This window comes from Trachypithecus francoisi, unplaced genomic scaffold, assembly GCF_009764315.1.
Source record: "Trachypithecus francoisi isolate TF-2019V2 unplaced genomic scaffold, Tfra_2.0 Lachesis_group11, whole genome shotgun sequence".
Classification (NCBI taxonomy): Eukaryota; Metazoa; Chordata; class Mammalia; order Primates; family Cercopithecidae; genus Trachypithecus; species Trachypithecus francoisi.
In genome coordinates, this window is record NW_022681456.1 from 82,299,075 (window position 1) to 82,440,212 (window position 141,138).

Here is a 141,138-nt window from a genome sequence, read left to right on the forward strand (position 1 = left end):
TCACCCCACACCCCAGCCTCTTCAGCTCTCCCCTAACCTCGTTCAGCTAGGGTACCTTGACCCACATCTCCCCTTCTCTTCCTCCACCCACTCCACTGCTCTCTCCTCTCGACTACGCTCCAGAGTGAGGGCAGGACCAGGCCTTAACTGATTATTGGATTGCCCTTAAGACCGAGATGAGGTCTGGGAAAAGAGAAGGAGATGATGGGAGCTGGAGGGACAAAGAGGAGGAGGACCCCAGAGGGTGGGCAATGGGCTTCCTCGTCCTCCTGACCTCTGCCCAAGGTCTACAGGCCAAGGGGAGGACCTCTGGCCCACAGTACCCAGGCTCTCCCCTTACGACATTGCCAGCACCCCTCCCTCCCGATCCTGTGGGTATGATGGGGAGCAGGAAAAGGCCACAGGAAAGGAGGAGGGAAGGCAGGGCAGACTGGAACATCTGAAGCACCTTTAACCCTAAACAGAAAACAAGACGAGGCTTCCAATCTGCCCCAGCCCATGGACTACACCTGCTTTCCAGGATGACAGTGTCATCCTCCCATCCCCCGGAAACTGGTCTATAATTTCCCCCAGCCTTGTCTTTTCTCCCTGCCAGCCCACTGCTGAGGAGGAAGGGTAGGGAGGGCCAAATACCACCTACCATAATCAGGCCCAACCTGAGCACCCAGGTCTTCCCCATCTGGTTCTCAGAACAGGGGCCAGAGTCTGGCACCTGGTGGTGCCCACAAATGATTTTAGCATCTTCAAGCAGGTATCTGTTGCCCTGCCTGTTCCAGATCAAAATGCCCCCCTCAATAGTCACACCACAAGCATTTACTGAGGACCCCCTGGAAGCCAGGCAGTGTGCCCCGAACCACAGGAGAGCCAAGAATGAGCACACCAAGATCCCAGAGCCCCAGGATCTGATAAGGGATGAACCAAGGACAAGGACAATCTGCACTGGGCAGAGGGCAAACCAAAGGCTGAGTGGGCTTAGAGAAGGGGAAAGTGACCCCCAAATGGGGTGGACCATCAGGCCAGATTTCAGTCCGCAGTTCCTGCTCCCCACCAACTTCATTTCCCAGCCACTCACTGTGGTCCCTCACATGGGCCTTTGCTCCCCACTCAGGGCCTCTGCATCCACTGTTCCCTCTGCCCAGAACTGGCTCTTCCTGATCAACCAGGTTTCCGTTCCCATGTCACCTCCCTGAACAGCTTGCACCCCCACCCCACCACACTAGCCTGATTTTTATTCATCAGAGGTCTAATGTTCACATCTGTTCACTGGTTTATCACCTGTCTACCCAACCAGAATGTAAGGATGCTGTCCATCTCAATCACTGCAGAATCTGCAGTCTCTAAACTCTGCTCAGCACTGGCAGGTGCTCAGTAAGCGTGTGTGGAAAGGTGGGGGGTGCACATGCCTGCATTGGAGCTGTGCTGGGAGGAAGGTCAGCTAGGTGGGGACAGCATTCCAGCTCAAGAGCTGTCCCTTCCATTTGGGGGCAGATCCAAGAGCCACAGCGTTCTTCTTTATGTTGAATCACATCCCTGACTCTAAAAGTCCCTGGATCCCAGCTCTGTCTCCTGCACTGGCCCACAGGAAGCCTCATTCTAGTCCTTCCTAGCAAGTATTTTAGTCTTTTCTTAGCTAAACTGCCCCTTGCAACAGGACACTGCTGACAGGCTCTCTGCCTGACAGGCCCTGGTGGCCTCCTGAGTACAAGCTCTATATTGGCTAATATCCCTACCCAGAAATGGGCATATTACTACTATTAGCAATAACAACAGCCGCTAATATTTGTTAAACAACATGTGCCAGATACATTAAGCACTTTACATGCATTTTCTCATTTCAGCCTCACAATGCTATGAGGAAGGGATTATTATGATGCACATTTTACCAATGAGGAAACTAAGGCCCAGAAAGAAATGTTAAGCAACTTGCCAAAGGTCACACAGCTAGGAACTGGCAAAACTGAGATTAGAACCCAGGGAGCCTAACCAAGGAGTCCAGAATCAGGCATTCTTGCTCCCCCTACCGCCCACTTGGAGCTGTATAGTGGATGGAGGCTTCACACTGCACAGAGCAGTCCCACAGCCTCCGTCCAGAGAGCAGCTCAGAAGCTAAGGGCCTGGGTTCCTGGGCCTTTGAGCCAGGCACAGGGCCTGAACTCCTCAGCTGACTTTCTTAAGTCCAGCAGAGGCCTCAGCACAGGCCTCGTCAGTCACATTCACATTGTGAATCTCGGCCCATCCTTCTGCCCAGTTGCCTTCAATTAGAATCTTGATTTTATACTATGCACTTGTCATTCCTCACAGCTCTGGATGACTACAAGGAGTCAGCTGACTTCCTTTTTAAGTCTTCATCCAAGTCACTGATCTTAAATGTTCACTTGGAGTAGGTCTAGGAGCAAGTCTTGTAGCCCCACCACTAGGGTCCCAGGCCAGGCTGACAACAGCCCCCAAATCCATCAGCACCCACTGGGCATAACTGTTGTGAAACCGACCTCTGCCCAGCCTGCGCTTTCCCAATGTGCCGCTAATACTAGCCCCACATCCAAATTAACAATTCACTGTAAACCACCTCTGTAGCATTTCCCCTGTCCACCAGGTCATCTATCAAAAACGAAGGCATAAAAACAGAATGAGCCTGCCAGGTGCGGTGGCTCACGCCTGTAATCCCAGCACCTTGGGAGGCCGAGGCGGGCGGATCACAAGGTCAGGAGTTCGAGACCAGTCTAGCCAATATGGCGAAACCCTGTCTCTACTAAAAATACAAAAATTAGCCAGGCGTGGTGGCGGGCGCCTGTAGTCCCAGCTACTGGGGAGGCTGAGGCGGAAGACTCACTTGAACCCGGGAGATGGAGGTTGCAGTGAGCCGAGATAGCGCCACTGCACTCCAGCCTGGGCAACAGAGTCAGAATTCATTTAAAAAAAAAAAGGGGGGGGTTGTGGAGGGGAATGAGCCAAGTCAGGGAACTGCGTCCTGTCCTCAACACAGACCACCATGGTAAGGAGGTCTGGAAATACAGACCCCCCCGCGCCCCCCCCCCATACAAGGAGGGAAGATGTTGCGGCAAAAAAAAAAAACAAAACAACAACAACAAAAAACACGCCTGGGAGACAAAAGCCCCAAGTCCTAATCCCCAGCTCCGCCTGATTCCACGAGACCCCCAGCCTTGGTTTCTTGACTCAGTCCCGTGAAGGGGTTGCATCGCGCAGCATCCGTCCCTCCGGGCTGGGTCTCCTGGTAGACTCCTGGAAGCTCCCGCGCTCCTGGAACCGGTTCCCGCAGCCGGCGGGGAAATGGAAGGAATTTCTCTGGCCTGGCCACCTCCAGCGCCCCTCGTGGGCCAAACCCCACCCTTGGCGGACTGGGGAGAGAAAGCCTTGGCCGTCGCCCTTGGGGGCTGACTCTGAGCCAGCAGGTTCCGCTGGGAATCCAGTCCCTCCCCCGACTCCCCAGTTTCCAAGCGGGACTCCGGCGTGGCCCTGAGCCCGCCCCAAGGCATCCACCAAAGACCCGAGATTGCCCGGCCTCTCCGGGGCCCACCTCGCGCCACACCGGCGGCCCCTCACCTGGCCCCACGGGCTCCTCTCGCCTCTCCACTCCTGCTTTCCGGGGTCGCGCACCAGCAGGCCCTGAGCCGCTCTGCGCCGCAGGGGCGCCCATGCCTGGAGGCCGGGGGTCGCGGGCGCCGCGCTGGGACCCCGCCAGTTCCGCCGCCGCCGCCTCGCGCTCCTGCAGCCGCACCGCCGCCGCCGCTCGGCGCCCCCCGCCCCCGGGAAGCCCCCCGCCCGCAGTTCCGGCCTCGCCGCGCCCCCCGCCCCCGCGCCCGCGGCCGCCCGCGCGCTGTCCCAGCCCCGGTGCGCCTCCCCCGGCGGGCGGGGCGGGGACCGTGACGCGTGCCCATTGACGTCTCCGGAATCCCGGCGGCGGCGGCCGACGCAGACTCATCAATGGGGCTAAAAATAGCTGCTCCCGGAATAGCCGCGAGCGCCCCGCCCCGCGGCTCCCCCTACGCCGCACACCCGGTTACACAACCCGCGGCCAGAGCCGGGGAGCTGGTTCTCAGGTGAGGGTGCCGAGGCCTCGCTCACACCTCCCGAGGCGGCGCACCTGGGACTAGGTTATAAATAAACTTACCCGGGGCTTCCCCAGGAAGAGGTGGAAAGAGAGAGGCCCAGAGAGACTCGGTGGCGGCCGAAAGTCACACAGCGATTCGGCTGCTGGCGAAGGCAGGGCCTGGCCTTTTGAGTCTGCGGGCGCCCCGCCTGCATCGCTCGGCATTCATGCCATCCCAAGGGCAAGGAACCTAGGTAGCAGAGTACCCAGCTTCCACATGAGAAGGCAGCTTACAGAGAAATAGGACTTCCTCCTGAAGAGGGCACTGCCCGAGGTGGTGGTGCAAGCCCCGGCAAAGCCCAGATGATGGATTCACTGATCTGGCTGCTCCCATACCACCGTGTGACCTAGGGCAGTCACTTGACCTCTCTGAGTCTCAGCTTCATCATCTCTAAAACAAAGATGATATGATCAGATTATCCACCCTATCTGGCTGTCAGGATGATAACAGCTGTGGAGGTGCCTTGTACACAGTAGACCCTCAGGGTTAGTTCTCCCTGCTCTCCCCAATCCACAGGAGTGTTTAATGCACTCAGAGACCCACCACCCTGGCCAGGAAGCCCTGGAAGGCCCACCCTCCTCTGACCGGAGTCTCCAGGCCCAGGCTTCCACGGTAAGAATCTTCCTGGGGGTGCAGGCACTTGGAAGGTCTCTCTCTCCCATGTGACTGGAGCCCTCTTTGGAAATGGGAGAACCATCCTGTCCTGAGCAAATCCTTCTCCCCCAAGGTTGGAGCAATGGTGTTGGGGCTGGCTGGGTGGGTGGGGTTTGGGGTTACCATCTCTGCTCCTATACCTCCATACAGGCAAGGTCACTGGGGAACACCCATTAGGGAGGATCCAGTCATGTGCTCTGCTGTGCCAGCCACTAGTCCCTGCTCCTTTTTGGAGCCACCTTAAATTATGAGCATGCTATACAATCTCCAGCACCCAGGCCAGGCCCCACGCAGCAAAGAATCTCTTCTGTGCTCAAAATTCTCCAAAAGAGGCCCCACACCTCCACTCAGCCCTCATTCCAGGGGCTGCATTCCTCTCTCCACCCCGCTGCCCACCCCCAGAAATCCTTTGCTGGACCAATCCTAAACTCTTGGCGCAACTCGGAATTCCCTTTCTCTCATTCTTCATAATGATCCCAAGAACCTCTGGTTTGTCTCAAAATCACCTCCCAAGAACCTGTACATTTCTCTCCCAGGTTCAAGTATTAGGTCAATTTACAGATAAAGAAACTGAGGCTTCAAAAATGACAAAGTGTCGGGGTGGGGGAAAGGGACAGGCTTTTCCTCACTCACCCTGTGTCCTCCTCTTTCCTACCCCAGCAGCTCCTTTCAGATGGCCTTCTTAGAGGAGCAGCTACCCCACCCCCTCTTTTCCTTTCTTTTTCCAGAAGTCTAACTTTTGAAATACATTTTAAAATATTTGCCTGTGTGGGAGAAATACATTTATTTAGACAGGAAGGGAAAAAGGGCTCAGTTACCAGTTTTTCCATGAAGGCTTCCAGCCCACAGAGGTCTCTCCTTTCCATAAATACTTTCAGCATAACTTGTCTTTATTATATATTCTCCTATTTATAATCAAATAAAACAGATTCTAAAATGTGGAATGCCAGAACACGCACGCTTTGGGTGGCATGTGGAGGCAGCGTGAGATGGCGGAAGAAGCAGTCTCTAGAGGTCTGGGATGGACACTGGTTGTCAGAGGACTGAACAGCTGTGGAGGTGCCTTGTACACAGCAGGCACTCAGAGTTAGTTCTCCTCCCTGCTCTGCCCTAGGAGTCTGATTTCCCACAAGAGGCTCTACCTCTTAGCAGCTGTGTGACTTCAGGGAGGTTACTTGCCCTCTCTGAGCTTCAGTTTTCTCACCTCAAACACAAAGATAAGAAACCTATCTCACAGGGTTGCCATGAGAGTGTCTCTTTGATAGCAGACATAAAGCATGAAGTGGAGTCTGGCACATCGTGGCAGATCTACCATTTCCATACAGGAGGACTTGGTGGACTTGGGACCTTGTCTTAAAGCTGTACATCCAAGCTGCTTACCCTAGCTTTGCTCAGCTGGTATGTTTATTGGGAATACTGGGGGTCTTGGGGGGTTGCACAGATAGGAGCCATGTCACTTCTTAGTCATTACAAGTGTCCAGTAAACATCAGCCCCATTGTTGTCTCCCTGATCCAGGTCACTTGGCTAGTGAGTGGCCCAGCCAGAATCATAGCCCTGGTCTTCTGTTTCCATAGCCCAGGTCTTCTGACTCCCAGGCCAGTGCTCTTTCTACCCAGCCTCTTGTTCCTTCATATCTGATTCCTCTTTTTTCTTTTCTTTTTTTTTTTTTTTGAGACGGAGTCTCGCTCTGTCACCCAAGCTGGAGTGCACTGGCCAGATCTCAGCTCACTGCAAGCTCCGCCTCCTGGGTTCACACCATTCTCCTGCCTCAGCCTCCCGAGTAGCTGGGACTACAGGCGCCCGCCACCTCGCCCGGCTAGTTTTTTTTTTTGTATTTTTTAGTAGAGACGGGGTTTCACCGTGTTAGCCAGGATGGTCTCGATCTCCTGACCTTGTGATCCACCCGCCTCGGCCTCCCAAAGTGCTGGGATTACAGGCTTGAGCCACCGCGCCCGGCCGATTCCTCTTTTTTCTACAGGCACTGCTTCACAGCCCCTATTGCAGATAGGAAAGGTGAGGAGAGAAAAGGTGAACAACGTGCATGGCCCAGGGAGTCGGAGCAGAGGGGAGACAGGCCCCATGGCCAGTGACGCCCCACATTGTGGGAGGTTCCTAGAGGACAAGCTCCTACACAGAAAGCTGACTCCTAGTCTGATGGGGAGGCAGGACACAAGAATAGGTATGGAAACATTGCCAGGACATCCAAGAAGTGGCCTCCAAGAAGCCTTGAGCTGGCATTGGAGTGGAATCTAGAGGACTAGTCTCAGAGGCCTCCCTGGAGGAAGAGAATGTAGGGCCCAGTGTGAAAGAAGAGACAGGACCAGGCAGGGTATAGGGAAAAGGCACTCCATGGAGAACAGAGGCTGCCCCCAAAGCTTAGGTATGCAGCAGGGCAGGGCTGAGATCCTGAGGGTGGGAAGCAGTGGGCCAAGGTGAGTCACAGGACGCAGGACCATCAGCCAGAGTCTCAGTGGCCCTCCCCAGGTGCCCTTCCATCTCACAGCATCTGAAATCCCACCCCACCTAGGAGACACCCTTCCACTCCACCTCCACCCTGGCCCTCTGAGGCGGGGGTAAAAGGATGTCAAGGGGGTTCCCTAGGGCATTTAGGCCAAGAAGGGGCTCCCCTGCTCAGGTCCTGGCCCTGAATAAGGAGAGGGGCTATGGAAGGGATTCCCTTCATGGTTTCCTTCCTCTTCTTGAGGATCAAGAGCTACCTGGCCGGGGTCCTCCGACCTCTCCCCATGCTTAAGAGCAATTCAAGGGCCAAAAAAATAGAGACACAAAAACGTGTTTTCCTGGGGCTGTCTCAGGGTTCAAGGGCTGTCCAGACACCGCCCAGATGGGGTTACACTCTCCAGACTGCATAAGGACGAGGAGACCCCACTTTGTGTTTTCGAAGCACTTCCACATTTGCTCTACTTAGTTGCCATGGAAGGCGTCAGGGCCCCAAAAGAAAGTGGCAGAGGTCCAGACCGGAAATGGCAGAGCTGGAATTAATGTGAGATTTCCCCTAATCCAAGCCAGGGCTCTTAAAAATCCTCTGCAATTTTATTTGTTAAATTACAAAATCAAACATGCTTGTGGTAAACAAATGTGAGCGTTTCGACCCTGAGTGATTTACGAAGTGAGAGGCCCGTAATCGCACTCCCAGAGGAGCGAGGATGTGGTCATCCTCCGACGCTGGCTTCCATATTTCTCTCCGCGTCGCCAGAGATGGGATCTGGCCCGGCGGATCCTCCCTGAGGGGCCTGCGACCGGAACGCCGGGCCGGAAGGAACAGGGCCGAGCCCCCGCTGCGCTCCCGGGGGCGGCCGCGCTGCGCCGCGCCAGGCCCGGCTGGGCGGGGTGGGGCCGGGGAAGCCGCTACGTCACTAGCCAGTCCGGAGGGAGCCGCAGCAGGTCCAGCCAGGATTCCATTACCTCACCCGGCAGCGCGGAGCGGCGGCTCGGTCAACACCCCTGCACACCATTGGCTACCGTGACGCCCCTCCGGCCAATAGCACGGGCGCATGCAAATGACCCATTGAGCCGACGCTTCCTTCTGGTCCGTTGTAGGCAAATAGACGTCATTGGGAGGATGGGGGAAATGAGTTAAGAGGGGTCCTGAAATCTGTAGGGTGCTGGTTTGGGGGCTCGTTATCCCAAATCTATTCCAGCCTGTCCTGAGGAAAATGGCATGTAATTAAGGGTGAGCCCCCTTAATTCGTGAGCTGTCTTTCCAGATACACCTCGCTGCTTAGAGATTCAGTGAACCTAAGAAAAGGTGCAAAAACTATTTAGGTCAACTTGGAGAGCAGGGGAAGGAAGAAATAAGAAATAAAGAGGTACGGAAAGCTGGAACATACTTCGGAGAAACACCTAGGCCAGCCCTCTCACTGGAAACACGGCACAGAACAAAACAGACACAGCTCCTGTCCCCGGGCTGACAGCCAAGTAGGAGAGATGAATGTTCAACAATCTTGCACATAAGTAATAAGTGCCATGGTGTTAGTCAGCGTTCTCCAGAGAAACAGAACCAATAGGATGGATATACAGAGATATAGAAAAAGATTTACTATGAGGCACTGGCTCCCGTGATTATGGACGCTGAGAAGTCCCAGGACCTGCCCTCCGCAAGCTGGAGTAATTCCAGTCCGCGTCTGAAGGTGCAAGAATCAGAGCACGGATGTCTGAAGGAGGGAAAATATGATGTCCCACTTCAAAGAAGAGCAAATTCGCCCTTCCTCTGCCTTTTTGTTCTATTCAGGTCCTTAGCAGATTAAATTATGCCCGCCCATAGTGGTGAGGGCGATCTTCTTTACTCAGTCTACGGATTCAAATGCTAATCTCTTCCAGAAACAGCCTCACAAATACACCTAGAAATAACATTTTACCAGCTATTTGAGCATCCCTTAGCCCAGTCAAGTTGACACTTAAAATTAACCATCACGGTGGCTCACGCCTGTAATCCCAGCACTTTGGGAGGTAGAGGCGGGCAGATCACTTGAGGTCGGGAGTTCCAGACCTGCCTGACCAACATGGTGAAACCCCATCTCTACTAAAAATACAAAATTAGCTGGGCGTGGTGGCGGGTGCCTGTAATCCCAGCTACTCTGGAGGCTGAGGTAGGAGAATTGCTTGAACCCAGAAGACGGAGGTTGCAGTGAGCAGAGATTGCACCACTGCGCTCCAACCTGGGCAACAGAGCGAGATGCTGTCTCAAAAAAAAAAATTAACCATCACAACCATAAACAGAAAATGAAATGGAGGATGTCAGTGAGATATTTAACAGGTAGCTATAATTTTGGCAAGGGATGGATAAGAGAAAGCTTCTCGGCCGGGCGCGGTGGCTCAAGCCTGTAATCCCAGCACTTTGGGAGGCCGAGACGGGCGGATCACGAGGTCAGGAGATCGAGACCATCCTGGCTAACATGCTGAAACCCCGTCTCTACTAAAAAATACAAAAAACTAGCCGGGCGAGGCAGCGGGCGCCTGTAGTCCCAGCTACTCGGGAGGCTGAGGCAGGAGAATGGCTTCAACCCGGGAGGCGGAGCTTGCAGTGAGCTGAGATCCGGCCACTGCACTCCAGCGCGGGCGACAGAGCGAGACTCCGTCTCAAAAAAAAAAAAAAAAAAAAAAAAAGAGAAAGCTTCTCCAAGGAAGTAGCTTTTTTGTTTGTTTGTTTGTTTTGAGGCGGAATCTCACTCTGTCACCCAGGCTGGAGTGCAGTGGCACGATCTCGGTTCACTGCAACCTCTGCCTCCCGGGTTCAAGCCATTCTCGTACCTCAGCCTCTTGAGTAGCTAGGATTACAGGCGCATGCCACCAAATCTGGCTAATTTTTGTATTTTTAGTAGAGACAGGGTTTCACCATGTTGGCCAGTATGGTCTCACACTCCTGACCTCATGTGATCTGCCTGCCTCGGCCTCCCAAAGTGTTGAGATTATAGGCGTGAGCCACTGTGCCTGGCAGGAAGTAGCTTTTAAACTGAGCGAAGGTTGGGCACCACTGGAGGCTCATGCCTGTAATCTCAGCACTTTGGGAGGCCGAGATGGGAGGATCGTTTGAGCTCAGGAGTTTGAGACCAGCCTAGGCAACATAAAGAGACTTTGTTTCTACTAAAAAATAATAATAATAATTAAAAAACAGCCTACTTGGCCGGGCGCGGTGGCTCACACCTGTATTCCCAGCACTTTGGGAGGCCGAGGCAGGCAGATCACAAGGTTAGGAGATCGAGACCATCCTGGCTAACACGGTGAAACCCCATCTCTACTAAAAATATAAAAAATTAGCCGGGCGTAGTGGCAGGCGCCTGTAGTCCTAGCTACTCGGGAGGCTGAGGCAGGAGAATGGTGTGAACCCGGGAGGCGGAGCTTGCAGTGAGCCAAGATCTTGCCACTGCACTCCAGCCTGGGCAATACAGCGAGACTCCACCTCAAAAAAAAAAAAGAAAATAGCCTGCTAGGTGTTACGGTGGTCCCAGCTACTTCAGGGCTGAGGTGAGAGAATCACTTGAGCCCAGGAGGCTGAGGCTACAGCGAGCTGTGACAGCACCACTGCACTCCAGCCTGGGCGACAGAGTGAGACCCTGTCTCAAAATAAATAAACTGAGGGGAGTTTGTCAGTGGAGAGTTAGGGGAAAGGGATAAGTTGCAGGGAGATGAAACAGTAGTGAAAGAGTGCTGGCTCGTTAGAGCAACAGAGTAAAGCAAGTGGCTGGAGCCCAGTGACTAAGGGGGACAGAGCTGGGGATGCGGCGAGAGGAGCACTCAGCCCATTCCACAGGCCCTTGTGCCAGGCTCTGTGCTGATGACTTCTTTCCTTTGTCTCTTCTTTCAGCAGCCATCTAAGGTGGGCACTATTTTAGTATTGAGGAAACTGAGGCTATAATCAGTTTTTACAGGCTCGCGCCTGTAATCCCAGCAGTTTGGGAGGCCAAGGCAGGCGGATCACATGAGGTCAGGAGTTCGAGACCAGACTGGCCAACATAATGAAACCCTATCTCTACTAAAAATACAAAAATCAGCCCAGCATGGTGGCCCATGCCTGTAATCCCAGCTACTTGGGAGGCTGAAGCAGGAGAATCACTTGAACCTGAGAGGTGGAGGTTCCAGTTAGCCAAGGTGGCACCACTGCACTCCAACCTGGGCAGCAGAGCAAGACTCCATCTCAAAAAAAATACAAAATAAAAAATAAATAAAAGGCTAAGTAAACATGTCCAGTGTCACACAGCTAAGAAGCAACAGAGCATGGATTTGCATCCAGACCAGTGTGGCCTCAAAGTCTTTACACTGAGCTGCTATGTTATTGCCTCCCAGAGAAGAAGTTGAGCTTCCCAGAGGTGAAGGGATTTGCCTTTCATTTCGTGGCTTGCTGCAGAGCTGGGACCTCTGCCTCAGAGAGGTCTGCAGATACTGTGAAGGAAGACAGGGCCTAAGAAAGGGGAGAGGGACAGGGAGGGTGGAGAAAAGAAGAGTCCTTCTTGCCCAAGCTGGAACTGAGGGTTTGCTGGGGTAGAAAGATGCAGCAGTTTATAAGTGTCCACTTCTAGGGGTGTGCTGATGGCCAGCAGCCACCGCCCTGAAGGCTGTGGGAGGGCTGGCCACTGGGGCAGCCCAGATTAGCTGGATTTTGTGTGCTGTGCCTGTTGCTAAGTAATGCTGCTCCTGCTCTCACCAGCGGAGCCAGCTCTGGTTACCGGTGACAACCCTCAAGGGAGAGTGCCTGGAGAGACATGAGGCAGGCAGGAGAGAACTGAAGGAAGCCAAGCCCTTCCCCACACAGGTTTATCTGGCAGAGGGGTAGGTATTCCTTAGCTCTCTGGTGTTCTGTTGTGTGTGTGTGTGGTTTTTCTTTTTGTTTTTGTTTTTTGAGACAGGGTCTCATTCTGTTGCCCAGGCTTGAATGCAGTGATGCAATCATAGCTAATTGCAGCCTCAGCCTCCCCGGCTCAAGTGATCTTCCCACTTTTGCCTCCCAAGTAGCTCTGACTACAGGCATACGCCACCATGCCTGGCTAATTTTTGTATGTTTTGTAGAGACGGGGTTTCACTATGTTACCCAGACTGGTCTCAAACTCCCGAGCTCAAGCGATCCGCCCACCTCGGCCTCCCAGAATGTTGGATTACAGGTGTGGGCCACCACACTGGCCATCTTTGGAGTACATTAGGGGGCCGTTTCCCTTGTGCCTTGGACATGGGGTCAGAATTCCAGGACCTACAGGCCCACAAGGAGGGTGCAAAGGCAAAGGCAAGGGGTCTGCAGGGAATGCTGCTGCAGGAGTTTGGAGGGGAGTTCTGCCCCCACATCTGAGCACCAAGGAGAGACGTGGAGTGTGTGTGTGTGTGTGTGTGCATGTGTGTGTCCCTCCCGTCACTGGACAGGCAATCAGTGGTCAGGCAGGTGGCAACTCACTCACTTTCCATTGCTCTTTTAGAAAATGTCCCACAATTCTCCAGCTGGGGACTTCCGACCTGTCAGAGGGTCCTGGAATCAAAATAAACAGGTCCTAGCTCCCTGGAAGTGCCTATTGTGCCTATTCCACTAAAGGATTTGGGGAATAATAGAGAGAGAATTTCACTTAAAGCATTAATCTTTTTAGGGAGAACTTGATTTTTGGTCTTTTTTTTTTTTTTTTTTTTTTGAGATGGAGTCTTGCTCTGTCGCCTAGGCTGGAGTGCAGTGGCATGATCTCGGCTCCACTGCAACCTCCGCCTCCCAGGTATGAGCGATTCTCTGCCTCAGCCTCCAAAGTGGCTAGGATTACAAGTGCCCACCACTACACCCAGCTAATTTTTGTATTTTTAGTACAGATGGGGTTTCACCATCTTAGCCAGGCTGGTCTTGAACTCCTGACCTCGTGATCCACTCGCCTCGGCCTCCCAAAGTGCTGGGATTACATGCATGAGCCACTGCACCCGGCCTGGTCTTTTTGTTTTTTAAGCAGGTATCTTTTTTTTTTTTTTTTTTTTTGAGACGAGTCTTGCTCTATCACCAGGCTAGAGTGCAGTGGCTCGATCTCAGCTCACTGCAACCTCCACCTCCTGGGTTCAAGCAATTCTTCTGCCTCAGCCTCCCGAGTTGCTGGGACTACAGGCATGCACCACCATGCCCAGCTAATTTTTGTATTTTTAGTAAAGACAGGGTTTCACCATGTTGGCCAGGATGGTCTTGATCTCTTGACCTCATGATCCACCTGCATCAGCCTGCATAATCCCAAAGTGCTGGGATTACAGGCATGAGCCACTGTGCCTGGCCCCTTAAGCCGGTGTCGAGTTGGCATGGCCATAATCATTCATACTTCTCTTTTTTTTTTCTTTGAGACAGGGTCTCACTTTGTCACCCAGGCTGGAGTGTAGTGGCACAATCTTGGCTCACTGCAGCCTCAACCTCTTGGACTCAAGTGATCCTCCCACATCAGACTCCCGAGTAGCTGGGACTAAAGGCACATGCCACCACGACTGGCTAATTTTCATATTTTTTGTAGAGACAGGATTTCATCATGTTGCCCAGGCTGGTCTCAAACTCCTGGACTCAAGTGATCCTCCCACCTCAGCCTCTAAAAGTGCTAGAATTATAGGTGTGAGCCACTGCATCTGATCAACATAATCGTAATTCTTAACATATGATCACCATATGCTGGGAGAATGCCCTCCTATACTCCTGAGCCTAGCCATGGTACTCTCAGAAGTAAGGGTATATATTCCTAGTCCCTGGAGCGGTGTGTGGCTCTGCCCTCTGCAATGGGCATCAGAGTGTGTGGGTGCCCCCCTGTGTCCAGGGCTACCAGTTCAGTGACAGAGTGGGCTGTGAAACAGGAGGCATGGGGATGTGGGTGGAGTGCAGCCCTGTAATGACACCTGCAGTCCCCATGTGCACCCCGAGTTTCTCAGGCTCCTCTTCCTCTTTTCTTGGGGGCCCTTAGCACAGGACCCAGAGCAGCAAAGCTCTCAGCCCTCCCAGTGCTGACTGTCTGCAGAGATCCAAGTACTTGCTCTGGGCAAGGCCCTGGCTGCCAGCATCTGGAGGCTGCCAGTGGGCACAGCATGGCTGGGAGCTGCCTTAGCTGCTCCGGCTTGGGAGAGGGACCATTCCACAGGCGCTCAAACCATAAATGTCCAGACACAGAATCACATGAGAGCCATCCTCAGCAGACCAGGCAGGGCTGCCTCCCAGGGAGAGCTGGGTAACCCGAGCTGCTGGCAGGCCCTCAGGTCACTTCAGGAGCACAGAGTGGTCAGCTGATGCTCCTGGGGACCATTCATCACGTCTCCCAGCCCAGCCGGTACAGCCTCGGCTATTTCCAGGCTTGGGTATGTAGCAGCTTATGTAACTGGCTGGAAGTCGGGGCGGGGCTTAGGGGCACTTGTGGTAGGGATGGGGTTGCTCCTACCTCCCACTGTAAGGCCTGCCCCTCAGTCCCTAGTCTCCCTGTGGAGATTTGTGGGGAGCCCACAGCTCTGGCTAGAATCCTTGTGGACAGCCACTGTGCCTATCAACACACCCCTCACTTCCTGTCCAGAAGATGCCTGGCCACCTTCCTTCCATGGAGTTGAGGTCACCAAGCAGCCTCTTCCTCAACCCCATCAGCCCTGCCCAGCCTCTGTGCTCTCACCCTCTCTTCCACCTTCAGAGGCAGAGTGGGTATGTCTGCTGCTGCCCCTCTGAGGGAACCTATGCACATTCCTGAAGCCCTCTCCTAGCTCCTGCAGGCCTAGTCTGGTGGGTGGTGAAGCTGGGCTCAAATACACATATTCTCAGTGTGGCTTGAGGCAGGCTTTGTATATCTGCTGAGCTCAGTTTCTTGTTTGGGAAATGGGATGAAAATAATAATATCTCCCTTTTGGTGTGGCTGTGACTGTGGGGCTTTAAGAGCACATTCCAGGAGGCAGATTGCCCAGCCCTGTCTATCTATGTGGCCTTAGGCCAGTCACTTAAGCTGTCTGGGCCTCAGTTTCCTCGTGTAGAACGGGACAGCGATATGACCTACCTCCCTCAGTTGTTGTGAGGATCTAGTGAGTTTTTATGCATAAAGCACTTAAAGAGTTCCTGGCATGAGGTCAGCACCATGTAAGTGTTGGCTATAATTAGACAATGTTTGGAGATCACTTTCCTCTGCCTTGGCTCCTAATAAGCTCTTGGTGAAAGGTAATTGTTATTTTTAACTTCTTCGTTCTCCTTCACTGTCTTAATTCCCACCTTCATTTAGCCTTGCCATTCCCTTTAAATACTTTATCTTCTCTCCTCTTTTGTTGTCAATCTGCTGTACTACCAATAAATTATATTTGTCCCATGTTTACATTCATAAAACATTTGCACTCCTGTCCCGACCTCACAGCAAACCCGTGAGCGAGCAGTGTGGCTCATGTCATTGCCCTCATTTTGAGAGCCCGGGACAGGGTGTGATCTGTACAGAAGCATCAGCTGCTCAGGGGTGTGTCCAAGCCACCAGTGAGGGTATTCCGACGTTGGGCGCCAGAGCACACCGGGTAATGCACCCAGGGCGTGCCAGCTCGGGGCTGCCAGGGCAGATTAGCGCAGGGGGCCCTCCTGCTTCCGGTCCCAGTTGTGGAGCGCCCACATTATGGGAGGAGAGGCCTGTGGGCTTTATAAATACTTCCCGTCCCAACAGGAGCCCCTGTGGCCCCCAAGTGCTGTGCGGTGGTGCCCTCTGCTGGTAAAAGGAGGTACTGCTACCTCTTACAAGGGAGGAAGGTGGATCCCTTCACATTCATGCAAAAAGCTAGCCAAGGCCGGCTATGTGCCAGGCCCTCTTCTAGGAACCACAGAGGAAAAGAACCTCGGGAAGTCCCGTCCTTTCATGGAGGTGCCTTCCATGGGAAGGACAAAGACAAAACCATATATAAGAGATCGGCACATAACGAAAAGTAAAATGAAGAAAAACAGAACCGAGTGAGCTGCTAGAGAACGATAGAGGGCGCTAGCGATTCGGAACGGCCAGACAGGGCTTCTCCGAGGAGGCGACAACGTAGCAGGGACCTGAGCGAAGCTAGGGAAAGAAAGGCCCCTACCCGGGGAAAGCCCATGGAAACACAGGACGAGTGGGAGGGCGCTGAGATGCGGAAAGTCTGGGTACGCCGGAAGAACAATGAGGCCCATGTGGTTAAGGGCAGTGCCGAAAGAGGCCGGGCGCAGTGGCTCACACCTGTAATCCCAGCAGTTTGGGAGGCCGAGGCAGGTGGATCACCTGAGGTCAGGAGTTCGAGACCAGCCTGGCCAACATGGCGAAACCCCATTTCTACTAAAAATATAACAAATTAGCCGGGCGTGGTGGCAGGCGCCTGTAATCCCAGCTACTCGGGAGGCTGAGGCAGGAGAATCATTTGAACCTGGGGCCGAAGTTGCAGAGAGCCGAGGTTGCGCCACTGCACTCCGGCCTGGGCAGAGCGAGACTCTGTCAAAAAAAAAAAAAAAAAAAAAGCAGCGAGCAGTGAGCAAGGTCCGAGAGGCGGAGGCCTCCAGCTCCTTCCTTACCACGTGGTGCATGAAGAAGGCAGAGCTCCTGCAGGCTCAGGAAGCAAAAGGAGAGCCCTAACCAGCATGCACTGGGCTGTGTGCAGGGCCTCACCACTGCCTGTGAAGTGGGTATTCCTGTCATTACTACCATTTTGCAGAAGAGAAAACTGAGGCTGAGGAAGGTAGAGGTTGTGTGGTTTGCTCAAGGGTGGAAATACAAAGTCACAGAGCAAGGCCCTAAATCCAGATTTGTCTGTCTCTAATTTTTTGGTTGTTTCTTTTCTCTTTCTCTTTCTTTCTTGTGACAGGATCTCACTCTGTCACCCAGGCTGGAGTGCAGTGGCCAGTGGCACAATCACGGCTGACTGCAGCCTGGAACTGCAGGATTCAAGTGAGCCTCCCATCTCAGCCTCTCGAGTCTCAGCTGGGACTAGAGACATTCAGATCATTTTTGTTGTTGTTGTTGAGAGGGAGTCTCACTCTGTCGCCCAGGCTGGAGTGCAGTGGTGAGATCTCGGCTCACAGCAAGCTCTGCCTCCCGGGTTCACACCATTCTCCTGCCTCAGCCTCCCGAGTGGCTGGGACTACAGGAGCCCGCCAGCACGCCCGGCTAATTTTTTGTATTTTTAGTAGAGACAGGGTTTCACCGTGTTAGCCAGGATGGTCTCTATCTCCTGACCTTGTGATCCGACCGCCTCTGCCTCCCAAAGTGCTGGGATTACAGGTGTGAGCCACTGCGCCCGACCGACACTCAAATCATTAAAAAAATTTTTTTTGTAGAGATGAGGTCTTGCTATGTTGCTTAGGATGGTCTTGAACTTCTGCTCAAGAGATCCTCTGGCCTTGGCCTCCCAAAGTGTTGGTGAGCCACCCCTCTGGCCGAATCCGGACTTTTAACCATAAGTTAAGCACTTGGAGAGATAGAAAAAAAGGCAGTACAGAACAGCACGTAGAGAATGGCCACGATTGTATTAAAATACATATATACATATTTTGTATCCAGAAAAAAGGCTGAAGGTAATCCACTGCATGTGATAATCTCTGGAGGTGACTTATGCTCTCCTTCCACTGTGGGGCTGGAACAGAGAGAAGGATGGTCGTCACCCCTGCAGAAGGCAAGAGACTACCCTTAGCGTTGATAACAACCGTACCTCACACTCACAGGCTCCTTTGCGGTTACAAAGTGTCCTTCTTCCCTGCTGAGCGTTTGCTCCTCACAGCCATTTCAAAGGAAAGGAAGCTAAGCCTCAGAGAGGCTGCGACTCTCCCTCAGACAGCCCGTGGCATGGCTGGGGCCAGGACGGACCTCTGCACGTTCCGAGTCCTGCCGGCGCATGTCCAGGAGAGAGGAGAGCTGGCAGAGAGGTCCAGGCGGGTCTGGGAACAGGGCCGGGGGCGGGGTGACGAGTGTGGCAGTTCCCGAGTCTGCCGACAGAGGGCGCCGCCGCCCCGCAAGTCGGCCGGGCCACGCCCCCTACCGGGACCCGCCCCTTTGCAGTGGGGAACCACAGGGCCCAGTGAGGAGCGGCTTGGCGGGCTGGGGTTCGAGGCCATGGGGATGGGAGGGCGGTGGACTGGCTGGGCCAGGGCAGGAGGAGCAGCAGCAGGGGATGGGCTGGGCTGGAGCAGAAGGAGGAGCCGTAGGGGAGGTCACCGGCGGGTCGTGGTTTGCGTGGGTAAGAGGTTGAGCGTCTACGTGGGTGAGGGGTTGAGCGTGCAGAAGCGCCCGCGTCTGCGGCTGGGAGCACGAGATGGAGGCGGGGTGGGGGCGCGCTAGTGCGAGGGGAAGGTCCCGGCGTAGCGGGCGGTGGTGCGCTATGGCGCCGGGACTTCCTGAGGCGGCGGGACTAGCTGCCTCGGGAGGCGGTTACTCACTCCGGCGCTGCTGCTTGCTTCCTTCCCAGATCCCAGCAAAGCACAACCCCGAGGCCTCCTCTGCGCTCCCACCCGAATCGCGGCGGCGGCACGCCCAGGAAGGAGCTCGCCTCTGCAGCTCAACCCACAGCCTCTCGGCCCCGGGGCGGGAGAGGGTGGAGAGGGAGGGCGGCGCCCGGCGGACTCCACCCGAGCAGCACCGCCAGCCCCCAAACGCTGCAGTCTAGCCCAGGCCTTGAAGGCCAGCCTGCAGCCTCTTGAGCAGCGCGTGGTGCTCCAACCCCCAGCACTTCCACCTATCCCATGTCTCCGAGCTGAGCCCCAACTCTGGTCTAGACGGGAACCTGTGAAGAGCAGCCTCCGGCAGGGATCCCCGGCCGGCTGTGCGCCCCAGCCCCGCCTCCTCTCCCCCCACCTCCCCCAGAGCACTGGAGACACCCAGCCAGCCCGCAGGGGCTGGACACTGTGTTGAGCTCCGCCCCCATCTCCTCCCTCGCCCCCACCCATACCCCTTCCAACCAAGGCGAGGACGCAGATGTGTCAGCTAGGATCCCTGTCCTCTTACAGCTCTCAGTCTCTAGGGAGACGGCCACCATCCATACCAAAGCTTACACCAGGAAGCAGAAAGTGGTTCCGGGCCAGTGGGAGGCACAGGTCCTTAGCTCCCCAAGAAGACAGCCTCAGGGGGCCGAGTTCGGCCAGTATTTAGAGCCCTAAGGATCCGTGTGGGAGGAAGCTCAGAGGTCTCCAGAATCATCTTGAGTCAGCATCCTTTCAGTAAAGGCTCACTGAGCACCTAGGGTGCTTTAAAAATACCAACGCCCCAGCCCACCCTAGAACTCCTGGATCAGAATCTCAAGGGGGCCAGGAGCGGTGCCTCACACCTGTAATCCCAGCACTTTGGGAGGTCGAGTTAGGAGAATTGCTTGAGCCCAGGAGTTTGAGACCAGCCTGGACAACATGACAAAACCTCTCTCTACAAAAAATACAAAAATTAGCCTGGCGTGGTGGCACAGGCCTGTAGTCCCAGCTACTCCTAACGCTGAGGTGGGAGGATCACTTAAACCCAGGAGATTGAGGCTGTGGTGAGCTATGATTACACCACTGCACTCCAGGTTGGACCACACATCAAGACTCTTGTTCTTTTTTTTTTTTTTTTTTTTTTTTTTGAGACAGAGTCTCCCTCTGTTGTCCTGCCCAGGTGGGAGTGCAGTGTCCCAGTCTCTGCTTGCTGCAACCTCCACCTCCCAGGTTCAAGCGATTCTCCTGTCTCAGCCTTCCCAGTAGCTGGGTTTACAGGCATGTGCCACCACACCTGGCTAATTTATATATTTTTAGCAGAGACTGGGTTTCACCGTGTTGGTCAGGCTGGTCTTGAACTCCTGACCTCAAGTGATCCCAGCCTCCCAGAGTGCTGGGATTACAGGTGTGAGCCACCGCACCCAGCTGACCCTGTTTCAAAAAACAAAAAACAGAAAAGAATTGCAAGGGGGAGGGGAAGGGAAAAAAGAATGGCAAGGGTAGGAGTATGGCCCTATCTGCTGTTAAATGTTCCCCACCCTACTGACTGCTGTAGCTGCCAACCACTGGTCTTGCCTTATTTGCCCAGAGACCACACTCCTCAGAGACAGTGGCTCGTGCCAAGCCCTCAACTAGAGTGAGATTTGGGGGGCTCCAGAAGAAGCTATGTATGCTGGGACCTGGGTGGGCTGTCACTCTGTGGGTTGCTGAGTGGACCAGATCAACTGTGAGACACTAAAGGCTACGTGACTTTGTAGGGGAGCAGCTGGGAAAGAGACCCAGAGGCAGTATTTGCATTTTTTACTTTTTGCATAAATTTGTGTGTTCTCCCCACAAAGGCCAACTGCAAGATGGAAGGATCACTGAAGCTTAGGAGGTGTCCCTGAAAGCAAAAATTCATGTGTCTTAGGCAACCTGGTGGTCTCCTGCTCCTGGGAGGTCCCCATATTGATTGCATGCAAGACCCATCTCTAAAAATAAAAATAAAATATAAATAAATAATACAAACACTCTTGCATCTTGCAGTTGAAAAGTATGTTTCCTCTCCGCTATCAACCCCAGTCCATGAGCTTTCATACCACACAGGGTTCTCTGTGCAGAGAAGATCTGTTGGTTGGAGTCATTTCGTTACTTAGTTAGATGTTGTGAACTCAACTGTTCATTCATTCATTCATGCAGACGTACCTGCCTTCAATCAGTGCTGGCGTGAGATGGGGTTCACTCCCTTGGGAGCCCACAATCTGGGTGGTGGGGTGAGGAGAGGCCCTGGGGACCAGAAGCGTTGGGAGGGTGTCTGAACACTTCAGATAAATGGTTGTGGGGTTCAGGGGAGGCTCCACTTTGTACGAGCCTGCAGCAGGCTGAGGAAGGGCTGAAGAAGTGGGCTCTAAGGAGGGAGGGAGGCTGCTCCCCGCGATTGGCTGATGTGGGCTCTAAGGAGTGAGGGAGGCTGCTCCCCGCGATTGGCCCTGCTGTCTCCCTCTCCACCTGGTATGGTCCGGGCTCCGAGAGGCGCAGTGTTCCGGGGTCCCCACCAGGGGTCAGCACACCGCTGCACTCTGGCTGTTTTACTCTCTTGAGGAACTCTCCTGGGTTCCCCTGGCCCCTCCACAGCCGCCGGCTTCCTTTCCGTCTCACTTCTCTGAGCCCATCACTCCCCAGTTACCGTCATTTCATCCACCCGTCAGTGCAGGACCAGGCAGCCTCCCAGCCAGCCAGCCAGCCTGACGTCTCTCCTGAGCTGGGGAATCCCACAGCCTCCCTCACTTCCCAGCCGCATGAGCTCCAGCTGGGCAGCAGAAAGGACCTCCTGCTGTCCTTCTTCTCCTGCTGCCATTCAGCGCAAGGTCTCTGGTTTGGTTTCCAGGGGAAATGGGAGGGTTCGGAGGTTCACTCCTTCTAATAAGTTTTCCCACATGTGTTAGCAAAGCTCTTCTCCAAGCCCTCCTCCCCTGTTTTGTGCACTCCACCAAGTCTCCAGAGCCCCGCTATGCTCCCCTTAGGCGGGACTGCTCTTCCTCCCTTCAGCACAACACCCGCATGCATGGAACCGGGAGCTCTCTGGGCTGGCCCCTCCTCCTACTGCTCCCTGGAAAACCTCGGACCTACTCTTTCAGGTCCTACCTCTCATATACCCACCACGCCAACACCTCTTTTTCCACAGGTGAGGCCCCTAGCCTGAGAGGCTCAGCTCATTCTTCACCATCTCTTCCACCCTGTCCTCACACCTCTTCCTCCAGGAAGACTTCCTTCTCACCACCCTAAGCTATAGAGACAAACAGGCATGAGAGCATCCTGGCCTTGCCAGGCGCCAGCTATGCTGCCTTCACCTAATTCTCAGTCTCTTTATCTGTCAAATAGAGAGAGTGATACACAGCTTTCAGATGTACTGTGAGGTCTCAGTAAGGTAATGGATGTGGAAGTGTTAGCCCAGCACATAGCGACACAGAAGTCACCTATCCTTTTCTTTTTTTTCTCTTTTGAGACGGAGTCTCTCTCTGTTGCCCAGGCTGGAGTGCAGCGGTGCTATCTTGGCTCACTACAACCTCCACCTCCCAGGTTCACACAATTCTTTTGCCTCAGCCTCCCGAGTAGCTGGGATTACAGGCACCTACCACCATACCTGGCTAATTTTTGTATTTTTAGAAGAGATGGGGTTTCGCCATGTTGGCCAGGCTGATCTTGAACTCTTGACCTCAGGAGATCCACCTGCCTCAGCCTCCCAAAGTGCTGGGATTACAGGCATGAACCACTGCGCCCGGCCACCTATTCTTTTCTTGTGGTGCAGCTGCCACCCCCACTGCCCACCCCCAGCCTGATGATGGGAACCTGCCCTTGCTAGGTGCACGGGCTGCTTCTGCAGGGCTCTGTGGGGACCTCAGACCAGAACCCTGTCAGCAGGGCCATGTCCCTCCCCTGACCATGCATGAAGCCTGGAGTGGAGGCCTCTGTCCTCCCCTGGAAGTGTTGGGAGCCCCTTCTGGCCTAGCATGGGGGAGGGGCTCCCACAGAGTTCCCTGAGGTTTAAAGGAGCAGAAGGCTGGTGGGAGGTGAAGGAGGGGTGGCAGGGCAGGGGGAATACCGACCACACAGTATTCTGAGTCCCTGCTCCTTTTCCTATCCACCCCCACCCCCTCCGCCAAACACGATCCCTGGGTTAATTTTTAGCATCGCAGCTCGCACATTAGTCACTCCCTGTCACCCACCTACACGGCAGGAGGCTGCTGTGCTGGTGCCGTCATCCCATCAGCTGAGAGGTGGGATCTAGCCCCGCCCTGGGCACCCCTCACCCTCCCCTACGAACTCACGGCTGGCCAGGAGTCCCCATCAGCCTGGATGAGGGGGCACCGACATCACTCCTGGGACTAGCTACATGGCAGGGGGTAGGGACAGACTGATGGCCAAGGGACTTGGAATCTACTCGGAGGAGAATCTAGGGAGGCCCCTGCAGCCTTCCACCCCCTGTAAAGTGCCAGGCTATGCCCAGGCAGTTGGTCTCCTGGCAGCCTTGGGATCTGGGAACAAAGGTGTCAGGGGCCCCCCTCCCCTAGACCTGAGCCTCTGGGAGCCAATGTTTGTCATCGCCACAGAGCAGCTGTTCAAACAGGGAGCTTGGGGCAGCTCCATTTTCTTAATCAAATGTCCTCCCTTCCTGGGACTGGGGAGGACAGGGTGGCCAGGTGCAGGTGCTTTTGCTGGGGCCGCCACCCAGCCCCAAAGGGACTTTGAGAAAAGGGCCTACAGATGCCAGCTACAGATGGAGCAGAAGAGGGGACATCTCACCCAGCCCCTGGGGCTCAGAGGTGGGGAGGTGGTGGTTACCCCAGGCAGGATTGGCCCCAAGGAGGCACTCACTGATCGGCATGAGTTAATAGAGCCCCTCCGAGCCCCTCCTGTGTGCCAGGCTCTGTTAGGCCCTAGAGGTGCAACTTCAAACAAGGCTGGGCTCCTGCCCTCACAAAGGCAAGACAGAAACAAAAGAAGTCAGTGCGATTCCCAATTGGGAGAAAGTGCTATGAAGTAAAAAAGAAAATAGACGGGTGTGGTGGCTCATGCCTGTAATCCTAGCACTTTGGGAGGCCAAGACGGGCGGATCACCTGAGGTCAGGAGTTCGAGACCAGCCTGGCCAACATGGTGAAACCCTATTTCTACTAAAAATACAAAAATTAGCTGGGTGTGGTGGTAGGCGCCTGTAATCCCAACTACTCAGGAGGCTGAGGTCGCACTCCAGCCTGGATGACAAGGGTGAAACTCTGTCTCAAAAAACAGACAAACAAACAAAAACCCCAGATGACTCAAAATAAAGAATAATGGGGTCAGGGAACTATTTCCTATTTGATCAGGCAAACCTCTCTGAGGAGGTGATGTTTCAGCTGAGGCTTGAGGATAGAGAAATCATTCTTGCAAAGAAGAGTGTTCCAGGCAGAGAAGACAGCATGGGCGAAGGCCAGAGGCAGGAGAGAGCTTGGCATATTTGAGGAATAGGAGCAGAAAGGATAGTGTGGCTTACATGTAACAAGTGACCTGGAAGGAGAAACAATTTGAGATCAGAGGGAGAGGCACAGACCAAATTCTAGAGGAATTCATGCAGGGCATCAGGATATAGTTGCAGAGGTTAGGTACTGCACAAAAGACTCCCAATTACCAAACTGTTGGGCCTGTCTGGTTGCTGTCAGCCTGGAGAAAGGGATGCTGTGTTGTTGTCTCCCCAGAGGGACGTGTTATGGATAGGCCATGGTAAAGAGTTTGGATCTTATTCTTTTATTCCAGGGAAAGGCATAATGGGTTTAAGCAGAGGAGGGTTGTGATCCAGTTTCCTTTTTGAAAAGATCACGCTGACTGCTGTGTGCAGAAGGGATGCTCAAGGAGCAAAAGAAGAAACAGAAACGGAACCCACTCAAAAAGCAAGAACCATGGTACAGGACAGGTGGGGAGGGTCTGCTCAGACCTCACTCAAAGCCACCCCTTGCACACTGGTTACTCCCCGGGAGGAGCACTGGAGCAGGGGCCTCAAGTCCCAGGCCCTGCTCTGCCACTAGTTTGCTGTATGATCCCAGACAGGTCACTTCAAAGAGGTCGTGACCACCACTTGGAGATGTTTGAGCACACACTATGTCGGCACACACTGTATTGAGGGTCTACCATGTGCTAGCATCAGGCAAGAATAAAGCAGTGAAGACAGAAAAGCCTCCTGAGCACTGCTGCAAGAAGCGTGCATCCTCCTGGGTGGGGATGGCAGGCAAAGATAAACCCATAAAAGTCAAGACAGTCTCGGATGGCGATGCATAATCTGATGGGAATAAAACAGAGCTGTCGCAGAGGAGGGTATGACTATATTTCCCACTGGGTGGGAAGGCCTTCAGGAGGCAGGCTGAGGACTGAAGGAGCCATCTGTGGGAGGGGCAAGGGCAGAGACCCTGATAGAAGGGGTCTGAAGTGTGCCAAGTACAGCCGGCAGCGCAGCCAGAGCAGGGAGTGAGAAGCAGAGGCCAGCAGGGGTCAGAATGTCATCCTGGGAGGCTGGGCACGGTGGCTCACGCATGTAATCTAAGCACTTTGGGAGGCCAAGGCAGGCAGATCACCTGAGGTCAGGAGTTCCAGACCAGCCTGGCCAACATGGTGAAACCCCCGTCTCTACTAAAAATACAACAATTAGCTGGGTGTGGTGGCGCCTGCCTGTAATCTCAGCTACTCGGGAGGCTGAGGCAGGAGAATCACTTGAACCCGGGAGATGGAGGTTATAATGAACCGAGATGGGGCCACTGCACTCCAGCCTGGGTGACAGAGGGAGACTCCACCTCAAAAAAAAAAAAAAAAAAAAAAAATCAATCTCATCCTGGGATTATGGGAAACTGCTGAAGACTGCTAGAACAACAGGGTGATCCGTGATTGGGTCCATCACAGGCCAGGTGGTAATGCCTCAGGTCCCTGCAGATCTGGCTTGTGCCCCTCAAGGGAGACCTCAGAAGCTGGGAAGAAAGGCGTGCCAAGGACACGTATTTCTACAGGGATGGCTGAGGACTTGAGGCAAGCCTTGGCCACCACCTGCTTGGGTATCTGGGGAGGGAAGCTCAAGCTGTGAAGTGTGAGGCCTCCAGCTCAGGCCCATACATGTAAGTTTAAATCTCCCAGCCTATTTCCCTGGCTTCAGGCTGCAAGAAAACAAGACGTGTGTGTGTTGGGCGGGAGCTGGGATGGTGGAGTCAGAGCTTGCCCCAGCCCAATCCTCCCCCTCAGGCAGTCACCACACTGACACAGATGCAAAAAACCATCCATTTTATACAGTTTGTGGTTCAGAAGCAACAAAACGCAGAACGGTGGAACAGTCTGTGCTGTCCCCACCCCACCTGAACTTGCCCGTTCCTGTCCCCCAAGGGGCACAGAACACAGGCCCCCTGCCTGGCAGAACCCGACTTAGTTACAGGCCCCTGGGAGGGGCGAGCCCCTTAGGGGTCGAGGCCAGGAGGGAGGAGGACCAGCACCCGATGCCCCTGGAGGCCCGCTGGGTCGTGGAACTGTGTGTGGAGGGTGGGGGGTCAGCCCACCACGGGCCATTTCTCCCCAAGGCTAAGGGCGGGGGAGCAAGTAAAGCTGAGGAGAGGGCTTCATGGGACAAGGTCCCTATCCCCTGCTGGGAGGGTGTTCCTGGATACCCCACAAGGCACTACAGATGCAGACTGTAGGCGAGCACCCCCATCTTTGGCCCCCGATTTCCTGGCTCTCCCCCTGCCCCAGCTCCCACTGTGGTTTGGCGGGGGAGAAGAGAAGGGGCTGGGCCCCCCACTCCCTCAGCAGACACCAGCCAGGAACCGACCCGGTGGGCTGAGGCTAGCAAGGACCCTCTCCCGCTGCTCTGGGCTCCTGGGGTCCTCTTGGCTCGGCCTCCCCCTCTTTTAGCGCTGTCTGTTGCGAATAAATAAATAAATACCTCCCTGCCCGCCCCCGCCCCTACAGCTGGCTCTCCTCCTCCTCCAGGGAGCGGTTGAGTCCGGGGATGAACTTGAGCAGCCGTCGGCGGAAGCTGCGGTACTTAGTTTTGCGCAGGCCGGGGCCGCACAGGGTCTGCTCGCGGGCCTCAGTCCAGAGCGCGCCCGGCGCGCCCCCGCCTCCGCCCCCGCCAGGGCCTGCGCACCGCACACTGGCGCTGCGGCTTAACGCGACCCGCGGCCCAGGGCCCGGCCCCACTGCAGGGGTCTCAGCGGGGCCCGGACCCAGGACGCGGACCGGGGGCGGCGGGGGCGGCAGCGCCGGCGGCTCGGAGTCCCCGAAGAAGCACGTATGGTAGACGGCGTCGTCGGTGTCGCCCCTGGCCCGTCGGGCGCCTCCGCGGGGACGCCCGGGCACGGCGAGCAGAGGCCCGAAGGGCAGCGAGCCCGGGAGCAGGCCCGCGCCATAGAGGCAGGATCGCACCGACTCCAGCGTGTCATAGATGCTGGGGTCCTTCACCACCAGGCCTGCGCAGAGACGGGAGAGGTGGGGGGTGGGTCAGGCCTGGGCCGTAGTGTCCTCCGCAAAGGGTCGGAGGGCATGGATGGGGCATCCCCACTCCGTCCTGCTGACCATTTATCTCTGTGGCCCTGGCCAGGCACAACCCTGAGACCCTACTTCCGTCACCCGCAAATCAGGAATTATCACTTAGATCCTTATGGGGGCCGCTTAGCACAAAAGGGCCTCGGAAAGAATTGACACAAACTCTTTGAGCCCTGGTGTTCAACTCTTTGAGTCCTCTGTAAAGTGAAGATGACACTACCTGCAGAGGGCTAGTGTGAGAATAACCAGAAATGTGGGTGCGGCAGTACCCAAAGTAGTAGTAGCTCAACAAACCTTGCTTTACTGTGGAGGTTTACTAGTAAACCCTTCTTTACTAGAACCTGCCAGTTCTGAGGGGGTAGCACAGATGGGGTGTCTGTAGCAGAACAAGTGGCCCTTCACACCCCGGGATCTACTCACCATGCACCAGCCGCTGCTCCTGCACCATTAGGGACCTGTACTCTCCCCACTTCTCATACAGGGTTTGCTGCAAGAGACAGTCCCCACCCCACTGTCACAAGCTAGCAGGAAACTAGCAGGACGTGGGTACAGACAAGGGGTCAGGGAGTAGACAGAAGAAACCTTCAGTTAAAGGAGATTCAGATATAAATGACCCCCCACAGTGCAGAGGCTTGGGAAGAGGAGGGTGGAGGCTGGACATTATCTGGGTTTCCCTACCTTCAGGTACTGCAGACGAGCCTCCAGTTCCGCCTTCCGGATTGATGTCCCATATAGAGTTTCCAGTCTGAGGTTGGGGAATCAAAGGCTGAGTGAGCCACAGGCTGAGGAAATACCAAGAGGCTGAGCTCAGGAGTCCTCGGGCACCTCAGCTCCCAGACATACCTGAGAACGTTGCCTGATGCCTTTATGATGTCCACAATCTCTCGATGCCGGATGCCTTCCACGTTCAGGCCATTGACGCTGGCGATGGTGTCCCCTGCCAGGCAGACAAGGGGGTTAGATTTGCTCCATGGGGCATGCTAGAATTCCAGCATCCTACCTTAGCCAGAAAGAGGAGAGGAGTGGGTAGTAACTCCAAGGAAAACTCCCGAACTCCCTCCTCCAACTTTTCATGGTTCTCGGTAGACTTCCTCTGACATCTCTCGTACTTGATCCAAACACACAGAACCACAGCCATTCTTCTGGGCCTGTAGTGACTACCAAGTTGTCCAGGCCCAGCACCCCAGCCAAAGGGCAGGGACCTCACACACCCAACACCCTCACTCTACTCTCAAGCTCTGTCCCAAAGCTAAGCCAACCCAGGACCCTGGACTGCCCTCAGAGTTGGTTATTTCTGTCTAGTCCACGCTGGCCATAAGACCCAGTCAATTCAGGGAAGGGCAGGTGAGCAGCACCCGGCCAGGAAACGACCCGGCCCCAGGCGTGGCAGGGCCTCATGGATCCACAGAGAATCAGTCCAGCCTCTGGTGGTAGGAGAGAAGCACAGGGAATGACTGGCCCCTAGAGGGATAGTTCTGCTACCCTGCACCACTGCAGAGCCTCCTGACCTCAAGCATGGCGTGCCCCATCTGAGGGCTCCATTCCCATCTGTAAAAAGGGGTATGGATCCCTGCTGTGGCTGCTTCAGGGATGATGGGGAAGGAGAGTGGATGTGAAACTACCTTGACAAGTTGTAGTATACTACTTGGCTACTGCTATCATTTAAATATGGTTTGTCCCCAAAACTCACATTGAGGCTTCATCCCCAATGTAACAGTGTTGAGAGATGGTAGGACCTTGAAGAGGCATTTGGGGCCAGGCGCGGTGGCTCATTCCTGTAATCCCAGCAATTTGGGAGGCTGAGGCGGGTGGATCACCTGAGGTCAGGAGTTCGAGACCAGCCTGGCCAACACGGCAAAACCCCATCTCTACTAAAAATACAAAAATGAGCTGGGTATGGTGGCCGGTGCCTGTAATCCCAGCTACTCGAGAGGCTAAGGCAGGAGAATTGCTTGAATCTGGGAGGCGGAGGTTGCAGTGAGTCGAGATCACGCCATTGCACTCCAGCATTTGGGCCATGAAGGATCCACCCAATCAAGGGAGTCATGCTGTTTTTGGGGAGTGACTTCTTGCTCTGGCAGGACTGGTTTAGCTACCTGGCGAGTGGGTTGCTATAAAGCAAGATCACCCATGTTTTGTCTCTTTTGCACGTGCCTACTCGCCACTCTTGCAGGCGTTCCTGCCATTAGATGCCATCCATCATGTCAGAGTGCAACATGAGGCCCTCGCCTGATGCGGCCACCCAGTCTTGAACTTCCCAGCCTCCAGAACCATGAGCTAAATAAACCTATTTTCTTTATAATTACCCAATCTCAGGCATTCTGTTATGGTAACAGAAAATGGACTATGATAGCTAGCACGGGCTGCTGGTAAGTGGGAAGGAGGTAGGAGCTTAGGGGCAAGGATGGTGGAGGGGGGATTGATTCATACAGTTTCAGGCTGCCCTTCCTGGAACCTGGGGACTCTAGATCTGCTCAATCCAGGGATCTCCTATTGAGGCATAATTTCCTTGTTAGAGGAAGTAACATATTGCTTTGGGAGGCAGAGGCAAGAGGAGGATTGCTTGAGCCCAGGAGGTCAAGGTTATAGTGAGTTATGATCATGCCACTGCACTCCAGCCTGAGTGACAGAGTGAGGCCCTGTCTCTTAAAAAAAAAAAAAGTTAATTGTTTTAAAGGGAGTAACATCAGTTCCTCAGCGTCGGGTCCATTTGGGGGCAGGATTGGCCTGATCCCCAATATCAAGCAGACCTAATGGAATGTTCCTTCTTCCCCAGCTCTTGCCCATGCTGACTGCCAGTTGCTGGGAGGAATCAGAGCAGCAGCAGCAACATCCACCATTAATTAGGCCCTGGCTCTGTGCCCAGGAAATCCCCTTGCCGCACTGTGATGTTTGGATGCGTTATTATCCTCATTTTGTAGATGGAGCTGTATAAGATCACACAGTACATGGCAAATTTGCCTAGATCCAAAGCCCCGATTCTATCCGTTCTTCTCTCTGGCCTTCTCAAAGAAGGAAAAGGAAGAGGAATTGATTTCAGGAGAGATTTCTCACCCCCTCTGCTTGGGAGTAAGGTCATATCCCCTTCCCAGACCTGGGTGTCCTGGGCTCAGGCCCCACCTGGTGTGAGCCCAGCCAGCTGGGCAGGGCTAGACTCATGAACTCGGCAGACAAAGGTCACCATTTCCACACGCTGCTCCTCCCGGTGGTGAAGGCCATAAGTCTGTAATGGACAAGGGGACCCTCAGCCCAGGGTTGGGACAAGTCCATGCATCCCTCAGGCTGGCCGTTCAACCCCCCGACCCCTGTGTGCAGCTTCTCCCACCTGGATCTCAAAGCCGAAGGTCTGGTTATCCTCCTTCTCCAACGTCAGCACTTTCCTGCAAGAAACACAGGGGTCAAGACAATCAGGATTAAAAAGTGTAGCAGTCCCATAGCTTGATCTCCCTGGATATTGGCAACTGGTCTAGAAATTCCAGCAGGACTCAGTCTCCAGTGACAGCTCAGTCTCCTCACAGATTATTGGAATGTCTTTCCCATACCCAACTGAAATCAGCCTCGTGGAGCCACAGAGAACCAATCCAGCCTCTAGTGGTGGGAGGGAAGCACAGAGAAGGGCCGGTCCCCTGAAGGATGGGCCGGCTGAGTTTTTTAGCCACACCCCAGCTTTCCAGTGAGCCCTACAGTACCACTTACTGACTAGCTAAGGCCCCAAATTCAGCCACAGCCTGGAGCCTCCTCTGTTCCACAGCTTTGGGGAGAGGACTGGCCCCACCCCCAGAGGCCAGTCACGAGGCTCAGCAAGACCACAGCTGCTCCTCCCAGCTGTGCTGGGGCCAGCCCACCAGATGTGGGGGCTGGGGGAGGGGAGCCTCGAGGCCGCCCCTTCCCGCACTGAAGGCCTGCCCGCTGGACACAATGGTCTGGAGCCGCTCCAGATCCTCGCCTGCTGGGGGAGCCCAGCGTTTCCTCTGCCCACTCCCACCCCCTTCCTTCCCGCCCAGCCAGAGGCACAGTTAAAGCAGCCTCCAAAGGCCCCTTCAAGTAGCTCAGCCTCGGAAAGGCCCTGGAGACCAGACTCCTCCGCTCCCAGCCTGACCCAGATATTCCCCCAAATGCTGAGCAGCACCTCCGGACTCCAACTGGGGCCCCTCTCGCTCTGAACAGCAGGCCTTTCCCCTCTCTCTGTACTACTGGGGCAGGGAGCAGGGTGGCTGGGAGTTCGGTGTCTACCCCAATGTTCTAGGGTTTTTTGGAAGGGTCAGCAAACTTTTTCTGCAAAGGGCCAGATGGTAAATACTTTAGGCTTTCTTTGCAGGCCCCTTATGATCTCTGTCATATATTGTTCTTTGTTTTTATTTTTATAACTCTTTAAAAATTATTAGCTCAAGGGCCAAACAGGCCAATCTGGCCAGCCCGCCAGTTGCTGATCCATTTTAGAGAAAGTCAAGCCCAAAATCAGGGATGGGACATGAGTAGAGAAGGGAAACTGTGGGGTCCCAGGGCCTGGAGCAGCACTTACTTCTGCCCACACTCAGATCCCTCCTTAGAGGGCTGCCACAGGCTGAGACCAGAAGAGGACTGACATTCTGAAGGCAGGGGTAGCCAGCCCCAAGCAGCTGGACACAGCCTGGCTAAGGTCTGGGCCCATGGAGCTTGCCAAGGTTGGGAGGGCTCAGGGGAGCCCAGGAGGCCTGGGTTAGGACATTCCCCATAGACTTTGCCTACACCCCCTCCCACCTCCCACATCCGTTCATCCAGATCTCCCCAGGGAGGGGTAACTGGCAGGGACTGGGGGTGGGTTGAAGAGCACCTAATGACTCAAAAGTCCCTACCTCCTTTCTCTGCCACCCCCTTCACACAGCCCACACCCCCACCTGCCCCTCACTCTCAGCGGGGGAGCCATGCTTAAAGGCTAGGAGAATGACTACCCTCGCTAGGTTGAGATGCTGTCCTGGCACCGCCCAACCCAGCACCTCACCCCTTTGGACCATGGCAGGGGCTGGGTGCTGGTGACTCACCGCTGCTGTTCAGGACTCTGGCTGAGATTCTTCCAGCGGAATCCTGAGCCCTGGGCAGGAAGATGGTCAGAAGGAGCAGGTGAGGCAGGACTGTCCTTGAGCAGATGCTGAGAGTGCTACCCTGGACACAGCGACCCACTTCCTGTTTGCCTCTTGCCAACTCCACATCCACACCTGCTTTGGTGCTGGTAGAACTATTTGCCAAGTGTCACTACTGGCACCACTCCTCAACTTTCTCTACAGGCCTTACCTTCATACCTGGGACTGCAGGGACACAACCATCCTCCTGGGTTCCAGATCCATGAACCTCTAAGCCCTTGCTGGTTTCCACACTGGCAGCGGGTGGAGAGATCATTATTCTAGAATGGTCTTCACCCCTAGGGCCCATGTCTGTAGAGGCTCAGGCCATCCAGACTCCCAAAGCTGAGGCAGGGGCTCTTCTCCAGTGGGATTCAGAGGATAGGTGTCCCCTGGGCTCACCTATCAAGGTGCTCCGAGAACCTTCCGCCAGTTGGGTCTCTCCATCTAATTTCTCAGCTACAGACAGTGGCTTGGGAGGGCTAGGGTCAGGGACCCTGGCCTGAAGGGCTGGCAATCCCAGCCAGAATGTGGGGACAGAGGTGCCAGGTCTCCTAAGGTACAGGCCGTTTCAGGGACCAGTTGTGGATCCCAGCTGCAGGTGACCAGCTGTGCCCAGCTACACCTGGGTCTCTCTCCATTGTCATACATTTTGTGCTTTCTGGGACAAAACATCTTAGATGTCAAACTTGTCAGCAAGTCTTACTAAAGGAGCGAGATCGGGAGTTCTTTTGGGGCAGGGGGGTGGGGGAAGGATGAGAGATGAAGGTTCCTGTCTCTTCAGGGTCCTTGATAAACTAAAGTAGTCTCTCACCCTCCCTAACTTTTTGGTCCTTGGAGGAGGTCCAGTCCCAGAGCAGCCCTTTCCTTTGGAGCCTGCACAGCCCAGGGCCTTTCTGGTCTGTGCCTTTGCTAACCCTCCCCCCAAGCTGTCCAAGGCAAGGAAGGGAAGGGTCAGAACCAGATTGGCCTCAGGGGTGGGGACAGTTCCCAAATGGCCAGGGAGGAAGGACTGGGCAGCACAGAGAGACCCCTTTGTCTTTCAACATGATTTTCATAAAATGCAAATTCTCAACAAGCTGTTCATTGTGTGGGGGCTAGCTGGGGGCCAGGGGCAAAGGAGGGTGGCTGGGTGAGGTAAGGCCACCAGGCCCCTCTCCTTAACCTGGTGTTGTGTAGGTTCTGAGCCTCAGCTCCCCTGGGGCCAGAGGAAGAGGCTGGCGGAGGGGAGACTCTGAGGTGGGCGCGGCCCGCATCCTTCCTGCCCCGTGGGCTCCCTGCGACCCCTCCCACTACGTCCGGTTCCGGCAGAAGTCTAGGGAGCTGTGGCCCTCGCGCCCCGCACATCAGACGTGGGACCAGGCGGCAGGCCCCGAGCCCAGGAATCGGGGAGTCCCCTCGGAAGGGTGTGCTCTCCGGAGTCAGCGGCGCCCCACGCACTTCCTCAGAGTGAGAACGCACGCGGCGCGGCCACCGGCCCACCTCTCCCACCGGGGGCTCTCAGACCTTCAACTTGTCTAGGGACGTCTCTGCCCCTAGGGCGAGGGGATCCTGGGGATTCAGGACACCTGGCCACGAGGAGGCGGGGCATGGGGAGCAGAAAGCCAGATGGAGCGAGTAGGATAAGCGGGGTGCCGGGAGGAGTCAAGGAGGGAGAGAGGGGGCGCGATGGGGCGGCGCGCATGGGGCGCGGAGTTGAGAGCCACCGAGCCTGGGCACGGTGTGCAGGCGAGGGCCACGGCCTTCGGAGCAGCGGGGAAGGCGGGGAGTCGAGGCACCCAGCGGGGAAGAAGGTGGGTGGGGGACTCCGCGGACGCTGAGGAGAGGGCACTGCGGGGTCAGCAAGCCCTGTAGGGGGACGGAGTGGGGCTAAGCAGGTCCTGAAGGCGGGCGGGGGACGCACCTTTCGGCGAGGCAGGGTGCCCCCGGACACGGCGAGCGCGCGGTACAGCTCGGCAGGGTGGTAGTCCTCCAGCGCCGCGTACAGCTCGTCCGCTGGGGGCCCAGGGGTGGCGGCTGCTGCAGGGGGTCCGGGGGTCGGGGCTGGAGCGGCGGGCGCGACTTCCGAGTCGGGAGCCCGGGCGGCGGGGTCCGGGGTGGCTGCCGCCTCCTCCTTCTGCTGCAGCTTCCTGAGTCGGCGGAGGGTCATGGCTTCGGCCCCGGGCGCCCGGTGGAGACGGCGCTGGCGGCGGCTCGGCGATACCAGCCGGGCTGGCCGCCTGTCACCTCCCTTTATAGGCTCCGAGAGCGGGGCGGGGTTGGGGGCGGGCGGGGAGCGGCCTCGGGTGGCCTCGCCCCCAGCACGCAGGACCCTCCCCACGGGGCGCAGCCGCCCTGGAGCCCCGCCCACGGCGCTCGACGGCCAGGGAAACTGCGGGAGCTGGGCGCTCGGTGGGGGAAACCGAGCAGCGAAGGCGAGGGGGCGGGATGAGACCCCCGGGGCGGGGCTCGGGGCTGCGTGATACCTGGAGGGGTCTGTGAAGGGACATTGAGCAAGGTTTGAAATTTAGGTACGAATAGCTCTGGCGATTCATGGAGGGGGTCACGGTAAGAGGTCACTGTAAGAAGCCTGGGGAGTCGGGGAGGTGGGGAGAGTCAAGGAGATCCAGGGGGCTGCAGGAGACTCTAGGGCAGGGAGAGAGGCAGCGGCGCTGTGCAGCAGTAGGGGTGGGGGCTGGACAGAGGAGGGAGGCGACTCCCTGAACTCTGCGCAGAAGCCCCCAGGGAGTGAGAGGGCCCAGGATTTTCCCTTGACACAGCTGCCCCAGAAGAGCTGAAAGAGGCTGCCCCCTGTTCCCACGTCTAGGAGAAAGGGAAGAGGTGGAAACCCTGAAAGTAGTAGGCTTAATTCTTGCCTGTCCCCTCCGAGGGGCTTGAGTGATCCCTGCTGAACACACCTTTCCTCAGCTCCTGATGCCGGGACCACATCCCCCTTCCCAGCAAATAGACGCTTACTATGGACTTGACTCAGGAGGCTGGGATGAGCCCAGGCCAAGTGGGAGTTCAGGGCTGGAGGGGGATGGCCATGCTCAGCCGTTCTCTGACCCCATCGTAGGGACCATCCCCCAGGCTGTTACCATGGCTCCCAGGCGGTAGGAGAGGCGGGAATGGCCCAGCCGAAGTCTCTGTCGTCAGTGGTGCCCGAATAAGAAGTGAGAGGAGGAAGTGGAAGGCAGCGTCTGGTGTCTAAAGAGCGGCTAGCCACCACAGGGCGTCAGCAGCACAAGCTGGGGACTCCATGTCCCAGCACCCATGGACCAAGAAGCAGAGGCGGCAATGCAGTGCCCCTGTCTGTCCCCTCCTCCCCCAGTCTTCCCAAATCTGTTATGCCTTCACAGTTAACATTTATTGAGCACTTACCATGTGCAATGCACACTGTTTGTTCTGTGTGTCCTTTTACATACATGCATTAACTCACTTGGTCTTCATAACAACCCTACGAAATAAGCACCATTATCCTCCCTTACAGATGAGGAAACAGAGGCCCAGAGAAGATAAGTAACTTGCCCTAAATCACTCAGCGGCAGAGCTGAGATTCAAAGCCAGACAGCCTGGTTGCAGAGCCTGCAATCTAACCACTCTGTGATGTTGTCCAACGTTTAAGCCCTTCTCTGTGCCAGGTACTGGCTGGGCACTGGGGTTACAGAGGCTCTTGGCCTGGTAGGGAGTGGTACCTTGCACATGTGCTGCGTTAGACATGTGGCATAAGGAGCACAGAGGGGCAATGGCCATGTCCACCTGCGAGGCCAGGAAAGGCTTTCTGCCTCCTGCCTGTCTCAGTTCTCGTGCCTGGCTCAGTCTTCTTTCTTCTTCTCTAGTCTCCTTGACTCTGTGTTCTCCTCCCCACCCCCAGTCCTCTAGGCCCCCATCCCCTACAAGAGGTGTGGGTGGAAGAGGGTGCTTTTCCGCCCCTTAGTGATTGCACAAGTCCAGATGGCAGGATGCTTGTTGGGTGGGGGGCCGGGGTGGATTGAGGACTGCCAGGAGCTAAGAGGTAGTTCTCTTAGTGCCTTCTTCTCCCTCCTCCTACCTCCCGCCTTGGCATCACCAAGTGGCCATCAGCTGAGGGGCCGAGGGGGTGTCGGTGGGGAAACATGGGACTCTATTGTGAAGCATTAGCACAGATGGACCCCGGGACCGTCTGTTGCCTGTTCCTGACAGACGGCATCTGTGGGGGGTGGGAGGGGGGAGGCGCAAAGTGGAAAGGCAATGATATGTATTCCATTCATTCCATTGCTTATCCCTAAAGGGACCCAGCAAAAGGGCACCTTGCACAACCTCCTCTGTGAAGGAGCCACTCCAGCTATCACAGAGGGTCACCTACTGGACACATCTCCTTGCCTGAAACCTGGAGAAGTGGATGCCACAGGTGTGGCACAGCCCCTGTGTCTAACAGCCTGTGGAGCCAGTCATCCTTCAGCTGAGGTGGAGGCAGACTTCCCCAGTTTATGCAGGGCAGCCCACCTCCGGGCCTCCAAGTGAGCAAACACCACCAGAGGACTGAATTTACACCTTGTTTCCTCCTCTTGCTAGGCAGAAAACCCTAGAGAACCCCAGAGTAAGGGTGGGCCCAGGAAATGCAATTTTTATCAAGTCCTTTGTGTGATTCCTTAAATCCTGGGATTTCAGAGCCAGAAATGGCCTTACGGTCTGGAAAGGATACCGTATGGTCCAAGCCCTCATTTAACAGAGGCAACTGAAGCCAGGGAGAGAAAGAATCATAACAGGGACTAGAACCCACTAGAACCCAGGTCTCTTGACTCCAAAGACTGTTTAATTCAGCTGCTGGTAGCTCCCTGAGAGCTCAGAGATCCCTGCTTGCTTCCTCCTCCCAATCTCCCCAGTTTCTCCAAGGAGGGGCCCCCGGAGCCCAGGATGCCACACTGTGGAGTGGTGATGCCCTCTGGTGGCCATGAGTCTCTTGGCGGAAAATCTTCAAGCCAGGCGGAAAGGCTGGAAGACTCCACCTGGAATCCCAGCCCTGTTTCAGGATCCCTCACGGCTCTTCTTCCTCCTAAGAGGATCTGGGCCAACTGGGATGCCAAGCTCCACTTTGGTCACTGAGTTCTGGAATCTCACAGCGTGAGTTAGGAAGTTTTTTGCATCAAAGTTGCTTCTGCTGCAGGTGAAATTCAGCAGGGAGAAGGCAGATCGCTGGCAGGCCTTCTTGGTGAACTAACCTTCGCATGCCAGGCAGTATATATGAGGCCTCTAAAGCTTTGCCTTCTCCAACTCTCCACAGCTTTCTCCTAAGCCTAAGTCTCTTGGCTAGCATCTGTTCTCATCCTATCTTCTGCAGCCCTTTAAAGCTTGGGCGGTGGGGGAAGCAATTCTGCACACCACCTGCAGCTTCATACCAGGACACATCCCCTCCTCCTCCCTCCAGGAAGCCTCCCCACAAAACCTCCACCGCTCTGGCTCCTCAGACATCTGTACTCAATCTGTACCTTCTTCCCAAGCCAGCCTCTCTCAGAATGAGCTCTCACGTATCCCTCCCTTTGCTCTGCCTGCCCTGGCTCCTGACACTCCTGGCTGGCCTGGGGTCGGGGCTTAGACAGTGGGGGCCCAGCTAATGGACAAGGCCTAGGTAACATCCCTTCTCTTCAGGACAACCCCTCGCCTGGCTATGTAACAGCGGCTCCCATGGAGGAAACTGGGAGAGCTGAGTCTTCCACTGAGCAGCTTAAGCTCTAGGGTACCATGAGGAAGTCAGAGCACCTGGGGCTAGTGCTGGCCCCTCTGGAGTCTGACCTAAGTCTCAGAGCTCTAACATGGGCCTTGTCCATCAGTGGGGCCCAGAACTATCAGAAAGGAATAGTCCACTGGGAGTTCCTCACGGTACTGTCACTGCTTCTAAGCTGGGGAGGTGGGAGGGAGAGGGCCTGGGGCCCTGGCTCTCTGGTCTGTCAGGAATGAGGGGCTGGGCCCCCAGTTGCATGACATCACCTCTTGTGGGCGGTGGACAGCTGGTGGGCAGCTGCCTGGGCAGGGAGTCGCTGTTTTTTCTTCGTGGCTCCTATTGCCCGACCATTTCCATGGGACAGTGTCTGTGTGTGTTCGGGGGCCTAGAAGAGAGAATCTAGCAGTATGGTTAATCTGGCACAGTCCAAAGATCTGATCCTGGGGGGGTCTTGCAGTAGGATCAAGGTAGTTTATTTGCATTGAATGTAGGTGGTCTCTGGGTCTAGTCCTGTTCAAAGGCCAGGGACCATCTGGCCTCTTGGATGAAAATGGCAGGGCATCTCTGGCATGAATGGGTTGGAGTGGCAGAAGGAAGGAAGGTTAAGTCTCCAGGTTTCCTACAGCATCTGCACGCAACTCCTAAGACATAGGGTATGTGTTATCTTACCCCGCCTCATTTCAGAACAGGTGCACATAGTGAAGAAAGAAAATGGCAGTTCTTAGAGCCCCAGACTGCCCACATCTCTTTCCACTTGGCAAACCACTTGCTCAGCTGTTTCATCCCTGGTTCCCTCTCCCAGGGGACAGTGTTGTGTACCAACTTCCCTAACCCCCAAACACATATGCAAAACTGCCAGGCTAAGATTCTCTCTTTTACTCCAAACTGAAGTCAGCTTTCCTCTTTCCCTCACCATTCATATCTGATTATTCAATACAAACCTGAGTATTCTACCCACTATCTCTCCTGCTGTTCTTCCCAGCTTTTCTTTCTTTCTTTTTTTTTGAGACGGAGTTTCGCTCTTGTTGCCCAGGCTGGAGTGCAATGGTGTGATCTTGGCTCACTGCAACCTCCACTTCCTGGTTTCAAGTGATTCTCCTGCCTCAGCCTCCCGGGTAGCTGGGATTACAAGCACGTGCCTGGCTAATTTTGTATTTTTAGTTGAGACGAGGTTTCACTATGTTGGTCAGGCTGGTCTCGAACTCTTGACCTTGGGTGATCCGCCCACCTCTGCCTCTGACAATGCTGGGATTACAGGCGTGAGCCATCGTGCTCGGCCCCTTCCCAGCTTTTCTTACTCTGCCACCACTGCAATTCCTTTCTCAAGTCAGCACTGTGATTTTCCCAAAAGACAAACAGGATCACATCAATCCCTTTCTTAAAACTCTCTATCATGGTGTGAATTATGGTGTCCTTCCAAAATTCCTAGGTTGGAACCTAATACCCAATGTGATATAGTATTGAGACATGGGATCTTTAGGGGCTAATTAGGTCATGAGGGTTCTGCCCTCATGAGTGGAATTAATGCCCTAATAAAAGAGGCTTGAGGGAGCCTGTTTCCCCCTTCCACCATGTGAGGACACAGAAAGCGCCATCTAGGAGAACAGGCCCTCACCAGACACTGAACCTGTTGATCCCTTGATCTGGGACTTCCTAGCCTCAAGAACTAGGAGCATTACATTATATTGTTTATAAATTACCCAATCCAAGGAATTTTTTTTTTTTTTTTTTTTTTGAGATTGTGTCTCACTCTGTAACCCAGGCTTGAGTGCAGTGGCATGATCTTGGCTCACTGCAACCTCCACCTCCCGGGTTCAATCAATTCTCCTGCCTCAGCCTCTTGGAGCAACTGGGATTACAGGTGTGCACCACCATGCCTGGCTAATTTTTGTATTTTTAGCAGCAATAGGGTTTCGCCATGTTGGCCAGGCTGGTCTCGAACTCCTGACCTCAAGTGATCTGCCCACCTTGGCCTCCCAAAGTGCTGGGATTACAGGCATGAGCCACCATGCCCGGCCATCAATCTAAGGTACTTAGCAGCAGCAGCCAGAGCTGACCAAGACACCCTCCAATGGCCTATTCCCTACATCAAGAATGACAAATGTGTTTTAACTTATGGGACAGTAAGCACGCTGTTGAGAAAAATGTGGAGAGAGACCAACTCAAGAGGACAAATTACTGATAGATTAGTACAGTCTGAGGTAGCTGTCACAGGGCAAGTGATGGCATTGGTGCTACCTATTTGCCATTTCTGGCCCCAGGATGAATTCCTGACCTTTCAGAACTCAGCAATGGGAACAGCTCCAGCAGGCTCCCTCATCACACCCCCGCCTCCGGTTCTGCAGCCATACTGAACATCTGTGGTTCTTTTTTTTTTTTTTTTTTTTGAAACGGAGTCTCGCGCTGTCGCCCAGGCTGGAGTGCAGTGGCCGGATCTCAGGTCACTGCAAGCTCCGCCTCCCGGGTTTACGCCATTCTCCTGCCTCAGCCTCCTGAGTAGCTGGGACTACAGGCGCCCGCCACCTCGCCCGGCTAGTTTTTTGTATTTTTTTAGTAGAGACGGGGTTTCACCGTGTTAGCCAGGATGGTCTCGATCTCCTGACCTCGTGATCCGCCCGTCTCGGCCTCCCAAAGTGCTGGGATTACAGGCTTGAGCCACCGCGCCCGGCCGATCTGTGGTTCTTGAATGGCAATTAGTTTTTACTAAAACCCCCTCCTCTCCTCAGTCAGCAGGCCAAAATAGATGTCTCTCTCTTGACCCCAACCTCCTGACTCTCTTGCGTTCCCACAGTATTCTTTTTTTTTTTGAGACGGAGTCTCATTCTGTCTCCCGGGCTGGAGTGCAGTGGCCGGATCTCAGCTCACTGCAAGCTCCGCCTCCCAGGTTTACGCCATTCTCCTGCCTCAGCCTCCCGAGTAGCTGGGACTACAGGCGCCCGCCACCTCGCCCGGCTAGTTTTTTGTATTTTTTAGTAGAGATGGGGTTTCACGGTGTTAGCCAGGATGGTCTCGATCTCCTGACCTCGTGACCCACCCGTCTCGGCCTCCCAAAGTGCTGGGATTACAGGCTTGAGCCACCGCGCCCCGCCTGCGTTCCCACAGTATTCTATCCCTATGGCAGTACTGATCTCATTCCATCCTAGCTGTTTACTCACCCATTCCACCAGGTAGGGAGCTGCTGGAGGGCAGGGATATGCTACTTCTTTCCCGAGACACCTCATCTGTGATCCCATGGTACTTTGCATACTGCTCTGTAATGAGATTTGCCCAAATCTGCCTGTTGCCTGTACAAATCCTATCTGTCTAGATTATAAACTCCTTGAAGGGCGGGGACCATAGATTGTTTAGCTTTCTTTTCTTTTTTTCTTTTTCTTTTCTTTCTTAAGACAAATTCTTCCTCTGTTGCCCAGGCTGGAGTGCAGTGGTGCAATCTTGGCTCACTGCAACCTGCAACCTCCACCTCCCAGGTTCAAGTGGTTCTCATGCCTCAGCCTCCTGAGTAACCGGGATTACAGGTGTGTGCCACCACACCTAATTTTTGTATTTTCAGTAGAGATGGGGTTTCCCCATGGCTTTCTATTCTACCTGCCACTCCATTCATTAAGGTTGCTTGACAAATACTTCTTAAAAGAGCCCAAGCTAACCAATTGTTCCTTAAACCGCCCTAAGCCCCCATTAATCCCCATTTTGGCTTCCAAGGGGGAATTCTCAGAAGGACCCAGGGATATCTTCCATATTCCTTAAATCCCATCCTCTGACCATGGAATCCCCAGTAACTTTCATGCCACAGGTGTCCAGCTGTTTCGTCATATGCCATTCCAGATGTTGCTGTGAAGGTATTTTAGACGTGATTAACATTTAAATCAGCAGACTTTGAGTAAAGCATATTACCCTCCATAATGTGGGTGGATTTCATCCAACCAATTGAAGGCCTTAAGAGAAAAGGCTGAGGTGTCCTGAGAAAGGATTCTGCCCTCAGGACTGCAACACCAATTCTTCCCTGGGTCTCTGAGCCTGCTACCCTGACTTGCAGCCCACACAACCATGAGTCATCTCTCTTTCTAGTCTATCTGTCCATCCATCCTATCGATTCTGTTTCTCTGGAGAACCCCGACTAGTAACGCCGTTCCTGGCCTGAGCCAGGGCTTCTCCTACTTCCCTCACCTGTGCTGTGCATTCCTCTTATGTTCCTGAGTCTCTTGAACTCCACCACTCCTCATTCTCGTTTGGTTGTGTTTAGCAAGCACGTTCTGAGGCCTGTAGAGGTCAGAAGACATATGGGCTGGGGGACAGAAATTTAAGCTATGTGAAACAATAACCCAAGTGACACAACATTCAAATGAAGTCAAGCCTCCTGCGTCACAGGCCTCACTAAGATGACACATTGCTGGCAACCTTCAAAGGCACAGGAAGAGGCACTAGAATGGTTGCCATTCCAATTTTCAAAATGTTAAGAGTTGAACCTGCAATCACAGCCTAGTGAATTTTAGGTCCATGCCTGGCAAGATGACTGACTATTCACAGGATGGCCTGTAAGGAGCCTTCATTTGAACCAGGCCGAGATTCACTACAAACTACTGTCTTTCCTTCCAATGAACAGGTAGATCCATCAAAAAGGGCCACACTGATACTTTAACAAAGTACTTGGGCTTCTTCTGCTATCTCTGTCCATCTAAAAATTATGGGCCAAGTGAAGTGGTTCATGACTGTAATCCCAGCAACTTGGCAGGCTGAGGAGGAGGTATTCCCTGAAGCCAAGAGTTCAAAGCCAGCCTGGGCAACAAAGGGAGACCCTGTCTCTATTTAAAATAATAAATAGGCAGGGAGCAGTGGCTCACGCCTGTAATCCCAACACTTTGGAAGGCCGAGGTGGGCAGATCACCACCTGAGGTCAGGAGGAGGTGGGCAGATCACCTGAGGTCAGGAGTTCAAGACCTGCCTGGCCAACATGGTGAAACCCCGTCTCCACCAAAAATACAAAAATTAGCTGGGTGTGGTGGCGGGTGCCTATAATCTCAACTTTTTGGGAGGCTGAGGCAGGAGAATCGCTTTAACCCTGGAGGTTGCAGTGAGCCAAGATCGCACCACTGTACTCCAGCCAGGGCGACAGAGACTCTGTCCCAATAAATAAATAAACAAAAAACAAAAAATTATGGCCAGGACACAAGGACAATTTAATATGGCAGCTGATTAGGTTATTGGCATAGATGCCAAACTTAAAGCAAACTTTTAGGAGTAAGTTACTTGATTTTCTCAGCCCAGCAGAGTCTCAGACTGGGAAAACTCAGGACAATGGAAAACTCTGGGTAATAATCAGGATTTAAAAGTAGTGACAGGCTGGAGCAATGGGCATGGTCTATAATGAAACTTAATAAAACTATAAGGTCCTGCACTTGAGTTCAGAACACCAACTTCCCTTATACAGGAAGGAGAGGGTAGCTGGATTTTACTCAATCAAGAGATGAGATGCAGTCCTGGGATGTGATCTGCGGCATCAAGCACACAGTCTGTGGGGTTCTTCTTCTAGTCTGTGATATCTGTTAATACCTGGATACAACATTATGTACACATCCTTTGTGGTCCCAGACTCTAGCTAGGTTCAGAAGAGAGCGGCCAGCCTGGGTGAGGAACATGGAACCAGAGCAGGACAGTGCAGTGGGGGAAGGGCTGTGCTCTGTGGTCAACATCCTGGACCCAAGGTCTTTTCCAGCCGTGAGCTACGTGATCTTGGGCAACTTATTTGACTTCTCCTATCCTGTTTCCTAATCCATAAAGAGAGGATAATAGTGCCCATCTCATATGGTTGCTCTGAGGATTAAAACAGTTAATATATGTAAAGCAAATTTTGGCACATTGCTTAGCACGCAGTGAGTTTTCAATAAGTATTCGCTAATATTAACTGAAGAAACTCGAAGCTTTGCTAGAAGATTCATGACAGCTGCCTTTACATATTTTAGGGGACCTTATAAGGGAAGAGAGAGTAACTGCTTTGAAAACCCTGTAGAAGTCTCATGGAAGTTGCCCAGCTCTACAGAAGGAAGGGCTTTCCACTGAGCCATGGAGCCTACAGATGGAGCTGTGGTCCCGCATTAGCAGGAGGCCACACAGGCACCTGACAGGGGCATAGCAGGGAAGTCGAGTGCCTGATGGTGAACCAGGGGATCTTGCGGGTCTCATCTAAACTGGAGACTATGATTCTAGGATTTGTTATTTTAGATCCCCTCAGCCTAGAGAGAGAGAGAGGACATTCACAGCCACCACACGCTGAGAATCCCAGAGGAACCACTGAAGACTTCCTCCTCAAAGTCACCTAAGCATCCCAGAATTCACAATTTCACTTCAGCTTAGGAGGAGGACTCATGCCTCTGAGACATGAGAGAGTGTGACTAACCAGGAGCATGACCCTCTTTTGTAAATAGGAAAAAATGTGAGAGGACAAATTCACACAAAGCCCAATAAAAGGGTGCTTGGTGTCTTCTGTCCCTTACACGCCAGACCCGCCCTCTAGGAACACAAAGCAACAGTCTCAGGAAGACCCAGGACGTTGGGATCAGCATTCCTCTTGCTGGGGTCTGCTACAGCTGGTGTGAGCACTAGACCCCGACCTTAGAACATCCACCCCATTCCCAATTCCCCTGACAAAAGCTGGGTGGCCGCACTGCATATGTGGGACAGATGGCACCAGAAAAGCTCTGTGAATAAAACTTTTAATAATGTACAGCAGAAATTGGACAGGCTCATTCTTATATTAAAACAAAAGATTTCCTATATTACAATTTATTTACATTTGCATACTGAAGAGGTAAAGTGTCTAAGTGGCTATTTTACAGTCCTTTCTAATAAAATGTACAAAAACAACAGAAGTACCGAGAATGCCGTTCGGGGGCCTTTACGGCGACGTGAGAACGGGCTTGGACTTGGTCTGTGAATCCGGAATCCAGAGGTGCAGGCAGCACTATGGATCAGGGTCAGCCTCGGGGGCCAAAAACACGGCTTCGGTTTCTCCCCAGTTCTCGCTTAGTGTTAAAAGTGGCAGGGGTGGGTGTGGGAGCTTCACAAAGACCTGCTCCGTCTTCCCCAGAGGTGGAAGAGTTGGACTGTGTGTGGGGTCAGGGCAGAAGGGCCACCTGGGGAGTGGGCTAGTGGCTTGGGAGTGGACATGTGTTGGCAGATCCCAGAGGCTACTTGTGACTCTGGGCAGAGGAGTCTAAGTTCCATCATCACCTACAAACCGCCAAGGTTCTGCTGCAGGGGGGGTAGGTGGGAGGTCAGCAGGGGTAAAGACGGTCCCCCCAATGACACCATGGTATTTAAATGAAATCAGTGGCCAGTAAATTGGCCCAAATGTTAGGGGAAGATCTCCTTTAATGCAAGGAAAGAAGCAATGATCAGGCAAATAAATAGAAGGGCCAGGAGCACTGGGGAGCCTGAGGGCAGGGACAAGGCTCTCCCTCCTCTACAGGCTTTGGCAGAGAACTGCTGGGTTGGAGGCAGAGATGCTCCAAGGCTGCATTACACAATACACCTCCCCTGGGGACAGGAAGGGGGCTCAGAATGAATGCAGTGATTTGGGGTCTCACCTGGGATTCTAAACCCCAGGTCTCATCACCCTCTGGTCTCTTTGTGGAGGGGGTTGTGGGGGTTCCTCTTTCTTCAGTGATCTTCTGTAAGAACAGTAATTCTAGGCTCAAAAGGGTCGTAGAACCAATTATGAAACCTGGTCTCACAACAGGCATCTACTTACTTGAATCAGCTCTTTTTACAGTGCTCCAGGAGTAGGACCCAAGCATGTCTTGTTCACAGATGTATTCCCAGCACCTGGCACCCAGCAGGCACTTCATACACATTTGTCGAATAAATGCCTGGAGAGGGTGCAACCAGCTGGACAGTGCATGAAAGGGCCTTAGAGCAAAAACCACTCATGGAATTGAGGGTGGGGACAAAATGCGAGAGAGACTGAGCCCCAGGGCAGAGGAACTCTCACTGCTGAGTGGAACAGGCTCAGGTGCAAGGACAAACATTTCCAGTGTGATTGAGCTATGTGCGTTCAATTGGAGAATTTTTTTTTTTTTTTTTTTTTTTTAGGGATTTCTTTAAAAACAAATAGATTGAGAGGTAATCACAGAGATGGTTTTCCTTTTACAAAAACTTAATATTTAACAACATTAAAAAAAGTTAAAATCCAAACCCTCCCAATAAAATTAAAAAAAGAAATCAAACCACTCCAGTTAAAAGTTATGGCTTCAAAGTTATTATATACCTAAGATATGCTGACCAAATCACCACCCACAGCCGTGCTTCCAGGCTTCGTTAAATACTATACTCAGATTAAATAACATGTTTGGCTCAGGCTGTTCCCTTCAGTAGGGCTCCTGAAGTGGATGCAAACCTCTCACCTTCCCTCCACCCTGATCAGAAGACAGTCCAGTAAAAGAAGACCCATGCAGATGCCTCCCTCCCACCCCGGCCTCCCTCCCCACTCCTTGCCCACCCTTCCCTTCCCCACCCCAAACCTACCACCACCAAAAATATACACTGCTGTTTCCAGGATCTGGGAGATGAAAGACAGATGTGACATTCCAATCTGAGTCCCGAGATCTGGCTTCACATTCCTCGGCCCTTCCTCGATGCTGCTGAGGATGATGCCCTTGGGCTGGCTCATTTCCCACGGCTGACACTAACACCCAAGACTTCTGCCAGGATTCCTTCCCTGCCCATCCCACCCACCTCCCTCACATTTTGGCCCAAAAGCCTCTTTTGTCATGGACAACTGGGCCAGCTTTGGTTCCACAGTCTGAGATGGAGGAGAAGAGCTGTGCTGACGCTGGGGTGGGCAGAGCAGCCTGCTGAACACAGTACCACTGTGGCATGAGGGGCTCTGCGGGAGGGAGAGACCTCCAGGGAAGGGCACCAGGGAAACTAGATGCTGCTCACTACTGAAAAGAGGCACCAGCACGCACTGACAGCATGACGACCACACCCCTGACCTGCACATGCACAGAAAGCTCAAGCAGGTAAGTGCGCACCTACAGACACACACACACACTCACGCGCACGTGTAAGGGCATGGCACGAACCAGGCACAACGGGGGACGCACCTCGGCACATGCACACACGGCTGGACAGACAAGCGGCAGATTCCGTCTCCACTGGCAGTCCCCCCCAGCATCCATCCCAGGGAGGAGAGGAACGCGCGGCTCAGAGCTGCCTGTGAGAGGGGCTGCACTTCTGGTTCTTCCGGGCCACCTTGGTGTGCTGTGGGCTAATCCCTGAAGGAAACCCTCAGTGCAGTTTAGCACTGGCAACACCTCGGCTCCTCCGGCCCCTCTCAGGCCCCGTCACTGCTCCTGGCCATGTGCCAGATGCACCGGGTTTTGCGGGACTTCCCACTACAACCAGTTCGAGTTGTGGCATTGAGTTCTCCACACAATTCGCTCTCAAGAGTCTCCATGCCATTAGGAGGTAAATAGAAAAGGTGTCTGTCTCAAACCCAACATGGGAGTGAGCGAGTCTCCCGGGCTCTGTCCCTCTTGCGGGCCAGGGCTCCTGGCCACAGAGGGCTGGGCAGAAACGAGAGGTAGGCCTCCATCGTACGCTCGACGCGGCAGCTGTACGTAGTTCTCGCTGCCAGGAGCTCCGTGTGAAGAGAGGGAGCAGTTAGATCTTCACGTCTTCCTGCACGCTGAGCTGGGAGAGTGTCTTCTTGATGCGCAGGGCCGTCAGGCGGGCGGCGCCGTTGGCATACCAACACTCTCGCATCATCTTCCCCATCACCCGCAGCGCCTGTGCAGAAAGACCCAGGAGCCATCAGCTTGGCCATGCCCTGGAGAAGCCTTTCTGGTCCCTAGGCTCTCATTCATTTCCCTGCCACCTCCCGCTCAGTGCAGTCTGGCAGATCCACCGGCTGACCTTAGGGAAATGCTCTGCAAGGCTCCCTTGTCTCCTTGGCTCTTCTTTTTTTTCTTTTTTGAGGAGGAGTCTCGCTCTGTCGCCTGGGCTGGAGTGCAGGGGTGCGATTTTGGCTCACTGCAACCTCCGCCTCCCGGGTTCAAGCGATTCTCCTGCCTCAGTCTCCCCAGTAGCTGGGACTACAGGCATGGGCCACCACATCCAGCTAATTTTTGTATTTTTAGTACAGACGGGGTTTCACCATGTTGGTTGACCTGGATGGTCTCGCTCTCTTGACCTTGTGATCCGCCCGCCTCGGCCTCCCAAAGTGCTGGGATTACAGGCATGAGCCACCGCACCCGGCGGCTCTTCCTTTTTAAGGGACAGCTTGCACAAGGGAAAGGCAAGCGCTGCAGCTAAAGGCCAGCCCTTCTGGTCTCACCTGCCCTCTGAAGCAAACCCTGCCCTGAAGCTTCCAAGCAGTGCGGTGAGAAATGCTGCTCTAGGATGCAACACGAATGCATCAGCTAAGATGCCATTCTGTTCTGAAATGCAGAAATGCCCTCTAGTGGTTAGACCCTTTAAAGGCAGGGCCAACCTCTACTTCACCAGGTAAGTTCTGGGGCTCTAATGGACAGCAAGGTGACTAGAGTCAACAATACTGTACACCTGAAATGTGCTAACAGTAGGTCTCAACTGCTCTCACTACATACACAGGCAACGATGTGAGGTGACAGATGTGCTCACTAACTTGAGTGTGGTAATCGTGTCACAATACATACATGTATCAATTCAGCACCTTTGTTACAATTTCATTTGTCAATCACACCTCAATAAAGTTGGGAAAAAAATAAAAGGAAATGCAGAGCCACAAATGAAAAGGAGGTCCATGAGCACTCAGCTAGTTTGCAAGCCTGTTCCCCTGAACACTCTTAAGACCCTAGAATTCCACGTTTATTAGGACGTATGTCACAAACATGTCCTCATACCAATTATTCCCATCAAATGTTGTTTCCCCCACACCCTGGATTTCATCTGCCATCTCTCCCAAATTCACATTCTCCATCCCAATCCCAACCCTGTCAAACTGCTCCCTTCTGAGTTTCTGGAAAGACCACTTTCCTCACAGGCATGTCTTCCTCCTCCTCTGTCTGGTCTCCGGGCTTCTCTTATGGACACCTCCTCCTCACTCTTCCATGAAGCTCAGCTCAGCTAGGGCTCCAGCACTGCCTTTCCCAGCTTGGTGTCTAACAGCTCTGGGTTCAGTTGTGTATTTATTTTTCCATACTTAGAATTAGCTAACAACTCACTTGTTGACCACCTCCCTCATCTGTGTCTTGGGGACAAAGCCTTTTCCGTTTTCTTTTATGAGACAGGGTCTTGCTCTGTTGCCCAGGCTGAAATGCAGTGGCCCAATCATGGCTCACTGCAGCCTCGACCTCCTGGGCTCAAGCAATCCTCCCACCTCAGCTTCCCAAGTACCTGGGACTACAGGTGGTGTGCCACCAAGCCTAATTTTTTATTTCTTATAGGGATGGGGTCTCCCCATACTGCCTAGGTTTGTCTCGAACTCCTGAGCTCAAGCTATCTTCCTGCCTCAGCCTCTCAAAGTGCTAGGATTACAGGCCTATGCCACCACACGAGGCCCAAAGCCTTTTCTTCTACTAGGCTGTGAACTCCAAATGGCACCCTACAGGGTCCAGGGAAAGAGACTGTAGCTCCAAAGGGCTTGGTATATGTATAGTAGCACCTAATAGTAAATAATAACTGACACTCTCAGGGGGCCCCTCTGGAGCCTGACCCCATTGTCAAGAAATCCTTTTCTAAGGTGGAGAAATCAGGCTGATGGGAAAGCCACAGGAGGCCAGCTGCTTACCTCATAACTCTGCCACCAGTTGGGGATGTTGGGACGCAGCTTCTGATCACATACGACCTTTCGCATTTCCTCAATGGAAGGGTCAGAGGGCACTAAGTCGTAATATGGCAGCTGATATTCTTCATGGACTCCTGGGAGAAAAGAAAATATCTACCTGAGTTATCAAGAGCAGGAAGAGATTACTCAGAAGCCAGTGACAAAACCTACATTGTGCTCTGTAAATACCACTATCCCCTAAGGTTCCTTAGAAAAGTCAGTTAATTCTAAGTATGGAAAAATAAATACACAAGAGGGGCCGGGCGTGGTGGCTCATGCCTATAATCCCAGCACTTTGGGAGGCTGAGGCAAGCGGATCACCTGAGGTCAGGAGTTTGAAACCAGCCTCGCCAACACGGTAAAATCCCGTCTCTACTAAAAATACAAAAATTAACCAAGCATGGTGGCGAACACCTGTAGTCCCAGCTACTAAGGAGGCTGAGGCAGGAGAATCGCTTGAACCCTGGAGGCAGAGGTTGCAGTAAGCAGAGATCGTGCCATTGCACTCCAGCCTGGGCAACAGTGCAAGACTCTGTCACAAACAAAACAAAACAAAACAAAACAAAACAAAATAAAACAAAACAAAACAACACAACAAAAAGAAATACACAAGAGTAGCCAGGAACATCTCTTTCATAGCCAAAGCAAGGAATCTATCAAAGACTACTGGGGTCACAACAAAAGGCACCAATTTGATAAGCTCCCAACTGGCCAAAGATGGGGACCTTTAAGTGACAATAAGATGAATAACTTCAATGGAACAAACATGTTTAAAGTCTAAAAAAGGAAACCTCAGTCACCTCTGTGGGAGGCTAAGAACCACCTCATCATTTTGAAAAATGGTAAATAAGTGGAAAGAATCAAGTTTTTTTTCTGCCTCTCCTATTCCAACTATATATCATGGGAACCAAATAGATATGCAGGGGAAGTAATCATTCTCTTAGTTTTGGACAATATCACCATGGCATGTTAACACCACAAAAATAGAGAACCAACACTACGCAACTTGTCACGGACGGAAGGACAGAGGGAACCCTGTGTCCCCGAACCCCCAGAAATGATTCTAGCTGCCAGAACTACCTACCAATTCATAGGAAATACCAGGAAGAGTAGAATATGTGAATTCTACCTAGGCAATCTGCAAAATCTAGCCTGGGAAACTCTACAGGACAAATGACCTGGATTCTCCAAAAAAAACAGAGTGGGAAGAAAAAATGAGGGGGAACATGTATACAAGAAAAGATGTGAGAGCTGTATTCATCAACTGCAGGGGATAAAACTTACTGGAACCCTGATTTGAACAAACTGCTTTAAAAAAATTAGGAGACGGGGGAAATCTCAACACTGACTAGATGTTAAGTGATATTAATGTTTGCCAGGCACAACGGCTCACGCCTGTAATCCTAGCACTCTTGGAGGCCGAGGTGGAAGGAATGCTTGAACACAGGAGTTCAAGACCAGCCTGGGCAACACGGCAAAACCCTGTCGCCACAAAAAATACAAAAATTAGCAGGGAAGAGTGGTGCACCTGTAGTCCCAGGCTACTCGGGAGACTGGAGTGGCAGGTTCACCTGAGCCTGGAGAGGTGGAGGCTACAGTGAGCTGAGATCGTGCCACTGCACTCCAGTCTGGATGACAGAGTAAGACTCTTGTCTCAAAAAAAAAAAAAAGAATTTTTTTTTTTTTTTTGAGTGTTTCACTCATCACCCAGGCTGGAGTGCAGTGGCACGATCTCAGCTAAATGCAACTTCCACCTCCCAGGTTCAAGCGATTCTTCTACCTCAGCCTCTGAGTAGCTGGGATTACAGGTGCCCACCACCACGCCCGGTTAATTTTTGTATTTTTAGTAGAGATGGGGTTTCACCATATCAGCCAGGCTGGTCTTGAACTCCTGACCTCAGGTGATCTGCCCACTTCAGCCTCCCAAAGTGCTGGGATTACAGGAGTGAGCCATGGCACCTGGCCCCTAACGTTCTTTTTTTTTTTTTTTTTTTGAGACGGAGTCTGGCTGTGGCGAGATCTCGGCTCACTGCAAGCTCTGCCTCCCAGGTTCATGCCATTCTCCCGCCTCAGCCTCCGAGTAGCTGGGACTACAGGTGCCCGCCACCACGCCCGGCTAGTTTTTTGTATTTTTAGTAGAGATGGGGTTTCACCGTGTTAGCCAGGACGGTCTCGATCTCCTGACCTCGTGATCTGCCCGCCTCGGCCTCCCAAAGTGCTGGGATTACAGGCATGAGCCACTGCGCCTGGCCTAATGTTCATTTTTTAAAAGTGTGGTAATAGCACTGCATTTTTTAAAGTCCTCATTTTTTTTTTTTTTTTTGAGCCAGAGTCTGGCTCTGTCACCCAGGCTGGAGTGCAGTGGCCGGATCTCAGCTCACTGCAAGCTCCGCCTCCCGGGTTTACGCCATTCTCCTGCCTCAGCCTCCGGAGTAGCTGGGACTACAGACGCCCGCCACCTCGCCCGGCTAGTTTTTTGTATTTTTTTAGTAGAGACGGGGTTTCACCGTGTTAGCCAGGATGGTCTCGATCTCCTGACCTCGTGATCCGCCCGTCTCGGCCTCCCAAAGTGCTGGGATTACAGGCTTGAGCCACCGCGCCCGGCCAGTCCTCATCTTTTAAAGCTACAAACTTAAAAGATTTTCCATAATAAAAAGATAATTTTAAAAAGCCAATTTAGGCCAGGCACAGTGGCTCACGCCTACAAACCTAGCACTTTGGGAGGCTAAGGCAGGTGGACCACCTGAGGTCAGGAGTTCGAGACCAGCCTGGCCAATACAGTGAAACTCCATCTCTACTAAAAATATAAAAATCAGCTGGGAGTGGTGGTGGGCACCTGTAATCCCAGCGACTCAGGAGACTGAGGCAGGAGACTGGCTTGAACCCAGGAGGTGGAGGTTGCAGTGAGCTAAGATTGCGCCACAGCACTACAGCCTGGGTGACAAAGAGAGATCCTGTCTCAAAAAAATAAAAATAAAAAGCCAATTAATTTTTCTCAAGCCCTTTTCCAGAAAAAGAAAAGCAAGCAAGCAAGCAAACAAAACCTGCTGTCTTGAGCTAATAAGATTTTTTTTAAGTAGAGATGGAGTCTCTCTTGCCTCAGCCTCCTGAGTAGCTGAGATTACAGGTGCCTGCCACTACACCCGGCTAATTTTTGTATTTTTAGTAGAGACGGGGTTCCACCACACTGGCCAGCCTGGCCTCGAATTCCTGACCTCAGGTGATCTGCCCACCTTGGTCTCCCAAAGTGCTGGGATTACAGGCGTGAGCCACTATGCCTGGCCTTTATGTCTGGCTAATTTTTTTATTTTTGTAGAGATAGAGTTTCGCCATGTAGCCCAAGCAGGTCTCAAACTCCTGGCCTCAGACAATCAGCCCACCTTGGTCTCCCAAAGTGCTGGGATTACAGGTGTGACACAGTGCCCAGCCTGGGAAATATTTTTAAATAAAGAATTGGACTTGGTAATTATCTAAGGGGTAGTTACAGGCTTAAGTCCGAGTTACTAAAATAGTTATGTGACCTTGGACAAATTTCCTAATTTCTCTGTGACTCATTTTCTTCATTTGTAAAATAGCGATGATAATAGCACCTACTTATTACTTACTTGTAGTAGTAAAGATTAAATGAGCTTATACATAACAAGTGGTGAATAAATGTTAGTATTATATATTTAGCCTCAATCTCTGGATGTCATAAGAAGAAATAAACATTAACAGTTTAAGACCTGTGTGACCAGATTTTTCTTAGTCTGTTTTATTTGTTGTTTTCTTTTTTTCTTTGAGATGGAGTCTCGCTCTGTTGCAAAGGTGGAGTGCAGTGGCTCGATCTCGGCTGACTGCAACCTCCACCTCCAGGGTTTAAGAGTTCTCCTGCCTCAGCCTCCTGAGTAGCTGGGACTACAGGCGTGTGCCACCATGCCCTGCTAATTTTTGTATTTTTAGTACAGACAGGGTTTCACCATGTTGGCCAGGATGGTCTCGATCTCTTGACCTCATGATCTGCCCGCCTTGGCCTCCCAAAGTGCTGGGGATTACAAGCGTGAGCCACTGTTGCCTGGTCTCTTAGTCTGTTTTATCTGCATATACTGATCAAAATTTAAGAGGTCCAATTCCATGAATACTACCTGGGCACTATTTCCATAATTTGGATTTTACCAAACATGTCATAAACGGAAGCTGGAAAAGGGTATTAATATACAAAACAGTTCTGCTGGAAGACTTGCCAGATGTTTTCTAGATTAGATTTTTTAATTTTTGTGGGTACACAGATGTATATACTTATGGGGTATAACATGAGATGTTTTGATACAGGCATGCAATGCATAATAATCATATAATGGAAAATGGGATATCCATCCCTTCAAGCATTTACACTTTGTGTTACAAACAATCCAATTATATTATTTCAGTTATTTAAAAATGTACAATTAAATTATTGACTATAGTCACCCTGTGGTGCTATCAAATAGTAGGTCTTTAAAAAATATGGAACACTTTAGGAATTTGCATATCATCCTTGTGCAGGGGCCATGCTAACCTTCTCTGTATCATTCCAATTTTAGTATATGTGCTGGCGAAGTGAGCACTACTAGTTTTTTTCCAACCACTTTCACTGCCCTGGAATCTCTTATATCACAGATAAATGGCTGAAGGTAGGGCTCTAGAGGTCCTGGAACTTGATCATGTGGCAGAATATGTGGAAATTATCATAAAACACTGATATACTAAGTTGACAATAAAAAGTGTTTCTGCTAAATCTGATACTATTTCTTACTGGATTCTGTCATGAATAAAAAGTTGCAAATGCCAACGACTTTTAACCATGGGAGAAAAAACTCACTTTAAGAAAAATCTATGCACTTTTACAAATTTAGAAACTAGCACTATTATTTTAACAATGAAACAGCAGGGTTTCCCATGAATGGGGCCTGGGAGCCAATGATTAGAACATACTGCTCCTGAAGTGAGAGACCCCTGCATGAATCTGTGCTATTTGCACCTGGGGCACTCCCTGCCACAGACTAATACAACAATGTTTGTTTGTTTATAAAGCCAAACGAGCCTTCAGAATGGTTACCCTAACACACAACACTATTCAACAAGCTGATCCCCGAATAATAAACACATCCTAAGCACAGCTGCCTCCAAGGTTCCACACCTTTGATGGCAACCTTAAACGATGATTCAGGCTCTGGCAACAGGCATCCAACAGGTTGTAAAAAGAAAGAGGGCAGTAAAACAGCTTTGGGTGATCCAGCGTCCTGGAATGGGAGGTAGGAGCAAAGGCAAAAAAGAAAGGTACCTCCAGAATTGCATCTTCGAGCAATCTCCCAATATACAAGCCCGAGGGCATAAATATCAGCACATTTAAAGGAGTCAAAGTGTTTCATATTAATGGTTTCATCAAGTACTTCAGGGGCCATGTATCTGCAATAGCAAAACAAACATGGTCACGCACAGAAAATGATGACTGCTCTCTTTAAATCAAAGTATTGATTCAGGGGCCCTCTGAATGTGGAAGAATATCATCCTGATAAAGTCCCTTGGGGCAGAAGAAGTGTACACATCTCTTCATTGCAAACTCCCATGTTTTAGATTTGATTCTAAACACTTCAGCACAGATTTGGCAATACCAGGCTACTCTGATGTGTATCTCTATTTTTAACCATTAAGATTTGTTTATTTGGCCAGGTGCAGTGGCTCATGCCTGTAAACCCAGCACTTTGGGAGGCTGAGGTGGGTGGATCACCTGAGGGCAGGAGTTGGAGACCAGCCTGGCCAACATCGTGAAACCCCATCTCTATTAAAAATACAAAAAATTAGCCAGGCGTGGTGGCGGGCACCTGTAATCCCAGCTACTCGGGAGGCTGAGGCAGGAGAATCACTTGGACCCAGGAGGTGTAGGCTGCAGTGGGCTGCAATTGTGCCACTGCACTCCAGCTTGGGCAACAAGAGTGAAACTCCATTTCAAAAAAACAGAGAGAAAAGATTTGTTTATTTGAAGCATGTTCTGACTTCTTGGCAGAACTACTTGTAATGTGGGTCACAGAGGCAGTAACAGTACATAATATTTGGTTGATACCAGAGTCTTTCACTTTATTGAATGTAGTCACAGTGATGGGTTGAGCTTAAGTTTCATTCTGAACTACTTTTCTTATCTTACCTGACTATAGATATGTCAAAATTAATTCTAGAGGTGGTCAGCAGCACCCTTAATGACTCTGAGTAGTAATTATGAGTAATTACTAGGATTCCAGCCACCCCAGCCCCCACAATAAATCAGGGGATCATCTTAATGAAATTCATTTAGATTCAGCAAACAGATTTCCACTTCTTCCACTCTATTAAAAGGTGGTCCCATTTCCAACTCATGAAATCAATTTGCAATCACAGCTCCTTACTTCTTACCTCACTTCTGCATGAAGTGGGAAGCAAGCCCATCCTAGGTTACCTCTGCTATAGTTTGGCAAATCTGCTCTCCAGTCCCTAAGCACAACATGCTCCCTGCCTCCTTCACGGCTCTCTGCACAGGAGATGGCAGTGTTTTCCCTCTTTCCCGAGCCACACCTGTTGCCTGCTATCCTTCTAAATCCTGCTCCAGATTGTCCTTCTCTCTGACCTTAACACCACCAACACCAATGTGCATACAGTTCATGGAGCTGTGCTCTCAGTACTTGTATCTGTTAGATGCAGTGGTGTAACTTTCCAATGTGGGGAGTGCATGTTCAACTTTCAGCGGGCTGAGAACAAGGTCCTCGCCTCCTTTTTCGACACCTCCTTCTCCTGTGCATATGGGAAATGGCACACATGGGATACTCAGTAGAAGCTGCTTAGCAAGGGCAGAGGCCCAGGCTCTCCTACCGTTTGGTCCCCACCCTCTGATTTGGGGCAATGTCGATGGTGTCAGTGACTGCATCGTGACGGACAGCCAGGCCCAGGTCTGCTATGGCACACATGCCATTTTTCTTCACCAGAATGTTCTTTGACTTTAAGTCTCGATGAGCAATTCCAGGCTTCCCTGGCAGAGAAAAAAGCAGGGATCTTTACAGAGAGATGATATAAATGTTAAAAGCATAGACTTTCCAGCCAAACTGTATAGTTTTGAGTCCTGGCTTTGCCTCCTGCTAATCCAGTGACCCTGGAAAAGTGACTTTACCCCTCTGTACCTCAGTCTTCTCATCCATAAAATCAGAATGACAGTACTTATTTCATGGGACTGTTGTGAGGATTAAATGCATTCATGTAGCTGAGACCACAAAAGGACATGTGTATTTAGCTAATATTTGTATTAATATTTACTGCTACTACTCGTCTTCCCTGAGCAAATATGCTCAGGTATAGAAGTGCTGAGGGACTGAAGGCAAGTTGCTACAATGCCTCCTAGTTCTCAGAAGGAAACAGGCCCGATGATGAGAACTGGCATTGCACAGGCTATAGGAATAGGACCCAACTTTCATGGGTGATTTTCTATTGTGGCACTGGTCAACCAGGCGTCAGGGATCACACCTGCCATTGGACAAGATCCAGGATCTCCCAAAGGGCTGACATGACAGTCAACAAGCAGCAGAGCTTCAGGTCTTCTTCCTCCAGGAAAACCTTCCCAGATTAGTAAGGCCCAGCATCTAATCCACCAAGTGGCCTTTAAGCCAGCTGTCCCCATCAATGAACATGGAAATCACTAAACTCATGTTCCCAGTACACTGGTTTATCTTTTTACTTCCACTTTTTCTCATGTCTATTGTGGGATTCTAAGATGATTACTCCTTCATAACAAATGACTACGTCAAGCCATTGATTGACAAGTAGCTGAATATTGATATTATAGGGTTCCTGAGGGAGTTCTAAAGACAGAGGTGAAGGGAACACCCTGTAGATACCTCACTTAAGTGAAGCTCAAACCTCTTTTCCTTTAAATTAAACTAGAGTTCCTGAGGTCCAGCCCCAACTTCCTCAGTGAAAAGGTATTCTAGGAACTAAATCAGGATGGTGCGGACCTTTCATGCCTATGTCACTTTGCTGCTCCTGCGCTAGTCCACTCACCTTGGGTGCCCACAATCTCCATGTGCAGGTGTGCCAGCCCACTAGCAGCAGACAAGGCCAGCTTAATCATCCCCTCAATTGTCACTGTGTACCGGTTCAGATAATCAAACAGGGACCCGTGCTCATGATAGTCAGAAACAAGCCACAGCTGTGTCCAGGTGCCATTATCTGCAGAGAACCACACATGAGTTCCAGAAAATGCGTAACTATCAGCAAAACGGTGAAAGTTGGTAAGGATGAGTGTGTACAATACAAAATCCAGTTAGACTCCTGAATTCACATTTCTCACCCCCACGCCCCCTAATGCCCCATTTAGCGTCCTTTCATTTATAGTGGTCTACCAGTTTGGGACCTCAGTAAGGACAGGGGAACACCATGTCTTTCTTAGGACGGCTCCTGATTTCTTTTAGGTGAGCTGTAAGATTATGAATATTATGTCAAATTTGAAATATGAAATACTCAGGAAAGAGGAGGCATATGCCTAGGGAAAGTAACAGCTATCACCAGCTTTGTCTGCAGCACTGCTTTGATCCTGACCAAGACTTGCTCATGGGCACAGGAGAACCACAATGAGCTGGATCCACCACCACCAAGCAGGAAAGCCTTGGAGGGCCTCCTGTGTCCCGGCAATCCTCTGAACACAGACCAAACACAGCACATGTCTCATCTGTAATGTTTCTTTTCAGTCTGTTGTTCTTACCAGGCTATGGTATTTCTGTGAGTAGCAAAGATCTCCTTTATGCATTACTGGATTCCAGGCCAAAAAATGCTTTTCAGTGAATGAACAGCCCACTTCCAAGTATTCCCAGAGAGGCATCTCATCCTTCAGAGGAGCAATGGAAGGTAGAGTGCATACACTTTATTTTCTCTTTTATACTAGGGACAGCAAGGAGGAGGAGAGCAGGAGGAGGGAGAAAAAGAAAACACCAAAGCCAGGAATCGAATTAAGCCACACCACTGTCAATAGGAAGATTGGAAATTGAGTTGAAATCTCCAAAATTCCAGGCTGGCACTGATTCCAGGGCACCATACTATATACACACCATGTTAAAAAGGCAAGAACGAGGGAGTCCGATTGTTCCCCTTCCCTGGCCTTAATGTGGGTTTTGAAAGCCAGATCCCTACCCACACAAGCTGCCAGAATCAATAAAGGGAATGGATCCTGGAAACGCACACATCTTGGCTTCTCTTATCACAAACAAGGGGCCCACCCAACACACTGCTTCTTGCACTCTAACCAGTCCCAAAGTCCTGAGCACCCTCCCAATACGTGTGAAGAGAAGACATGATTTGATCCTTTTAAAACATGTAAGATTTAAACTTTACCAAAAGGTGATAGCGTTTTAGACACTAACTTCTAAATTGCACTGTGCCACAGGAGCAAGCCATGTCACAACTGCTAGACAGACTCTTCCACAATGCGAACCAGCCACTCATGGCGTCCTCTCTACACTCCGGGTGCCACTTCCCCTTCTTCCTGGGAGCTCTGTGAGGGGAGGGACTGTGTCTTGCTCTTATGTGTGATGGTCCAAGCAGCCAGCAGAGGTCTGGCCCACAGCAATCAATAAATGTTATAGAATTAATGAAAGAAATTGTAATTACTACCCACTATCTTCAGAATGGAATACAATCCTCTCAAAAAGGCCCCTCACAATCTGGCCTCTGCCTGTCTCTCCACCCACAGCCATCCAAGTTACTTGCAGGGCCCCAAACACCTCACCTTTGCACAGGTCTGCAGTGCCCTTCCCTGCAAGGAAGGTTTTCCTTCCTGAACTCTTGCCACCTTTGTCTCCATCGGGCTCAGGTGTGAGTCAGCCCCAATTTGTGCTCAACAGAACAACTCATGTTTACCTCCTCTAATCACCCTTACTCGTCGTGCTTTGCTAATGATGTCCTCAAACATAGGGAGGTGCCTGGCACATAAGAGACTCAAAAACTAAAGCAATAAAAAGGAGAGGAAGAAGGAAAGAAGAATCCTCAGGGACAGGACTGACCAAGAGCAGAGTCTGAAGGCCACTAGGTGACACTTTGTGGACTACAGGCTTTTCTGTCGTTATCCTTCCCTGCCAGGGTTGAGGCCACAATTCCTCATCCTAGTGATTTTCTTTCTTTTTTCCTTCTTTTTTTGAGACAGAGTCTCGCTCTGTCACGCAGGCTGGAGTGCAGTGGCGCAACCTCAGCTCACTGCAACCTCTGCCTCCCGGGTTCAAGCAATTGGCCTGCCTCAGCCTCCTGAGTAGCTGGGATTACAGGTGCGTGTCACCACGCCCAGCTCATTTTTGTATTTTTAGTAGAGATGGGGTTTCAACACGTTGGCCAGGCTGGTCACGAACTCCTGACCTCAAGAGATCTGCCTGCCTCGGCCTCCCACAGTGCTGGGATTACATGCGTGAACCACCGTGCCCAGCCCATCACAGTGATTTTCAAAATAAACTTACGGAACTCCCTGCAGGAACTACACTGGACGTGGGTTTGGGAGAGTGGAGAAAGAGAAATTAAGCAGATAGGGCGAGGGGATGTATCTTGTTTATCTGAGTAAGAACTCCTTGTTTATTTGTTTGATAACCTGGATTTCTGTATAAGCTTTTCATGGAATAAAAGGCTCCACACCTTAAGAAAAGTGTGGAAACCTTGACCTTATTCAAGTTCTCTTTCTATGGGTTACAATGATGAAGGCAAACAGAGCTGTGCATCCCATAGCTATGCACTTTCTCTGGCATCCTCCATCTGGGAATGCTGTATCCAAGCCCAGCCCTTACCTTTGTTGTCAGCGGCAATAAATCCAAGGATGTTTTCATGGCGCAGCATGACCGTCTGGTATATCTCTGCTTCCCGGAACCAAGACCGTTCTTCACGAGAAGAGAATATTTTCACAGCCACATCACCACCCCTCCAGCGGCCGCGCCATACTTCCCCAAACCGACCCTTGCCAATAATCTCTTGTAAAACGATGGTTCGGGCCACTGTGCGCTGGACAAAGAGAGGTAACCCTGTGGACCAAAGAATGGGAAGAAACCTGACACTGCAAATCTGACAAATTTTCCAACTCCCACACTAATTGGCACAATGGAAAGACCCTTAACATGGTGTCTTCATCCTACACTGGTGCATTAACCATGGAGAGCTGCTGCTGCTCCTGCACGTTTCTAGGTAATCTACCAGAGGGCTGAGCGAGGCAGAGAGGGGCAAAGAGTGAACACAAATGGGAAACGTGTATGATTACTCCTTATCTACGCAATTTCTCCTCTCAGTAAGCATGGATGATAGATTTGAACGTAAATGTTTGACCAGATTTACCGACTCTTCAGCCAGCCACCTGTGGGCCGATCCACCCACATCTGCTTTATTTTGGTGGAGGAAGGAAAGAGGGCAGAGAACATGAGAGGGGAGGCTCATGTGCTGGGGGCCACCTTCTGGCTGTTCTGCTTATTAGCCACTAGAGGGCAGTGCTGTGAGGCCCATGGGTTCCCACCTCCAAAGAGAGCAAAGCTCTGCTCCCAAGCACAACTCCAGAGGTAGAATGGAGGACTACCTACGTTTAGTCTAAGATTAATTTTACTGTCTTTATAAAACTCAACATTGCTTCATTTGACTCATTCAATGTATCTGTATGTATCTAATCACCCTTACCATCACAACTGACTCTTAACTCTCTTACTCCCACTCCCAATCAAATTAATAAATACATTATTAATCCCTAGGTCTGGTAGATGGGAACTACCATTTACTGCATGCTTACTATGCATTAGGCTCCATGCTAAGGGCTTTACATAAATTATCTCACTTCCCCAAACCACCTGGAAGGTAAGGCACTGTTATCATCCCCATTTTATAAACAAGAAAACTAAGGCTCATACAGGAGGTTACGTAATATTCAAATTCATACAAGCAGTTAAGTGGCAAAGCAGGGCTTAAAATCTAGGACTGTCTGACTCTATAATCTATGCTTTTAATGACAACAGTATAGAACCACCAAAATGTTTCTCAAATTAGCCCCCGCCTCTCCATCTCTGTCCGCCTGTCCTACTTTTGGACCTTCTCTAAAAGACTTCCAACAGGTCTTCTGCCTCCCATCTCAGCCTGCTCTTGCCCTGTGCACCCACACACACCCCGCCTCACCCCACCCTTCCCAAAAGAAGGCTGGTAGTGAATGAATTCATCCTCCACACCACTGCCAGCATTCCTTCCAAACGAAAAAATGAACATTCGTTTCCCACACGGAAACTTTCAGTAGAAGCCCCTTACCTATAAGATAAAGGTCAGCCCTCAAGGTCCTCTACACCAGGGCCAGCCTGACTTCCCCCTGCTTCCCTAGCACAAGCACATCATGCTGGTCTCCTTATCATAAAGGTTCTTTAAACATACAGTGGACCTTCATGTCTTTGTCTTTTTACTGAAGCTATTTTCATTGGCCTGGAATGTTCTTTGCCCTCTTGCCTCTCTTAAAAATTCCAACACATTCTTTAAGACTCCTTTTTTATTTTATTTTTTTTGAGATGGAGTCGCGCTCTGTCACTCAGGCTGGAATGCAATGGTATGATTTCGGCTCACTGCAACCTCCACCTCCTAGGTTCATGCAATTCTCCTGCCTCAGCCTTCCAAGTAGCTGGGATCACAGGCGCCCGCCGCCACACCCAGCTAATTTTTGTATTTTTAGTAGAGATGGGGGGCTTCATCATGTTGCTCAGGCCGGTCTCGAACTCCTGACCTGAGGTGATCTACCCACCTTGGCCTCCCAAAGTGCTGGGATTACAGGTGTGAGTCACCGTGACCAGCCTTTTTTTTTTTTTAAGACGGAGCTTTGCTCTTGTTGCCCAGGCTGGAGTGCAATGGCATGATCTGGGCTCACTGAAGCCTCTGCCCCCCGGGTTCAAGCAATTCTCCTTCCCCAGTTTCCCGAGTAGCTGGAATTATAGGCATGCACCACCACACCCGGTTAATATTTTGTATTTAGTAGAGACGAGGTTTCACCATGTTAGTCAGGCTGGTCTCGAACTTTTGACCTCATGTGATCTGCCCACCCTGGCCTCCCAAAGTGCTGGGATTTTAGGTGTGGCTGCCCAGCCTCAAGACACCTTTAAATGTGCCCTCCTCTGTGAGACTCGGGTTCCCAACAATTCCTGTCTCTCTGATCCAATCCTGGAGTCAGGCTTTTTTTTTTCTGAGACAGAGTCTCGCTCTGTCGCCCAGGCTGGAGTGTAGTGGCGTGATCTCGGCTCACTGCAAGCTCCACCTCCCAGGTTCACACCATTCTCCTCAGCCTCCCAAGTAGCTGGGACTAGAGGCGCCCATCACCATGCCCGGCTAATTTTTTGTATTTTTAGTAGAGATGGGGTTTCACCGTGTTAGCCAGGATGGTCTGGATCTCCTGACCTCGTGATCCGCCTGCCTCGGCATCCCAAAGTGTTGGGATTACAGGTGTGAGCCACTGCGCCCAGCCGGGTCAGCCTCTTTCTAATCTGTCTAAAACTATATCACCCAGAAGGTATTCAGTATATACTTATTTAAATGAATTGAAAGTCATATGAGCAGCATGGACTTACTACTTTAAAAACCACATCATTAGAAACCTAACACCTTGGAAGTTCTGCATATTCTGAATGAAGAATATACTAAACCACTCAGAGGGAAATAGTTATTTTGCTACAGATGACTAAACAACTACCATGGCCCTTCACTTGTTTCAGCTGGTCTGGGTCTTAAAAATACTTTGGAAAACCCAATCTACCCTCCTCTAGCAGCAAATCAATTCCCACAGTCAGCCAGGAGGTTCTAACCACTGCCCTACCTCTTTCAACAAGGAACGAGCCCTAGATTTTTACTGTTTCTAAAAATATGCAGCTTTTAAATACATCCATCATTTTGGTGCTCTCTACTGCAGAGCTTAATAAAAGCAAAGCCACTGAAATTCAGGAGATGTCACAGCTCAAAGTACTCCCGTGTCAAGCAGAATGTCTGGGCATGACTGACGGCATAATTTTCCCATAGAACAACAGTCTTGTCCCACGTCAAGGAAACATATATAAAAACATGCAAAAGTTCTCACAAATAAGATCCTCTGTGTTTTAGCTAGAATGGCAACAGTGATGTTTGTGGATGTTTTTTCTTTTATAAGAACGGACTTGAAGTCAAGAATTTGAGACTAACCTGGGCAACAAAGTGAGACCGTCCACAAAAATGAAAAAAAAAAAAAATTGCCAGGCTTGGTGGCACATGCCTGACATCTCAGCTACTCAGGAGACTAAGGTGGAGGATCTCTTGAGCCCAGGAGGTTGAGGCTGCAGTGAGCTGTGATTGCACCACGGCACTGCAGCCTGGGCAACAACAGAGTGAGACCATTATCTAAAAAATAAAAAATAAAAAATAAAAAAAAGGAACGCAATACCACTGTCACAAAAATAATGGTTTATCTTCATTAAAAAAATTATTTGCGAAGCAGGTGGATCACTTGAGGTCAAGAACACATGACCAGCCTGGCCGACGTGGCGAAACCTTGTCTCTACTAAAAATACAGAAATTAGCTGGTGTAGTGGTGCATGCCTGTAATCCCAGCTACTCAGGAGGCTGAGGCAGGAGAATCACTTGAACCTGGCAGGCAGAGGTTTCAGTTAGCGGAGACTGTGCCACTGCACTGCTGCCTGGGAAACAGAGCAAGACGCTGTTTCTAAATAAGTAAGTAAGTAAAAAAATTCTTCTGCATTCATGTTCACATTTAATAGCTAGCTGAGCTATATACCCTGAGACCTAAACAACAAGCCCTTTTATCCTAAATTCTCGTCTTATGCCAAGGTCTAGTATTTGGTTCATTTCCCTCATCTGAGAAAGACTTGGTCAACAAAAGGCAGTACAGGAAATAGTGCTGATGCTATGCTGGAGGCCCACATTGCCTTTATTTTCACCCCCACCAAAAACCCTTGGGCAACTGGTACAAGTCAATGATTCACCAAATTCCAACTCTAAGCTTTACTGGACGTCCTTAAACTCCCTTGTGGTTGCTCAGAGATCAATGATTAGCTGTCACCACCTCACAGGAATCTCGCACACTGCTGTTTCTCAAAAGGAGCCCCGAAATTGAGCACTCCACTGCTCAGGTGGAACCAGCTAAGTTTTAATAGATGTACGTACAGTTGCAAAGCTTAGAGAGGCAGAACTTCTGTAGTGGATAATTGTGTACTAGAACTTGGGAATCCCAGGGAATGAGAGATTTTCTGTGAACCCATTATCTTATCTTATTACACGTCGACTCCAAAGGAAGGGGAACTAGGAAACCGAACGACTCAATGCTGGCAGAAACAAACGCAGCGCCCCCAGCCTTCTCTACAAGCACGCTATCCTGGGAAACTGATTAAAGTCAACCACAGACACGATGCCCTGGAGAACTCAGTACCTGAGCCAGACCCTGAGGTGGAGAGATCGTAGACAAGATCCTGGAGTGTCTTGTCTTTGGAGAGACACATCTCACATGAGGGATCTTCCATGTCCAGTCTCTGGCGGTTGTGGTAGACACGCTGATGATAGTTAATGACAAGGAAAACAATGATGATGATGAGGAACAGGAGGAACACCGGGCCGGCGATGATGCCTACCAGCTCCACCGGGCCCCACATGGACGGGTGCTCAGGCTCCTTGAGGTGACCTGGGTCAAGTGAGAGAGGAGAGGGAAACAATGAGAAGTAAAAACAAGGGGAAGAGTAAAAACACCTCCCTCAAAGTGAAGAGTGAAAAAGAACCCTTTCCCTGTCGACATGTTCAGGCTCCCTTGATCTCTCTGATCTTCCTGGGCTAGTCTGTCTGCCTAGATGCTCTCAAATACCCAACTTCTTTAGTTAAGGCACCTCTTTCCAGTCAAACCCACAACCCACTTTGTAATCTCATGCATTTCATGATACTATCCCTGACTCAGGCCCCTACACAGATGCCTGTTTCTGCTCTTTAACTTCCCAGCACCTCTGGGATTGAGTTTTGCTGGTTAAGTATCACACATAAGTGTGTCCCATTTGACAGTGGAGCTCCTCTAAGCTCCACTCTAGTTTCTCTCCTTCTCCTGAATGGAAGACTTGCAAAAGGGGGGTATGTGGTGCTTCTCAGCTTTGGTTACTGGCCTTTTTCTATTCTGGTCCCTTCTCACATCTGACCATCATCCTCCCTTGAGGAGTCACCTTTGCTCAGCTCTGGGGCCATCTCTTTCCGGATCAGTCCCACATCCTCCCGCGGGGATCCCTGCCTGGTTCTTCCATTCCTCACCACTGCCTATGGCTGCTCAGCCACTACTCAAAACACTGCTGGCACCTCTGGGACTAACTTGAAAATCTGCTTCCTCCCCCTCTAATCTACAAAAGCAACTCCTGAGAAACCCCAGCCTTTGTCACCTTGGGGAGCATCCAAAAGGCATCTTTATCGTCAAACCAAGCGAGTGGGCAAGAGTAGAAAAAAATGAAGCGACGGGGTGCCCTACCTCCAAGCTGAGCCACTAGTCCAACAGGGGCATGCACTCACCACTGGGCACCCTCAAGTCGATCCTGTTGCAGAAGTCAGTGTAGCAGCAGTGGGTGTTGCGCAGGTCCTCTGAGCTCAGGCAGTAAAAGGGCTTCCCGGCAGGGACCAGCTCCACTTTGGGGATGCAGGTGCGCACATGGTGCTCCATCCCATCCAGATTGAAAATGGAAACCATGCAGGCCCCATCTGTCTCACACGTGTAGTTGGCCTGGAGGCAGCTGGTGCACGCACACAGCAGAGCTGCAGGAAATTGGGGAGCAGACATTGACACCAATGGTGAGATCCTTTGCAGGTCCTTTTCCAAACTTAGAATATAACCCCTTAGCATACTTGATGTTCCAAAACAGTTTTTATAGAGATGGGGCCAAACAGATATCCTTAACTGAGCACAACTTCACCTGTTTATTGAGCTTTTGAGGCTCCACTATTATCCTCTAAGTGCTCTACTTTATGCCTGTGAGAGACAGAGGAATTACCTTTTCTTCAAATTGAGATGCCTGACAAGAGGAAAGCATCTTCCTTTTGGAGAATGTGGGGCTGCCCCCCACTTCATGCAGAGCCACCTAGGGTTCCTGGAGCTATCACCAGCCCTATCTCCCCCAGCAGGAACCAAGCACGCCCACGGCTTCCTGCAGCATGCATGCTCTCACACATTCTTTTGCTGCAATGCTTTTTTCCTGCCTAATTCTTACATATCCTTCAAAATTCAACTCAAATGTCACTTCTTTTGAAAAGCTTTCCCTGACCACTCCATTATCGCCCTCCTGCCTTTAGTAGTCCAAGTCAGGTGCCCCTCTCATTCACGAGGGGCACAAAGGATATCCTCTAAAGAGAGAACTTGAGTGCTTCCCTTGTGAAGGTATTGTGACAACTAAGTGAGATAATGCATTAAAAGTGCTCAATACATTTAACCCATCCTGAAAGGCCCCTGGGTAGCATGCACACGCGTTCATGTATACGAGTGTGTGCACACACAATTTTTTTCAAACAGGCAGTGTACACAATCACCTCTGGGATTGAGTTTTGCTGGTTAAGTATCACACATAAGTGTGTCCCATTTGATAGGAAATCACTGCAAATGAATTTGGCGCCTCTGAAAGCCTCTTTAGCAGCCCTGGAATCTGAAATCCTTTATTTATTCAACTAACAAGAATAGCACAGACAGCAGCAGTTGGTTCTCCCCAACACTGTCTCCCATGAGACTAACCTAGCTCTGACCTCTTGGCATGGGCAGGAGTGTTGCTTTGCCCACTAGAACACTGAGGTCGGGGCTGGGAAGTGCTGAAGGAGGCACTCACACATTGAGGGGTGGACGTGGTGGGGGCCCAAGCGAGTCCCAGATCACACACTCAGTCAATACTATCTGGATAACAAGTGGCAATGCATTCACACTGTGTCCCCTGGAGATGAGACACTTATGGGCAGTCCCATGAAAAGCTACCCTGTCATAACTCACCGATTTAGGCTATCTTCGTCTCTTCCTCCAATATTCTGAAAGTCATCTCTTGGCTTTTCAAATCCAAAGACAGATTCTAAATATCTCAGTGCCCAACCCCTCCTTCCTCAGGCTTTCTATAAATGAGCCGATTCCTTGCTAGTCCCACCCAAGGAAACCAAGGAGGCAGTCCTGGCAGGTGGACAGACAGTGCAGACAGTGTAGACAGTGCAGATCTTCACTTATGGCCTGTTGTATTTTTTCACGTTTCATCAGATCCCTTTCTTCTGGGAGAAATTCCAAAACACGCAGCCTCTTGCTTAAGAGTTTGGGTAGTGGTATTTCTTAAAGTCAGAACATTTAAAGTAGGTGCCCATTAGACTAGGATCCAAATCATAAAAGGGATTTTTAAAAGTAAATTTCTCCTGAATTTTTATTCTAACCCGTTTAGACACAAAAAAGACTAAGGAATCTCTTCATTTTCTCTTCCAAATACCTTTGTTTGCTCCCTCTCTTATTCTTTCTGCTTTTACATTTACTTCTGAAACTCTCAGAATACTTGATCCAAACCTCTTTTACTCACGCTGGAATCTTAACTCAAGAAAGCTAACTCCCATTCCCCTTTGTGGCAGTGGGGACATTCAGGCACTTTAAGAGGGGTTCCCTATGGAAAGCATACCTCTCAATATTTGTGTTGTGGTGTCCAACAAAGAGAACAACATTGGTTCTATTTTGGGAAGCAAGAAGGGAAAAGTAACTTCAAGAGAGGACTATTCTGAGCACAGTGAGACACAAGCCCAAACCCACAGTTGCCTTTTAGAAAAGCACTCACTCCACAGCCCACCAATTAGAGGGACTGAACAGTCAGGAGCCTCTGCTTCCAGATACTTATGCTCCTTTCCTTAGTTCACAACCTCTTTCACAGTGATTCATTCTGGAGAACGAACACACCCACACGTGGCTCATTATTTTTGGGAAGTACTTAAACAATCTTGGTGTAAGACAGGAAAGAACAAAAGTGGTGAAATCTATGCTAGACAGGACGAAGAACGGAACTGGGGGCTGGGCCATGTGGGTTTGTGATAAGGCACTGAGTGAGTCCCTGAGCTTATCTGGGCCTCAACTACCCAACCAGAAAACACTGTTTATCTTGCAGAGATGGTATGAAGATTAGCCAAGCAACTGCTAAGAGCTATGGGTCTTCTGAGAAAGGCCCCTCTACACATATCTGTGTCTAATTACACATTTTACAGAGTGAGAAGTCTGAAAAAGATATATTTCAAAGATAACTACCACCACTGCCCATACCCCTGAAAAGATCAGAATTACCATCACTAGGAGTCACAGTGGGAATCATAGCAGGAACAGGTCAGAAAGGCTCAAATGCCAGCTTTAATATTAACCACATGACCTTGGGCGAGGTATTAACCTTCTTGCACTCTGTTTCCTAATCTGTAAAGTGGGGCTGTTAATATGCAGTGTTAGGCAATTTTGTTGCTGTGTGAACCTCACAGCATGTACTTACACAAACCTAGATGGCATAGTCTAAGTGCTGTAGCCTCTTGCTCCTAGGCTAGAAAACTATACAGTATGTAACTTTACTGGATACTGTAGGCAATTGTAACACAGTAAGTATTTGTATCTAACACAGAAAAGGTGAAGTAAAAATACAGTATTATCTTACGGGACTACCATCATATAACAGTGCGGTCCATCACTGACCAAAATGCTGTTATGTGGCACATGACTATTTCATAGGACTATGTAAGAATTATATGAAGAAATATATATCTATTTGTTAGAGACAAAGTTTTTATGTTGCCCAAGTTGGACTCGAACTCCTGGGCTCAAGGGAACCTCCAGCCTCAGTTTCCTAAGGGGATGGAACTACAAGCATGTGCGCCCAGCTAATATATTTTTTAAAGTACTTAACAACTAGTAGAGATTCAATAAATATTAATCCCCCCTCTCAATGTAAAACCTAAAAACAAAACAAAAAAACACCACCCAAGTAAAAATGTGTCTCCTTAACCACTAATTAGGAAGTGGCAAGTTTCAGTAAGAAACTGCTGTTCAAGTTTCAGCTCTGTCAGGAACTAGTTGCGTGGCTTTGGGCAAGTCATTTAACCTCTTTGAACCTCATTTTTCTCATGATTAACCAGAAAGAAGGGACTGAACTATATGACCTCTAAAATCCTTTCCAGCTATGTTTGAATCTAGTTTTGTGTTTAAGTTTACATTGTTTGATCACTGACCCAACACTGGACAATTCTGTTTTGTTTTATATGCCTTTTCCTAAACATCTTTTAAATACAGACATTTTGGCTAGCCTTCTGTTAACATTCATTTTCCACTGAAACAAAAGTGACAATTATAAAAGCATCTAAATTTACTGTAAATCTTAGTTCATTAAATCACACACACTAAATTAAATTCTCTCTGAAAAGCTAAATCTGGACTAATGATAACAGCCCCTTAGAATCTGTTTCATAGTGACTCATCAGGTTAAAAATTTTACACACTGTGTATGTAAACAATACATACCTAAAACTCTCCTTATTCCAAGACAGAAGAATTACGTAGTAGAAATAACACAAATTGGCCGGGCGCGGTGGCTCAAGCCTGTAATCCCAGCACTTTGGGAGGCTGAGACAGGCAGATCACGAGGTCAGGAGATTGAAACCATTCTGGCTAACACAGTGAAACCCCATCTCTACTAAAAATACAAAAAACTAGCCGGGCGAGGTGGCGGGCGCCTGTAGTCCCAGCTACTCGGGAGGCTGAGGCAGGAGAATGGCGTAAACCCGGGAGGGGGAGCTTGTAGTGAGTTGAGATCTGGCCACTGCACTTCAGCCTGGGCGACAGAGTGAGACTCCGTCTCAAAAAAAAAAAAAAAAAAAAGAAATAACACAAATCAGAAAACGATTCAAATCACAGGAGTAACAAAATCACTCCACACATAAACCAGTTAGGAAGTGGTCAGAACAAAAGCCCTACTAGCACAGACTTTTGTCATTAACAAGTTAGTCAAATTTAAACTAAGGACAAAACCACCTTGGCAGGGTTTGAACATGGTTCCAAAGTATGATTGGAAGGTGGTTTGTGGTAGGATGTAAATGCAAATTTGATTCATGAGACAGGCTGTGTTTCGAGTAAGGCTGACAAGTTCCAACCTGGGCAGACTGTCTAGCTCTGTGTTACAGAGGCGCCTAACACAGCTGGGCCTCAGAAAAGACAGGCCACTCAGTGACACCATAGCCCAGCTAAGAATTCTCAAAAACCGCCACACAGGGTCAGACTCACAGCCATTTAGCCCAACACCCCGCCTCAGACCCTCACCAGGAGCAGTGTGGGAGAGTGCAGTGTGATGGTGCCCCCTGTGAAAGGGAAGAGGCACAGCACACAACATCTAAGTTTGTCCTAACAGATGAAGGTCCAGGAGCGCACCTAAAACTCTTTTGAAGCTACAATAATTACGAATTTTAACTTAATTACTACTTGTGGATAATTAATTTCATAAATTTAGTACTGGTTGTGGAGCACTGTCCTGTTTAGGTACCCTAGACTTGACTCTTTCAAATTTCACCAGGCAACCTTCTAGTTCTGCCCTTTCTCTTCGTGATTTTATGACTTGATCATAAACTGATTCTCAGCACTCTTTCCAGAGGAGAAATTCACCAGATAGGCCAAAGCGATAAGAATAGCCTAATACAACCATGATTACTTTAATTATTCTTCCCTGGCCCTTATCCCAATCCCCTCCAGTTTCTTTGGCATAGAACAAAGACCACAACTCTACATAACTATGATCGCAGGATCAGAGACACCAGTTTTATGTTCAGGTAGGGTGTTTTCAGTTTGTTTCCCGTAAGAAAACACTGTGTAGAGCTACGCCGTGTTATTGTATCAAGAGTTTTCACTTTCATCCTCTCTTGTGATCCCCACAGGAACTCAGGAGCTGAGGCAGGTATAGCTGCCTCATTTTATGGATAGTAAAGCCTCAGAGAAGTTAAGGGGCTCACAAGTGGTAAACCAGTAAAACGAAGGGGCACATCTCCAACTCAGGTCTCTAGGGTCTAAGTCCCATCTTTTCCCCACAATACCACACAGCATTCTACCACACTCTGACAACACTCGGCACACAGAGTCGGCAGGGCCATGGCCACACCAGGAACACCTTCATGTGATCAGATTCAGCACCCTGCAAATATCATTCACATCACTCTGAACACATTCTTACCCTCCCCGTATCAAATGCACTGTTGGTTTTCTGACCAAAGAGCCACACCATGTCTTCCTGCAGTTCATCTCCAGGGATTTAGTGTGTTACAGCCTGGGATAACAATGCCACTGGAAACCTCAAGGTTTCACCATGAATTCCTTACTTCTTATTGGTGACTCCACCAATATTATAGAAGTGGTGCTTTATCCCTACTTTATTTTTTAAGACAGTTTTTTTTTTGTTTGTTTGCTTTTAAAATTTTCTTAGAGACAGGGTCTTGCTATGTCGTCCAGGCTGGAAGTGCAGTGGCTACTTAGAGCTGCAGTCATAGCTCACTGTAGCCTCAAATTCACGGCCACACACGATTCCTTCCGCCTCAGCCTCCTCAGTAGTTAGGACTACAAGTGTACCCCACCACACTGGCTAAGATAGTTCTTTATACACAGTGTAAATTCCTTTAATTCCTTTGTGACTGTAAAATAACTACCTGTACAGACTTTTATTAGGGTCGTTGAAAGTCCAGATAAACTCTTTCTCTTTATTCACATGCATGCTTACCTCCATAAAAAATTTCAAATTATTAGCCTGCCTGGGCTTTAGAGAAACCATACTGCCACCTTCTCTCGAGTGGACAATATAATGTTTTCTTAGATTCAGTGGCCCTAACTTTTATTAGGTCTCACCAGCATAGCAACGCGGGTCTCTTTGGAAATATCTTTACACATATAAGAGTAACAGGTCGATTTAACAGTCTTCTGGCTGTGGTGCCATTTAAAGAAATAGACTATGTTCCATTCACCTTTGCATCTCCAGGGCTGAATTCTAGTAGGTCCACACTAAACATCTGCTCAAAAATGGCCATTTATGATGACAACATTAAAGTCCTTTGAGATGGGAGGAAAAATAACATTGTCCCAGTTACTATGGCCATATAACAAATCACCCCAAAAACTTGTGGCATCAAATAACCATTTAATCTATGCATGGATTCTATAAGCCAGCAACTTGGGCAGGGCAGCAGGAACAGCTTATCTCTACTCCACAATATCTGGGCCTTCAGGTGGAAGACTCCAAGGCCGGGGGCTAGAACCCTCTGAAGGTTTATTCACGCTTACATCTGGCGCATGATGCTGGCTGTTGGCTGGGGGCCTTTGTTCTTCTTGATGTGGTCCTCTTCAACAACAGGATGAGCATCCTTTATCCAAAATGTTCGGACCAGAAAGTATTGCAGATTTCTGATTTTGGGGGATTTTAGAATATTTTCATATACACCTGACTGGGCATCCTTAATCTGAAAATCTGAAATCCAACATGCTCCAACGAGCATTTCCTTTGAGCATGTTGGTGCTCAAAAATTTTTGGATTTTGGAGCATTTTGGATTAGGGATGTTCAACCTGTAGTCCCTTAGTGTGGGTTAGCTTAGGCTCCTCAAAGCCTGATAGCTGCCCTTCCCCAGAGCAAGATCCCAAAAGGAAATGAACCTGGCGGAAACTGTATTATTCTAGCAGCCTAGCCTTAGATACCACAGAGCATCACATCCACCATAGACCACAGATCAAAGCAGTCAAACCTCCGCCCAAATTCAAGGAAGCGACATGGGTAGACCCCGCCCGTTGGAAGGAGTGTCAAAGTCACATTGTAAGAAAAACATGTCGGATAGGAAATATAGTTGCAGTCATTTAGGAAATACAATTTGCCACAAAGACCCACTTCTTCAATTAGGTCTAAAACATCCCATATATTTATCACTACTTAAATTCAGAATAAAATAACATTTATTACAAACCAACTATGAATGTAAGATTGGTTTTAAACCTTTACCTTGAGAGGTATCTAACATCTACAACTTGTCCACTTCAACATAATTTGGGCTTGTGTGTTTCCATAGCATGCTTCTCAGTACAAATGGAAGAAATCATTCTCTTTTTTTGAGATGGAGTTTTGCTCTTGTTGCCCAGGCTGGAAAGCAATGGCGTGATCTCAGCTCACTGCAACCTTTGCTTCCTGGGTTCAAGCAATTCTCCTGCCTCAACCTCCCAAGTTGCTGGGACTACAGGACCCTGCCACGGCGTCTGGCTAATTTTTTGTATTTGTAGTAAAGACGGGGTTTCGCCATGTTGGCCAGGCTGGTCTCGAACTCCTGACTTCAGGTGATCCACCCACCTTGGCCTCCCAAAGTGCTGGGATTACAGGCGTGAGCCATCATGCCCAGCCAGAAATTATTCTTTTAGTTTCTCTGCTACCTCCTCTACCACTGAGAGCACCTTCAGGGAGATATAATTACATAGGGATTAACAGCCTGGGCTCTGAGGTCAGACAGCCTAAGCTTAAATCCTGGTTCACTTGTTAGCTGAGCAACACTAGGCAAGTTTCTTAGGCTCACAGGACTCGGGCTGCCCAATTAGAAAATGGAGAAAACTAAGAGAATCAACTTCATAGGATGGCTCTGCGGAATAAGATAATCAGTATATAAAGCTCTTAGCCAAGTGCCTATACAGTTAAGTGTACAAGCAAATGCTAGACATTCCCACTAGCACCAGCCACCAATTCTCTAGCAGGTTTCCCCCAACCTTTAACATTTTTTTGTTTGTTTGTTTTTGAGACAGAGTCTTGCTCTGTCGCCTAGGCTAAAGTACAATGGCGAGATCTCGGCTCACTGCAAGCTCCACCTCCCAGGTTCACACCATTCTCCTGCCTCAGCCTCCCGAGTAGCTGCGACTACAGGCGCCTGCCACCACGCCCGGCTAATTTTTTGTATTTTCAGTAGAGATGGGGTTTCACCGTGTTAGCCAGGATGGTCTCAATCTCCTGACCTTGTGATCGGCCCGCCTCGGCCCCCAAAAGTGCTGGGTTTGTTTCAGTTTTTAAGATGGAGTCTTGCTCTTGTCACTCAGGCTGGAGTGCAATGGTACGATTTTGGCTCACTGCAACCGTTGCCTCCCGGGTTCAAGATATTCTCCTGTCTCAGCCTCCCGAGTAGCTGGGATTACAGGCGCCCACCACCACACCCAGCTACTTTTTGTATTTTTAGTAGAGAGAGGGTTTCACCACGTCAGCCAGGCTGGTCTCAAACTCCTGACCTCAGGTGATCCACTGGCCTCAGCCTCCCAAAAGTGCTGGGATTACAGGCGTGACCCACCGTGCCTGGCCACCTTTAATGTTTTTAAGTGCCTTTAATTTTTTGTCATTGATATTGGAATCTTCTGCAAGTTATATTTTAAATTGCAGTTTCCCACAATATCATTATCATACCTAAAATAACTGATAATAACCTTAATGTAATCAAATATCCAGTCAGTGCTCAAAAATCCTTTATTATCTTGAAAAAATTAACAGCTGGCTCAAATCCAGATCCGGGAAGGGAACGGTGGCTCACACCTGTAATCCCAGCACTTTGGGAGGCTGAAGTGGGAGGATCTCTTAAACTCAGGAGTTCAAGATCAGCCTGGGCAACATAGTGAGACCATCTCTACAAAAAGTAAAAAAATCAGCTAGGTGTGATGGCACATGCCTGTCATCCCAGCTATTCAGGAGGCTGAGGTGGAAGGATTGCTTGAGCCCAGGAGATGGAAGCTGAAGTGAGCTGTGACTGTATCACTGCACTCCAGCCTGGGTGACAGAGCTAGACTCTGCCTCAAAAATAAAATAAAATAAAATGAAAATCCAGATCTAAATGAGGTTCTTTCACTGCACTTGGCTGAGAGATCTCCTAAAACCTTTCTTAATCTATAGGTTCCCCCTTAGATTTCAGGTGCTGTTATTTTTCCTTGCAAGTTATCTGTTGAAGAATCTAGGCCATTTGTCCTGTAGTTTCCCACATTCTGGATTTTTTGGGTTGACTCTCCAAGGTGTCATTTAACATGTTCCTCTCTCCTCTGTATTTTCTATAAGCTATTAGCTAGATGTAGAGGTTTGATCTGATTCAGGTGCAAATTTCTGGCTAGAATACTAACAAATGATGAATACCATCCCTACCATACCTCGCAAGGCACAGAACTTCCAGCTGTCTTTTCGTGATGTTAATTATTTCTTCTTTTTTTTAGTAGTGTTTTCCTCTTCTACTTTTCCAGGTCCTGTGTAGGCATTCCCCTACCTCCACACTCCCCTCCTCCAACCCCAACATTGGCTACACAGATTTTGGCACACACACATTTTAAGTCTAGAAAAGACTACGTTCCAGACTACTTGAAATTTACTCTGTAATCGGTTTCATCCAATATGCAAGATTAAATTCAGTGTATTTCCTTAAGTAGTTCTAAGACTGCCTATCCTAAGGATGGGTTCTTAACCAAAACTGCTATATCCCTCTCTTGTTCGTGTTTGGATAATCAGTCTGTAATCACTGACGTCTGGCCTAATTCTGTGGTTTCTCCAAGCTCATTATCCCAGTCAGGTGGTCTGCATCATATCTCTCCTAGCCCAACTATACCATCCATATAAGGAAAGGACCCTGAGCGGTGTCACATGGTACTGTCTTTATCTAGTAAAGCTTCTACCTCCCATTGTGCTTGGATGCGGCCGCATCCTCCCCACAGGTCTGTACTCTAATATCTCCAACCTACTGGTTGTCCTCCCACCCAGCTGCTGACACTGAATCAAATACATCAAAAGCTCTTACTTGCTACTAAGCATTTCAATTCTAATATTTCATTTGGAGGAATTCTACTTGGTAGGGGGGTCCAAAACTATAAATGTTAGTTGTGCTATTATGAATATCATATATCAGGATTTTTAAAAATATATTTTATCTTTACTACCTTTTTTCCCTGCTTACCAAAGTAACTAACCCGTGTTTCCTTGTTTAACAAGAATTTCAACCACCACAGAAATATATAATGTAGAGGTTGAGCGCCCCTTTAATTCCTGCCCCAGAGATAATTACTACTACATGTTTGATGTAGTTTCTTAGGAATACTATATTTCAAGAGGAATTTTTTTTGCAAATTGATACTGAAAAACTGAGAACTGAACTTGTTCACCAACATAAATTACACTAAAAATGTGAATATATGATCACATATTATATGTAAATTATATACATCAGATGAGATTCAATACAATTCCTATCAGAATCTCAGTGGCCTATATATGTAAATTATATACATCAGATGAGACTCAATGCAATCCATTTCAGAATCTCAGTGGCCTTTTTTTTTTTTTCCGGAAATGAAAAAGCCGATCCCAAAATTCATATGGAATTGCAAGTGACCCTGAAGAGTTCAATCTTGGGAGAAAAAAAAATAACAAAGTTGGAGGACTCATACTTCTTGATTTCAAGCTTACAACAAAGCTACAGTTATCAAACAGAATGGTGCTAAGTATAGACACACAAATCAACAGAACAGAATTGAGAATCCAGAAATAAACCCATATATCTATGGTTAACTGATTTTCAACAAGAGTGCTTAGAACATACAGGGGAAAGGAAAAGTCTCTTCAAAAAATGGTGATGAACAAATGGATAACCACATGCAAAAGAATGAAGTCAGACCCTTACCTAACACCACGTGCAAAAATTAACTCAAAATAGATCAAAGACCTAAATATATCAGCTAAAACTTAAAATTTCTAAAACTCAGAAGAGGGGTAAAACATCATGACCTTGGATTTGGCAATGGTTTGTCAGATATGACACCAAAGCACAAGCAACAAAAGTAAAATGGATAAACTGGACTTCATCAAAATTAAAAACCTTTGTGTATAAAGGGCAATATCAAAAGAGTAAAAAGAAAATGGACAGGAGAAAATATATGCAAATCTTATATCTGAAAATGGCCTAGAATCCAGAACATATAAAGAACTTTTCAAACTCAACAACAACCAGATTAAAAACTGAACAGGAGCCATGCATGGTGGTGCATGCCTGAGGTCCCAACTATTCAGGAGTCTGAGGCAAGAAGATCATTTAAGCCCAGGAGTTCCAAGGCTGCGATGAGCTATGAATACACCATTGCACTCCAGCCTGGGTGACAGACAAAGACCCATTCTCTAAAAAACATAATAATTTTTTAAAAACCAACAAAACTGGACAAAAGACCTGAACCAGACATTTCTCCGAAGATATACAAATGGCCTGCAAACACATGAAAAGATGTTCAACATCGACTCTAATGTATTGCAAATTCAAATGAAAACCAAAACCACAATGAGATACCACTTCATACCCACTAGGAAGGCCATAAGAATATGAAAAAGAAATTTAATAAGTGTTGGTGAAGATTTAGAGAAACTGGAACCTTTCGTGCATTGCTGGGACATAAAAGGGTACAACTGCTGTGAAAAAAAGTTTGATGTTTCCTTATTAAGTTAAACCTAGAACTACCCTATAACTCAGCAATTCTGCTCTAAGGCATACGCACAAAATAACTGAAACAAATGTTTAAACACAAACTTGTACATGAATTATTCTCAACAGTATGATTCACAATAGCCAAAAGGTGGAAACCACCCAAATGTCCATCAGACGACGAATGAACAAAATGTGGTATATTTATTATGGAATATTATTCAGCCATAAAAAGAAACTATTGATACATGCTCTAATATAGATGAAACTTGAAAGCATTATATTACATGAAAGAAGCCACATATTAAGATTCTATATATATATGAAATGTTGGCCGGGCGTGGTGGCTCATGCCTATAATCCCAGCACTTAGGGAGGCCGAGGTGGGTGGATTACTTACAGTTGGGAGTTTGAGACCAGTCTGGCCAAGATGGTGAAACCCCGTCTCTACTAAAAATACAAAAAATTAACTGGGTGTGGTGGCTCATGTCTGTAATCTCGGCTACTCAGAAGCCTGAGACAGAAGAATTGCTTGAACCTGGGAGGCAGAGGTTGCAGTGAGCCGAGATCATGCTATGGCACTCCAGCCTGGGTGACGGAGCAACACTTCGTCTCAAAAATAAATAAATAAAAATTAAATAAATATCAAAATTTAAAAATAGTGGTGACGGTTTGCACAACATTATGAAGGTACTTAACACTACTGAATTGTACAATTAAAATAGTACATTTTCTGTTACACGTATTTTGCCACAATTTAAAACTACTACCATATATCCCTATTTGCCAAACAACATACACAATATAATCTCAATAACAAAAACAAAAAACTTACAGTGTTTTTCAAACTGTCTTCTTCCTGAATCTCTAGACTCTCCACCATGTCCAGGAATCTCTGAACTCACAAAGAGGAAACCAGTGTCCTTTTCACCAGTTTCTCACCAGTATCTAGTACAGCACCTGGCAAATAGCACTGTGCCCAATAAATGTCACTCAACAGATCTCAGCCTAATAATTTCAGGGGCAGAGGGGGCCTCTGCCAGAGTTGCTCAGCTTTTACTCACTTTATAACTTTATATACATTTCTACGTTTTCATTTTTAAGAGTTCCACTGTCTTAAAAAGAAAGACAACTGTTAATAGCTACTGATCTAGACAACTGCCAAAATGTTTATGAAAATCTGAATCAGGTTAAAAAATACCTGGCACTAAACTGTTCACAAAATAGAGGCAATGTTTGGCTTTCTTGAGGGGCGGGAAGGCAATAACTAGGAACTGATACTGTACTAGCAAGGTTCTAACTAGCCTAAATAGAAAAATCTTGCAGCAGTAAAGCAATCACATGCTATCTGGTTAAAAGAAAACAAGACCCAAGTTACATTTTCACCTTTTACAATCATCAAAATTAGATTTTAAAAATACATTAAAACAAAAAGCTTTCAAGTACCCAAGAGCCATAATAAAGTCAAATTTTACAGGTGCCAATGGTGGTATATAGAAAAAAACAAAAACAAAATGTACTGGTAAAAAGCACTTACAAAAAAAATATAACTGACTTAATAAAGGAAGCTATTTGTATGGTGGGGGGTGGGGAGAACCACAGATTTAACAATAAGACACTTGATAAGCTTGGTATTTAATTCCAATCTGGGAAAAAGTCTTGGAATGGGGTTTGCATAAGAGAAAGGTGTTTGGAAAGCCAGGTCCACACTATATCCATTCTACAAGCTGCCTTTCTGACATTCTACTTGGAGACAAACCCAGCCCTAGAGAGCTGTTTAAACAAGTTCAACCTTAAGTTTCTGTTAGAGAATGAAAGCTTTGTTCTCACTCAAAAGAGACGTTTGATGTTTATGCTAAGGAGACCTGTCATTGCAACTTAATTTATGGCTGACTGTAAATACCTGAACATCTAGCAAGGGCCCACCTGCTGCTCAGGAGAATGTCAAGGTAAAACTGAAATGAGCGAGCATGATTATGAGGGAGTGTGTCCAATGTTCCTGGGACCTATGTGTACAGACTCAGTTGTCATATTTAGACAATCAGGAAATTGCATTTCTCCCTTGATTTCAGTTTATGATGAACATGTAAAACCATTGTTTTCTTTGTTGAGTCTGAATAAACATACTTCTGGCTCAATAGAGCAGGGAAGGATATTTATCTCTGGTATTTTCTTCCTGACCTATTTATTATAATATGGACGAATGGAGAGGAGACAGTGTATGTCACAGTTTTGAGTGAGAAGAGGGATAGGAATGATTGTTTCAGGCAACTGGGACAATGAAAAAGGAAAAAAGAAATCAGACAAACTGAGAATAAAACTAATGAGGTTGAGAGATCAAGTTCATTTGGCTGGAATAAAATGGGTAGGCGTAGGATAAATAAGAGATGAAAGAGGTGAGATAGAAAGAGAGATTATGATGTTCCAAGTAACTCACAAACGTTTGTGGCATTTTTTGAGTAGGATTAAAATTCTATATACACAATATGATAATAAAATTAGAGCAAAACAGAATTGGAATTATTTACCTAGGATTTTACTGAGAGGATGGAAATGAATGAATTAAATTAAACAAACTTATTAAGTACTTAAAACATGCAGGGCTCTGTGTAGGCCAAAGCCATATAATGAATAAGCCAGCTCCCTGCACCAACTCTTTGGGCATAGAGAGTGGGAGGAGAAGACAACTATAAACAGTGCAACTCCAACTACCAATACAGGCCAAGGGGAAAAGCAGAGAGGATGGAATCACTGACCCAGAGAACACAAGAGGATGAAGGTCCACACTGGAGGACACTGGGTTTGGCCAGGAGGAGAAGTGGGGAGAAGCATTCCAGAGAAAAAGAAAGGGGAAGGCAAAGGGCTGTGAAAAAATATTAGCTATATTGGGTTCACAGTAAATTGACAGTTCCAACAATGCCAAGGTTCCAGCCAAAGACAAGAACAGTCAGGAAGACTAAGACCAGATGAAACTGCAATGCTAAGCTAAGGGGTCTAGAGTTGATTCTAGAAGCCACAAAACCTATAGGTCAGACAGATAGGGTGCATTTCCAAAGTTAAATCCAGCAGTAGGATGGAAAACAAATAGGAGATAGAAGGCAGAGAACCTGGTTAGAAGGTCACTTTTACAGTACTCACAGTTTATAGTACAGTACAATATTTAGACCACATGTTTTGGACTTGGATAGACTTTGGACCCACTGCTTAACTTCTCTATGCCCTAGTTTTCTCATCTGTAAATTGGGAATAAGAGCCCCTAGCCCCTCAAAGAATAACTACATAGAGTAAACGATACAACACGGTGCGTAGCATAATACTTTATATATAGTAAACATTCAGCAAATCAGATGCTTTTATTACAATTGTCACCTGAACTCCTCATAGTTTGTGGTAGTTTCAACAAGCAGAAAAAAAGTCCATTTGTGTGTAAACTTTTTTTTTGAGACAGGATCTCACTCTGTCACCCAGGCTGAAGTGCAGTGGTGCAATCATGGTTTGCTGTAGCCTCAATTTCCTGGGCTCAAGCCATCCTCCCACCTCAGCCTCCCAAGTAGCTGGGACCACAGGCACATGCCACCATGCCCGTGTAATTTTTAAAAATGTTTTGTAGAGACGAGGTCTCGCTATGTTGCCCAGGCTAGTCTCAAACTTCTGGACTGAAGCGATCCCCCACACCTCAGTCTCCAAAGTGTTGGGATTATAGGCGTGAGCCACTGTGGTCAGTCTGTGTGTAAACTTGTAAAGGGCAAGGACAGATTCTTTCCTCAGGATCCCTCTCAGCATTCAGCTTAGTGCTAGGCACGAACACTGATCGATTACAATTCAATCTTATCTTCTACAGGTATAAAAGGTAACATGCAAACATACACCAAGACAATATATGAGGATGTGGGGCAAGGTGAGTCCTCTACTACCAAAAAAAACAAAAAAAAAAAAAAACAGAAAATACTTCAATTCCCAGATTCCTCAACTCAAATATCCCAAGCACCTAAAAAACTTATTTCCAAAGCATCCACAATTCCTCTCCCCTCCACTCACAAATATCTAGAAAAAAGTTATAGGCAGATGAAAGCCACCTGTGATCAAAGGATTTATTTTTATATGTGAGCAATGGGATGGCTGGGCACTAGGTCTCAAGTACCCCCATGACTATTTTGGGGTATTTCTCATCATTCCCCTCTCTTGCTTTACCTATTTTCACCATCACCATTTGACTCACCCCCACCCAATGCATACATTTTTTAAACCACCACCTAGTTACTATTTCACAGTTCCTACAGGTCAGAAGTCCAGGCACAGCATGGACAGTTCCAGTTAGGGCTGCCTTCTCATCTAGGATTGGGTCCTCTCCCAAGCCTACTGGTTGTTGGCAAGATCCACAGCCTTGCAGATAAAGGACTGAGGTCCCCGTGTTCCTCCTAGCTGTCAGCTGGGAACCACTCTCAGCTGCTAGAGTTTGCCTGCAGTTCCTTGCCATGTGGCTGTTGGGATCGGCAGTTCAAAACATGGATGTCTGCTTGCTTCCAAGCCAGCTGGAACATCTGATTTCCTCTTGTGCAATCAGCTGAGAAATTTCTCTGCTTTGAAAGGGCTAGTTCAATCAGGACAGACCCACCATGATAACCTCCTTTAGACGGCTAAAGGTCAACTGACTAAGACCTTAATTCTATCGACAAAGACTAGCATTTGACTGAATACCTGAAGCAGGTGTGTGGACACCAAAGATGGGGAATCTTGGGCGAGGGAGGAGCAGAAGGTGGACTGTGGTAGGCACAACTGCCTTACATTTCATACTTTTGTTTATTGTCCACCTCACCTGGCAGAAGGTAAGCTGAGAGAAGGCAATTTTGTCTCCTTTGGTTTACTGCTGTATTCCTAACACCTGTGACAATGCCTAGTATAGGACAAGTGCTCAATAAATACATGTCAAGGGACCCTTAGGATCAGGGGTCCGCAACCCCTGGGGCCACAGACTGGTACTGGTCCACGGCCTGTTAGGAACCAGGCCACACAGCAGGAGGTAAGTGGCAGGCACATACTTGAGCTCTGCCTCCTGTCACATCAGCAGCAGCATTAGATTCTCACAGAAGTGGGAAACCTACTGTGAACCACACATGCAAGGCATCTAGCTTGCATGCACCTTATGAGAATCTAACATGCTTGACGTGCCTGATGATCCTGTTTTTTTTTTTTTTGAGGAGTCTCACTCTGTTCCCCAGGCTGGAGTGCAGTGGCGTGATCTCAGCTGACTGCAATCTTCGCCTCCTGGATTCAAGCGATTCTCCTGCCTCAGCCTCCCGAGTAGCTGGGACTACAGGCATGTGCTGCCACCACCATGCCTGGCTAGTTTTGTATTTTCAGTAGAGATGGGGTTTCACCATGTTGGCCAGGCTGGTCTTGAACTCCTGACTTCAGGTGATCCACCCACCTCGGCTTGATGTGCCTGATGATCTGAGGTGGAATAGTTTCATTCCGAAACCATATCGCCCCCACTTCCCATGTGGAAAAATTATTTTCCACGAAACCAGTCCCTGATGTCAAAAAGGTTGGGGACCACCACGCTAGATCACCATGGTAGGTACTCAACATGCATATGTTTAGTTTGCAGTCTGGAAATGGGACTTCTAACTATATGTATTAAAATTAAAACTCTGGTTCAGTGAAATTCTACAATTTTATTTCTACCACTTTTGTATACAGTTCTAACAAAATACGGTTAATGCAAATGTATGTGTAACCCCAATATCAACATTTATGGTGCCTTCCTGCTCACTGACAGCCACGCACAGAATAGTGAAACATTTGAAACACCCACCACATGCATTCCCAACTGAGGTCAAACAGGGCAACCCTGCCTTCTTGTTTCAGCTGGCATACTGTAAACAAGTTATCCTTTCCACAGCATATTTAGTGTCATGCTTTTCATTGATGATTTTGCTGTATAAAATGGTCCCCCACAAGTAGTGCTGAGGTGCTGTCTAGTGTTCTTAGGCGCAAGAAGAGAGTGATATGCCTCATGGAGAAAATACATGTTAGAGACGCTTGGTTCAGGCATGAGTTAATAGTGCTATTGTCAGTAAAGTTCAATGTTAATGAACCAACAATATGTATTAAATAAGATGTCTTTAAACAGAAATAAAGCCAGGCAGGGTATCTCACATCGGTAATCCCAGCCCTTTGGGAGGCCAAGGCAGGAGGATCATTTGAGCCCAGGAATTTGAGACCAGCCTGGGCAACGAGTGAGACCCTATCTCTACAAAAAATTTAAAAATTGGCCGGGTATGGTGGCATGTGCGTGTGATCCTAGCCACTTGGGAGGCTGACATAGGAGGACTGCTTGAGCCCAGGAGTTCCAGGCTGCAGTGAACTATGATGCATTTTTTTTTTTTTTTTTTGAGATGGAGTCTCACTCTGTCACCCACGCTGGAGTGTAGTGGCGCAGTCTCTGCTCACTGCAACCTCTGCCTACCGGGTTCAAGCAATTTTCCTGCCTCAGCCTCCTGAGTAGCTGGGATTACAGGCACATACCACCACGCCTGGCTAATTTTTTTTTTTTTTTTTTTGTTGAGACGGAGTCTCGCTCTGTCGCCCAGGCTGGAGTGCAGTGGCCAGATCTCAGCTCACTGCAAGCTCCGCCTCCCGGGTTTACGCCATTCTCCTGCCTCAGCCTCCCGAGTAGCTGGGACTACAGGCGCCCGCCACCTCGCCCGGCTAGTTTTTTTTTTTTAGTAGAGACGGGGTTTCACCGTGTTAGCCAGGATGGTCTCGATCTCCTGACCTCGTGATCCGCCCGTCTTGGCCTCCCAAAGTGCTGGGATTACAGGCTTGAGCCACCGCGCCCGGCCATGCCTGGCTAATTTTTGTATTGTTTTGTTTTTGTTTTTTGAGACTCACTCTGTCGCCCGGGCTGGAGTGCAGTGGCCAGATCTCAGCTCACTGCAAGCTCCGCCTCCCGGGTTCCCACCATTCTCCTGCCTCAGCCTCCCAAGTAACTGGGATTACAGGTGCCCGCCACCTTGCCCGGCTAGTTTTTGTATTTTTTAGTAGAGACGGGGTTTCACTGTGTTAGCCAGGATGGTCTCGATCTCCTGACCTCGTGATCCGCCCGTCTTGGCCTCCCAAAGTGCTGGGATTACAGGCTTGAGCCACCGCGCCTGGCCAATTTTTGTATTTTTAATAGAGACGGGGTTTCACCATGTTAGTCAGGCTGGTGACCTCATGATCCACCTGCCTTGGCCTCCCAAAGTGTTGGCATTACAGGCGTGAGCCACTGTGCCCGACCTGTGATGCACTGTTTTACTATACAGCCTGGGTGACAGAGCAGGACACTGTCTCAAAAAAATTAAAATTAAAAATAAACAGAAACACATAAAATAGGCCAGGTTCAGTGGCTCATACCTGCATTCTCAGCAGGCGAGGCCCAGGTGAGTGGACTGCTTGAGCCCAGGAGTTCAAGACCAGCCTGGGCAACATGTTGAAACCCTGTCTCTACCAAAAAGTAAATAAATACACAAATTAGCTAGGTGAGGTGGTGTACACTTGAGGTCCCAGCTACTCAGGAGGCTGAGGTGGGAGGATTGCTTGAGCCCAGGAGGCAGAAACTGCAGTAAGTGAGATCATATCACTGCACTCTAACGTGGGCAACAGAGAGAGAACCTGTCTCAAAAAAAAAAAAAAAAAAAAAAAGAAACACATAAAATAAGGTTATGTATTGACAGGTTGAAAAAGTGACCAGAGGCTTGCAGGAACCTAACCCTGTATATCCCCTAGGAGCAATGGTTGAAGATTTGGTAATTCAGTTCTACAATTCAACTTTATAGAACTACCACGAGTAACAAGACTGTATTAGCCCCATTTTACAGATAAAACAATGAAGCTGAGAGAGAGGTGAAATGGAAGCTCCAGGCACACTATGGCACAGCATCCTGTTTTATTTTCTTCACAGCACTCATGGACTGATTGAGTCTACTTATTTATTTTCAGTCTAAGCCATTGCAATTGTAAGTTCCATAGTAGCAGAGATTTAGGGTCTTTTGTTCATCTTGTTGTTATTTAAATCCCCATGGCAAAACCTGTTCCAGGCACATACCCAACCCAATGAATAAAGAAATCTCCTATATGTTAACTGCGTAAATATTAGGGGTGATGTGATGGTTTAAAGGGAAAGGCAGTTACTTTCATTATGCTAAATTCAAAATATTTAGGGAGACAAATGCAGGCTTAAGATTGGGTGGAGACTAAAGAAAACCAAAAAATCCAGAGTTGCCTAAAGTGGCACTGTCTCTGAACCCTAGAGAGCAGATAAAGATTGCCTGGGATGGAAACTTCACAGCTAAACCAAACTCTGGCAACTCTACAGAGTAAAGGAAAGAAAGACACTCTCTGAAATCATCATATTTTTGCTTAGCACACCATTTCTCCATAACAGAGGAGAGAGAACAGACATGGACAGAAATGGTGCCTCTGAAGCCAAAGCTCGAGTTAAACCATGCATGAGAGTGAAAAACTGAGAACAGAAACTCAGAGCAGGTATCTGAACCTGGTAATGAGACAGTGCCTGCAGAGTTAAAGAAATGCAAGTTGGACTTAAAAGGTTCCCGCATTCCCAGTCCAGGTGGAACTGATGGGCTGTAGCTGCCTGCAGTATGTCCAGCATCAGAAGTACTGGTGAGAAAGGACTCTAGAATTTCCTTTTTATGAATACAGAGAGGAAAACGAGATTAAGACCCTCTTACACCAACTCCTACAACAGCAGCTAACACAAGAACTGAAGACAAAGAGGCGAGATCCCAGAATTAATGTTCACTGCTACTCTGAGCAAAAATTGAACAGTAAACAACAAAGATTTCAAAATTATAAAGAGCCACGTCAGTATTCTGTATTTAACCTTCAAAAATGAAGATCACCTAAAGCACCACGAACTGAGAATTCCATTCCACCTCAACACCCTGTACTCCTCAGTTATTATGAGAACAGACTGCAACCCAATTCAACTCATGTTCCAAAATGCAACAAGCAGCTTCAACAGGACATGCTGGAAGAAGCAGCACGTCTCATCGTTTACTGATTCATATTTTGGTAGCAAGGTTACAATTAGCTCACCGGTGGAGAATAAACCTATTTATAACACAGCAGTCCACCTGAAAGACATAATCATCTAAAAAGATTCTTAGAGGAAAATAAAGTGCAGGTTCTTCCTGTACTGATTGCAGATTTCCAAGGTCCTTTTGGATAAAGTCCTCAGTCTAACCTTCCTGTGTTCACAGTCACCATTCTGGCCACTTCTCAGCCTCCATGTTCTTATGTAACATTTACATAGTGCCATAAACATACCCAGAGTTGCGTAAGAATTAAAACGTTGCCAAACCAATAAAGCCTAAAGCAGGTCACTCCCTCCAGACTGTCTTTGATTAGCACAGGTATGCTGCCTAGTCGACGATGTAAGAGCCTGCCAGAGACAGAAATTAACTTGAGGAAATCTGAAAGGGGTCTACAAAAAAGCACAAAAAGAAATTAACCACACTGTGACATGCTGTACGTCTATCAATCACAGAGTATGTTTTTCTGCTCCATAAGATAAAAAAGTAACCCAGCATTGCTTATTCACTGAAGTCAGAAACGGTGTCTAAAAATACCTCCCCACCAACTGGCTATCAGTAAGTCAGACTCACAAATGTCCCAATAAGAGTGACACAAAATATTTCCTTATTTTACAGAGGGAAAACTGAGCCAGTCACAGAAAGGTTAAGTTACTTGTTCAAGGACAACTTGTAAGAGAGCTAAGTTCTAGGGCTGAAAACCAGCCTCCTCCCTCCATCTGGCTTTAACCTTTAACCAGAGTAGCCATTTTAATATGTTTTATCACATCTGTTCCAGGAGCTGTTTAAACAAAACTAATCAGAGGTCCTCTACAAGACTGCACTTCCACTGTACTTAAAATCCATGTCCACTCAACAAAATTACAAGGGTTAGCTTGAAATTAGATTTTTAGTCCGCTCACAAAATTTCAAAATGTTCCTATGAGAATGTCAAATATGTCTCTTGTTGCTTTTGTCTTAAGAAATGAATGTCATGTTCTCCTGCTACTAACTCAATTTTACATTTTTAAATGTGAAAATTCCAAAGCCAGGCCTTAAAACATGTACACCTATCAAACGGATGCTATTTCTAACTGAAACTCATTCTCCTTATCACTGGCCTTTTACTAAGTCCTAGTTAATTCATTAACAGAAATGCCTATCCCTTACTGCCCTCACATCATGTCCAAGTATCAGGCATCTTCAGGCATCAGAGCTGCCTGGCTCTGTCACTCCTCCAGCCCACGTAGGGGAGCACTATATAGGAAATGCAGGGGAGGGGAAAAAAATCAACTTCTTGTTATCCCACAGCCTCTATTTTCCCAGAACTGACGTTTTACTTTAAGCCTTTTGCAGCAGTGGTCTCCATAGCATGCACTACTGGCAACTAGACGTGTCCCGGAAAAAACTGTAGTGTCTGGCCAAGAAGTTTAAAGGCCCTGGAGAATGTTTGCTGGACACACAACCTAATTTCCAATTTACCAAAAAAAAAGAAACGAACTCCATATTTTACCCACCCACCTTAACCCCCACAAACATCCATTTTAGGAAGATTACAAAAAAATGAACTCTGCCCCAATCAGAACCAATTGGATTATCAAACATTCTTAACCAGGCTCACAACCAGAAAAACCCCACAAACACCATATCAAATCAGCAGGGAAATGACTGTTAAAAATCCTGGATATATTAGGGGCAGGATAAAAATTCCTATATGAGGAATTTAAAGATTTATACATACACAAATAACATGACAAACCTAGAGGTTCAATCTCCCCTTTTTTTTTTTTTTTTTACTACCCAGTAGAGAACATTATGTTACACATTCCAAAAAACAGTCCTTAATAAGGCCCGATGAACATCCTTATTCATGCAAATCATTATCTCACCACAAATGTCAAGCTCGGTTCATACACCTTCACCATGTTTCTCAAACCCCTCAGCCACAGAGCAGTGAGGCCGAAGAACACACACGAGGTGCTTAGCAGAAGCATCAGCCCGTGAACAAAGACCCCGTTGCACAGGCTCCACCACTGGGAACAAATATCAAAGCCGGAGATAATGAACTTGTTTTTGAGACTCCAAAGTGGCATGGTGTCTTTTCTTGACTGTCTGGTTTATTAAAGACGACTGAACCCACCTGAGAATCATTATTTTTAGGGGAGAAGAGAGCCACAGAACACACTTGATCTCCCATTGCTGGAAGGTTAGGGGCTGCTGAGAAGTCAAAGCAGCAGGCTTTGTACATTGGGAGCGAATACAATCCTGATCATCTCTCCCAGATCCATCTGTGGGTCAATAATCGCTTCAATATAACTGCCAAATATAACCTTCATCTACTACCTCAAGGCCAAAACACATTCGTCAGGACTCTCTTAAATGAAATATTTTAGGGTTTCATCTGCTTTTCTCAGCCCCCAAAGCCTCAAAAACAACACAGCCAGCGGAGTGTCCCGCAAAAAGGTACCCGCTTCTACAGAGGGGAGAGTGGGGGTGGTATAAGGCGAGGCGCAGACTGTGGGGATCGGAAGGTAAGGGGTGTGTGAGGGTGGGCGGGCTGGGAAGAGGCATCGGGTAGGAAGGTAAATAAGTACTGACCAAGGGCCGGGGATACAGTCCGGTGGTGGGATCTTTAAATAATCTTGGGGGGTTGGAGACACGTTCTAAGATTTCACCTGAAAGGCATCCACAAAGTGATTAACTGAATGGGCCCCCTGGAGTAGGGTGGGGGAAGCGAGGAGGAAAGCAAATACACCTAGATTCAGATCAACCCTTGGGGAACTCGGTTCCATAGGGTTAGGGATTCCAAAGCTAGGCTCCAAAAAGGTTTAGGGGCCTGTTCGTCCCACTTCCTCCAAATAGCCTCCACGGGGCATGTGTGCCGGAGGGCGGAGGGGAGGATTGCCCCACTGAACTCAGGGGATTGAGTGAAGGGGAAATGTGACTCCCTTTCCCAGAACATTAGGGAGGCAGGGGAGGGAGGGGAAGAAACACGCCAAGTGCAGGACCTGAAGGAAAGGTTAGAGACCCCTTCCCCTGCAGTCTTGAGGTGCGCGGGCTCTCAACATCAGGATCCCTCGGAGAGGCTAGGACCCCACCGCCCGAACCCCACAATCTTGGCGGGAGAAAGACGCCCCCCAGGAGCATCTGAAGGGAGGGAAGAAAGCCCCCCGCCCCTGGACACGGTGAAGGACAGAAACCATGGACCTCCAAATCTTGAGGCTGGAGGCTCAGGCTCCCTTCTATGGAACATGAGGGCGCTGGGAGCGCGACCCCCGAGAGCTGCCCGAATCCAGTTCCGCCTGGAACAGGGCTCAGGTCCCAAGGGGCCCGGCGTGAGCTCCGCCGCCGAAGGGCAGCCGCGCCTCCGAGGTCTGGGAAGCTGACTGGGGGTCACCCCGACTCCTCCGCGCCCCCCACCCGGCCATATTGTGCGCGTGGGGAGGGGGCGCGCTGTAGCCCAGCGGCCGCGGCTCGAGGCCTCGCCCTCGCCCAGCCCTCTCCATCCCGGCCCCCGCCCCCCGCCCCAGGACTCACCCTGGATCCCCCGGGGCCCGGACCCGCCGCTGCCGGCGAGCAGGAGGACAACAAGGGGGAAGAAGGAGGAGGCTCCGGCCGACTCCGCCATAGTAACCGCCGCCGCCGCCGCCGCCGCCGCAGCCCAGCAGCGCCCAGCGCGCGCGCGCGCCCCCGGCGCCTCCCCTCCTCCCGCTGCCCGGCTCCCGCCTCCCTCTCCTCCGCCCGGCGCCGGCACGTGCACTCCCGGCGGAGCCGGCGCCGCGGCCGCCGCGCGCGCCCCCGAAGGGCGGGGCCGGGGCGCGCGCGGGCGCCCGCCTTAAAGGGGAGTGTCCCTGTTAAAGGGGTGGGCGGGGCTCACGCCTCGGCCAACCTCGCGGATCGGTGCTGAGACCGGCGCGGAGGAGGCCCGAGCCGAACGTGCAGTCTCCTCCCTCTCCTGCACCCCACGCAACGCAGAATTATCTTATCAGAGTCGATCCCCCGCCCCCGTCGAATATTCTACGAATCCCGTGCGTGTTCCAGTTCCTCCATCCCTGCGCCTAGCTTCAAGCCCCCAGCGCGTCCCCTGGGATCATCGCCGCGGTCTCCTAACTGGTTTCCCTGCTTGGTCTTGCCCCCTGCCATCCTCTGGACGCGGCAGCCTGTGTGATGGAATTGCGGCATGCTCCTTTTCAGAACATAGCAAAGCTCTTTACTGATGACAGTATGGGTAAGGGTGCCGTGTCAGGCACTCTGATTGGGCGGGTAGGTAGAACCCTTTTGGTAAACAATTGTCATTATGCATCAAATGCCTTAGAATATTCATATCCATTTACCCAGTATGATCCCCTGTCTTCAAGAAATAATAAGAGGACAGATGTTTATTAAAAATGTTAACTTGTATATTTATTATTGTAAAAAGGTGGGAACTAAGTAGACAATCATAGAAAATGTTAAATTATGGCCCATCCATATGATGAAACATTATTTAGTAATTTAAAATCCTGTCTACAAAAACTTATGACATGAGAAAATGCTTACAAGATAATGTTAAATTAAAATAAAATGCAAAACTGTTCACAGTATTATTCAAATTGTATTGATAATATGTATTTATAGGAAAAAAAGACTGGAAGTATATTTACCCAATAGTAACAGTAGTTATTGCCATATTTTTTTTACTTTTTATTTTACCATTTCAATAATTTTTAAATATTTTTCAAATAAATGTTACTTTCAAATCTAGAAAAAAATGCTTAAGAAAGTAAACAAATCACTCCATATGTTTCTGAAAAGAGGTCAGTTTCTTTAGCTTGAGAAAGAACTTGATATAATGGAAAGGGCAGAATTTTTGCAGTCAGGTAATTCTGGATCTGAATTCTGCTTCTTACTAACTAACTGAAAACTTGGGCAAGGTTTGAACCTCTTTAAGCACAATTTCACCATCTGAGATCTAGGGGTGGTAAGGACAGCCAAGAGGTAGGGGGAACAGTTTATTAAATGGAATTCTCACCTTCTAAGTTTCGCCAACCTGAAGAACTCCCATTATCATATCTGGAAAAAATAAAGCTGAAAACACACTTGCCAGACACAGTGTACACACAATCACATAAAGTCATGGGGAGGCATTGTCTACAAGTTGGTCAGTGTAGCTGAAAGAGTAAATAACTTATTCTCCTCTCCCTCATCTGCCACAAATAGGCACACCCCACCTAGTCCATCTACGTGGTTTCCAATCCATGCTCTATCCACCCAGCTGTGGTGCACACAGTGCTAGGTTACTGTGTTAGTTTCCTACTACCAAACTGGGTAGCTTAAAATAACAAATGTATTCTCTCACTGTTCTGGAGGCTAGAAATCTGAAACCATGGTGTTGGCAGGGCCATGTGCTCTCTGAATGCTCTAGGGAAGAATCCTTCCTTGCCTCTTCTAGCTTCTGGTGATTCCCAGGATCCTTGGTGATGTTTGGTTTGCGGAAGCATAACCCCATGTCTTCGCATGGTTATCTTCCCTCTATGTCTACATCTCAGTCCACATTTCTCTCTTCTTATAAGGATACCAGTCGCTGGATTAGGGCCCACCCTAATCCAGTATGAGTGCAAATGATCTTAATTGGTTACATCTGCTAAGATCCTCCTTCCAAGTAAGATTACATTCACAGGTTCCTGGTAGATACGAATTTTGGGTGGACACTATTCAAGCCAGTACAGTCACCAACCCCTGCAGTTAGGAAGGGAAAGTCAGCTCCTCAGGAGCACATCTCTGAAGCCAAGGGGGAAGGAGTGTCTTTCCTTATTCTTTGCTAAGTGCTGCCACTGTGGCTGTGAGGCCAGGGGTCCCAGGGGGGACCTGTGGTTGCTTCACTCCTAGACAATAAAGTCAGCCACACAGCTAAATATACAGATCAGGGAACCAGAATGCTGTCTCTACAGACAAAATGCCGCCTCTGTCAGCTCCATCAACTCACTTGATAGCATTGGACTTTGGGCAAGATACTTTACCTCACTAAACCTCAATTTACTCATCTTGTGAAATGCAGCTAATAATAGTTCTATGTCATAGAGATGTTGTTAGTATTGATAAAATATGGTAGAGCGTTTAGCATAATCTCTGACACATAGGAAGTGATCTAAAAAGAATAGCTATCATCATCATTATGAGTTGACCTTCACTGCAATCCTAGGAAGTGGTTGAGGCATGTCAGAGTGTGCCCTGATGAAGCAACTGAGACTTAGAGAAGGTAAGCGATTTACCCAGGCTCACATACAATCCATCATTAAAGCCACGGCCTACTGGTCCTGTGCTTTCTTCAACACCATAGCATCTCCTGCTTTTCTAAGGACTAGTCTTCAGGACCCAGCTGAAGGTGGGAAATGAGGTGGAGCGGGGGAGGGGTGAATAATATGCCTCACACCCCATTTGTGAGAGTTTGGGGCATCTCCAAACTAGAGCTTTCCTAGGTGATGTGTCTACCTTCCTTTTAGGTCCTGCGCTACATAGAGACTGCCTAATTCCTACCTGTGCCCTTCACTCCTTCCCACAGCCTGGCCCAAGGATGCTTCCTCCTAGCTCTCCTCACCATCCCTGAAGGCCTCAGTAAGTGTCCATTTTTATAAGCCTTCTTTTTTTTTCTCTCTTTTTTAAAATTTCTTTTCTTTTTTTTTTTTTTTTTTTTTGAGATGGAGTCTCACTGGGTCACCCTGGCAGGAGTATAGCGGCATGATCTCAGCTCACTGCAACCTCCGCCTCCTGGGCTCAAGCAGTTCTTCTGCCTCAGCCTCCCAAGTAGCTGGGACTACAGGCACTTGCCACCATGCCTGGCTAATTTTTGTATTTTTAATAGAGACAGGGTTTCACCGCATTGGCCAGGCTGGTCTCGAACTCCTGATCTCGTGATCCGCCTACCTCGGCCTCTCAAAATGTTGGGATTACAGGCATGAGTCACCATGCCCGGCCTTGTAAACCTTCTTAATCTTAGGGCTGGATCCACATCATAGTCTATGAACTGCTTTTCCCCTCTGCTCTCTTTGTCATGAGAGTCCCTAGAGCTAGCAGGAGCCACTTCTCTAGGAGAAAGTCTTACACCTTAGTCCCACTGACTAGAGTGACAAGTCAGTGTGACAGCTGCCACATTGGTCACAACGCACAGAAACACCACTACCTAGGCGATCATTTGCCTTGCTGAGCAGCAGGGTCATTCATTCCAAGAAGGCAATAGCTCATCTTCACTCATCCATACCACAAGCACTTACTGAGCACCTACAGTATACCAGTCACAACATATGGACGTGGATAAGTCATAGTCCTTGCCTTCATGGAACTTAAAATCTAATAGAGAAAAGCATGAGAAAAAGAGCAGCAACAGGTTATCTCTGCGAGGACACAAGCCTGTAAAGAGCCAATGGAGGCCACTCAGGGGACACGAATGATTCAGCTGTGAGGGGACAGGCTGAGGAGTTGGGAAAGGTTTCACAAAGAGACAGGCTACACTGATTCTTGGAAGATCAAAGAGTCCTCCCCAGATAGGCCTGTGTCGGGAGGGCAGGAGATGGCAGGAGACTGTTTTGCCTGGCGTTTAGAACTGTGAGCAGCCTAGCGGCACACCCAGGAAGACGCAGGTTGAAGATGGTAGAGAGTGGAAAGGTAATGTTGGTGAGCTAGGCAGACGTGGAAGTCTACTTGGAAATGGAGCACACTGGATCGGGAGTCTAATAAGAGACCCTCTTCAGTACACTTGAACCTCTAAGTGTAAATTGATAATGTTTGTGTTTTAGGAAAGGCTAAACTGATCATATTTGTAAACTGATCATATTGTGTTTTAGGAAGATCACTTTGCTGAACCAAGTGAATTTGAACTTTTTATAGAGGCTGGTTGGAGGAGGACAAGAATGGTTGTAAGGAAACCAAAGAGGAGGCAAAGCCCATAGCCCGGGCAAGATAGGAGGTGGACCCGACCCCAGGCAGCCACAATGTGAAGGTGGAAAAGAGAAACAGATTCAAGAGTTCAAAGAGGTAGAAATGACAAGATTGATTAGATACGGGAAATGAGGAAAGGGGATGGCCCCATATGACTCCAGGATAATCTTAGGTGACTAGCTGCCTGGCAGTTTCATTCAGCAGACTAGAATGGGCAGGTTTGGGGAAAAAAAAATGAGTTCCTTGGCTGGGCACGGTGACTCGCACCTGTAACCCCAGCGCTTTGGGAGGCCAAGGCAGGTGGATCATCTGAGGTCAGGAGTTCAAGACCAGCCTGGCCAACATGGCGAAACCCCTAAAAATACAAAAATTAGCTGGGCATGGTCGTGGGCACCTATAATCCCAGCTACTCGGGAGGCTGAGGCGGGAGAATCACTTGAACTCAGGAGGCAGAGGTTGTAGTGAGCCGAGATTGCACCACTGCACTCCAGCCTAGGCAACAAAGACTCCGTCTCCAAAAAATTAAAAAATGTAAAAAATGAGTTCCTTGTCAGGCATACTGAGCTTGAAGGTACCTGGAGCCACAGAGATGTGGATTTGGAAGTTAGCAGCATATCATAGTTATTCAGACAGCTCAAGGGAGCAAGAGAATCTGGAAATACAGCAATACCAGGAAAAAGGAAGACAGAAGGAATAGTGATGGAAGTAGGAAGAGAACCTGGGAAAAATAGAATAATAGAAACCAAGGCAAGAGAAGCTTTCAAGAGGTCCATAGTTTGTAATGTTGAGAAGAGGTCAAGTAAGATGAGGAACAAGTCTCTTAGGGTTTTGGTAACTTCTGATTGGTGACGTTTGCCTGAGCAGGCTCAGTGGAGGATGGGGTGAAGGCCTAACTTCAGGAGGCTACAAGTGGGGGTGAAGGCTTAGAAACACTGAGTATCATCTATTATTTCAAATAACTTGGCTATGATGGGAGGGGGAAATTTGGATTTCCTTTGGAATGGTAAACCAGGTTCCTTGAGCAAATCTTCTGCTGAAAACAACTCAAAATGCTCAGTAAACTAGCAAGAAAGTGAATACTCAAGTGAAAAACTAAAAATCAAAGAGGAAAGCTGATCACCAAAGCTGGCTTTTCTGTTCAGAGCCTTTGCATACGGGTGAGCTTGAACTTTGGTTTTCACAGGCAAGCAGGATATAGGGGACAGGAGACGGAGCTCAAGCTCATCCAAAGTGGGGTGTCTAATAACAGATCCTGTGCACAAGGCTGTGACCCACAAAGGGTAATACACTTCATCTAAGGAAGTACTAGAAATAATTCACTCCTCAGACTGGGCACGGTGGCTCACACCTGTAATCTCAGCACTGTAGGAGGCCAAGGCAGGTGGATCACCTGAGGTCAGGAGTTCGACACCAGCCTGGCCAACATGATGAAACCCCGTCTCTACTAAAAAAAAAAAAAATACAAAAATTGGCCAGGCGTGGTGGCGTGTGGCTGTAGTCCCAGCTGCTGGGGAAACTGAGGCAGGAGACTCACTTGAACGTGGGAGGTGGAAGTTGCAGTGAGCCAAAATCGCACCATTGCACTCCAGCCTGGGCAACAAGAGCAAAACTCTATCTCAAAAAAAAAAGAAAAGAAAAAAGAAAAAGAAAAAGAAATAATTCACTCCTCCAGGAGACTGCAAGGAAAACTGTCTGACTTAAACCTTGGCTCTTGAGATCGCACCACTGCACTCCAGCCTGGGCGACAGAGTGAGACTCTGTCTCAAAAGAAAACAAAAAACAAAACCTTGGCTCTGAGTGAGAATGGGAGAAAATATCCCCTGAGAATTCATAACGGCAAGCTGGCCTTCATGCTATGATTTTATTCAAAATTCACCCAATCTAGGCCGTCTGAAAAACTACACACTATTTAGATTCAAGTGGTCTGAGGCCCGTTGTACTTCCTGGTAGTACATGGAAGAAATAAGAGCAAATCATCTGTAGAGGAACCCAAATTCAATTCAGGCTACAGGGAATTCTCACAGACCAAATTTTAAGAAAAATAATCTACATAGACAAAAGTCCAAAATAGGCCCAAGAGAAAAATAACAGTCAACTTAAAATTGTATACTCAAAGAAATGGCTTTAAAGATCAAGGGCTAAATAAAAAATATCTGTTATGTATGAATTCATGCATACTTTACTAACAGGTATTCACTAATAGAAGAGAAACAGAGTGTATAACTTATAGGTTAAGAGAGTAAAGAAATAGAATTATACAAAATAATCCAAAAGGAACTGATAAAGGAAATAAAAAGGACAATATAGGTTGAGCATTCCTAATCCAAAAATCCACAATCCAAAATGCTCCAAAATCTGAAACCTTCTGAGCACTGACATGATGCTCAAAGGAAATGCTCATTGTAGCATTTCAGATTTTTTATTTTTGGATTATGAATGCTTAACAGGTGAGTACCATGCAAATATTTCAAAATCTTAAAAACTCTGAAATCCAAACACTCTGGTCTCAAGACAAGTGATACTGAATCTATGGTAAAGTGGGATAAATAGAAAGAAGAAAATAAGATGGTAAAAATAAACCCAAATATATCTGTGATTACAATAAATGTAAATGGACTAAATAATCCAATTTAAAAATAAAGATTTCCAGGCTGGACGAGAGAAAAAGAAAAGGGGATTTCAGAAGGATACACAAGGTAAAGGGAGTGTTTACTCCCTTTTGTTGCTTTAGTAAGAACAGAAAGACTGCAGCTTAGACTGCAATAAAAGAGCCAAGAAGAGCTGAAAGATACAGGAAGAAGAAGTAGTAAGTAATCGAGCCAGTACCCAGGGTAGATGAGAAGCACAGGATAAAGATCCAGAGGTACAGTGATTAGCCTTGGCCTGGAGGAGATTGCTAGAGCTGAAGGAATGAGGTAAACCAAGAGAAAGTTTATAGGCGTGAAGGGTCATCCTGATGTTCTCAGTCAGGCCCTCTGTTTTGGTACAGTATGCTAAGGGGGCATGGTGGCATATGATGGTAGATGTGCTTGAGGAAGGTGGTAAGGATTTGTAAAAAGCCACTGTGGAGAATGGGTGTGGTGTCCAGGAACATAGAAAAGCAGAAAGGGATTGTCAGAGTGGTACTGGGGCCCAGGCAGGATTACAGAACATAAAGTTGAGGTCATAACAAGTCTCTACCATTTCCTTGGGAAATGCTTAGCAGTCCAGGCTGGGAGCAGAAGAGGGGCCATTTGGAGGTTGAAGGTGTAGGGGTGGGGCCATAGCAGCTGGTGAAGGGACAAATGAGCCAGGGTGGTGAGGGAAGCAGAGGGAGGGCAGGTTAGGCAATGGAAAGAACTTGGATGGGATATGCCTGGTGGCTGAGGATGAGGGCTAATTAGAGGGATTGCTCTGGGCCCGAGAAGCCCAGAGGCCAGAGTCAATGTTAGGGTCTTGCTGTGGTCAGCACCCATGAGATGGTGCGGGGCTGTGATGTACTTGGAGAAAACCCTCCCAGGCTTTAAGGTATTGCTCACTTTCTACTCCAGAGGCAACTGCATGATTTTTAGAAGCAAGCCTTCTTTTGTTCTTTTAACCCTCACACTGACCTCATTCTCCCCCTACCCCATCCATCCCCCAGTGCCTCCTTGGAAATAGGCCCTGTGCCCTCAGCCTTGATGATTAATACATCAGTTTCTATCTATCTGGAATGCCCAGTGGCCAAACAGGATTGCTCTCCTGATCATTTTCCTTTTGTTGTGGACCTCACAGCTTTTGCCTATCTGGCCGGTCCCCTCCTGTGATGCTACAGTCCAGAACCTTACACAACACATCTCTGGGACTACTGGTGCTGTAACCTCCCTGCCTCCTGGTCACCCTCCTTCCAGTCTACAAGGCACCCTGCGACATAACTGTATTCTAAGAAAGCCTCCTTCATTTTGTCTGTCATCTGCCTTCTTCAGAATCCACAGGCTCCCTATGGCCAAGCCAAAAGCATGGCTTTCTAAACTAAGAGGGGATCTGAGAAATGATTCAGCTGGACTCCCTTGTTTCACAGATGAAGAATCTGACACTCAGAAAAGATACATGACTTGCCCAGGACGGAGCCAAAACTGTAATGAGGCCTCTACGTGATGAGAACTTACTATCCATCCTAACTCTCCTGCACATCACAATACATGCACAGACTGCATGTGCATGGTTAACTTCTCTGACCTTTGGGTTCCTCATCTGTATAACATGGGAATAATAATCTTTAATTTGGGGAAAATGTTGTGAGGGTAGAATGAAACTGTCGTTTATCAATTGCTAAAGGCTGTAGAGAACATTGACTCCTGAGAACTTGACACAGATTATTTACTCAATCTTCACAGCAACCACATGAGAGTAGTATTATTCACCCCCATAGTAGAGACAAGGAACTGAGGCATAGAGGGATTAAGTAATTTGCCCAAGGTCACCTGGCTCACCCTCGTCCTGACAGCTCCTCTTTTGCCCTGGCTTCCCCCATCCACCCCTTCACACACACACACTACACAACCAAGTGCCTCATGTAGTTTTCCTCCTATCTGGATCACCAGAGTCTGTCGCTGTCACCTGCTACACCCACTTCTCCTAGGGGAGTTTGCATGGTCTGCCCTCTGGCCATAGGTGATCGCACCAGGGCTGGGCATTGAACCAAGGGAAAGCAAGAAATAAACTGGTTGAGCCATGCAAGTCCTTTCTCATGAGCATTTGAACTAAGGAGTTATGAAAACCGAGTTACTTAGGTTGTGGCGGGCAATGGAGACTAGCTGGACGCTACCGTGGGCCAGGGTGAGCCAGGAGAGGAGAGTGGAGCAGAGGCCCAGGGAAAGGAGAGACCAGAGACCCCTGGTGTTTACCCCAGGTGTGCTGGGAATGTGTCCATGCACACACACCCTCTGGCCTCGCCCACTCTAACAGAGTCCCCAACATACAACCAGCCCAGCATCTTCTCAGATCCCATGAGATCTGACTGTATTTTCCACTGCTGAGTTCTCTGAGATTCCCATCTATCTTCCCAGGAAATCCTGTTTTCGCTTCCACTGGTTTGAGCATGTTTGTCCTCATAGCCTGTGAGCCCTGGCTACAACATCAGCTCAAGTAATTCGACCAGCTCAGGGCCTGACTCCTCTGGGATGCCTTCTGCCTACCTCTCTGTGTTCGTCTCATCTTCCCCAGAGAAATCCCAAACCCTACCACAGCGGCGGTCACTTCCCTTTCGTTCTCAACATCCAGCACGTGCTTGTGGATTGGCCACATCTTCTAACTTTGCAGTGCCCGTTTCCAATTTTGCCCTTTGAAATTGTACTGTCCTTATGGTTACCACTTAATGTTCTAGCAAATCCATGTATCCATCCATCATCCATTTATTCTTGGAACATGTATTTAGTGTCTGTGTCAGGCAGTGGGCTAGGCCCTGGGAATGATGAGGATAAAGTTCTTAGTTTTTGGCCCTTAGGAGTTCACAGTCCAGGAGGGAAATCCAGCTTCCCCTTGCCAAACTGGTCACACCAACATAGCCTTTGCTTTCATGATCCCAGCTACACATAAACACATACTCCAGACATGACTATTAGCCCTGTCACGTTGTCACACACACCCAAAAACAGGCTCTATCTTGTTTTCTCCTCCCTGTTCCCCTTCTTCACACTGAGTGCCACCCCTGTTTCCTGCCTGGTCTCTCACTGCTCTCAGCTCTGAAAGATGCCCTGAAGTCCTCGCTCCACCCTCTACTCTCCCTCCTTTTTGATCCTCATTCTGTGGTATGGGAATTGACACTATAGTCTAAATGTGTGTGTGCGTGTGCATGCATGTGTGTGTGTGTGTGTGTGCGTGCGCGGGCCTTTATGCTATTTTAAGACCCCAGCACTTTGCAAAAACCTGATGGAGAATCCTGCCAAAGCCCAAGGGTGGGGGAGGGGAGGCTGGGCAATCTGAGCCTGGGGCAGACTGGGCGTCTGGGGAGCCAGGTTAGCAGCTGCCAGCTGCAAAGCCTGGGCTCAAACCACCACCGTCGACTGCTGGTTTCCTGGCCCGCGCCAGCCCAGCCTGACCCAATCCGTCCACCTTCTCTTTGCCATGCCCAAGTCCTCATTCCTCTCCATGGTTTGCTTAGGAGTTTGCACACCAGGCATCATGTAAAATTGTTGTGTTTCTGGAAACACATACACACACAGAGAAGCCTTGAAATTCTTCTTGGAACAGGTCCAGGGATTTATTTATGAAATTCCCAGGGGGTGAGAGAGACAGAAGTCTGGACTTTGCAGACTGAGTGGTGTGCCGTCATCTTATCAACATAACCACCAGCTCTAGTGTGCACTTACTAAATGCCCACTGCGTGCCTGGGCCAGGTGGAGGGGGCTTGTGGGGAGCGCAGGTGCTCAGTACTGCAGGCAGCAGGGATGTCTCCTCTCCCCAGAGTAAAACCAGACACGGTATTGACATATTTTGGGCATGGTCCCCAACTCTGACCTCCCTGCTCTCTCTCCCAGCAGCCCCATCTCCTCACTTCCTTGCTCTCCTTCTCTCTGAGTCTGCAGCCTCTCTCTCTCTTACCCACCCCACGTTGGAGTCCATGCTGTCCTGTGGATGGATGTGTGGGTCTTCCAAAGAAGGGTTTCAAGGGTAACATCTACACCAGGGAGAAACTGTAGTGTGCTCAGTATGCTACTCCAATTCTTTGCAGTCTGGCATGGAGAAGAAATGGGGTTTATGTGCAGGCGTGGCAGGGTCTGCGGAGGCTGGAGAAAGCTGGGGTGTCCAAGCCTCTTAAGATAATTTCCATTTCCTCCCCCCAAGGACTTTAGGTGGATGCTTCACTGGAAACTAGATGGTCCCCAGTCTGGTCAGACTGATGATGTTGGGGATAGAACCTTTGCTCTGCTTCCAGGAATCAAATGTGTAGAGCTTTCTGCAGCAAGACAGGTCAACAGGTCTCTTCCCCTTAGCTAACCCACCATCTCCAGGAGAACCTGGCAGGACTTGAGGCTTCTGTTGCCTCTCTTTAATTCAGTAGGGGTGGGAAGGGGTGGATCTGAATGTCTTTAGTTTCCCATGTACATCCTGCCTTTGAGGGGAAGTCATATGATCAATATCTGTGGAATGACTGATCTTATGCAAATGTGATTTTAGAGGTAAGCTCCCAGTGGAAAATATGGACTAGTCTATCAGAGATAAGATAGAAAGACATAGACAGAGGGCCACTGCACTTACCACAGGAAATGGGGGACTTTTAAAAATCAAAGGTGGCTGGGCGCAGTGGCTCACATCTGTAATCCGAACACTTTGGGAGGCCGAGGTGGGCAGATCACTTGAGGTCAGGGGTTTGAGACCAGCCTGGACAACATGGTGAAACCCCGTCTGTACTAAAAATACAAAAATTAGCTGGACATGGTGGCGGGCACCTGTAATCCCAGCTACTTGGGAGGCTGAGGCAGGAGAATCACTTGAACGTCAGGAGGCAGAGGTGGCAGTGAGCCGAGATCGCTCCACTGCACTCCAGCCTAGGCGACAGAGCAAGACTCCGTCTCAAAAAAAAAGAAAAAAAAAAATCAAAGGCCACCGTCTAGAAAATAATCAAGTCAGGGGAAAGGTAATGCAATACATTAAGTAAAAAATTAACACTGGAGCCTGAGCAACATAGTGAGATCCTGACCCTACCAAAAAACATTGAAAACTTAGCCAGGCATGGTGCTGTGTGCCTGTAGTCCCAGCTACTCGGGAGGCTGAGGCAGGAGGATCACTTGAGCCAAGGAATTTGAGGCTGTAGTGAGCTGTGATCACGTCACTGTACTCCAGCCTGGGTGACAGAGCGGGATTCTCTCAAAAAAAAAATAAATAAATAAATAAATAAAACACTGGAAGAACAATAGGAAGAGTCCTCCAGGCTCTGAAGTTTAGGCTCCCACTTGGTTTAGAAATAAAAAACCCAAAACATCCCAGGGGTCTCAGAGACTTCAGGAATTCTCTCACTTCCTTGGGAAGCCCCAGCCTGGTTACACAGAATGAGTTGGGGTGGGGAGATACGCCTTCCATGCCTTCCGGCAGCCTCTCCCAGGTGAGGCAATCAGGTGTGGGCAGGCTCACCAGCCTGGGAAGCCTGTTGTGAGTAGGCGGGCCCATTCCTGGCTGAGAGGAGGGCAGCGTCTGCCTGCCAGGGCCTGTGTTCACGCCCATGCGTGCATGCATGTGTGTGTGCATGTGTGAGTGTGTATGTGTTGGGAGAGGGTTGGCACGGCACTGAGGACACAGAAATGTACCCCACTCATATCTCTAAAGCTAGCCTACGCTACGTGACCCTTTTCCCAGGCTTATGGGAGGATAGGAAGGCTCAGATCTATTTCCTAGCATCTTAGTAGCAACCATGGGCTTTGGGTTCAGACACATCTGAGTTCAAATCCCAGCTCTATTACTTGCTAGCTGTGTGATTTGGGACATATTGCTTAACCTCTCTGACAGATGGGTTCCTCATGGGAATAATAATCTTTAATCTTGGAAAAATGTTGTGAGGATAGAATGAAACTGTCATTTATCAATTGCTGGAGGCTGTAGAGATGAGAGTTGATTTCCAAGGGGTCCATATGCAGGCACTGACGTCAGACTACCAGGTTTGAACCTCACCATACCTCTGTCACCTCACCTGTAAAACAGGGATAACAGCTATGGTGCCTACTTCATTGCCATGAGGATCAAATAAGTCAATACATACACAGCACATTTAATAGTATCTGGCTATTGTAAGTGCTCAAAAAGTGTCAGCTCCTAGCACAGAGCTGGTGCTCACTCCTCTCTCTGGTTCGTGTCCCAGGACCCAGCCCCACTGCAGAGCCCCTGTTCCAGCCTGCCTGGCCTGTGGCTTCTGGCCAGTTTTTTCTTACAGTAAAATCTGGTTTTTCCTCAAGCTGGTCCTTCCCAGGCATGCTGTTGTCATGGGAACCTACAGAGGCCGCCTGGGTTTAGGGGAGAAAGGGGTTGTGGATTAAAGCCAAAGAATCCTGCCACTGCTATTGCAGCCACTGCAATAGTGGGATAGCCACCATTCTAGCCCTCCAGAATAGAGCCAGATGGTGGGGGGCCAGAAGGGGATTTTATCTGGAGGCTCACTCCTGCCTTGGCCTCATCTGCTGTTGAGTGGGTCCCTAATCATTTAGCACCGGCTGAGTGGGTAAGACCCTATGATTCAACACTGTCCGCCACCATTCCTCTAGCTCCTTTGCAAAAATGGAGCCGGTACTGAGCACTATTGTTTCCTTATAGGGCTAAACAGAATCATGGCTTAGAATAGAGCTTTAGAATTGATTTACTGCTCCTCTTCACCTTCAAGACAAATGTGCATCTCCAGAGCAGAGACAATTCGCTTCATTAACAGATGGGGACACTGAGGTCTCAGGTACCCAAGTAACCACCTGAGTCATTTAGCTGGTGAAATGTGGAACCAAGACCTGGAACCCAAGTGTTTGGATCTTTGTCATTACCCCCAAATGCCTGGGATCTCCACCTCAAAAAAAAAAAAAAAAATGACCTATCCACAGAGATGTACATTGCAGCATGATTTATGATAGAAAAAACCAGAAATCACATCTATGTAGGGGATAGCTTAATAAATTAGATAATATACTATTAAATATTATACAGTCATTAAAATGATTGCAAAGTCTGTGTAGAGATATTAAAATGTTTATACGTCAAGTAAAAAATACTAGACACAAAATGGAATGTGCACCATGATTATAAGTATGCAAAGTATGTATGCAATAAAAATATCTGCTTCAATTTGATGGGGTGAGATTATGTGTAATTTTTTCCTCTTTTCAAAGTTACCAAAATATAATAATTTGCCTTTTCAAGTAAAACAAAACAAAACAAAAATCTCATGGGATGATATGGGATGATAAGCACTGGCCCCTGTTTCTGGAACTATTGTAAAGAAATGGGTGCAGAGAGTTCCAACATCCCTCCCTCAGTCCTTGCCTCATTCATGCATTGAGTACATATTAAGACTAATATTTTTATTGAAATCTACTGTATGTGTACGTACATGTGTATGTGTATGTGAAATTTCTAATTTTCACAATAATTGTTTCACAAAATAGGTAAATTAGGACTTTGTTGGTTTCATGTAATAAAAATCCATGCTAGCTATTTTAAGGGTTTTTTTTTTTTTTTGATACAGGGTCTTACTCTGTCACCCATGCTGGATGCGAGTGCAGTGGTGCGATCTTGGCTCGCTGCAACCTCTGCCTTCTGGGCTCCCACCTCAGTTCCAGAATATCTGGAACTATAAGCATGCTCTACCATACCCTCCTAATTGTTTTTATTTTTATTTTAGTATTATTATTATTTGAGATGGAGTATCACTCTGTCACCCAGGCTGGAGTGTAGTGGCACCATCTGGGCTCACTGCAACCTCTGTCTCCCAGGTTCAAGAGATTCTCCTGTCTCAGCCTCCTGAGTAGCTGGGCTTACAGGCGCCCACCACCACACCTGGCTAATTTTTGTATTTTTAGTAGAGATGGGGTTTCACCATGTTGGTCAGGCTGGTCTCTAACTCCTGACCTCGTGATCCACCCGCCTGAACCTCCCAAAGTGCTGGGATTATAGGCATCAGCCACTGCACCTGGCTACTTTTTTGTATTTTTTGTAGAGACAGGGTTTCCCATGTTGCCCAGCCTGGTCTTGAACTGCTGGGCTCAAGTGATTAGTCAGCCTCTGAACTCCCAAAGTGCTGGGATTACAGGAGTGAGCCACCACGCCTGGCCTTAAGGAGATTTTTTTTTTTTTTTTGGTTTAAGGGTGCGAGTTTCTCACAGGCTCAGTGCAGCTGGCCTCAGTCGGTCAGTGAAACCAGGACATTAAATGTACAAGACCCTTTCTCTGTTTCCACCCTCTCTTCCTCTCTGGGCCTTTGCTTTCTTTGTGCATTGGCTTCCATGTACTCTTATGCAGACCAGCTTTTTCTGCTTTCCAGCCACACGGGAACTTATGGCTACTGATATAGAGCCATTGGGTCTACAGACAGTCTAGCTGTATGAGAAAAGAGTCCAGTGTGACTCTCTCTGGGTTCCAATTCCTAACTGGGAATGTAGCAGCTGATGGTGCCAACCTCTGGCCCAATCATCTGTGGGGAGTGGGCTGCATCCTTTTGGACTAATATGGCAGCCAGGAACCACCATGGTCTCTGTGTGCATAGGGAAGAAGGGTCAGTTCCCAGAAAAAGCAGGTGAGAGTGGGTGGGTGGAGATGGGTCAGATAATTGAAAAGAGAAATCAACATATGGAGACATGGTGAATATTATGATGCCTCTGTCTGCAGATGAGGACTCAGAGGCTCAGAGAGGTTGGCTGACATCCTTAAGTTTTTACAGCTTGAAAAGAACAGAGCTGGAATTCAAACCCATGCCTGCCTCTCTCCACAGTCCACTCCATCACACCATCCACACATGTGCTGATAAATGCAAGTTGGCCAGGCTAAGAATGTCCAAGAGGGGATAGTATGTGTAGAGGCCTGATGGCAAAAAGAAACTGTGGGTCTAAGGAACTGAAAGGGACATGAAGAGAGAAGAGGACTATGCAGGGAGATGTGGCCAGAGCTGTAGGCCAGGTCAGATCGAGCAATAAGGGCCTATTAAAAGGGAGTTTGCACTTTAACCTGAAGGCAGTGACACTCAGCAGAGAGCATTACGGAATAACAATTTGCATTTTATTTTATTTTATTTTATTTATTTTGGAGACAGAATCTCACTCTGTTGTCCAGGCTGGAGTGCAGTGGCACGATCTTGTCTCACTTCAACCTCTGCCTCCCTGGTTTAAGCAATTCTCATGCCTTAGCCTCCTGAGTAGCTGGGACCTCAGGCATGCGCCACCATGCCCATCTAATTTTTTGTGTTTTAGTAGAGATGGGGTTTCACCATGTTGCTCAGGCTGGTCTCAAACTCCTGAGCTCAGGCAATCCACCTGCCTCAGGCTCCCAAAATTCTGGGATTACAGGCATGAGCCACCACGCCTGGCCAACAATGTGTATTTTAGAGGAACTTCTCCAGCTACAGTGTGAAAGACGGACTGGAGGGGTCAGGATGGATGCAGGAAACCAGGAGGAGGTCCCCCCACCCTAGGTGAGAATGATGGCAGCTAGGACCAGGGTAGGGATGAAGAGAGGTGGACAGAGTTAAGATATAACAGAAGGTAGGATGGACAAGACTTTGTGTTCATTGATTGACTGGGGATGGGGCCTTTGGTGATAAGAGAGAAGGAAGCCCTAACAAATCTCGTGTGTTTATTGGCTAGTTATACAAGTCTCGGAATATTGAGGACAGAAGAGGTTTAGGGAGTTCTGTGAGTTTGAGAGGCCTGGGAGCCATCCAAGGAGCCATCCAGAAGGAGCTGGGCCTTGAGGTCTGGAGCTCAGGAGGGAGGCATGAGCTGCAGACACAGATCTCAAAGTGATCAATGAGCACTAAAGGTAAGGCATGATGTGCTCACCCAGGAGATGTAAGCAGAGGGAGCAGAGGACCTGGGCGCTAGGAACACCAGCATTTAAAGGAGAAGCAAAGAGAAACCTACAAAGAAATCTGAGGAATCCTGCAGAGAGGTAGGAGGGAGATGAGCTGAGTAGGGTAGGAAAACCAAGAGGCAGAGTGGTCACTGGAATAAGGAATGACTGGGAGGGTCCACTGGATTTAGCAACAAGACCAGTGGTGACCTCCAAATGATCCGTTTCCATGGCAAAGTCAGGGGGCGTGGGCTAAGGAGTGAGTGGGAGATGAGAAGCTGGATTTTCCAATAAATGTGAGCAAGAAGGGGAGGAGAAGGGAGTCCAGAGTGGCTGGAGGAGTGTGGGCTTGAGGGTTTCTCTTGGCAGCCAATTGATGCCTTGTGGGAAGGACCTGATGGAGAAGAGTAAGTTGAGAATTCATTCAGAAGAGTGAAAGGTCATTAAGAGTGAAGAAACTGAGGCTGGGCATGGTGGCTCACGCCTGTAATCCCAGCACTTTGGGAGGCCAACGTGGGTGGATCACCTGAGGTCAGAAGTTCAAGACTAGCCTGACCAACATGGAGAAACCCTAGCTCTACTAAAAATACAAAATTAGCCAGGTGTGGTGGCACATGCCTGTAATCCCAGCTACTTGGGAGGCTGAGGTAGGAGAATTGCTTGAACCCTGGGGGCGGAGGTTGCAGTGAGCTGAGATTGCACCATTGCACTCTAGCCTGGGCAATAAGAGCGAAACTCCATCTCAAAAAAAAAAGAGTGAGGAACCTGAAACGGGGGCTGGAAAGGTAGGGGGCTGGAAAGGTAGAAGGAGGAAGCAATAGAGACGCAGATGAGTTCATAAGTTTAGTGTCTGCCATTGAGGGCATCTTAGGGCTTCTCTTCTCTTTTCTTTTTTTCTTTTCTGATGGAGTCTTGCTCTGTCACCCAGGCTGGAGTGCAATGGCACGATCTCAGCTCACTGCAGCCTCCACCTCCCGGGTTCAAGCGATTCTCATGCCTCAGCCTCCCAAGTAGCTAGGATTACAGGCACCCGCCGCCACACCTGGCTAATTTTTCTATTTTTAGTAGAGACAGGGTTTCACAATGTTGTCCAGGCTGGTCTTGAACTCCTGGCCTCAGATGACCCGCCTGCCTCGGCCTCCTAAAGTGCTGGGATTACAGGTGTGAGCTACCGCGCCCAGCCTAGGGCTTCCATTTTCTTCATGAAGAAGCAAAGTCAGCATGGAGAGTTTCAGTTGTTGGAGAAGTATAGAATGTTTGAAAGAGACTTACTGGAGGATCTGAGAGCCACAAAGAGGGTTGAGACTCTCTGATTCTCCAATAAGTCTCTTTTTAGAGGAGTGATTGTGATAAATCTGTTTTTGTGGTTTTACCTCAATACTATGGGGATTAGATTCTCAAATTCACACCTGAAATACCATAAAAGTGCAAATCTGGAAGAATTGTGGAAATACCAGTTTGAATAATGAATATTGATCAAAAAAATAAAAGAAGAAGAAAGAGAAGTAATATTATTCATTTCAGGTACATACAGTAACACAAAATATTACCTAGTGGTTGGGAAAGAATCATTTGTAATTAGCATAGAAATTGTTTGCAATGTAAATGAGTGTTTCTGAAGTACTTGACTATGCTTAAAAACAGTACTTTAGTATTTTAAGAATTCCCCTTGTGGGGTGAAACCACTTTATATCTATTTTAAGACCTTGTTAAGTCTGCTTAAATGTAGTTAATTTTTTTTTCTGGAAAAGATACTGGCTACATCAGAAAACAGTTTCTGGCAAAGGTAAGATTGTGCAACTGCACACTGCATAAGCGCTTTCCAAAGGCCATTTCCACCAGAGAGCAGATCTGATTGCCGGAGATTGTTACTAAGGGAACAGCGGGGCATGAATATAAATTTCATTTCTCTAAAGACCTAACTAAAGTATTGATCCAAAGGGAGCAGCCAGTGAATACAGGATGAAGAGCCTTTTTCTAATTGAAATAAATAAATATAAACATAGAAATATACATATATGTCATCACAGGTTTTCACCTTTTCACCTTGCCTTGCAAATCTCTCCTATTAAGCTGCAGCCCAGATGAGGAGGCCAGGGAGGTAAGAGAGCCAGGAGCTGGGGAGCAAACCAAGAGGTGTTGACACCAAGCTGGTCTGCAGCTCTGCAGAACTGAAACTGCGAACACTATCGGCAAGGATAGCGTACTATCATCAGCATTATTTTTATTATTGAACAACAATTCTGGCCAGGCCTCTTGCCCAACATGATCACAGTCCTCACAACCACCTTACATATTATCCCCATTCTGAATAGGAGGAAACTGAGTCCCTGGAGGTTCTGTTATGTTTCATGCCCAGGATCTCGGGCTCTGCAGTTGTTAATTTTTTTTTTTTTTTTCTCCCTCTATGGTCTTTAGGTTATTCGCGGGGTAACATGTTATCATCCTTATCCTGTGCAAAGTAGCAAGGCCTCTCTTAGATTTTATTTTCCAGCTCCTTCTCCAATCCCCCTTTCCATCTCCATCTATCTTGTTCCCCTCATCCCCAGGCACTCTAGTGAGCTTGCTCCATGTCCTAAAATGTATGCATATCCTTGCTAAGGATATAATGTTGTTTTGAATATGTATGCATCCTAAACTTATATAAAAGGCATTGTGTTATAACCCTCATTCTCTTTATTTGCCAATCAATTCCATATTTTTAAGGTCTATCTATGTTGCTGCATATATGTCTGGTTAATTGCTTCCAATGGATGACATCGTATTCTGAACATTTTGCTTCTCTGTTCCCCTGGGAATGGACACGAAGGTTGGTTCCAGTTCCCTGCTACCACAAGCAACAGTGTGTTGAACTTCCTCATGTGTCTCTATTTGTGGACTTGTATGAGAATTTCTAGGAGATATATGGTTGACCCTTGAACAAGGTGAGGTTTGGGGTGCTGATCTCCCATGAGATAAAAAATCTGTGTATGACTTTTGACTCCCCCACAATTTAACTAATAATAGTCTATTGTTGGCTGGAAATCTTACTGATAACAAACAGTCAATTAACACATATGTATGTTATATGCATTATGTACTGTATTCTTAAAGTAAACTGGAGAAAAGAAAATGTTAAGAAAATCATAAGGAAGAGAATATATATATGTGTGTGTGTGTATATATGTGTATATATATATATATATTTTTGAGATGGAGTCTCGCTCTGTCACCCAGGCTGGAGTGCAGTGGCACAATCTCGGCTAATTGCAACCTCCACTTCCCTGGTTCAAGCAATTCCCCTGCCTCAGCTTCCTGAGTAGCCAGGATTACAGGCACATGCCACCACGCCTGGCTAATTTTTTTTGTATTTTTAGTAGAGACGGGTTTTCACCATGTTGGCCAGACTGGTCTTGAACTCCTGACCTCAGGCAATCCACCCACCTCGGCCTCCCAAAGCACTGGGATTACAGTCATGAGCCACCGTGCCTGGCCAGAAGAGAAAATATATTTACTATCCAGTAGGTGGAAGTGGATTATAATAATCTTCATCTTGTCTTCATGTTGAGTAAGCTGAGAAGAAAGAGGAAGAGAAGGGGTTAGTCTTGCTGTCTCAGTAGTGACAAAGGAGGATGGAAATCTGCATGTAAGTGGATGCATGTAGTTCAAACTTGTGTTGTTCAAGGGTCAACTGTATACCTAGGAATGGTATCATGAGGTCAAATGGCATAGGAATACCCATTTTTACTAAGTAATGCTAGAAAGTCTATGTCAGTTTATACTTCTACAAGAACTGCACAAGAGTTCTTATTCCCCCACACCCTTGACAACTCTTAGCATTATCCATTTTTCTCATTTTGCCATTTTGATGGATGTTAGTTGGTATGTCATTTATATGTACATTTCTCTGATTACTAGCAAGTTTGAGCATTCCTTTCTATACTAGTTAGCCATTTGGGCTTCCTCTTTTGTAAATTAACCCTGCATGTCTTTCGCCTGTTTTTCTCTTGGGTCTTACTGATTTGCAGGAGTTTTTTTTATATATTGTAGATATTAATGCCTCAACAGTTTTAAGGACTGTAAATATCTCCTTCCAGTCTACCATCTATGAGTTTTATTAATTTTTCAATGTTAGATATATCTATAGTGTATAATTGAAGAGTGAACTGATATAGTAATATTCATATTTTGTTTTACAGTTTGCACTTCAAGGGTCTTTTTTTTTTTTTTTTGAGACAGAGTCCTGCTGTGTCTCCCAGGCTGGAGTGCAGTGGCATGATCTCGGCTCACTGCAACCTCTGCCTCCCGGGTTCAAGCGATTCTCCTGCCTCAGGCTCCCAAGTAGCTGGGACTACAGGCACCCGCCACCACGCCCGGTTAATTTTTTGTATTTTTAGTAGAGACGAGGTTTCACTGTGTTAGCCAGGATGGCCTCCATCTCCTGACCTCATGATCCACCCGCCTCAGCCTCCCAAAGTGCTGGGATTACAGGCGTGAGCCACCGCGCCTAGCCAAGGGTCTTCTTTAAGTCTTTCCCCAACTCTAGGTCACATGGATGTTCTCTTACATTTTCTTTTACTAGCCTTATAGTGTGGCCTTTTACACTTTGGTCCTTAATCCATGTGGAGTCCATCTTTGTAGACGATGTAAGGGAGAGTCCCAACTGCATTTTCTATCTGAACAGTGATCCAGTATTTCCAACACTATCTAAACAATCTAGCCTTTCTTCACTCATATTTTAACAGCTTTATTGAGATATAATTTACATACCATACAATTCATCCATTTAAAGCACATAATTCAATGATTTTCAATGTATTAACAGAACTGTAAAACCATTATCAGAGTCCATTTTAGAACATTTTCATCACCCCTCACAAAACCCTGTATTTTTTAGCCATCATCTTCACTTTTTTTTTTTTTTTTTTGAGACAGGGTCTCACTCCATAGCCCAGGCTGGAGTACAGTGGTGTGATCTCAGCTCTTTGCAACTTCTGCCTCCCAGGTTCAGGCAATTCTTGTGCCTCAGCCTCCTGAGTAGCTAGGATTACAGGTGTGCGCCACCACGCCTGGCTAATTTTTACATTTTCAGTAGAGACAGGGTTTCACCATGTTGACCAGGCTGGTCTCAAACTCCTGACCTCAGGTGATCTGCGTGCCTTAGCCTCCCAAAGTGCTGGGATTACAGGCGTGAGCCACCGCCCCCAGCCTTCACTAATTTGTGATGCAATCTTTATCACATATCAGTTTTCAGATGCATATGGATTTGTTTTTGAGTTCTTTGTTTTTTGGGTTTTTGTTTTGTTTTGTTTTTAAAATGGGATCTCACTGTCACGCAGGCTGGAGTGAAGTGGTGTGATCACGGCTAACTGGAGCCCTAGACTCCCACCCATAGACCAGCGGGCTCAAGCAATCCTCCCATTTCAGCCTCCTGAGAAGCTGGGACCACAGGCATGTGCCACCATGCCTGGGTAATTTTTTATTTTTTGTAGAGACAGGGTCTCGTGATGTTACCCAGGCTGGTCTCGAACTCCTGGGCTCAAGCAATCCTCCTGCCTCAGTCTCCCAAAGTACTGAGATTACAGGCATGAACCACTGTGCCTGGCTGTTCCTGGGTTCTGGTTTTTTTTTTTTTTTTTTTGGTTTTTCAGAGGGAGTTTCACTCTTTCACCCAGGCTGAAGTGAAGTAGCGTGATCTCGGCTCACTGCAACCTCCACCCTCCAGGTTCAAGCGATTCTCCTGCCTCAGCCTCCCGAGTAGCTGGGATTATAGGCACTCGCCTCCATGCCTGGCTAATTTTTGTATTTTTAGTAGAGACAAGGTTTCACCATGTTGGCCAGGCTGGTCTCAAACTCCTGACCTCAGGTGATCCACCTGCCTCGGCCTCCCAAAGTGCTAGGATTACAGGCGTGAGCCACCATGCCTGGTCTGTTCCTGGGTTGTTTATCATGTTCTACTTGTCTATTTGTCTACTTGTCTGGTACTATTCTATTTTTCTGTAACTTGTCTTATTGTCTTCTGGGGTAAGTCTCCCCCTTTGCACTTCTTCACAACTGACTTGGCCAAATTCACATATACTTTGACCTAGGAATTCCACTTTTTAGAATGTACCTTACAGAAATACTTGAATAAAGAAAAGTGATGTATACACAAGTTTATTCACTGCAGCCTTGGTTGTAATGGCCCCAAACTGGAAAAAAACAAAACTTCCAAAAATAGGGGACTGGTACATTCAAAGAGTGGAATACTACACTGTTTTAATTTCCTGTAGAGACTAATTCTTTCTTTGTTGCCCAGGTTGGACTCAAACACCTCAGCCTCCCAATCCCAAAGGGCTGGGATTATAGGCGTGAGCTACCACACCCGGCCTTTAGTTCTTTTTTATTTTTTTTGTTCCCACACTACTCCAATGTAGATGCATTGGCTTTGGAATCATGTGAATGCATAACATAGTCAGAAAATAACTTAAAATAAAGAAAATTGACTTAGCTATTCATGAACTTATACTCTTCCATATAAATTTAGAATACATTTGTTGAATTACTAAAACAACAGGTGGGCTAGGTGTGGTAGCTTGCACCTGTAATCCCAGCTACTTGGGAGGCCCAGGTGGGAGGATGAGTTGAGGCTGGGAGTTTGAGGCCAGTCTGAGCAACATCTGAGTAAGACTTCTATCTCTAAAAAAAATTAAAAGTAAAAAAAATTAGCCAGGATGGTGACATGCACCTGTAGTCTCAGCTACCCACGAGGCTGTCTCAGGAGGATTGCTTGAGCCTAGGAGTCTGTGACCAGTCAAGGTGATATAGCAGGACCCCACCTCAAAATAAATAAGTAAAATCCAACAAAACAGCTGGAATTTTGTTTTTGTTTTGTTTTGTTTTATTTTTTGAGACAGAATCTCACCCTGTCTCCCAGGCTAGAGTACAGTGGCATGATCTCAGCTCACTGCAACCTCCGCCTCCCGGGTTCAAGCGATTCTCCCACCCCAGCCTCCAGAGTAGCTGGGATGACAAGTGCCCACCACCACGCCCGGCTAATTTTTTATATCTTTAGTAGACATGAGGTTTCACCATGTTGGCCAGGCTGGTCTCAAACTCCTGACCTCAAGTGATCTGCCCGCCTTAGCCTCCCAAAGTGCTGGGATTACAGGAGTGAGCCACTGGGCTCGGTTACAACAGCTAGAATTTTGACTTGGATAAAAGTCTTTGCTCTTTACTCCTCTGCTCCTTCCATCAAGTGTCAAAAATGCGATGAGAGATATGAGGGCCTGAAGCCAGGATAAGGCCCTAGTTGGGTGGCAACCAGGACTGGAAAACAGTTAAATCAAGAAAATCTCCAAGTTGTATATGCTGGCTGTTGGTTTTCTTTTAAACACTGGCCACTTAGAACCATCTATTCCACTTTTTTCTATGTTTGCCTTACTGTTTTATTAAGGAGTTGTGTCTCTAGAGAAGAGGGGGAAGAATCATTGAATATAAAATCTTTAAAACATCTGTCCGTGAGCAATGACTACTTAAAACACCAGTGGTAGGCAAAGCCTCATCACCCACCTGGTGGCAGGTTATCTCAACTGCAGGCCCAGTGCTTTCGGACTACTACCTTTGTCAAGCTGAACTTAGAAATTGGAACCCAAGAAGGGTGGTAGGGCCTGCCTCAAAAACTTGTTTGCTTTGTTTATTTTTCTAAACATCAGTTCAGCCTCTTGGCCTGAAGGATCATAGATTCCAAATTAGTAGACTCAAAATTAATGAGATTTTCCAGTAACAAGCTTAAGACTAAAATTATGGAAAGTGCACTAATTATAGACTATCTAGCCACCTAACCACCACTTGGATCCAAGCCTCTGGGAGGAGAGGAGGAGGGAAGAGGACAGTCCTCGATGAGACCTGTGCTGGACTGTCCTTCCTCTAGGTGCTGCTGCCCATTTCCCTGGCCTGAGGCCTCCCAGCACCCAGTGCTTCCTGCCTCAGGGCTCCCATCCCGACCCAAGCCAAGCTGGGCCCCCCTTCTGAGACCTGTGTAAGCCTTCAGGCCAAATTCCTGGAGACTATAAAATAGGGCCCACATGGAGGTAGGGGAATGCCTTCTCTTCAGTTCTGGGAAGCAGTATGAGATGGGGGTGTGGAGTGGGCAGTGCTGGGAGAAGGAAGAGGAGTAGAAAAGGCAGACAAAATGCCCATTATACCCAAGCCTGTCGATTTCCTTTTTTCATGTCTTTATCAGTGTTTGTGACTAAGCTTCTTATCAACAGGAAACGCCTGCCTGAGGGGATGAGGCAGGTCCTGGGGGCTGGACATGGGACAGGGAATTCTGGGTAGTGCGTGGTGGCTAGGCAGCCAGACTGAGTGGTCGCTCCTTTCCCAGGACCCAATAAGGTTCTCAGGCTCCTTGCCTTGGCATCTGGTGGATCCTTTGATATACACAGGAAGACAGCACACCAGACATGCCCCAAAGCCAGAGGGTCTACAGGAGGGAGCCCTGGGTGGGGCTCCAGCCCTGACCCTCTGTGATCAAGGAAGGTTGCCAAACAGCTCAAGCTATAATATGGGAATTGTCTTTGCCCCTAGTCTCCACCAATCACCAGTCCCCCTCCTTTCCAGATGAAGAGGCCACGCAACTGGCCAAGGTCCCAGATAACTTAGTGACAGTCACCTCAGCTGGCCCTTGTAAGTCTGTTTCTGCATCTGAGCCTTCAGAGGCTGGTGTGTGATCGAGCACCCAGGTCTGGGACAATGAGGTACTTGGTACAGATCTCTAGATGAAGAAGAGGAGGGGACTGCAGCACTGACTGACCTCCTACTGTGTGCCAGGTGCTCCAAAAATATTGATCATGAGACTAGGATCCTTATCTTTGAGATAAGTCTCCCAGGAGAGGAATAGACTGCAGGTCAGATTTCCCAAGAGGTGAAGATCTAATCTTAGCACTGAAAATAAATGCCCATGAGGGATGTCTGGGCCAAGCAAGGCTTTATGGGTGGCTGAAACAAACAGGTTTATCTATCTAGACATCTTTCTTCAAACCAGCAGAAGACTGAATAGAGAAACAGGAACTGGCTATTCTCCTGGTAGGAGAGGTGGGAAGGGTTTGTGCAGAACAGAAGATGGGTTACCTGGCTTCTTGTTCCTTACCCTCTGCCTATTAGTTGCCCTTGAGCAACCAGATTCTGTTTCTGGTGATGCTGGTAATAAGGAAATTCCCTTTATTTCCCTACCCATGTGTCTCCCTGGACAACCCCACTCTCCCCCTGCCTCACCATTCGCTCCTGCAGCTGGGGATGTAGGTCAGTAAGAGTGGGTGGGTGAGAAAGAACAGAGAAGAGACTCATCCAGACATGACACCCTGCAGGGCAGCAGTGACAACACTTTAACCTGAAAACTGCCTGAAAATAGACTGTGTGTCTATGACATTATGCAAATCATATGCAAAGTCAAGAAGCCCTCTGTCTCTATTTCGAGCAAACTGAATGTGGCCCTGGTGGAAGCAGCTCATTCCAAGAGTCGCCCACCCAGAGTGACGATTGCACAGCTAGCATCGGTCCCAGCCCTGGGAGACTGGACACAGGACATGCACCCCCTACTCCACCCCCAGGACAGGGACTTCTAGGTGTGAGGACTTTGCCATCTCTTGGGCTGTTGATCATAATGTTGGTGAGGATATGGAGGAAACAGCACCCTCCTTGGAGGCTGGTGCAAGGCAGGACTGAGGGAGGATGGTGCCTTGGAGGGTGGAGAGGAGAACTGTTGGTGAGGCCTTGGCAGGGGAAGGGGTGGCCCTCCACATCAAGGCTCATGCTCCAGGAGCTACCCTCAGCCCCACTGTGGCATGCTATGGCATCTATCACCCCTCAGAGTGACACCACACAGATGGTCCTCTCCCTCTTTGTCTAGATAGGGAAACTGGGGCCTGGGGTCCCCGATGAAGTCGGGGCAAAGCTGTAGAGAAGCAAAGTGAGCAGTGGGTTTTTTTCCTCCAAAGGCAGGCAGGTTCCCTGAGATCTACTTGTAGGCAGGGGCTCAGACGGGGTGACTTCCCAAGGGCTCTTCGCAAGAACTGGAGAGCAGTGAGCCAATATTGCCACAGATCCTGCTCAGCGTTCACATACCCCTTTCTCTGCAATTTCCCCACTGCCCTTCTCCCAACTCTCCAACCATAATCTGGACACCATGGGGAGGACATAAGGACAGAGTCTGGCAGGCACAGGGGGAGGGGAAAGGCTGCCTTTGCCGGATGCTAGCAAGGCTCCTATTTCCTCAAAGCTGGTCTGAGGCCGGGTGCCCCAATCCTCTTTGAAGACACTGTGTTGTGTGGGGATCCATGAACCCAGGGTAGGAGGTTCCAGGCATGAGGCTGCCTTGGGGGTGCAAGGGACCACAAGGTCATCTGTGGTGTAAGGTGTACCCTCCCCATGTTTCCTGAAGAGGACATCCAGCACAAAGGCACAGATTTTCTAGGCTGGGCAGTCCCACAGGCCAGGACCCTCTCAGCTTCTTTTAGTACCTGCCTCCCCCACGGCATGTCCGCGCCCCGATTTTCCGGGGGTGAGAATGGGATGTGTGTGTGAAGTGCTTTCTGATCCCAGGACAAGGTAGGTCCCCAGGGAAGGGGATCTTCCCATGCTGGGAATGGGGACTGACTCCTGGCAAGATGGGGACCCCATTTGAGAAGGGAAGTGAGAACAAGGAATTGAGGGGGCGTCCAAGTTGCCGGTTTGGAAGCAGAAAGCTCTTTGCTAGGTGTGGTGTTCGGGGGACAGTCCCTGCAGAACAGCAGGTCAGCGAGCACACTGATGCTGGCGCCCGGGGGCGGGGAAGGCTGTCCCACCCGGCCAGGAAAGGCCCGCGGTCCCTGTGTGGGGACGGGCGGCGGCCGCTGGGCAGCCCTCCGCCAGCAGAGGGCGACGTGGCAGGTGCGGCGACCAGGCTGCTCCCAATCTGGGGTAGGAACTGAGATTTAGGTCCCCGCGGGGGTCTGAGCAGGGGCGTGAGGAAACTGTGACCTGTGTAAGGGCAAAGCTGGGCATGTATCCTGGGCCCCTCTCCTCCCCCGATCCCTTTGGTTCTATCTGGACCTCTGGGACGGGCCACTGCAGAGGCATCGGCCTGGGAAGACTCTGGAGCTCAGGATTTAACCATGGTTTATTGCAGACCTATTGTGTGCCAGGCATGAGCCCAGTGCTCCCACAAACAGTGTCTCCAGGTAGGAGAAGTGTAATTTCGACCCTGCCACACCTTCCTGCACTCAGACAGAAGCATGTACAGACTGCTCTCAGCAACACCACCTCCTTCGCTCCCTGGCCATTGGGCCCCCTTCTCTCTACCTGTCTCCTGTCACTCCACTTCCTGCCCCAGGCCTCCTCTTAGGGATTTTCCAGCCTTTGGGGAGCTACTGCTTTCAGGTTCTGGCTGTGGGGTCTCAGCAGAATTTTGTCCCAAAACCCAGTAGAAATAAAATCCTTCAAGAGGGAGATGATTCGTGGGCTGGGTGGATTCCAGTGACCAGAGGACATGCAAACTCTGCCCTAATGATCTGGGAACCTAGCCCATCCATTTAGCTTTCTGTTTTCACCCAGTTTCACTTCCTGGTTCTCCTCTGAGCCTTGCACAATGCTGGGAGACAGGCCTAGAAAAGTGCCACCATGAGGATGGTGGAAGACACACATAAGATGCCAGACTGGGGAGGCTACTCTGGGTCATTACAGCAGGAGCGAGGAGAGCTTTCTTCACTTCCCTGTCCCTGGTTTGAGGACTACTAGGCCAGGTCTTCCCAATCTTAGGGCTGTCCTTGTCCGTAGCCTGAGTCCCCACCCCTGCTCCTTATATTCCTCAAGCTCCCCTCCAACCCACTTCCCTGCACCCAGGGGCCAGGGCAACCTGCTGCATACGTGAGCATACATACATCCTTGACATTTCCAAATGCCAGACTCTCTGTGTGATTCTCTAGAGCTATTGAATTCTCCTGAGACACACTCTCTGGGCCTGGCCAGGGGTGTGGGCCTGAGCCAGGGGCCAGTAGGGGAGCTGGAGGCTTCTTGGATGGAGCCAAATTTCTTTTGACCTTGGAAGACTTAGAGGAAACCGCCCTGCGGTCCTAGGGCACAGAAGACTATGCCACAGAGAGGACCGAGGGGCTGGCTTGTGGTCAAAAGGCCCAGAGCTGTCTGAGCCCAAGGGTGGCCACTGGCATGGTTTTAGGCAAGAATTGGAGCTTGGAGACTTAGACTAAGAGGTGCTCCAGACACTCCTTGAGTCAGGTAAAGTTATTTTCAAACCCCCATCTTGAGGCAAATTGTCAGGGGCTGGAGCATAAGTAATAGATGAGACTGAGGAAGTTAGCTCCGATATAGGCTGAAACGTCAGAGAACTAGAGCTAAAGAAGCCTCAAAGGACATTAGGACCAAATCTTCCAATATGTAGATAAGAAACAAAGGTCCTGGCCGGGTGCGATGGCTCACCCCTGTAACCCCCGCACTTTGGGAGGCTGAGGTAGGCGGAACACCTGAGGTCAGGAGTTCACGACCAGCATGGCCAACATGGTGAAATCCCATCTCTACTAAATATACAAAATTAGCCAGGCGTGGTGGCACGTGCCTGTAATCCCAGCTACTTGGGAGTCTGAGGCAGGAGAATCATTTGAACCTGGGAGGTAGAGGTTGCAGTGAGCCGGGATCATGCCACTGCACTCTAGCCTGGGCAACAAGAGTGAAACTCCGTGTCAAAAAAAAAAAGAAAAAAGAAAAGAAAAGGTCCTGATACAGGACTGCTTTTGTCACATGGAACAAACACCCGGGGTCAGACCTGGGTCTCCTGACACCCCTGCCATGCTTGGCCTCGACATCCTCTCAGTTAATCTGAAAGTCCTGGGCCTTACCCATCTGACCTGCCCCTTCTCCACTGGCCTGTGATCCTGCCACATCTTCAGTAGGACCTCTTAGGTTTTAATGCCCTAGTAACTCAGGCCCCAGCTCTCCCAGGCAGCTGACATTCAGGAAGCTGCGCTCTTGTTGAGGAGACAGAAAGCCCAAGGCATCATGGAACTGAGATACAAACCCATGGAGAGAAACTGATGGGCCCTGGCTCTCTGGAGCTTGTGCCAGAGGCTGAGGCCTGGCAGGGAAGTGTGTGCCAAGGGCTGGACAGGGCCCTGTGCCACCCTGGCAGCTCTGGTGGGGCAGTGGGGTTGATCAAGGGTAGGGGGCAAAGTGCAGGCCCAGGCTCTGAGTCTGGGACTGGGATTCCCTGGCTTGGCACTCTGACTCTGGAGCCTCTTTTGCATCCTGTCCTGGGAGTGGTAGGGGCTGCACCCTGCTGGCCATAGCGAGTGGGGAGAAAGCCAGGCGTCAGGGAGCCTGCCGCTTTGAGCAGGCTAGACGGCAGGGGATCAGATTTCAGCCCAGCTGTATTTTTGGCTGGGTGGGCTGGGGGCCGATCAGGCAGGCACAGCTGCCCATCCCCAGCACACACCACACTCACACTATCTCTACCCAGATAGGGCACCATCCACTACCCCCCACCCCCCACCCCCCTGCAGGCAGAGAGGAGTCAGGTGCTCCTGGGCTACTGAATCACTTTGGGCTTCTCTGGACTGTTGCTAATTTTCTGTAGTGTCTTCTTGATCCGCAGCGCGGTGAGTCGGGCAGAGGGGTTTGGGTACCAGCACTCCCGCATCATCTGAGCTAGGCCTGAGAGGACCTGGGGGTTGGGAGAGAGGTGCAGAGGAGTGGAGGCAGAGGGAGAGAAGCAGAGGAACGGAGGGGGTTGGGAGAGAGATGCAGAGGGAGGTGGGTCAGAGAAGATGGAAAGAAAGAGATGAGGAGGATAGCCAGTAATGGAGAGACATAAGCAGGAGAGAAAGGATGAGAGGAGGGAGATGAGAGCATTGGAAAGGAGAGTGAGAGGAAAGACAAGCAGTGAAAGGGAGAACAGAGGATGACAAAAAATAAAAAATGGAAGAGGAAGAAAGAGTGAGAAAGGGATGGAGAAAGACAGGGAGGACAGAAAGAGAGAACTCAGATCTTCAGGAGCACTCAAGCCCCCTTGGGCGAGCAGTGTCTGTGAAATACCTTACCCCCATCCCCACCTTTGCCAAGATCCACAGGAAGGGGCAGATTCTTCAAGCCTGGGGGCTCCCACATCCCCATCCACAGGCTAAGGCCCCAGTGCAGAGGGCAGTGTCTCCCAGCCCCTCCATCAGCCATGGCTGGGCCCAGGGGACTGTGGAAGTTTGAGAAGTGGGAACTACCCTAAAAATGCAAGTGTCCAGGGAGCAACCCATCCCAAGAAGCTCACCAGCCCATCCCAGGGAGCTCATCAACCCATCCCAGGGCCTGGAATGAGCTGGCCCCACTTCTGGCTCCTGAAAGTGAGTGTGTGTGTATGTGTGTGTGTGTGTACAGGAATGCATACATGTGACTTTTTGTGGATATGTATGTTGTACAGAAATGTATGTCTACATATATGTATACATGTATAGAATATATTCATTATTTCAGTATATATTTATTAGCACCTGTTGTGAGCCAAATATTATGATAGGTAACAGGGATATAAGGGTGAGCAAAAGACACGTTCTTTGTCCTCACGGGGCCAACAGTCTGGCGTATATGTGCATGTGTATATATCTGTGAGTGTATCTTCAGAAGGATATTCATGCTTGTATGTGTTGATATACGTGTGTGTGTCTTTGTATAAGTGAAGTGTTTTGAGAAAAAACAAGGACAAACAACAGCAGATCAGCAACAAACAAAGACAAACAGCAACAAAAATGCCACAGTGGTCAGGTGTGCAAGGCTCACACCTCTAATCCCAGCACTTTGGGAGGCTGAGGCAGGAGGATCACTTGAGCCCAAGAGTTTGAGATAAGCCTGAGCAACATAAAAGACCTTGTCTCTACAAAAAATTTTAAAAATTAGCCGGGTGTGGTGGTATGCACTACACCTAGCTACTGGGGAGGCCGAGGCAGGAGGATCAGATGAGCCCAGGAGTTTGAGGGTCACTGTACCCCAGCCTGGGTGACAAGAGCAAACAAAACCCTGTCTCTCAAACACACACACACACACACACACAACACACACACACACACACAGAGCCACAGAGAGCCTCTGACTTTTCACAAGGAAGGTGAAGGTTCTTAAATTCTCAGAATGACCAGATGGCCCTGGGGGCAGGGAGCATGGGCCAGGGTTGAAAGAGGGAGTACCTAGAAAGGTGCCCTAACCAGGACACCCACTATCTACCTGCGATGAAGCAGAGGCCTCAGACACAAGTTCTTGGGCCCAGAAATCCCAGCCGTGAGCCACCACCCCACGCCATCCTAGTCCCAGTAAGGGCCTCACCGGGTCTGCAGCCAGCCGGTTAGGGATGGTGGGGGTCTGCTGATCCACACACACCACCTTCTTCATGTCCTCAAAGCTGGGGTCATTGGGTACCACATCATAGAAGGGTGGTCTATAGTCCTCCACGATGCCTGCAAATGGACAATGGAGGGGACAATCCCTTGGGACCCCAAGGAGGCCCAATACCACCCAGAGGAGAGCCTTTCCTACCCTCCATCCCAACAGCCAGAAACCAGTGGCCTGGACATGTCCCTGAGAGGGACAGTATAATGCAATAAATGTGTTTCTAACTAATACTAATGACTGCCGTTTGTTTTGCACTTGGCATGTGCCAGGTATTCTGCTGTAAATACTTTACGTGTTTTATCCTGTTTGTCCTCACAATAGCCCTATGGGGTGGCTACTAGTATTACATCCATTTTACAGATGAAGAAACTGATGCTCAGAAAAGTGGGGCCCAACGTTCCACAGCTAGTAATGGCAGAGGCAAGACTCAAATCCATCTCGGATTCCTAGGCCAGCCTTGTCCCAGTCTTTCCTCAGTTGCCTTCCACCCAGTGCCTGGGACTGCTCGCAGGCCCCAACTATCACACATGCCTGATAATAATAACACCAAAGGTTTACTGAGCACTGTGTGCCAGGTGCTATCCTAAGAGCTCTGCATGAAATCCTCACAGCGGCCCTATGAGGTAGGTAATACTATTAGCTCCACTTCATAAGCCAAGAAATGAAGGCCAGAGAGTTTAAGAAACTTGTCTAAGATCAACAGATAGTAAGTGACAGGGCTAGGATTTAAGCCCACGAAGTCTAACAGCAAAGCATGTGCTCTTGACTTCCGAGCTGCACTTATTTTTACCCAGGTCCGCATAACATCACCCAGCGTCAGCGATGGCACAGGCCTCTGCTGACTCCTGCAGCCAGCACTGACCCCCTCCTCTTGGTATCCCAAGTTCACAGTTTTTAGTAGGAGCTTTCTGAAAACAATGCCTGTGGAGCTGCAGACAGCCCTGTGCCCCATCCTGTTTCCCAGCCTGAGGCTGGGGGCCATGGCCACACAGGCCGCAACCTCGATAGAGCCTTCGCCAGCTGTTCTCCCCATGGCCAGCTTCCAGGCCGGCCCCTGTGCCGCTCACGCCCTAATCAGTGCTGCACAGAGGCCTGAGTGTGTCTAATGGGCCTTTAATCAGTGCCGGGGCTGACACCAGATTACAGTGTTTATAATGTGCCGCGAGTCCATGTGGGGCTGATGGAGCTTCCCCCTCCGCCCCAGGCAGCCTCTCCCAGCCTTTCCTTTCTGCCCTGCAGCTTGGTCCAAAGAGCCTTGGCTTCTTTCAGGTTCCCCTTTCCCCTGATCCCAGTCTCCTTAGAGCCCACTCTGGCAGTTCATGCCCAGAGTCTTAAGGAATCTACGCGCCTCATGAGTCTCCCTAAGGGACTGGTGACACCACAGCCTCTGTTTTCAGTCGATGACCACTGAGGACAAATGAAGTCTGGCATGGGGCTGGCTCCTAGTAGATACTCAGGAAATGAGGACATCCTTGTCCCCAAGAAGCAGGGCTCTAGCCATATCCTGAGGATTGCCCCCAACCTGTCAAGACTCCTCGAAGTCCCTCACCATGGACAGCCTCCTCAAAGGCTGACAATGTTCCCACCAGTCTAGAAGACCCATCCATCCTCCGTCCACCACAGGGCTGCCCGGGGCAGGTCCCTCTACCTGCCGCAATCCCTCTAAATGAGTCCCTTATGGCAACCCACAGTAACAATGAGGCAGCAATAAGCAGGCAGTGCAGGCACTCACATGCATTGTGTGCATGAAGAAATCAAAGGCCAGAGAGGTTTAAGTGCACACAGTGATGATGAGCACTGGCCCCGGAGCAGACTGGCCGGTTTCAGACCCTGATGCTGCTCAAGCCCGCTGTCATTCTGTGCCCCCATCTCCTCAACTGTACAATGGGGACAATATGAGGTCAGGCACTCATTCTATCTACAGCAATAATGGCCACTAATATTTAGCTTTAGATATTGTTCTAAATATTTAGATTATCTCAACAACTGGAAACGATTTTTATTCTTTCTTTCTTTCTTTCTTTATTCATTTTTTTTTTTTTTTTTGAGACAGGGTCTTACTCTGTTGCCCAGACTGGAGTGCAGTGCCACAATCTCGGCTCACCGCAACCTCTGCCTCCCAGGTTCAAGCAATTCTCCTGCCTCAGCCTCCCAAGTAGCTGGGATTATAGGTGTGCCACCACAGCCAGCTAATTTTTGTATTTTTAGTAGAGACAGGGTTTCGCCATGTTGGCCAGGCTGGTCTCGAATTCCTGACCTCAGGTGATCTGCCCACCTCAGTCTCCCAAAGTGCTGGGATTACAGGCATGAGCCACCGCCCCCATTTTACAAATGAGGAAACTGAGGCACAGAGAGGCCAAATAACCTACCCATGGTCATGGCAAAATCAGCAATAGAACCCAGGAAGTCTGATTCCAAGTCTATGCTCTTAGCCACTAAGCCATACCACTGCCTTGCCCATATCAAAGAATCAAATAAGATAATACATGTAAAGTACATAGCATGACATCTGGCACATATTTAAGCTCAATCAATGTTAGCTGCTATTAATATTTCTGTTATTATCACGTACCCAAGATTTCACAGCCAGACTCACAGACCCCGTTATCTGTTTTTAAGGTTTATACCTTAAAAGGTCACTCAGCTGAATCAGCTGGTGGGCAGCATGGAAAGGGTGCCAGGAGGTCTGGCTGCAAACCTCCCAGGCCATGGGCACTGGCCATGGCAGGAAGCCCCTGGCTCCACGGGCCGAATCCCCTTTCCCTACCCTGTTTAGGGTGGACACTCACCGTTCACGATGGTCCGGCGGGCGATCTCCCACAGCACCAGGCCAAAGGCCCAGATGTCAGTCCACTTGTAGGACTCAAAGCAGTCCGTGCGGATCTGCTCATCCAGCACCTCAGGTGCCATGTACCGCTTGGTGCCTACTCTCGGGTTGTTGCCGATGTCCAAGTAATCGCTGCCCTGTGAGTGCATCACAGCCAGGCCTGTGGGGGTGAGGCCTGTCACTCCAGTCCCTCTCCCTGACCTGGGGTCCAGGGGGCAGGCAAGGTGGGGACTGAGAGAAGCAGTGGGACAGAGAGGGTGAGGCAGATGGAGACCTGCACGGAGATGGGCTGGAAGACAGTGACCACAGAGAGAACCACCGCCCCAGGTACTCTTTGCTTATGTAGTGCTCTTTAGGTTCTCAAGAACCCAGCGAGATGTGAGTGGGCAAGGCAGGCATTATGATGCCCACTTCATGGAGCAGAGCTGGAGGCTGGTGACGGGGAGGGATGTAGCCAGGAATGAGAACCCAGGTTCCCAGCTCCCGCCTCCTTTCTCCCAACTCCTGAAGCCAGGATGGTATGGTGGAAGGAGTCTGGGTTTGAAAAGGGTGTTCAGACAACTCATGGGGTCTTGCAGAGGAGAACTGAGACAACATGCACCTCTGTTTTCAAGCGCCAATCATGGTCACTGCCCATAGGCAAAGGAGAGGAGAGAGCACGGGCTCTGCCCACCTGTGAAGGGCCTGCGCCTGCCCTGCCCGGCTCACCCAGGTCAGCAATGCAACACTGCAGGTTGCTCTTGACCAGCACGTTGCGGCTCTTGAAGTCACGGTGGGCAATGGCCGGTTTGCCCTGTGTACCGAAGATCTCCACGTGCAGGTGTGCCAGGCCACAGGCTGCGGACACAGCTAGCCTCAGAGCCAAATGAGGCTCCAGCGTCTGTCTCTGCAGAAAGTCGTAGAGGGAGCCGTGCTCGTGGTAATGTGTGATGAGCCACAGCTGCGTGCTCGAGTTGCGGGAGGTCATGTCTGAGGCGATGAAGCCTGTGCACAGAAGGGCCGGGTGACTCAGCCAAGGGGCTGGGGCTAAGGGAGGCTGGAGTGGTCAGGGTCAGGGTGGGGTTGGGGGAGAGGGAATGGGCTGGGTCACTGCTAAGCTAGGTCTGGGATCGGGGCTGATGTGGCTTAGGTAAGAGACAGAGCTGGAGTCAGGGGTTGGGTCTGGGCCTGGCTTAGTGGCTTGCACCTGTAATCCCAACACTTTGGGAGGCCAAGGCAGGAGGATTCCTTGAGCCCAGGAATTTGAGACCAGTCTGGGCAACATAGGGAGACCTCGTCTCTACAAAAAATAAAAAAGTTAGCTGGGCATGGTGGCACATGCCTGTGGTCCCAGCTACTCAAGAGGCTGAAGTGGGAGGATCGCTTGAGCTCAAGAGATTGAGGTTCCAGGGAGATTGCACGACTGCATCCCAGCCTGGGTGACAGAGCGAGGCCCTGTCTCAAAAAAAAAAAAAGAGGTTGGTGCTGCAGGTGGGCTGGGAGTCCTTCAGGGTTCTGTTAATGTCTGGAGGTCTGCGAATTCGAGCCCTGAGTGCAGGAGGGCAAAGCCCCAGGCCTGGCACAGCCGGCCCCTCCCCTTGCCTAGGATGTTGTCGTGTCTGAGCAACACTGTGTTGTAGATCTCAGTCTCCCGGAACCAAGACTGTTCGTCCCTCGAGGAGAAGATCTTGACGGCCACACTCTCACCGTGCCACAAGCCCCGCCACACTTCGCCATAGCGGCCTTTTCCTGATGGCCAGAGGGGAAGGTGAGGGTTACACACTGGGCACACAGAACCCTGGAGGAGCCCCTCATCTTGATGCTGTGCTGCCTCCCTCACCCACCCCACCCACAGAACCCCTGACCCTTAGGTTTAAGTTAATCCAGACCCAAACCCAGCGGCAGGCCACCCCCAGCTGCCTCTTGTTCCACCCCGGTCCTGCAGAAAGAACCTAGCCCTGGCCCGTCTCCAGCCCACTCCCTGCCCAGCAGAATTCCAGTTCTGACCCAGGCCTGGCACTGCCTGAGATTCCGGAAGCCAAGAACTCCCTCACCCCTCCAGGCTCATGAGAGCCCTTGGTCCTCATCCACCGGGCTCACCCACTGCTCACCCACACACTCCACCAAGGCAACCTGCCGTGCCACTGTCCTCTGCACCAGGAAGGGGAGCCCCGAGCCACTCCCTGTGGTGCAGTCACTGTCCAGGAGGTCCTGGGGGTATGGAGAGGCCACTCAAAAGCTGCCCTAACCAGCCTCAGCCCCCTTCTCCATCCTCAACCTGGGACCTGCTGGGTCACTGCAAGCTCCTCACTCGCCCAGCTCCCCACCAGCTCTAATCTCTGGATGACCCCTCTGATTCCGCAGTTCCTATCTGCCCCCCTCCACCCTGTGTCCCAGGTCCCCAGGCCCATACCCCCAACATGCTGTCGCCCTGCTCAGATGCTTTCAGGATGAGACTGGACTCTCCCAGCTCGCTGTGCAGGCCCCGCTGCTTCTCCTGCCTCCGTCGGACATGCCACAGGCCCACGACACCCAGGGTCACCAGGGCCAGCAAGGCCAGCACGGGGCCCAGGATCAGGGCCAGCTGGCCATCTGTTCCCGGCTGCTCCGAAGGATTTTGGGTGGCTGGGGGAGGGGACACTGAGGCTCAGCTTGCACTAGGTCAGCTTCCCCCACCTCGGGCAGACCACTCTGCCAGAGTCTTGTCCGCCCGCCTCCCCCAGCCCCTTTATTGGCCAGAGCATGAGAGGAAAGGAGGGAAGGGAGGGCAGCGGCCGAGAAGATGGGGAGGGAGTGCTGGGGCAGCTGGACGTACCCTCCAGCACCAGGGACACGTTGTGGTTGCAGAGGTGGCTGTCGCAGCAGTAGTGGTTGACGAACTCGGTGGGGCGCCCCCTGCAGAGCTCCCTGTGCAAGTTCCCGCAGCCCCGATGTTCCTGGGGGTGCCTCCCCTCCTCCCGCACCAGCACTACTGTGCACCAGGCCCCCTGGCAGGTAGGCCCCCTGCAATGTGGGCTCTCACATGTGCAGGTCACCAGTGGGCCCCGAGAGGGCTTCACGGGGTCGCCTGGGAGACACACCGGGAGCTCAGTCACTCTGGGCCCAGCTCCCCCAGGCTGAGCCCGACACCCATTTCTGTCCCATTGTCCCTCTCGTCTGACCCCCCAGACAAACACCTTGAAGCTTTGGTCCCTTTCTTCCATCCTCAGTCATCCTTCCCTCAGAGCCCTCCCCTCAAGGCAGCTGACACTGAGAAGCAGGCTTCTGTCCCCTCCTGGCTCCTAGGTTCTCCCCTCCCAGTTCTAGGCTGGGCTGGGCCCCCAGCCCCAGTCCTGAGAGCGCTCCCAGGCTTGGCCTGCCAACACCTGCTCTCCCTCCACCTCAATATAGGCTTCCACCCTAGCCTGACAGAGCTCCAGCCTGCAGGTCTGGACCAAGAGGAGAGCAAAGGAGGGCTGGGGTAATTGGGGGCTAAGTTTAATGGAGCCTCACTATCCGCTACTCTCCAGTCAAGCTCCTAAATTCTCCCCAGTTTCTCAAGTTCAGCCCCAGGCAGAGCTGATCTGGGCCCAGATAGCCCTTTCTCTCTCCAGGTTCCTGTTTCCTAACTGCCCCCCCAGTACTCACCCTGGGTCACCAAGGCCATCAGCAGCATCAGAAGGCCTCTCCTCAGGGAGCCCAAGGTCATGGTCTCTGCAGAGAGGAGCAAGAGAGGTGGAGTAAGAGCCACAAAATGTGACAGCCGCCGGCCGTGGCTCTCTCCCGCCCAGAGGAAATCACAGAGAGTTTTTTTTGGAGGGGAGGCAGGGAGGCCGCCTCCCTACTCCCTGCCGCCTGGCTTTGGGGCGGGGCCTGCAAGGGAAGTCCTGGTTCACTTCCCCATGGAAACCATCCTGTTAGAGGTGAAGGGTGGAGAGCCATGTTTAAGTGACCGAGAGCTTGGGGAAACCCTAGCTCTGCACCCCTGCTGCTGAGCTCAGACTGGAGGCAGGTTGGGAGAGCCGCAGGGAGCACCCAGTTGGGGTAGAAGGAGCATCTCTCCAGCAGCTCCCCTTCTGTTCTGTGTCTCTTTCCCACACCCTCACAGCCTTCACCCCTGCCTACCCTTTCCCAGTGCCCCCCCCAGCCCTGGCTGCCTCAAACATAAACAGGCTCCTGTCTTCACTTCCTGCCATTCAGGGTCCTGCCAAGCCAGGAACAGGAATCAAGATTGTTTAGATTGGGGTCTGGATAGAACAGGCAGGAGTCACGCACAGCAGGGATCTAAGGGCATATTTTCAGGGTGGGCTGCAGCAGCCACAGGGTCTGGAGAAGCTATTTAAATATGCCCTTAGTTCCTTGCTACCCTTAGTTCCTTGTGCCTGGGACACCCACATGACAGAATTCTACGTGGACATCCTGTGAATCACAAAATCCAGCTCCTTGTTTTACAGAAGAGAGGATTAAGGCTTATACAGGGAAGAAGACTTGTGCCGGGTCAGATAGGACTCACTGGCACCAGCAGGAGTATAACCCAGGCTTCCAGACTCCTAGTCAAGTGCTCTCTCCACGCCGTCCCTATCCAGTGGTGGCAGCCCATGTCTGAGCCCTCAGGCTGTAACAACCACGCAAAGCTTGGATGGCGCTGGGTCATGCCAGGTGTAGAGGAACCTCTCTGCAAGCTCACCAGAGTATAAGCTGCCCTCTCGGAGTCATTCCCTGGCCCCCTTCTCTCCCCTTGCCATCTAGGAAAGGGTGGGTGGAGGGCCAGTGATGTGGCAGGGGAAGTGAAACACACTTAGACACTGAATGTTTGACCTTCCATGGCTGACCAGGGTTGAACTTTTTCAGAAGTTTGTTGAAGAGTGTCAGGGGGAGTAATTTTGGTCTGTGATAGTCCCCAACCCAGGTCCCACACCAACTAGTGCTTCTGAAGCCACCCAGTCTTCATTTCTCAGAGGTTTAGAACCAGAAGATATGGGCTAAAGCTGCACCTAGAAGGACTCTAGTCAGACAGCAACAGGACTTTCTGAATGGTGGCGTGTGTGCAGGTGTGTCTCTGGGGACTGGATCCTCAGGCAGGGCACGAGGCAGGGAGACTGTCCTTTGGCATGACAGGGTGATCCTCACAGGGCTGGGCATATGGCCACAGAGGCTTCAGAAGGCCCATAGTTTAAGAATGGTGCCAAATGAAGACCCGAGATCCTGAGGCTCTGAGGGCAGTATGGCCAGGGATGGGGTGGGGGGCTTCCTAGGCCTCTCTGGCTGGTGGCACGCCTGGCCTTCCTGCCTGGGCTTCCTCTGCCCCAGAGGCCCAGGCTGGGGGAGGAAACAGAGCCCTGGGCTGCTGCAGCTGTGTCCCCAGCCTCTGCCTGACCTCCTGCCTCTTGCCCCTCCCGCAGCCAGTGAGGACTCTGGCTAGCACTGTGTGGCGGGGCCCGTGGTGGGATGGGATGGAGAGAGCACCCCAGAGGAGCTGAATCTGCCCACTGGGGTACTAGCAGGAAGCCATCCTTGGCGGCCTTTGCTAGCCCAGAAAGCTGCAAAGGAGAGGGTTTGAGGTGGGAAGAAAAAAGTGGCTAACAATAAGGCTAAAATCCGGCATTCCTCTAGGACACTCTGTCCGTACCTCTAGTTCTCTGGCCGTGCCCCAGTCCACCTTCCTTCTACTTTATCACGCATCAGAATCACCTAAAGTGCTCAATTAGTAAAGCATATTCACTGGTTTCACCCTCACTCCAGACTCTGATTCAGTCCTGGAATCAGCAAGAAACATGCATTTTTAAAAAGTTTCCCAGGGAGTTCTGATCAGTTTGTGTGGGCACCACTCTTTGAGAAATGGGTCCTGCACAATGCTAAGTCTGGTTCCTCTGCTTTCATTGTGCTGTACAGGGCCCTGCTGGGTGAGTGGGAGTGGGATGCAGAGGGAGGGGACACTCACTCCCACCCAGGACCCTCCCCATCTACTAGAGAAGGGACAGCCAAGGGTAAACACCAAAGCTGGGACTTGGTGACACTGGAGCGAGGCCTGTCTGCATCTGCAGAACCCATCTTTGGTCTAATCCTGGGAATGTGATGGAGTAAAATTGGGACTGTCCAATTTTTAACTGGACCCAGTGTGAGGTCAAGAACAGGAGGGTGCTGAGTCCTGACCAGTTCAAACTCAGAGCTGACTCTTTACGATTTGCCCTAAAGTCTGACTGTAGCACAAACAGACTCCTGGGGCCTGGCAGGATCCTTTCACTTCTAAGCAAAACTTTGTGAAAGATCTCCTGCTGACAGAAGCATCACTATTGTTGGCCAGAAATTACAAACGTTAAACTAAATTCAAACGTTAGCTAAACACTATGAAATACTTAATAATAACAGTTAACCTTCTCTGAGTGCTAATTATGTGCTAAGTACTGAACTTGAATGGTTTTTCTGATTTAATCATCACAACAGTCCAATGGGGGAAAGTGAGGCTCAGAGATGTTAAGTTTCCTGTCCATAGTCACTGAGTGTGTCTTAATAAACTTAAATTGCTGATAATAAATCCTTCCTTGGTCGTTGTTATTCCTCCAATTGTTTGGGGTTAGATGAGTTCCTCAAAGGAAGAAAAAGACATGGGTCTCAGTGGACATGAACAAATTGCCCACTGCTGTTGTTATTAACGGGTGCCCTACTCAGATTTGTTTAAATGCAGACAGCGTTTTTGTTTGTTTTTAATTTTTTTTGAGACAGGGTCTTGCTCAGTTGCCCAGGCTGGAGTGCAGTGGTGCAATCATAGCTCACTGTAACCTTGAACTCCTGAGCTCAAGTGATCCTCCCACCTCAGCCTCCCAAGTGGCTGGGACTACAGGGGGGTGCAGCACCATGCCCAGTTTTATTTTTAGTAGAGATAGGGTCTCACTATGTTGCTCCAGGCAGCAGTGTTGCTGCCCAGAAATCATCAGTTTGCCATAGGCTTAGTCAAAGTCTGAGCCTCAGGTGGGGAGAGCCAGAGTAGTGGTATGCTCCAAAGGTGCTTATCAATCTTTTTCTCCCCAGCACACCTGAAGGACTGATAAAACCCACTCCCATCAACGGCAGTGGCTCAGCACAACAGTGATTGTCACAGGGCTGGAGAAGCACCATATCAAGCACAACCTTCTGGACTCACTCTGCACTTCAGTAGGCCTTATCCCAACAGCAGAGAACCAGACCCAGCTGTTCATATTGGGTTGCCCTTACGATTCATCCATGTGATTTATTAGCCCCTCACAGCGGGGTGATGCAGCGGAACAAGCCTGGATTTTCAGGTCTCAGGTAGACCATGAAGGCAGCACAGAGTAGAACAGAGGTTAGGGTGTGGGCTCAGGAGCATAGAGACCTGGGTTCAAATCCTGCCTTTGCCTCTTAGAGGCATGAGATTTGAAACAAGTTACTTAAACTTTCTGAGGCTTAGGCTTCCCATCATATGTAAAGTGGGAATAATAGTGTTATCTCATAGGTAAAATGTAGCAAAATTATTTAGCAGACTATAAGTAGTATACAGTAAGCACTTAAATGTTATCAAGACCCTAACCATGCCATTTACCCCACCATCCAAGGAGTTTTGGACAAGTTATTCATGTCTGTTTCCTTTTCTGTAGGATGGACATAGTAACCCCTCTTCCACTAGATTGTGACCAGGATTACATGAGAAAAAAAAATATCTAAGTGTCTACATAGTTAGTACTCAATAAATGGTAGCTGTTTCTAACAAACCAATGAAATGGGAGGACAGGTGAGAGAACAGGTATTAGGACCGACCCTGACTCAGCCAGAAGCTGGCCATACATAGAGAGGGTGAGAGAAACTGTCCATTTTACCCGTCCTTGGAGAATGAAAGAGGAGCTGGGGCAGCCAGCCCAGCCGTGGGTTTCACAGCACTGGCCTCCAGGGCAGATGGAAAATCTGGGGTCCCAGCCTGGAGGGAGACTGGGATCCCCTTTGGCCTGGATCCTGAAGGAAGGTCGTGGCACGGAGATGACTGACCATGCGAGGCTGGGGGTGAGGCTCCTTGGTTGGAATGACAGTGTCAGATTCCTCAAGCAACAGCTGGAAGGACTGGTCTGGGAAAGGTGAGCTCTGCGGGGAGTCTTAACAGCTGTGGAAGTGGACATTCACTCCAGGTCCACACAGCGGCCTGGAGGACGTGTGATCCCTTCTGTGTGAGGAGAGCAAGACAAGAATCCCACTGCCCATTTTACGAAGAGGGTAGAACAGAGAAGTGAAGTCACTGACCCTTGGTCACCCGACTTAGAGCCAAGTTCCTGATTTCCAGTCGGGTCTCGTCCAGTCCCCTCCAAGTCTCAGGTAGGGTCATGGGTAAGCTGTTCGGGGTCAGCCAGGGGCAGCTTGCGTTTCTAATGAGCTGGAATTAAGCCTACCGCGACCACTCTGCGGTGACTCTGGGGTTCCCCCGAAGGAACGGCCCACTGAAGCGGGGATCAGGCCGCCCGCCACCCGGTCCCGTCCGCGGACGTCGACTCACCTCTGGGCCCGCTCTGCGGGTGGCGGGGCGCGAGCCTTCGGTGGGCCGGGGCCACCTCCCCTCCACCGCGCGGCCGCGGTTGCACCGCGAGCGCTGGACGGCGGGCTGGGGTCCGGGCGCGGCCTTGGACGGGGTTGGAGCCAGGGAGGGGCTCGCTCGGCGCGGCTGGCGCAGCGGCCTCCCGGGACTGGGAAGGGGGCTGGAGCAAAAATGTTTCTTATTCCAGCGTCTTCCTGCCTGGCCCAGCTCCACCACTCCCTCCTAATAAACCGTTTCCTTATTGCCTAGCTCGCCGACTGGCCGCCGCTCGCCCCTCGCTGGGGCTGCAGGACCGGGACCCTCCCCCGCGCCGCTCCCAGCCCCTCAGGGGGGCCTCCCGGACCAGCAGCCCGCAGCTCCCGGATCGCTGGCCCGCACCCGGGCCGGACCTCCCACATCCGCCTCCCCGAGGGGGCGGGCCTTTGACTCGGGCTGTGGGGGTCCTGTGGGGGTCCCATGGAGGTCCCGTGGGGTCTGGACCCATAGCCATGGGAGACAGAGGCGAGACTGTAGGCAACGTCTGGCGGCCGGAGCAGTGGGTGGGGGTAGAGGGGGATGGCTGGCAGCATCGGAGGGGCCGCTTGGAATCTGGGCGCCGGGAAGGGGCCACCAAGGAAGGGACAGGCGGGGGTGAGACGGGGAGGGACACTACCTATCCTTACCCCACCCTCAGCCCGGGTCCTTGGTCTAGGAGGCTCGGAGCAGTGAGGGCAGAGTTTGGGGCTAGCAAAATCCAGATGCCTTTTGGCTCTGCCCTAGGGAACTCCCGACTTGGCCCAAATCCTTCAGTCCCCTCCCTCGGGCCCCTTCATCCCTCATTTGTCCCCTCCTCTCTTCAGCAGCCTCTCCCCATCCGCACTCAGCACAGGGGTGTACAGGCCCAGAGGGACAGCCTTGGGTTAGCCCTGAGGATGGTTTGAGCCCTTCCTGGCCGCTGTGCAGCTGGGTGACAAAGACACCCAGGCCTCTCCAGGGATGGTCAGAATGGAGGGACACGATGGGAGCTGCCTTGGACCTTCCCCTTCCAGGCAGGGCCCCCACCCCAGCAAATGGAACTTTAAATAGTGGTGGGGAAGGGAGCCTCCCTGGAACACTGCTGACACAAGCAGCTGGGGAGGGAAGCAGAATGGCTTCACATAGGCAGGGGAGGGGGACACAGACTCTTCCTGGTGTGCCTGCACAGGCTGGGAGCACTGACCTCACTGCCCTGCTTTGCTCCAACCACCTGACTACCTGCAGGACTCTGGTCTTAGTCCTAGCCTCCTGGTTATCCATAGAGACTCTGAAGTCAAACTACCTACTAGGAATGCAGGCTGGTTGTGTTACCGTAGGCTAGTGACACCTCTCCATGCTTCAGTCCCCCATCTGCTAAATAGGCATAGTAAACGGTGCCAGCCTCATAGGGTGGTTGTGAGAATAGAAGGAAATGATGCTTATCTCAGCTCATAGCAAAGATGCTGGCTGGCTGAGCCTGACTCAGAGGAGGCCCTCAATGAAGGCGTTTGTTAATTAAATGAATAAATGAAAAGGCTGGGGAGGGGGTGGCCTCAGAGACACTTGGAAAGACGTGGGTATTAGAAGCAGGAATAGACCTCTAAGGTATCTTACTCTAATATGGGGATTCTACAAGATGAGCCAGGGACCCCTCCCCCCACCCTGCCCCGCCTTTCCACAGGAATAGAGGCTGGGGGAGATAATGGCTAAAAGCTCAGACAGGCATCAATTATTGACTGACCTCACTTCCTCTGCTGAAACCCTCCCCATCCCCCACCCTGCAGCTGCTTCACAAGTTGTGAGCGTAGTGAATTCCCAGAACCCTGACACACCCAAATTTCAGTGTCAGGACAGAACTGTGTCCTGCAGCCAATAGGAAGTACTATGGGATTACGATATCTGCTCTTTCAGATTATAGCGGCCACTTGGGCTCTCTATGAGCTGGAGAACTGGGAGCCTGGCCGCAGATCTGTCTTTCACACTCTCTCTCCCTGCTCTGCTATGGCTTCTGGTCAACCTTTTTCTCCCCCAATCCCCAGATCTCTGTCTTGAGAAGCGAGAGTGGGGGCTTCCCAAGGGAAGCCTTCGGTCTGAGAGGCACACTGAGCACAGAGACTTCAAGATGGACGAGAGCTGAGAGTCACTTCTGACAGTCAGCAGGGGATGGAAGACTATCTGCACAGAGTTTGTGAAACAGATAAAAATAGAGTACATTTTGGGAGTTGGAAGAGAAGACCCGGGGGGCTGGGGGCTGTTCATCAGTGCTGGAGTCTTCCCCATGTCCCCAGAGCACTGAGCCCTCTGGCCCCTGACTAGTGCTCTTTGGGGCTCTTGTGAACCCCATGCCTTCCAAAGCACACAGAGAACCTGGGGGAGGTGTCAGAGTTGGAGATCCAGAGTTGGAGAAAGCCCTAGAGAGTCATCCCAATGAGAAAAGGGAAAAGGAATTACAGACTGTGTCCAAGTCTACAAGAATTAATTACTCAGAGGGACCAGCTGTTCCCCATATTCAGTGAGGACAGAACAAGAGGAAACAGGCCCAAAGGACAATGTAGATACTCAGAAGGATTTCCCAACAGTGCAGGAAGCAGAGGCCTGAAGATTCTGTGTGGGGTGAAACCTCGAGGAGATTCTCATCTGTGGAAGGCGGGTGACGTGGAGTCTGTCAGGAAGGCAGGGCAATGGACACCTTCACCTTGCAGGACCTGCTATGAGTATTAAGTTCAAGCATCATTCTTTTTCTTTTTCTTTTTTTCTTTTTTTTGAGACGGAGTCTCGCAGTGTCGCCCAGGCTGGAGTGCAGTGGCATGATCTCAGGTCTGCCTCCCAGGTTCAAGCGATTCTCCTGCCTCAGTCTCTCAAGTAGCCAGGATTATAGACGCACGCCTCCACGCCCGGCTAATTTTTGTATTTTTAGTAGAGACAGGGTTTCACCATGTTGTACAGGCTGGTCTCGAACTCCTCACCTCAGGTGATCCACCCACCTCGGCCTCCCCAAGTGCTGGGATTACAGGCATAAACCACCCCGCCCAGCCTCAAACATCACTCTTGATACTAGGGAGGGGCTGGTTTCATGGGAGTGTGACCTGTGCAGATGCACAGGGACCCATGCCTGGTTTAATGTGCTGTCGTTGCCATCTTAAAATTCTTAACGATATTCTTTTTTTCTTTTTCCCATTTATTTAGGTCTCTTTTATTTATCAGTGTTTTTATAGTTTTCAGCATTTAAGTCCTTTATGTGTTTTATTACATTTACATTTTTTTAAAACAATTATAAACAGAATATGCTATTTTTAATTTTTGTATCCATTTGTTCATTAAATTATATAGAAATACAATCGATTTTTACATATTGATCTTGTATACTGTGACGTTGCTGAAACTCACTTATTCAAGGGGGTGGGGCATTTGGGTTTTCTCCCCGTCATGGATTCTTCGGGATTTTCTACATTGACAGTCATCTGCATCTGCAAATAGAGACAGTATTATTTCTTACTTTCCAATATGCCTATCTTTTATTTCCTTTTCTTACCTGACTGCACTGGCTAAAACTTCTAGCATTATGTTGAATAAGAGTGGTCAGAACAACCATCCTTGCTTTGTTTCTCTTAGGAGAACACACTCAGTCTATTAATCATAATATTAGCTGTAGGTTTCTTGTAGTAGCCACTCTATATCAGACTGAGAAGCTTCCCCCATTCCTCTTTTTTTTTTTTTTTTGCGTTCTTATCATGGATGGCTATTGAATTTTGTCAAATGCCTTTTCTATATCCATTGATACGAATTGTGTAATTTCTCTTTGTTAGTCTGTTAATATGGTAGATTATGTTGACTGATTTTCTTTTTTCTTTTTTTTTTTTTTGAGACAGAGTTTTACTCTTGTTGCCCAGGCTGGAGTGCAATGGCGTGATCTCGGCTCACTGCAACCTCCACCTCCGGGGTTCAAGCAATTCTCCTGCCTCAGCCTCCTTAGTAGCTGGGATTACAGGTGCCTGCTACCACACCCGGCTAATTTTATATTTTTAGTAGAGAAGGGGTTTCTCCATGTTGGCCAGTCTGGTCTTGAACTCCTGACCTCAGGTGATCTGCCCACCTCGGCCTCCCAAAGTGCTGGGATTGCAGGTGTGAGCCACAGTGCCCAGTCTCTGTTGACTGATTTTCTAATAGTGAACCAGGCCTTGCATCCCTGGAATAAACCCACTTGGTTATGATGTGTACTTCTTCATTATATATAGCTCAATTTTATTTGCTAATATAGTAATTTGCTGCATAATGAAGTTTCAGTTAAAAATAATCTACACATACGATGATGATCCCATAAGATTATAAATGGAGCCAAAAAATTCCTGTTGCCTACTGACGTCATAGTAATGGATCGCATTACTCATGTGTTTGTGGTGATGCTGGTATAAACAAACCCACTGCGCTGCCAGCCGTAGAAACTTATATAGCACGTACAACTATGTTCAATAAACAATACTTGATGATAAATGACAATGCTACTGGTTTATGTACTTAATATCCTATACTTTTTATTATATTTTAGAGTGTGCATCTTCTATTTTAAAAAAAAGTGAACTGTGAAGCAGCCTCAAGCAAGCCCTTCAGGAAGTATTCCAGAAGAAGGCATTGTTATTACAGGAGATGGCAGTTCCACACGTTACTGCCCCTGAAGACCTACCAGTGGGACAGGATGTGGAGGTGGAAGACAGGGATAATGATGATTATGACCCTGTGTAAGCCTAGGCTAATGTGTGTGTTTAATTAAAAAAAATTTTTTTAAGTACAAAAATGAAATTAAAAGTTTTAAACATAGAAAAAAACTTATAGAGTGGCTTGTGCCTGTAATCCCAGCACTTTGGGAGCTGAGGTGGGTGGATCACCTAAGGTCAGGAGCCTGAGACCAGCCAGGCCAACATGGTGGAACCCTGTCTCTACCAAAAACACAAAAAATAGCTGGGCATGGTGGCGGGCACCTGCAAGCCCAGCTACTAGGGAGGCTGAGACAGGAGAATCGCCCCAAACCAGGAGGCAGAGACCACAGTGAGCCGAGATCATGCCATTGCACTCCAGCCTGGGAGACAAGAGCAAAACTGCATCTCAAAACAAAACAACCAGTTGTTGTCCAGTTCAAGGATTCTTTTATCTGTCTTTCCAGCCTGCTGTTGCACTCATCCAATGAGTTTTTATTTCAGTTAATGCAATTTCCAGTTCTAAAATGTCCATTTGGTTCTTTATATCTCCTAAATTTTTATTATTATTTTGCTGGGACATTCTATTTCTTTGTTGAGATTTTTTATTTTTTTCATTTGTTTCATGATTGTTCTTAATTGCTTACTGAAGCCTTTTTTTTTTTTTTGAAATGGAGTCTCACTGTTCCTGCCCAGGCTGGAGTGCAATGGCGTGACCTTGGCCTACTGCAACCTCTGCCTCCTGGGTTCAAGTGATTCTTCTGCCCCAGCCTTCCAAGCAACCAGAATTACAGGCACCCACCACCATGCCCGGCTAATTTTTTGCATTTTTTACTAGAGTTGGGGTTTCATCATGTCGGCCAGGCCGGTCTCAAACTCCTTTCCTCAGGTGATCCACCCGCCCCAGCCTCCCAAAGGGCTGGGATCACAAGCGTGAGCCACCACGCCCAGCTACTGAAGCCTTTGTTTAATGGCCACTTTAAAATTTTTGTCATATGATTCTAACATCTCTATCATCTCAGTGTTGGCATCAACTGTCTTTTTCATTCAGTTTGAGATCTTTCTGGTTCTTGGTATGACAAGTGATTTTTTTTTTTGAAACTGGATATATGGGGTATCATGTAATGAAACTCTGAGTCTTCTGTGAATGTTCTGTTATAGCTGGCGTTTTATGATACCATTCTGGCAGGGTAGGAGAGGGTACACATCTTGTTACAGTGGGGGAAGAAGTCTAGGTTCTCCTTTCAACCTCTACTGATGCTCATTACTGGCATGTGGGAGTGGGAGTTCTACTGGAGGGAGTAGGAGTGCCTCATTACTGCTCCCCCATGGCCTCTACTGACACCTTCCCGGGGAGTGGCTTCCTTATTGCTAGACTGTGGTCAAAGTCTAGGCTCCCCTTTCACCTTTGCGGGTGTAAGTGTGGGACTGCACAGTTTTTTCTGTGGTATGGCACTGGAGTAGAGCAGCGATTGTTTAAAAGTTTTCTGCCTCATTGGGCTGCTGTTTCCTGGTCTTCTGGTTGGAGAGGGCAGCTTTTGTTGGCACTTTCTATGTTTGTGCCCACTGGTATTTTCAGGTTGTCTGCTTCTTTGGCTCCAATTCTCTGCCATAGGCCCTGGCTTTCTTCGGGTTAAGTTTAGGTTTGAGAGGAGCCCCTGGCTTGAGCTTGGCTTTGGGGAACTGGGACAGGTAAGTCATAACTGAGTGTTCATCCACATCGGGTGAATGATTTCTTCAGGAGTGGTGACCTGTGGGACACCCAGCCGTCGTCTGCCTGCTGCATGGTTTCTCCTGATTTATCCACAGGCTTCTGTGGGTCTCAGGATTCCCATTCTGGGCACAGACCTGGAGCACAGCTGTCTACCAGGGCTCTCAGGACTTTGCTGTCTTGCCAGTTCTGGTTAAAGTTGGTGATGGGCAAGTAGGGGATCTTGTTCTGAATCCACCCCAGCAGCCTCTGCTTTGGCATCTGCTTCTTGGCATCATCATCCCCTTTATCCTTGCACACAGGCATGGAGATGGAGTAGTGGAGGATCAGCGTCCACACCAGACCCAAGATG

The 141,138-nt window shown here is 49.4% G+C and overlaps 4 protein-coding genes, 2 long non-coding RNA genes and 1 other non-coding gene across 9 annotated transcripts in view; 1 reads left to right on the forward strand and 6 right to left on the reverse strand.

The window, feature by feature from the left end:
• Window positions 1–3,815, reverse strand: part of NR4A1 (nuclear receptor subfamily 4 group A member 1) — a 25,173-nt gene extending 21,358 nt beyond the window's left edge. Inside the window, exon 1 of the mRNA XM_033222009.1 lies at window positions 3,562–3,815. Within this exon, the coding sequence (XP_033077900.1) occupies window positions 3,562–3,655 (94 nt within the window). The 5' untranslated portion in view covers window positions 3,656–3,815. The remainder of the gene's footprint in view (window positions 1–3,561) is intronic.
• Window positions 3,816–17,673: 13,858 nt separating this feature from the next.
• LOC117090101 lies at window positions 17,674–19,024 on the reverse strand. Its single transcript, XR_004439895.1, has 2 exons — window positions 18,599–19,024; window positions 17,674–17,829 (listed from the first exon to the last, which is right to left on the reverse strand). It is a non-coding gene; the product is annotated as an uncharacterized LOC117090101 (long non-coding RNA).
• Window positions 19,025–25,878: 6,854 nt separating this feature from the next.
• On the reverse strand, window positions 25,879–34,515 carry TAMALIN (trafficking regulator and scaffold protein tamalin). Its single transcript, XM_033222014.1, has 8 exons — window positions 34,152–34,515; window positions 32,171–32,220; window positions 30,475–30,529; window positions 30,270–30,372; window positions 27,993–28,086; window positions 27,828–27,894; window positions 27,570–27,636; window positions 25,879–27,073 (listed from the first exon to the last, which is right to left on the reverse strand). The coding sequence occupies exons 1-8, from the start codon at window positions 34,395–34,397 to the stop codon at window positions 26,568–26,570; spliced, it is 1,188 nt and encodes a 395-aa protein (XP_033077905.1). The 5' UTR covers window positions 34,398–34,515; the 3' UTR covers window positions 25,879–26,567.
• Window positions 34,516–44,619: 10,104 nt separating this feature from the next.
• Window positions 44,620–91,031, reverse strand: ACVR1B (activin A receptor type 1B). 2 transcript variants are annotated; one of them, XM_033222015.1, is made up of 9 exons: window positions 90,823–91,031; window positions 66,265–66,504; window positions 65,156–65,404; window positions 60,528–60,758; window positions 57,769–57,936; window positions 56,590–56,746; window positions 55,031–55,155; window positions 49,693–49,823; window positions 44,620–47,711 (listed from the first exon to the last, which is right to left on the reverse strand). In XM_033222015.1, the coding sequence occupies exons 1-9, from the start codon at window positions 90,911–90,913 to the stop codon at window positions 47,586–47,588; spliced, it is 1,518 nt and encodes a 505-aa protein (XP_033077906.1). In that variant the 5' UTR covers window positions 90,914–91,031; the 3' UTR covers window positions 44,620–47,585. The 2 variants fall into 2 exon arrangements, with proteins under 2 accessions (XP_033077906.1, XP_033077907.1); XM_033222016.1 differs by lacking the exon at window positions 90,823–91,031 and adding an exon at window positions 70,244–70,344.
• On the reverse strand, window positions 54,208–54,314 carry LOC117091127. The gene has a single exon (XR_004440249.1). It is a non-coding gene; the product is annotated as a U6 spliceosomal RNA (small nuclear RNA).
• A 112-nt stretch (window positions 91,032–91,143) lies between the features above and the next one.
• LOC117090104 lies at window positions 91,144–110,693 on the forward strand. The gene is made up of 3 exons (XR_004439897.1): window positions 91,144–91,548; window positions 93,768–93,879; window positions 109,765–110,693. It is a non-coding gene; the product is annotated as an uncharacterized LOC117090104 (long non-coding RNA).
• Window positions 110,694–118,789: 8,096 nt separating this feature from the next.
• Window positions 118,790–135,191, reverse strand: ACVRL1 (activin A receptor like type 1). Of its 2 annotated transcripts, XM_033222018.1 has the most exons (11): window positions 135,053–135,191; window positions 134,352–134,550; window positions 129,503–129,568; window positions 128,691–128,942; window positions 128,289–128,500; window positions 127,987–128,086; window positions 127,478–127,624; window positions 126,605–126,880; window positions 125,859–126,056; window positions 123,004–123,134; window positions 121,050–121,360 (listed from the first exon to the last, which is right to left on the reverse strand). In XM_033222018.1, exons 3-11 carry the CDS (start codon window positions 129,561–129,563, stop codon window positions 121,226–121,228), a joined length of 1,512 nt encoding a protein of 503 aa, XP_033077909.1. In that variant the 5' UTR covers window positions 129,564–129,568; window positions 134,352–134,550; window positions 135,053–135,191; the 3' UTR covers window positions 121,050–121,225. The 2 variants fall into 2 exon arrangements, with proteins under 2 accessions (XP_033077908.1, XP_033077909.1); XM_033222017.1 differs by lacking the exons at window positions 134,352–134,550; window positions 135,053–135,191 and adding an exon at window positions 134,102–134,149 and having other exon boundaries at window positions 118,790–121,360.
• Window positions 135,192–141,138: the final 5,947 nt, after the last annotated feature.

What these genes read in the sequence shown, in the direction of transcription:
- TAMALIN (XM_033222014.1), bottom strand. Translation starts at nt 34,397, where the DNA reads ATGACCCTCCGCCGACTCAGGAAGCTGCAGCAGAAGGAGGAGGCGGCA. An exon ending in GCATCAGGCAACGTTCTCAG is followed by an intron (nt 27,895 to 27,992) that starts GTATGTCTGGGA and finishes CCCCAACCTCAG; the next exon opens with ACTGGAAACTCTATATGGGA. An exon ending in CTCGTCTGCAGTACCTGAAG is followed by an intron (nt 27,637 to 27,827) that starts GTAGGGAAACCC and finishes TGTCTCTTGCAG; the next exon opens with CAAACCCTGTATGAGAAGTG.
- ACVR1B (XM_033222015.1), bottom strand. Translation starts at nt 90,913, where the DNA reads ATGGCGGAGTCGGCCGGAGCCTCCTCCTTCTTCCCCCTTGTTGTCCTC. An exon ending in CACCTCAGGGTCTGGCTCAG is followed by an intron (nt 60,759 to 65,155) that starts GTACTGAGTTCT and finishes TTTGGTCCACAG; the next exon opens with GGTTACCTCTCTTTGTCCAG. An exon ending in ACTGGTGGCAGAGTTATGAG is followed by an intron (nt 47,712 to 49,692) that starts GTAAGCAGCTGG and finishes CTTTCTGCACAG; the next exon opens with GCGCTGCGGGTGATGGGGAA.
- ACVRL1 (XM_033222017.1), bottom strand. Translation starts at nt 129,563, where the DNA reads ATGACCTTGGGCTCCCTGAGGAGAGGCCTTCTGATGCTGCTGATGGCC. An exon ending in CAGACACGACAACATCCTAG is followed by an intron (nt 126,881 to 127,477) that starts GCAAGGGGAGGG and finishes TTCTGTGCACAG; the next exon opens with GCTTCATCGCCTCAGACATG. An exon ending in CCGCCGGACCATCGTGAACG is followed by an intron (nt 123,135 to 125,858) that starts GTGAGTGTCCAC and finishes GTCCATTTGCAG; the next exon opens with GCATCGTGGAGGACTATAGA.